Source organism: Lepus europaeus, chromosome 2, assembly GCF_033115175.1.
Source record: "Lepus europaeus isolate LE1 chromosome 2, mLepTim1.pri, whole genome shotgun sequence".
In the NCBI taxonomy this organism is placed as follows: domain Eukaryota; kingdom Metazoa; phylum Chordata; class Mammalia; order Lagomorpha; family Leporidae; genus Lepus; species Lepus europaeus.
Genome location: NC_084828.1, coordinates 6,779,571 through 6,923,166, shown reverse-complemented (window position 1 = coordinate 6,923,166; position 143,596 = coordinate 6,779,571). Strand labels below are relative to the sequence as shown.

General features: G+C 52.1%; 1 protein-coding gene across 3 annotated transcripts; it reads right to left on the bottom strand.

The window, feature by feature from the left end:
* Nucleotides 1–30,046: 30,046 nt before the first annotated feature.
* Nucleotides 30,047–136,799, bottom strand: ERG (ETS transcription factor ERG). Of its 3 annotated transcripts, XM_062175213.1 has the most exons (10): nt 136,712–136,799; nt 88,994–89,211; nt 73,310–73,461; nt 51,092–51,295; nt 50,479–50,559; nt 48,200–48,271; nt 41,925–41,993; nt 40,429–40,485; nt 39,791–39,838; nt 30,047–31,950 (listed from the first exon to the last, which is right to left on the bottom strand). In XM_062175213.1, exons 1-10 carry the CDS (start codon nt 136,727–136,729, stop codon nt 31,430–31,432), a joined length of 1,440 nt encoding a protein of 479 aa, XP_062031197.1. In that variant the 5' UTR covers nt 136,730–136,799; the 3' UTR covers nt 30,047–31,429. The 3 variants fall into 3 exon arrangements, with proteins under 3 accessions (XP_062031197.1, XP_062031206.1, XP_062031211.1); XM_062175222.1 differs by lacking the exon at nt 41,925–41,993; XM_062175227.1 differs by lacking the exon at nt 48,200–48,271.
* Nucleotides 136,800–143,596: the final 6,797 nt, after the last annotated feature.

The window sequence follows — 143,596 nt, the reverse complement described above, 5'->3', positions numbered from 1 at the left end:
CAGGGCCCTGGGGGCTGGGCCAACATACACACAGCTAACTGAAGCCCTCCATTAACCAGAGAAAAGCAAACACTAGGAATACACACCAGCCCCTGGGATGTGCCCCTTTTCCCCTGCAGTAGTCAGAGCTGGCGGCCTCTGGCCGTGCAGGCAGCAGGTACTTGTCGCAGGCACCAGGCTCCGGGGAGGACACCCCGGCTCCCACACGCAGGGGCTGCGGCTGCTCGGCCAGCGCCCTGGCCCCTCTGAGCCTCGTTTCTCAGCCTGGTCAGCAGGGTGGCTGGGGGCGGGGGAGGGTTTAGGGGTTGGTGCCAGGGCTCACCTGGCAGGGACTCAGTGGGATTTTCTCCGGCTGGGTTCCTGTCTTTAGGTCTTCACTAGGCTGAGTCTTGGCTGTAGCCGGTGCGCTGGGACAGCGGACGCCAGCAGAGGGGGTGTTCTGCCTGCTTCAGAGAATTTCAGCGAAGGCTTGCAAGGAACCAAACAGGCAGGGGGCTTAGGACACACTGGCGCCATCTCTTGGAGGAGAGTGGTATGGGCACCCCCAGCTGCTGTAGCCTCCTGAGGCCCCAGTAGTGGAGGGAATGAATGTGGGATTAAAAGAAAAATGTGTACGGGTGCAGAAATCCACGCACACATTTCCTACAGTATTCATTTTTCATAAGGACCCTCCATATGCATGGATTTTAAACACTTTTGCACCCAAATGCACTGACCTTTTAATTCCCCTCTCCACGAACTTTCGGGAGCATCCCCACAGGTGGAGCTGGTCCTCTGTTCCCCAGTTAGAACCAGGGCTTCTTCCCAAGTATTTCTCCATCATTCTCTGTGAGGGTCTTGTCTGTGTGTGTCCTCCCTGGAACCTGCAGACTCCAGTCCTCGTTTCTAAAAGTGTAACTCAGCCCCCACCACCTCCCAAGCACCAACTTTTCTCCTCCCAACATGGCCCCACTCAGGAAGGCATGGTTCTAACACAGACTCTGCCTTTCGAATGCAAGGGGTCAGAGCTGCTGTGCCCAGCTGTGAGCTCCCAGGGGTGGGGCAGCCTTAGCCACCTTGAACCCTCTGGGGAGTGCTCAGCTCCTGTTGGTTTTATCATCTTCTTTGATTAAATTTTTTGGGGGAGGGACAAGTGATGGACTGCTGGATGCAACATTAAAATCATGGGTCACTTCCACTGACAGCACAAACTGTCTGTCACTTTCTGTTTCCTGCATTAAGAATGAGTCCCTGTGCCGGGGCCTGCATCATGGTGTAGTGGGCACCAGTGTCCCACGTGGGCACCGGTTCCCGTCCCGGCAGCTCCACTTCCAACCCAGCTCCCTGCTAATGGCCTGGGAAAGCAGCAGAGGATGGCCCAAGTGCTTGGGCCCCTGCACCCACGTGGGAGACCTGGAAGAAGCTCCTGGCTCCTGGCTGTTGTGGCCATCTGGGGAGTGAACCAGCAGATGGAAGATCTCTCTCTTTCTCTCTCTCCGACTCTGTCTTTCAAATAAACAAACAACAGCATAGAATTCGCTCACATACATGTTCCCATTGTGTCTGAGCTGTGTGTTGGGCCTTCCCCTGAAAAGAACATGAGATTAGAGATGCGCATCTCGCCCCACAAACACCAGGGGAGCAGGCTGTTGGTGAGCACGGCTGGGGTCCTGGCCCTGAACTGATGGCTGCCTCACCCCTGAGGAGCCCTGTTGCCCTGTTTTGCCTGCTGCGGGGGACGGGAAGGCAGACATTCACCTATGTGTGTGAAAGAGACCGGAGGGGAAAGAATGGGAGTTCGCAGGGGAAAGGCTCCTGCTGACAGGAGGCTCGCAGGAGCCTCGGAGCAGCCCGCATGTCCGGTTCAGCACAGTCCCGCCCATGTCCAGTGGTCCCTGCCTCTCCCCCTCCCCCAAGGACATCCCAGGGGAATCTTCTAGGCCAGGTGCCAAGGGGGCTATTTTGGAATTACCCAGTCTGATGACAACCTTGGGGAGCACTTTGTCAGGGGGGAGGAAGGCGGAAAGCAGCTGAGCCCATGCCAGCGTGACTGTGGCTGGGGCGCGCCCAGTGCCTTCTGACGAGCTGCCCATCCTGCCTGTCTGGTGCTCTACCTCGTGGCACTTGGCTGACCTGCCGGCCGCTGCTCTCTGTCTCATTCTGTGCTTGCAGAGACACAAGAGGCTCCCTCCCAGCCATCTCCACTTGCACTTCCTGCGCCGGACGCCTACGAGGGGTCTCCGGACAGCTCGCCGAGCGCACACCTGATGAAGACACGCTGCAGCATTTCCGGCATTGCACCCCAAATGCAGCTCGGCGTTCATGGCCCCGTTTCCACAAACTTTCCGAAGCTCATACAGTACACGCGTTCCTGCAAATCAGCTCAAGAACACGGGATCACCGGGGACCAGGAAAGAAAAACAGCCCTGGGGAGTGCCGTGGCGCCAGCAGTGCAAACCCACCCCACAGATGCGTGGGACCTGCAAGGCACCGTCGTGGGAAAACCACACCCACGTGCCCGTGCTGAGGACGAGCGGAGAACAGGGCTGGCTTTGGTCCTCAGACCTGACCCCAGCCCTCAGCCACCCCTCGCCTGGCGCTGCCCTCCCCTCGCCACCTCTGGGGGACAACGCTGCCCATGGATGGGGAGGGACAGGGCCTGGATCCTGCAGACCACATGGAGGCTCTGTGTTTCAGTGAGCCTGGGGCCCCCCAGCTCAGAAGCCCCCGCACTCCTGCTGCCTAGAGCTTCTCCACAGGCTCCTCTCGGAGGCCCTTCTCTCACCTTCTCCCTGGCTGCGGGACATTTCAAGGGGTTAGACTTCTGAGGTTGCAGTGCGCTGAACGCCACCAGGGACACACACAGGACACCCAGAGACACACAGGTGCACATGGGCGCACAGAGATGCAAACACACAGAGAGGTGGGGCCGCTGCAGGGGAGAAAGTTTGAGAATTAATTCATTGAATAAATGTAGAGTGTGTCTTTGTTAAGAGCCGGGCTCTGCATGGGAGCCTTGGGAACAGAAAGAGACGGCCAGGAGTGTGTGTCCTGTCCCTCCTCCCAGGGACCCGCTAGGCAGGTGCAGGTGCAGGATCAAGTGCGCCAAGTTCCCCGAAATCGGTGGTGCCCCCCTCAGGAGAGCTGGGTAAGGCAGGGATGAGGCAGGAGAGGGGATGGAGGCCACCCTGGTTCAGGGGTGGAAAATGCGGGCAGCAGAGAACTCGCAAAGGAGGAGCCCTGCTCAGTCCTGCAGCTTCAAGGGCAGGACCGGCATCCGACGGTGCAGGGGGCCCTCTCTGCTCCACACCACAGGACGGTCACGGCGGGAGCACACGAGGGCGGTGGGGGCACTGTGGACACTGTGGGACACTGGGACACTGTGGGACACTGTGGGACACTGGGGACACTGTGGGAACTCCGTGGGGACTGTGGGGCACTATGGGGACGCTGTGGGACACTGGGGACACTGTGGGACACTGGGGACACTGAGGACACCTTGGGGACACTGGGGAGACTGGAGATACTGTGGGGCACTGTGGGGACACTGTGGGGACACTGGGGACACTGTGGGGTACTGTGGACACTGTGGGACACTGGGGATGCTGTGGGACACTGGGGACACTGTGGGACACTGTGGGGGCACTGGGGACACTAGGTGACACTGTGGGGACACTGGGGACACTGTGTGGCACTGGGGACACTGTGGGACATTGTGGGGGCACTGGGGACACTAGGGGACACTGTGGGGACACTGGGGACACTGTGGGGCACTGTGGGGACACTGGGGACACTGTGGGGCACTGGGGACACTGTGGGACACTGGGGACACTGTGGGACACTGTGGGACACTGTGGGGGCACTGGGGACACTAGGTGACACTGTGGGGACACTGTGGGACACTGTGGGGGCACTGAGGACACTAGGGGACACTGTGGGGACACTGGGGACACTGTGGGGCACTGGGGACACTGTGGGACACTGTGGGGGCACTGGGGACACTGTGGGGCACTCTGGGGACACTGTGGGGACACTGTGGACACTGTGTGGACACTGGGGACACTAGGTGACACTGTGGGGACACTGGGGACACTGTGGGGCACTGGGGACACTGTGGGACACTGTGGGGGCACTGGGGACACTAGGTGACACTGTGGGGACACTGGGGACACTGTGGGGCACTGTGGGGACACCGTGGGGACACTGTGGGGCACTGTGGGGACACTGCGGGGCACTGTGGGGATACTGTGTGGACACTGGGGACACTGGGGACACTAGGGGACACTGTGGGGACCCTGGGGACACTGTGGGGACACTGGGGACACTGTGGGGACACTGTGGGGACCCTGGGGACACTGTGGGGACACTGGGGACACTAGGGGACACTGTGGGGACACTGGGGACACTGTGGGGACAGTGTGGGGACACTGGGGACACTGTGGAGACACTGGGGACACTGGGGACATTGTGGGGCACTGTGGGGACGCTGGGGACACTGTGGGACACTATGGGCACTGTGGGGACACTGGGGGACACTCTAGGGACACTGTGGGGACATCTTGGGGACACTGGAGATACTGTGGGTCACTGTGGGGACACTGTGGGGACACTATGGGGTACTGTGGGGACACTGTGGGACACTGTGGGGAGATTTTGTGGACACTGGGGACATTGTGGGCACTGGGGACACTGTGGGACACTCTGGGGACACTGTGGGGACATCTTGGGGACACTGGAGATACTGTGGGGCACTGCAGGGACACTGTGGGGACACTGGGGACACTGTTGGGCACTGTGGGGACACTGGGGACAATGGGGACACTGTGGGACACTGGGGACACTGTGGGGCACTGTGAGGACACTTTGGGGACACTGTGGGACACTGTGGGGCACTGTGTGGACACTGGGGACACTCTGGACACTGTGGGGCACTGGGGACACTATGGGACACTTTGGGGACACTGTGGGGATACTGTGGAACACTGGTGACACTGGGGACACTGTGGGAACACTATGGGACACTTTGGGGACACTGTGGGGCACTGTGGTGACACTGGGGACACAGTGGGGCACTGGGGACACTGTGGGGCACTGTGGTGACACTGGGGACACAGTGGGGCACTGGGGACACTGTGGGGCACTGTGGGGACTGTGGGACACCGGGGACACTGTGTGAACACTGGGGACACTGTGGGACACTGTGGGGCACTGGGGACACTGTGGGGCACTGTGGGGACACTCTGGACACTGGGGACACTGTGGGGACACTATGGGACACTCTGGACACTGGGGACACTGTGGGGAACTGTGGGACACTGTGGACACTGTGGGGACACTATGGGACACTTTGGGGACACTGGGGACACTGTGGGGCACTGTGGGGAACTGTGGGACACTGGGGACACTGTGGGGCACTGGGGACACTGGGGACACTGTGGGGACACTGGGGACACTGTGGGGAACTGTGGGACATTGGGGACACTGGGGACACTGTGGGGAACTGTGGGACACTGGGGACACTGTGGGAACTCCGTGGGGACACTGTGGACAGTCTGGACACTGGGGACACTGTGGGGACACTGGGGACACTGTGGGGCACTGGGGGCACTGGGGACACTGTGGGGCACTGGGGACACTGGGGACACTGTGGGGACACTGGGGACACTGTGGGGAACTGTGGGACATTGGGGACACTGGGGACACTGTGGGGAACTGTGGGACACTGGGGACACTGTGGGAACTCCGTGGGGACACTGTGGACACTCTGGACACTGGGGACACTGTGGGGCACTGTGGGGAACTGTGGGACACTGGGGACACTGTGGGGCACTGGGGACACTGGGGACACTGTGGGGACACTGGGGACACTGTGGGGAACTGTGGGACATTGGGGACACTGGGGACACTGTGGGGAACTGTGGGACACTGGGGACACTGTGGGAACTCCGTGGGGACACTGTGGACAGTCTGGACACTGGGGACACTGTGGGGACACTGGGGACACTGTGGGGCACTGGGGGCACTGGGGACACTGTGGGGACACTGGGGACACTGTGGGGAACTGTGGGACATTGGGGACACTGGGGACACTGTGGGGAACTGTGGGACACTGGGGACACTGTGGGAACTCCGTGGGGACACTGGGGACACTCTGGACACTGGGGACACTGTGGGGCACTGTGGGGAACTGTGGGACACTGGGGACACTGTGGGGCACTGGGGACACTGGGGACACTGTGGGGACACTGGGGACACTGTGGGGAACTGTGGGACATTGGGGACACTGGGGACACTGTGGGGAACTGTGGGACACTGGGGACACTGTGGGAACTCCGTGGGGACACTGTGGACAGTCTGGACACTGGGGACACTGTGGGGACACTGGGGACACTGTGGGGCACTGGGGGCACTGGGGACACTGTGGGGACACTGGGGACACTGTGGGGAACTGTGGGACATTGGGGACACTGGGGACACTGTGGGGAACTGTGGGACACTGGGGACACTGTGGGAACTCCGTGGGGACACTGGGGACACTCTGGACACTGGGGACACTGTGGGGCACTGTGGGGAACTGTGGGACACTGGGGACACTGTGGGGCACTGGGGACACTGGGGACACTGTGGGGACACTGGGGACACTGTGGGGAACTGTGGGACATTGGGGACACTGGGGACACTGTGGGGAACTGTGGGACACTGGGGACACTGTGGGAACTCCGTGGGGACACTGTGGACAGTCTGGACACTGGGGACACTGTGGGGACACTGGGGACACTGTGGGGCACTGGGGGCACTGGGGACACTGTGGGGCACTGGGGACACTGGGGACACTGTGGGGACACTGGGGACACTGTGGGGAACTGTGGGACATTGGGGACACTGGGGACACTGTGGGGAACTGTGGGACACTGGGGACACTGTGGGAACTCCGTGGGGACACTGTGGACACTCTGGACACTGGGGACACTGTGGGGCACTGTGGGACACTGGGGACACTGTGTGGACACTGGGGACACTCTGGACACTGGGGACACTGTGGGGCACTGTGGGGACACTGGGGACATTGTGGGACACTGGGGACACTGTGTGAACACTGGGGACACTGGGGACACTGTGGGGCACTGTGGGACACTGGGGACACTCTGGACACTGGGGACACTGGGGACACTCTGGACACTGTGGGGCACTGGGGACACTGTGTGAACACTGGGGACACTGGGGACACTGTGGGGCACTGGGGACACTGCGGGCACTATTGGGGCCCTCGGTGGTCAGCGGTGCTGTCCCTTAGCTCGCAGGCCTGCGAGGGGCCGTTTCAGGCAACAGGGAGGCCAGGCAGCCACTCCCCCGTGTCTCCCGCTGTGACCGGCCACCCCTGGCAGAGGGAAAGCCGGACGCGACCTGGGACGCCGTGTGCGGCCGGCCGGAGGCTCGGGGCAAACTCGACCGCCGCCACGAGGGCCTCGCTGCTTGGCGCACCTGGGACCGGAGCTCCCGAGGCCGGCGCCGCGCCCACTGCAGCCTTGGGCGGCCAAGAGCGGGCCGGGGCGGTGGGACGGGGCCGGGCGGCCGGGCGCGGGGCTGCGGCGCCCCCTGCTGGAGCCGCGGGGAACGGCCCCGCGCCCGGCCCTCCAGGTCTGTCCCCTAGGCCCGCAGAGGGGGCCCCGCGAGCTCCCGCAGCGCCCACGGGAGGCTTGGCCCTAGGAGCCGTCCCAGCCAGGACGGCTCCACACCTCTCCCCACCGGGAGGAGAAGAAAGGAGCCAGCAGAGGAGTTAGAGCGCCGTTCACAGGACACACAGGGACCCAGAGACCCAGAGGGACCCAGAGACCCAGAGACAGACACAGCTAGACACACAGATACACAGGCATCCACACAGACACACGGACACACAGGACACAGAGACAGACACACAAAGACACACAGGGACCCACACAGGTGCAGACACACACAGAGACACAGGGACCCACATAGGGACCCACACAGCTGCAGACACACACAGACACACGGACACACAGGACACAGAGACAGACACACACAAAGACACACAGGGACCTATACAGGTGCAGACACACAGGGATACACACAGGTGCAGACACACACAGACACACAGGGACCCACACAGGGACCCACACAGCTGCAGACACACACGGACACACATAGACACAGGTGCAGACACACAGGGACAAACACACACATGGACACACACAGAGACACAGGTGCAGACACACAGGGGCCCATACACAGGAACAGACATACACACAGGGACCCACACAGGTGCAGAGACACACAGGGACACTCGGGAGCAGCCTGCATCCACAGGCCCCACCCAGGCTCACAGGGGTAGTGAGCTGCTCCCAGCGGCTCTGGGCCTGTGTCCCCGAGAGGGGCAGGCCCAGCACGCGGATGTCCCCTGATGGCACAGCTGCCTTTATCGAGGTCCTGCCAGCCGCCGATAGCCAGGCTCTGAGCGGCCAGCGACAGCCAACAGTGGACCGCCCAGATTCTTCCAGACCCAGGGGCTGCTCGGCAGTGCCAGTCCCTGCCTGCCAGGCATTATGGGGGCGGAAGGCGCTGGGGTGAGCACACAGCTCTCCTGGGGTCTGTTGGGGCTGCCAGTCTGCCACACTTCTCAGGCCCTTCCTGGTGGGGCGGGGCAGGAGGCCCGGAGGCCCTCACACCCCTTTTCCAGGGCTGGCCAGGGAGGCCACGCCCAGCGGGGCTGGAAGCCAGACCTGGTTACCCCAGAGAGCAGATGCTTGGAAAGTTCTGGAAGGCTGGGCAGAAAAGGCCGAGCAAAGACGCAGCACACAGAGAGCAAACATGCAGTACAAGTGTCTGTGGGGCCAGCAGCCAGGTGGAGGAAGTCAGCTCCCAGCTGGCCGGAGACCACGCCTCTTAAGAATGGGTATGCACATGGCATTTGAGGCTGTGTGGCCTTGAGCAGGCTCCTTACCCTCTCTGAGCCCCAGCGCCCCCATCACAAAATGACCGTCCCCGTGGTAGACGCCTCACACACCTGCCAGGGAGCCCCGACACACCCACCTGGCCCATCCCTGGGTTGTCTTCCACGCAGAAGACAGGTGGCTCCGCCCGCTTGCAAAGAAAGGTTGGGGAGAGGGAAGGCAGGATGGCAGCAGGACACAGCTAAGCTTAATTTTACAAAGATACCTGTTGCTCTCTTACCTTGCTAACGTCCCGGGCAACAGGCAGCTCCTACGCTCCCCTCCCTCCCCCCACCCCTCTCCCAAGCTCCTCCACAACAGGACTTCCCTTCCCAAGCACTGTCTGCTCCACCTCCCACTCTCAGTTCTTGACCCTGGCATCCCACAGGGACGTACTTGAAAAAAATGTATCGAGCTATCATCCATCAATCAAGAGGCAGAGAATGAGAGAGACAGAGAAACAGACAGACAGACAGGGGGAGCTCAGATGCACTGGTTCAATTTCCCCAAAGGCCCGCAAGCACTGGGGCTCAGCTGGGACCAATGCTGTGTCTCCCATGTGGGCATCAGGGACCTGATGTCTTGAGCCGTCACTGCTGTCCCCCAGGGTCTCCTTTAGCAGGAAGCTGGAGTCGGGAGCCGGAGCCAGGAACCCAACCCAGGCACTCCAAGGCGGGATGTGGGTGTCAATCAGGATCTTGACCCTAAACACCTGCTGTATAGAAATCTTTTAAAAGGGACGAACCCCTGGCCCCCACCTCAGATGACTGGGATTGGAATCCTGAGAAGCTGAGCATGGACACCTGTGGATTTGGGAGGCTCCCCGGTGGTTGCACCTGCATTTAAGGTGGAAATCACTGCTCTGGCGAGGGTGTAAATGGTCCCTCTTAAATATGAACCTAGGCCCCACTCTGGCACCTGCTACCTCTTTCATGTGTGTATGGTTACTCATGGCACTGTCATTTGCATAACTGACTGATTAGCAACAAGTCCCTCCAATAGGGGACAAGTCAGATCAACCACGGTGAACCCAAACAACAGAATGCCATGCAGCTCTGAAACTGATCAGGCAGCTTTCTGCACGCTGGTGTGGAATGTCTCCTGGCCACGTGGGCTTCTAGAGAAAGAAAACCACACGGCCATGGGCATAGTCTTCTGTATTTTACATACAGCGTGGGAGAAGGTAGAAGCTTGTGATCAGGCTTTCTCTGATGACATTGTAAAAACTCAAAGATAACTGATAAAAGATAACGGCCACTATATGGGAGACCTGGGAGGGCGGGGGAAGGGTGAACATGTCACTCAGGAAGAGTGGCAGCTAAGGTCAGAAGAATTAAGGAAGAAAACCAGGCAGGGGTGGGGGCAGGTTTCAAACTTCCCCTGCCTGTATTCGACCCTCTCAAATAGGAACTGGACCTTCCGTGGGAAGGGAAAGACCAAAGGCTTGGAGAACCCACAGTCAGTCACTCAGGGACGTGGACAGGATGTCCTGGGGAGGGAGCCGCTGCACGCCCTGCTCTGTGCCACGAAGACCACGTGCAAGCCGGGGCAAATGCTTCCTGTGCCGGGGAAGACACAGACCTCAAGGCCGAGTTGGGACAGGTGCGATGGAGACAACAAGGAAGCAGGCTATTGGGCCAGGCAGAGTGGGAGTTGTCCGCAAGGTGGCCCTGCAGTTGGGGCTGTTTGACACAAGGTGGGGAGGTGAATCTTGAAATTCCAGGTAGAGAGAGCAGCGGGTGGCAGGGCCCTGAGGCAGGGATGGGGCTCTGGGCTCAGCAGGTGGTCAGCATGTGAGTGAGAAGGGAAGTGGAGAGGAGCAGCTGTCAGAGGCTCGGAGGTGGTGGCGGGGAAGGGGGAGGGAGGAGAGGAACTCCCCAAGTCCACAGCTCCTCCTCTTTCCCGGATCATCATCAGAGGAGGCTGAGAAAAAGGGGGAGAGAAGACAGGGGTCCATGTTAGAAGGCTGGGCCAGAGGAAGCAAAGCCACAGCCGGGGCCTTGGCGTAGGTGTCAACGTCGCGGAGGTTTCGGGGAAATGACTCAGCTGTCCTTTAGCCCGGGGCCGTCAGCATGCACAGGACAGTGGCGATGCTCAAGGCCAAGCTGGCCTCCCAGGGCAGAGGAAGCCAGAGCCTCCCCAAACCCCGAACCCCACCGGGGAGCACAGAGTCACCTCGGAGAGTGACCGTAGTGTAGCCAGCAAGGACCGACTTTGCCAGCACCCACCCGCCCCGCCTCCCTCCCACCTGCTGGAGCTACTCATGTCCTTGTGTGAAGCACTGGTCACGAAGCCCCAAGGGTATCACAGGGCACGGACCCTGCTGGGACACACACCCCCCCCCATGTAAGGTGCAGCGAGGCTGCGCCTTGTCAGGAAGGTTTGTTGGCTTGGTTCCTGCTGCGCCGTGACCACTCCCTGCTTGGATTTCTTTTGCCTTCGGAAACAGAAGCGAGACCCAAGCTCTCAGTGCCTCCCTAGTGGTGCCGTCTGCACCCACATCCTTAGGAATGGCACTGTAGGCTCGTCACAGCTGCAGGAGAGCCCCTGCCCTGGTGGCCACGCCTCCTTCCCCAGTGTGACAAGACCACCCCAGTGGTCTGAGTGTGGGCGGAGCCACATCTTCACCCCAGGGATCTCAAGCTGGGCTCCTGGTGCATTCTACCATTTTGCCTGCCAAGATGGCTTCCCAGATGGGCACGTGAGCAATGCCAGGAGTGGAGATTTGATTCAGGCTTCCCGTGGGGACCCTTGGAAAAGAGAAATGGTTTCCCCATCGGAGTGGACAAGAGGTGATTCTGCCCCCACGGGAACTGCACCGCCACGCTGGCCTCCATCCAGCCTTTGAGGGCACTTGGGCACCTTGATACTTTCTACAGAACCACTCCATCCTGAGAAGGGAACTGTGCGTGCAGAGAGGGCCTGGGCTGAGTGGAGGCCGACACGGGGCCACCTTCCCGTCACCAAGGCTGGTGCCTGGCTCAAGGCTTTGTCACCTCCAGCAGGGCACCCCACGGAGAGCATCCACTCAGTCCATCTGCAGACAGAAACCGACAGTGAGTCCCAGGCTCTGTTCTCAGAGAGCGAAGGAAGGCACATTCGTGGAGCCCCTGGCTGTCAGAGGTGGCTCATTCGTCACACAGCAGCTGGCAGGGACTCCCCTAAGAGACCTGAGCCCTGTGCGGCTCGGCCCCCTTCTCTGCCTTTTCCTCAGTAGAGTTGGCTACACAAGGCCACGTGTCCTGACCACGCACACAGTGCCTGCCAGGGAACGCTGATGCAGGAGACTCACGGGCATGTGCGTCCCGCGTTGGACACGTGGTCCTGTGGTTGCAAGCAGAGGTCCAGCAGGGCCAGCATCCCACGACAGGGGAGGGCTGCAAACTTGCTTCTCCTGGGCAGAGCAGGAGGTGGGGTTCAGCAACAGTCAGAGGTGGCCGGACGTGCCTGCAGCTGTCAATATATACGCTCTGTAGCGGTGGTGTGAATGCCCAGTTCACAAAATGGCTGCATGTTACACAAACAAACCATTTTGTATGGGTGGTTTCTACTTCTACTACTGTTATAAAAATTAGCTTGCTCCAACATTATGAAAAAAATGCACTTATTCTGCACTGATTTTCAGTAACATTTCTCATTATGTCAGGTGCCCATATATGTTAGACTACAGGGTCCCTCTTTTATTCCCTTGGTCAATGTATTTTCTTTTCAGCCATCCACATTGTTCTTATTGCTATAATTTTATAATAAGGTTTAGTGCTAGGAAACACAAAGGTTGTGTATTCTTCAAGACTGTCTTGCCTAATTTTGTTTGTTTTTGACAGAGTTAGACAGTGAGAGAGAGAGACAGAGAGAAAGGTCTTCCTTTTGTGGTTGGTTCACCCCCTAAATGGCCACCACAGCTGGCACACTGTAGCCAGCATGCTGCACCGATCTGAAGCCAGGAGCCAGGTGCTTCCTCGTGGTCTCCCATGCAGGTGCAGGGCCCAAGCACTTGGGCCATCTTCTACTGCTTTCCCAGGCCATAGCAGAGAGCTGGCCTGGAAGAGGGGCAACTGGGACAGGATCGGTACCCCGACCGGGACTAGAACCCGGTGTGCCGGCGCCGCAGGGCGGAGGATTAGCCTAGTGAGCCACGGCACCAGCCTGTCTTGCCTAATTTGACCTCTATAAATTCGAGAATCAACTTCTCAAAATGGGAAAAAACACAGAGCACCTGCTGGGAAGTGTTGACAGGAACTGCAGTGAATTTCCAAATCATTTTGCAAATTAGACATCATCATAATTTTGACTCATCAACTCCATGAACATGATTCATGATTCATCTCTTATTTACATTATCATTAATATCTCTCAAGGAAGGGTAATTATTTCCCATAGAGCGTTTGCATATCTTTACTAGATTCATTCTTTTTTTTTTTTTTTTTTTTTTTTGGACAGGCAGAGTGCACAGTGAGAGAGAGAGACAGAGAGAAAGGTCTTCCTTTGCCGTTGGTTCACCCTCCAATGGCCGCTGGCGCACCGCGCTGATCCGAAGCCAGGAGCCAGGTGCTTCTCCTGGTCTCCCATGGGGTGCAGGGCCCAAGCACTTGGGCCATCCTCCACTGCCCTCCCTGGCCATAGCGGAGAGCTGGCCTGGAAGAGGGGCAACCAGGACAGGATCCGGCGCCCCAACCGGGACTAGAACCTGGGGTGCCGGAGCCACAGGCGGAGGAGGATTAGCCTAGTGAGCCACGGCGCTGGCCTTAGAATCATTCTTAAGTACTTGATTTGTTCATGTTACTGTAAATGATACATGTTTAATTTAATTTTCTAAATGTATGTGTTAGTATGTAAAGTTGCAACTGGATTTTTTGATTACTTACTTGAGAGGCAGGTAGAGAGAAAAAGAAACAGAGAAAGAGACCAGCGGCGAACAGGGAGCGCTCATCCAGTTTCACTGCTCAAATTCCCATTGGCTGGGACTGGGCCAGGCCGAGAGATGGGACCTTAATCCAGGTGGCAGGAACCTAATTACTTGAGTCATCGCTGCTGTCCCCCAGGGTCTGGAGCCAGGAGCTAGAACCAGGAATTGATCCCAGGCACTTGGATATGGGATGTTGTTTTATTAATTACTAGGCTAAATGCCTACTCTCTGCAACTGAATTTTGATTGCAACAATGTTGCTAAAACTCACAATCATGTGTTAGATAGTATGTGAAGAACTGGAAGAGAGGATCCCACAGATTCAAATATAAACAAAAAGACACAAAATTGTTGATTTCCTGATTGGGTTTGTTTATACTGCATCTAGGGGTTAAAATACTGCACCATATCCTATAAAATATATAAGTATTCCATTATAATTAGAAATTTTAAAAATTTAATTAAATTTGTTCTCTATGAACATCCATATTTCATATGAAGAGTGAAACATTTTTTTTCTTGTAGTGTTTTGGCAAGAACTCCAAAACTATGTTGAATAAAAATGCTAGCAGTGGGCCTTTTTTGCATTCCCCTTGTGTGTGTGTGTGTGTGTGTTAAGGTTGTGTTAGCCTTTCAGGTTGAAATAGGGAGTCTTTTCTTTTTATATCCTCCACAATATTGGGGAATATTTTGGACCTAGAATATTTGATCAACCTCATTGTGAAATCATATAACTTGTAATTTTCCTTGTTATAAGAGCTTTGAATCCTAATCCAACTTCTTTAATGACTGTAAGACAAGGTTTTCTATTTCTTCTTGTGTCACTTTTGTCTGTTTTGTGTGTGGCACACATTTTTCCATTTAATCGGCTTTTCTAAATGGAGAGTCATAAACTTGTTCACAGAGGTCTCTAAACTTTAAGTCTCTAGGAACCAGTTTTATCTTCTTCCCTCTCAATTTTATTTATGCCTTATCTCTTTTTTAAACTAATTCCATCACAGAATTATCATGTCTTTTCAGAAACCAGCTTTTATCTTTGTTAATTCTCTGTATCTTAAGTTTATATTTTAATTCATTAATTCCTGTCCTTATGTTTATGTCCCATTTTGCTGTTGTTGTTTTGTTTTGCTGTTCTTTTGTTAACTTTGAAGCGTGTTTGTTTAGTTCACCAATTTTCATCCCCTCTGTGTTCCAATTTAAACCTTAAGTCTGTAAATATGTCTGTTTCCTACTGTACCTATAGACCATAAACTTTGATACATATTTTCATCATATTAAATCATAAATACTTCCTAACTTTCGTTACAATTTCCTTTGGAAATGCTAATATGTGTATGTAACATTCATCTACTTAACTTCTGATTGGCAACCAGCACAATTGCTTTAGCTCTGAGAAGGTATTAAATACTTTTCACCTGTTAAACATGTTGAGCATTGCCATAAAAACCCACTCATGAAGAATTTTTGTAAATGGCCCATGTGGGTCAGAACATCAGGAGTGGGGCTCTAACACTATTAGGTCAGTTTTGTTTGTCTTGGTTTCTTCCCACTTGTCTTATCAATAACTGAAATAGGAATACTAACCATTAGGTCTGCATCTGGTACAAGACATCCCATTTCTTTTGTTTTCAAATCAAAATGAAACTGACTCCACCAAAAGATATGAGAACTCTGACCCTTCCATTCACAACGGTTCCCTCTCCATCCTTACTTCCTGGAAGTTCACACACATTGCCCCAAACCCTGTAGGTTGTTGCTCAGGGTCAAGTAGAGGTGGCAAGGTCCATGACGGGGCCAGGATCCCCAGGGCCAGGGCTCCGGGTCCCCAGGAACATCACTCAGTCACATCTCGAATCCCCAGACCCTTCACATTCACGATGGTCCCTGTCCCCACTGCTGGGGCATTCTACGGGCTCTGATCGTCTTCTATTCTTGCAGTAACTTCTCCCAGCTTCCTGCTAATGTTCTTATTTTTTCCTTTTACATTTTGCTCTCAATAATTTCCCCAACCCAAAGTTTTAGAAGCTCAATTCAAACTATTGCATCCTGGGCTGAGGGTGGAAGAATGAGAAGCTAAGGATTAAGTCCGGGTCACGGTACCGAATGATAGGCTCCTTTCCTGCACACAAACATCAGCATCTGTGTAAGCACAGAACCCAGCTGCCTGGCTCATGGCCCTTCTGTACCAAGTCCTCACAGCCCCATCAAGGAGGCAGCACGGAGCCGCTGGAAGCTCATGGCAGGCGTTTGTGCAGCAGTTAAGACCCTGTTAGGAGCCAGCGCCACGGCTCACTAGGCTAATCCTCCACCTGCGGCGCTGGCACCCCAGGTTCTAGTCCCGGTCGGGGCACCAGATTCTGTCCCGGTTGCTGCTCTTCCAGGCCAGCTCTCTGCTGTGGCCTGGGAGTGCAGTGGAGGATGGCCCAAGTGCTTGGGCCCTGCACCCCATGGGAGACCAGGAGAAGCATGTGAGCACGGTGCGCCGGCCGCGGCGGCCATTGGAGGGTGAACCAACGGCAAAGGAAGACCTTTCTCTCTGTTTCTCCCTCTCTCACTGTCCACTCTGCCTGTTAAAAAAAAAAAAGACCCTGTTAGGAAAGCCCACCAACCCTGAGCACCTCGGTTCAGTCCTGGCTCTGCTCTCAATTCCGGCTTCCTGCTAACACAGACCCTGGGAGCAGCAGTGATAGTTCAAGTCCTTGGGTCTCTGCCATCCACATGGGAGACCTGGACTGCATTCCCAACTCCTGACTTGTTGCAGGCATTTGGGGAGTGAGCCAGCAGATGGGAGAGCCTTGTCTGTCTGTCTGTCTCTCTGCCTTTTAAATAAATAAAATAAATACTTTTAAGGAAAAAAAAAAAAAGCCCTGTACCTGGCTAGCATCCAAAGCCTGCATTCAAGTTCAAGCTCTGATTCTTACTAGCTACGTGCTTGAAGAAATGTATCACTCTGAGTTTCAACTCTCTGCCTCAAATAGGAATAAGAATCCCACAAGTCTCTGAGGTGTGTGAAGTTGGGGGCCTATGTTCCATTTACTTTTGTAACTCTTAGGCACAAGTCTATACCTACTATTATAAATCAGATCATTTGTTTGTTTTATTCATTTATTTCTATTGAGTTGAAAGGCAGAGTAACAGAGAGAGACAGTCACCGACATTCCATGCACTAGTTCACAGTCCCAACGCCCCCAGCAGCTGAGCCTGGACCAGGAAGAAGCCAGGGCACCAGAATTCCATCTAAGTCCCCTAGGTGGGTGGCAAGGACCCAACTACCTAAGCCAACACCGGCTGCCTCCCAGGGTGTGCATTAGCGGGAAGTTGAACAGTAGCACAGTGGTGACTGGAGGCCAGGTGCTGACACGTGGGGCGCAGGTGTCCCAAGAGCTACCTTAGTAGCTGAGCTAAATGCTTGCCCCCAGGTCTTTGGGATGAACAAATAAATAAACAATTGTCCAAGTTCCGATGCTAAGGTCATCTGGTTGGGCACATAGGAAGCTCTTTTTGAATAATGAAGCCTGCGACAAGCGTCAATTGTTATCTTGCCATTGTATCTCATGGAACACATCTTCAAATATTCTTCACTTTCCCATCAAATCTTCAGACTCCCTCTCAATTTTTAAGCCATTTTTTTTTGACAGGCAGAGTGGACAGTGAGAGAGAGAGACAGAGAGAAAGGTCTTCCTTTTGCCGTTGGTTCACCCTCCAATGGCCACCGCGGCCGGCGCACCATGCTGATCCGATGGCAGGAGCCAGGTGCTTCTCCTGGTCTCCCATGGGGTGCAGGGCCCAAGCACTTGGGCCATCCTCCACTGCCCTCCCGGGCCACAGCAGAGAGCTGGCCTGGAAGAGGGGCAACCGGGACAGAATCCGGCGCCCCGACCGGGACTAGAACCCGGTGTGCCGGCGCCGCAAGGCGGAGGATTAGCCTGTTGAGCCGCGGCGGCGGCCAATTTTTAAGCCATTTTTAATATAACTTCTGCCCAAGGGAGAAAAAGGAGGCATTTGAAAAAAAAAAAAAAAGCAAGGCTTTGGGGTATTTTCTAAAGTTGCCTGTCATTTGAGAGGCTTGTATTTTTAAATGATAGCAATTTTCCTCTCTCTGGTGCCCCAACCCTTCCAACTGTCACAGCTCAGACATGGGCGTGCTGTTCCCCTCCAGACAGGTGCATGTGTGCGCCAACATATCCCAAGTCCCGTGTCCCAGTAGTGTCCGGCTCAGAAAGTACAAAACCCAGTATCCTGTTTGACTTTGCATCATTGTATAAGTCTCAGACTGCTTCGATTCATTTGTTTTCTCCCTGACCGGTATAGTTCTGTCTGAAAAATGTATAGTTCTGTGACCTCATACTTTTGCTCAAGAAGAGAAAATCTCCCTTCTGGGAGTGTGGTCTGTCCATCACAACCCTCGGCCTGCTGCAGTACCACGTCCTTTAAGAGCCTTCCCGTGGGGTAGGGGGCCCCTGGCCTCGTGGTTAAGGGACTGCTTGAGACGTCTGCATCCCACATCGTCGGAGTCCCTGGCCCCGGTGCCCAGTTCTGCCTTCTGACTTCCGGTCGATGCAGACCCTGGAAGGCAGTGGTGATGGTTCAGGTAGCTGGGTCCCAGTACCAACCCTGAAGGAGATTTCAGTTCCTGGCTTTGGCTCCAGTATAGCTATAGCTATTGCAGACATTTTAGGAATGAGCCAATGGGCGAGAGAGCCCTGTCTGTCTCTCTGCCTCTCAAATAAATTTTAAAATAGATAAATAGAAAGGAAGCTCTCCTTGGTCAGCCCACAGGCGTGAGCTCTCCCTCCTCCTTACACTCTCTTGCACATCACACAGTCTCATCTCTCACTGGAGATCTTCACGCACGGCTTCCCTTCCTCCCCAGATCGTAGTCCCATCCAGGGCACGGCCGCCCTAAGACCTCTCTGCACCTCCCAGGGGCTGTGGCATTGAAGACTCCTAGCCAAGGCCTGAAGAGTCAGTGACAGCAGATGGTCCCCGCTGACTGACCTTGAAATCCAGTCTTGACAGTTACATGATTCTCAAAATCGCTCCCGGAGTCGCAGCTGTGAGGAGCGCTCCCCAAGACAACACCAGTGGATGACGCGAAGTCCAGGGGTGCACATCTGACCCCAAAACATAGCACTTGCTCCCCGGCCGCCATGTGCCCTGCACCCCGGCTCCACGTGGCTACAGCGGCATCACCGTCTCCTTGGTGGGCGTCACACTGCCTAAGACAAAGCTTCCACAGAGCTCTCCCAGATGTTTGTTCTGGGCCTCAGGAAATCATCCTGGTTTTTCTGTTGCTAACCACACCCTGTGCACACAACACACACACACACACACAACCGGACGTCACACACCAGCTGACAGCGGTCTTCCCCTCCCACGGAGTTTCTTCCTGCCTGATCTGACTTCCCAGCATCATCTGAACAAACGCTGCTCCCCACCCTCCGAGTCTTTCGAGGAAGACTGGACTTCCTCTGGGAACAGCACAGGGCTTAACCAGAGGGACTGGGGTCAGACAGACGCTGATCCAAATCCTGCCCTGGCTACTCGGACGAGATGATCTGAACAAACGCTCAGCCTTTGCTGGGTGAGGGATGGACCTCCTGTTGGCTCCTCCTCCTCAGCTGGGGAAGAGATGGGCAGCTTCCGGTGAGCATGGACCTGGCAGGGTTGAAGTCCAGAACCAATGTGTAATCCCACTTTTTAAAAAAGACTTATTTATTTGACAGAACAATAGAGAGGAAGACACACACACACACACACACATACATGGAGGGATGTGGGGAGAGGAAAAGAGAGGGAAGGGGAGAGAGAGAGAGAGAGAGAGAGAGAGAGCACGCACACCGATCCACTGGTTCACTCCCCCAAAGGGTCACAACAGCCACTCCTGGGCCAGACTGAAGCCAGGAGCATGGAACTCCATCCAGGTCTCCCATGTGGGTGCAGGGGCCCAAGCACTTGGGCCATCTTCTACTGCTTTCCCAGATGCAGTAGCAGGGAGCTGGTGCTCCGATGTGCAGTGTGGGCATCATAAGCTGTGGCTTCCAGCCTGTATGTGGGTGGGGAATGGCTGTTCCCCAGGAGGCACAGGTCCGCAGGTAGGGCCTGCCCTGCACTGACTCTTGCTCACTCCCCGCCCTTCTGCCCACTCCCACAGGAAGAAGCAGAATCCACGCAGATGAAAACCCATTCCGGTCTCTGTTCCCCTGGAGGGCAGCCCTGCCCTGAACCTTCTCAACCATCTCCACGAAAGAAAAAGTGGGGGTGTTGGTGCCGCCGCTTCTAGGGAGCCTCCAACCACGTTCCACTATGAGTGCAGATTGGTTTATCCCTTTATCCACCTAACCACAGAGCCGACTCCCACCGAAGAAGGGAAGAGAGAGCAACTGTTCCTCCTCCTGCAGCCCCATCTACAAGGGCGCCCTCCTCTGGCCAGTGAAGACCTAGGGCTGGGGGGAGGGGCCTCTCTCCAGGCCCCAGGCCAGGCCCTCCCAGGCCAGCTCTCCAGGCTGAGAAGGAAGGGAAGTGGGCGGGCTATGCTTGGCTTCCTGCTTGATAACCACCACCAACCAGGGCCGCTGCGTGGGGGAGGGGCGCCTCCCTGACATCCTGGGGGCCACCCAAGGTGGGGGGGGGGCTTTGCAGGCCCTTAGGATTCTGCACCCCAAAGTTGTAAAATTTCCAACGACAGAGGGTGATTTACAACATTGTTCGAGCTCTCCCGGCATCAGCGCTGTGTCTCTGAGATAGGAAGAAGCGTATCTCAGCGTGGGATTGTGCACGTCAAATACCAAAGGACCACGCGTGCACCTTGCTTGGCACAGAGCTGTTATTATTATCCTCACCTAGTAGTAGCCACTGCTGTTATTGTCTACGGGAGAAAACAACTCCCTTTGGGAGGCTCCTGTCCATACCTACAGTGTGTATACAGTGAGTGCTTAGCGCTGGAATGCCAGCCCTCCCCTCTCGGCAGCACCTGCTCACACTTCTGACCAGCTGGCTTGGAGTGATGGCCCGTGCACCACAGCAAAGACACCTGCCTTCCTGCCCCTCCCCCTTACAGGAACAGGCTAGGAGTGCTAACCCCCTACTCCCACTCCCGGCTTTTTAATAAATCTCCCTGATTTAAAAAATAACAAGGGAACTTACTGAAAATAAGAAAGCTGTCACCTTCATGAGACAGCCTGGCCAAGCACGGCTCCCAGGTTTAGTAACCTATAGCCCAGCTCTCTCGTACACACTCAACCTGCCCCTCCTCCCCCGCCGTGGCCTCTGCCCCGTGAGCACAGCCAGCCATGGTGCCCAGCCTCCCCGGCCCACGCGGAGGTGGCCTGGCGAGTCTGGAATTGGGGGCCTCTGAGTCTCCCACCTGAACCATGTCCAGTGAGTTGCAGGTTGTGATTGGCGTGGCCCCCTATCCCTGCCCCTGCCATGGGTGCCCTTCCGTGCATGTCCTGCAGGGGGCAGTCTTCCCCCTCACACCCTGCAGAGGCCAACTCTGCAGTCCCATCGCCGGCTGCTTCTCACCTGGGCACCGCAGGGCTGAGCAGCCGCCAGTTAGTCCCCAGGCAGGCTGGGCTCCAGTAACCAGGACCCACAGCCACCCACAAGTGCACGTGGGGGACCCTACCGTGTGCACCCCTCCTGTGCTCCTGCCGCTCACGACGAAGTGGCACTGCTGTTCACCGGGGACCCTCTCCCCCGTCCTTCTACCTCCGTGTGTGTGACCCAACTGGACCTCCATAACCCATGCCACCTGTGCTGCCGAGCCCCGGGCAATCGGTCGTGTGGGCTTTACCCGAGCAGAATCCAGGAACTCCTGGGCAGGGGACGGCTCCTCCACGCCGAGCGCCTCCAACTGTCACTGCAAACCCACTTACCTACGCCACCTCCTGACGGCTCCTTTGTCCAATCCTGAGCAAGCCAGACAGGGTAAAGGATTGCAAACCAGTTCTTGTCATGGGTTTTGTCCCCCCCCCCCCCCCACCGTGTAACTGAATATCAATCTGATCCTCACATTTTTTCCTCCAAAATTGTGCCTAAAACCCCACTCCCACCAGCCTCTTGGGGTTTCGCCTCTCCTGGAGCGCCCCTCCTGGCTGGAGGTCTCTGAGTCTAATAAACCTCACTTTTAAATCTCAAAAAAACACAAGTGTTTCCTTTTTTTTTTTTTTTTTTTTTTGACAGGCAGAGTTAGAGAGAAAGGTCTTCCTTCTGTTGGTTCACCCCCCAAATAGCTACTATGGCCGGCGCTGAGCCAATCCAAAGCCAGGAGCCAGGTGCTTCTCCTGGTCTCCCATGGGGTGCAGGGCCCAAGCACTTGGGCCATCCTCCACTGCACTCCCGGGCCACAGCAGAGAGCTGGCCTGGAAGAGGGGCAACCGGGACAGAATCCGGCGCCCCGACCGGGACTAGAACCCGGTGTGCCGGCTCCGCAAGGCAGAGGATTAGCCTAGTGAGCCGCGGCGCCGGCCACAAGTGTTTCCTTGAGAGCAGCCTTTATGGAGAACAGTGTGGCCATTTCTCAAAGCCAGAAATAATCCTCCTCAGGATCCAGCTACCCCACTTCTGGGTGTAGACCCGGAAGAACTGGTATCCACATTATCCGGGGATGCCTGCTCTGCCACGTTCACTGCGACACCACTCACGGCAGCCAAGACGAGCGGTCAGCCTGGTGTCCAGCATGGACCGGTGGAAAGGAGGAGAGAGTGTGTAGAACTGGGCATCATTACGTTAAGGAAAACAAGCCACATACAAAAAGACAAATACTGCATATTCTCTCTCGCTTGTGGAAGTTAAAAAACAGCCAGCCTGGGGGTGCGTGTTCACACTAATGGCTGAGACGCAGGTTAGGACACCCATGTCGCCTGTCAGATCCCGTACCTGGCTCTGCTCCTGAATCCAGCTTCCTGCTACCGGACACCTGGGAGGAGGCGGGGACACTTCAAGTCCCTGCCACCTGCCACCTGCCACCTGCCACTTGCCACCTGCATGGGAGACCTGGCTGGGGCTCCAGACTCCTGGCTCCAGCCCAGCCCAGCCCTGGCCATCGAGACCATTTGGGGAGTGAACCAGCAGATGGAAGAAATCTCTCCAGCTCTTCTTCTCTCCACGTAACCCTGCCTTTAAAATAAAAGAATACAGTTTTCAAAGGAAACGTTCTTGTAAAATGTGTGTTATGAAAAAGAACAATACATGGATTAAAAAATTTGGGGGCTGCACTGTGACATAGTAGGTAAGGCCACTGCCTGCAGTGTTGGCATCCCATATGGGCTGTGGTTCGAGTACTGGCTGCTCCACTTCCGATCCAGCTCTCTGCTATGGCCTGGGAAAGCAGTGGAAGATGGCACAAGTCCTTGGGCCCCTGCACCCAAGTGGGAGACTTGGAAGAAGCTCCTGGCTCCTGGCTTTGGATCAGCACAGCTCCATCCATTGCAGCCAGCTGGGGAGTGAGCCAGCAGATGGAAGACTCGCTCTCTGCCTCTCCTTCTCTCTATGTAACTCTTACTTTCAAATAAATAAATAAATCTTTTTAAAAAAAATTTGTCCCTAAATAAACTTGTCTTTTAATTCCCTTTTCCATGAACTTTTTGAACTACCTTGTAGAGATTCAGGACTCAGAACAGGATCAAGCATTAGTTCTTTTTGTTCTTTTTTTTTGGCAGGCAGAGTGGACAGTGAGAGGAGAGAGAGACAAAGAGAAAGATCTTCCTTTTGCGGTTGGTTCACCCTCCAATGGCCGCTGTGGCCGGCATGCTGCAGCTGGCGCACCGCGCTGATCCGAAGGCGGGAGCCAGGTGCTTCTCCTGGTCTCCCATGCAGGTGCAGGGCCCAAGCACTTGGGCCATCCTCCACTGCACTCCCGGGCCATAGCAGAGAGCTGGACTGGAAGAGGGGTAACTGGGACAGAATCCGGCGCCCCGACTGGGACTAGAACCCGGTGTGCCAGCGCCGCTAGGCGGAGGATTAGCCTAGTGAGCCGTGGCGCCGGCCAAGCATTAGTTCTACCTCTTACCTTGGGTGAGCTAGGGGAACTGTGCAATCAGTTTAAGATTTTTAGATTTCTTTTTCAAAAGGCACAGTAACAGAGAGAGACAGAGACGGAGGTGGAGAGAGAGAGAAAGAGAAAGAGAGATGGATCTTCCATCTTTGGTTCACTCCCCACATGGTCACAATGGCCCAGCCTGGGCCAAACCAAAGCCAAGATCCAGGAGTTTCTTCCAAGTCTCCCACGTGGGTGCAGGAGCCCAAGCACTTGGGCCATCCCCTGCTGCTTTCCCAGGCCATTGGCAGGGAGCGGAGTCGGAAGTGGAGCAGCTGGAACTGGAACCAGCGCCCATATGGGAAGCCAGTGCTGCAGGCAGTGGCTTAATCTGCTGTCCCCCCACCCCCAGTTTCTGGAATGAACGTGTTTTTGGAGGCAGTAAGAAGCAGAATGAGACCAAGCATGTGCAGGGTGTGACCCAGGCATAGCTCACTCCTTGCAGCCCAGTCTCCACTGCTCTCATCTCTAAAACCCGGGGGTGCCTTTTGCATGTGCCGCTGCTCGGCCCACCCCACAGGTGTTTGGGAAGTGGATGGAGGCCTTTTTTAAAAAATATTTATTTTATTTATTTGAAAGGTAGAGTCACACAGAGAGAGAGCTGAAGAAATGGAAAGAGAGGTCTTCCATCCGCTGGTTCACTCCCCACATGGTCACAATGACCAGGGCTGGGCCAGGCCAAAGCCAGGAGCCAGGAGCTTCATCCAGGTCTCCCACATGGGAGCAGGAGCCCAAGCACTCGGGCCATCCTCTGCTGCTTTTCCCAGGCACTTTAGCAGGGAGCTGGATTGGAAGTGGAGCAGCTGAGATTCGAACCGGCGCCTATACGGGATGCTGGCATCACCAGTGGTTTTCCCCCACTACACCACAGCACCAGCCCCTTGGGTGGAGGTCTTGTTATCTTTACCTTTCTGATCTAGCCCTTCTCGAACCTGTTCTTCAGGCTCCTGAATTTGTCACAGAACTTGCTGTCAGTCCCCTCAAACTCGTGGCATGTGTGGTTGTCCTCAGGGTGGCTTCTGTACCCTGCTACCAGTCCAATATGACAGCAAAGTCAAGGGCAGGGGCCTAACCCTGACACTTCCTTACAGGTGGGCACCAATTTTTTTAAGTTAGTACTCCTCAGCCACAGCCATACAGCCATTCTTCCTTTCTTCTTTTATTAAAGATTTATTTATTTATTTGAACGGCAGAGGTACAGACCTGCAGAGGCAGAGAGAGAGAGAGGTCGTCCATCCACTGGTTCACTCCCCAAATGGCTGCAATGGCTGGAGCTGGGTCCGTCAGAAGCCAGGAGCCAGGAGATTCTTCCAGGTCTCCCATGCAGGTGCAGGGGCCCAAGGATCTGGGCCATCTTCTACTGCTTTCTCAGGTCATAGCAGAGAGCTGGATCAGAAGTGGAGCAGCCGGGACTCGAACTGGTGCTCATATGGGATGCCGGCACTGCAAGCGGTGGCTTTACCCGCTGCACCACAATACCGGCCCCATGCAGCCATTCTTGACCTTGTAAAAATCTCTGACCTGTTTAGCAAAGCCATGTCAGCAAGAAATCCTGGCTTCCGTGTTCAGTGTTGCTTCTCCTCGGGAGCGAGCCGCGCTGCTCTGCACCATGGGACGTGCGTAGCTTTCTTTCCTAGAGTTCCTACCTAGGTCACACTTCCTGCCAAGGGTACAAGTCACACGGCCCAGCACAAATCATAACGGAAGACTGCGGGCTACAGCTCGCTTCAAGAGAATAACAGCTTGTAAAAAGTTTCCGAGAAAATGAAGACAGTTTATAGCCCAACGAGTTTAAAATGGCAGGCACGAGCTGGAAAAGTTGCCAAGTTGTGTCTGTTCACTGAGCTGCTTTGTTTTCACTAAGAATCAAAAAGCAGAGTAAATAAAACATCAGATTCACCATTGCTGACGTAAGCAACTTCAGGTCCCTCGGGTGAATGCCAGCAGGTTTGCCCGAAGGTGCCCCACTGCCCCCTGGGAGAGAGCAAAGAGACTGGTTCTGGGGCCAAACACCATGGCCCCAGGGCAGAGAGAGAAAGGGAGCCTGCATGCACGTGGGCCAGGCACCGGTGGCCTTGCCTGGAGCAACCTGCTCTCTCCACAGCTCACTCTGCAAGCCCAACATCAAGTCCTTTCCAAGGGCAGGGACCCCATGGACTGGACACCACCCACCAAGCCCCACCTCTTAAAGGCCCCACCACCTCCTATCACTGCCTCCAGCACAGGAATCTACATCGGGGACACATTCAAATCACAGCCCACGGCATGGCGGCCCGGATTTGGAGATGGTCCCCGACTCCCCCGCCCTGGGGGTATAACAGGTCATCTGTCCCCTGCTCCAGTTATAGTCCATAGCAACGGGAAATCTGCAGAGGGGGCTGGTGCTGTGGCCACGCCTCTGCCTGTGGTGCCTGCATCCCGTATGGGTGCTGGTTTATGTCCCGGCTGCTCCACTTCCAATCCAGCTCTCAGCTATGGCCTGGAAAAGCAGTGGAAAATGGCTCAAGTTCTTCAGCCCCTGCACCCACATGGGAGACCTGGAGGAATCTCCTGGCTCCTGGCTTCTGATTGGCTCAGCTCTGGCCATTGTGGCCATTTGGGGAATGAACCAGAGGTTGGAGGACCCCTCTCTCTCTCTCGCTCTTTTCCTCTCTGTCATCAACTCTGCCTCTCAAATAAATAAATCTTTTTTAAAAGATTTTTTATTTATTTGACAGGTAGAATTAGAGAGAGAGAGAGAGAGAGAGAGAGAGAAAGGTCTTCCTTCCATTGGTTCACCCCCCAAATGGCTGCTACAGCCAGCACTGTGCTGATCCGAAGCCAGGAGCCAGGTGCTTCCTCCTGGTCTCCCATGCGGGTGCAGGGCCCAAGCACTTGGGCCATCCTCCACTGCCCTCCCGGGCCACAGCAGAGAGCCGGACTGGAAGAGGAGCAACCGGGACTAGAACCCGGCACCCATTGGGATGCCGGCGCTGCAGGCGGAGGATTAGCCAAGTGAGTCACAGCACTGGGCCCCTCAAATAAATAAATCAAAAAAAAAAAAAAAAAAGGCATGGCTGGCGCCGCGGCTCAATAGGCTAATCCTCCGCCTTGCGGCACCGGCACACGGGGTTCTAGTCCCAGTCAGGGCACCGATTCTGTCCCACTTGCCCCTCTTCCAGGCCAGCTCTCTGCTGTGGCCCGGGAGTGCAGTGGAGGATGGCCCAAGTGCTTGGGCCCTGCACCCCATGGGAGACCAGGAGAAGCACCTGGCTCCTGCCATCGGATCAGCGTGGCGCGCCGGCTGCAGCGCGCCAGCCGCAGTGGCCGTTGGAGGGTGAACCAACGGCAAAAGAAAGATCTTTCTCTCTGTCTCTCTCTCTCACTGTCCATCACTGTCCACTCTGCCTGTCAAAAAAACAAAACAAAACAAAAAACAAAACAAAACAAAACAAAAACAAACAAAAAAAAGGCAAACATTCTGGGTGAGCCTGGCCTAATCAGGCGAGTCCTTAAAAGCGGTCATAGAGACAATGGGAGAGGTTTCCCGTCTGGCTTGAAGGCGTTAACCACCTTGCTGCAGAAGGGCCGGGATCCTGGGTCTCCCACAACCGGTAGTGAAGTGGTGGTGAAGCAGGCTACAATCGCAAAGAACGCAGCTCTAGAAACAACCGAGGGCAAGAGCTCCCCGGGACTCCTCGGAGGGCTGGCCAGGCCGCGCCTGCGTGGGAGCGGCGAGACAGTGCATGCCCTTTTAGCCTGCTCAGTGTGGTGTGATCTGGTGTACAGCCTAGACAGCCGGATTCACGGGGGAGCGGCTGCTGGTGGGAGGAGATCCCGAAAGGGCGCACCAGCTAGGGCGACTCTCTCAGGGGCGAAACGCAGGAAAAACGCTGAGTTGTGCCGAACCACACATGCGTGGCCACAGGTCTTCCTGTCTCCGTGGCAGTGGAGCTCAGACATCAGGAGCAGAACCCCCGGAAGGATTGAGAGTGATGTCTGGGGGCTGGCGCTGTGGCGTAGAGGGCAAATCTGCCGCCTGCTGCACGTTATCCCAAATGAGTGCTGGTTCGAGTCCCGGCTGCTCCACTTCACGTCCAGCTCCCTGCTAATGTCCTGGGGAAGCAGTGGAAGATGGTTCAAGTCCTTGGGTCCCTGCCACCCATGTCGGAGACCCAGAAGAAGCTCCTGGCTTCGGCCTGGCTTAGCTCCAGTCATATGGAGAGTGAACCAACATTTTTTTTTAATGGCTAAAGTCTGGGCCCCAACCCAGGACTTCTGACTCTGTGGGCTGGGGCACCGTCTGAAAACACAAAGAAAAGACGGAGCTGGAGGTGCCCAGTCACCCAGGGTGCTTCTGATGATCAATCACTCACCTCCTTTTAGGTATAGTAAGGAGAAACTAATTAAACCAGGTTTCAAATTCCACTCTTTCCACAGGTGAAGGGTCACTTTGGAGGGACTAAATGGCCCCCCATTTCCATGTCCTGTCCATGTCACAGCTGGCCTGCTCCAGCATTCCATGCTATACCTGCCACTTAAGGGCAACTCCTCGGTGGGAGGGGCTGCTCCCCGGGTGACAGGTGCTGCACCTGCATCGAGCGGCACCTGGGAGGAGCAGAGGACCAGGGCCAGCCCGCCGTGTCAGTCGGACACATCACGTCCTCGTGACGACCTCAGAGTTCTAACAGGGGCATCGACTGGAACACAAATGAAGCCTGAGATTTGGGGATTTCACCAAGTACAAGGCCCAAAGCCCCAAAGACCAAGGCAAGAGGGGAAGACGAATCTCTCGCCCGCAGAGCAAGATCCTGTGGCGATGGTGGGCACGCACCAGGACGAGGCCAGGAGCTGGGCGAGGCAGCGAGGGGGCGGCAACCATGCACCTGACCTGGGCGGGGCTTCAGAGTGACATTCCCATGGGAGCAGACCAGTGCCGGCAGCGTTTAAGGAATGATTCCTTTGGAGAACTTGGGATTATGCCATTATACTCATGCTGGCCACGAGACCTGTGGACACCCTGCACGGGCTGGGGGTGGGGCTGAGGAAGCCAGTGGAAACACCTGCTCACCTAAACATGACCATTGCAATTCGCTTCTTTATTATGCTCTCGCTCGTGATCCAACCTGGTAGACAGAGCCGGCTACCTGAGTGCGTCTGCATGGTTTACATGGAGACGGTAGGTGTGCCCGGCCTTTGCATCCCCAGAGAAAAACGACCCAGCCTTCCCAGGAGACAACTTGGGCTCACCCGGCGACCAGCTTTGGGGATTTTATGGACTGATTGTTCCTGAGGAGCTGGCCTCTCCCAAGCTGCTGAGGGGTGATGGACGGTTGGGGCTCCTTTTAATGCAAGCAACAACGGGCCCCTGAAGCTATGGAAATTGTATCCCATGGACCCTAACGGTCATTGCCAACACAGCCACAGCACAGAGGCCTGGCAACTCCATTTAATCATGGCGAAAGGATGGCAAAGCACAAAACGAAGCCGCCAAGCAGCGACAAAAGGAGCCGAATCAGAAAGGGATTCAGGCCAGCACACGGCTCAGGCTTGCTCTTTTTTTATGGTTTCCTTGTTACACCCCGCACACCACCTTCACCTTGGCTGAGGTGGGCAGCATTCGTGAGACAAAACAGGGAAGTCCAGGGGGACCGACTTTCCACCATAGGGAATGGGAGCGAGGGAGAAGTGGGAATGCAAGGCTCGGGGCTGGAGGATTCCCACCCTCGGGATCAGATTATTCTGCCCGGGGAAGATGGGAGCCACAGCCTCGCTGGGGAGGTGCCCTGGCAGAGACACCGGTGAGAAATGCAGAAGCTGCTCCTGGCTTCTTTAGAGGGAAAAAGTGCAGCTATCCTGAGGCTTAAGAGCAACACCTGCTGGGCGGCGCTGGCACGGTGACTGGTGAGTGCCGGAATTTCTCAGGGACGCTGGGCGAGAACAAGGAGGCCCCCACACAAAACCTTAGCCTTCTGCCCCACAAGGGTCTAGGATCAGAGTGGTGAGAAGGGCTGCAGAGGCCAGACCTGTTTGGGTGCCCAGTACCTAATCGTTTGGCTGTCACTCAGACAAGTTCCCAAAGCGAGATTAGAACCCAACCCCCACCACACTCAACCCAGGTTTCTACTGCGCAACCTGAGCCGCCAGACAGGTGCAAATGCAGACTCCAGTGTCAATCTGATGTGCCGTGCTAGGCCAAGCTTATTTTATTACATACATTCTGCATCCTAAGAACGAATAACTTCATATTGTAAACACTAAGCAATACAGAGTTAAAATTCAAGGCCACGTTATATCATTGATTGTCTCTTTTGTCCTGTGTCTTTGGTTGGCCGAGATCAACTCGTAGTGTATAAATGCATAAGTTATATAATTATTATATAAAAAGGAAAAAAAATTGATTTGTATACTTCATTCTGACAAACGCACAGCGTTCGTGACTCGGAAGGGAACCCTGGGGCCCAACTGCCCAGTGTGGCTGGAGCCCGACTGCCCAGTGTGCCCACAGGGGTTCTGACTGTGGTGGCTGCCAGGTCATCTCCTGCCTGGCCCGTGGAAGGCAAAGCCCTCACATCACAATGAGGTCCTGAATGTTTGGTTTGTTTTTTTTTTGTTTAAATATCAGACAATTCCAGTTAAAATTTTTCTTTTGACAAAGAAAAGAGATGCATGGTTTGGGTTCTGAACTCTCCTACCCCTCAGCCTCCATCACACCGTGGCTTTTTGCACTAACACTGGGTTTGGTATAACACTGACCACTGGAAACCGCAGGGCTCCCCGCCCCCATCCTCCACAGTCCCACCTGTCCTCAGCCCAGCCCCCATGCGGGAGGAACGTCTTCCCTAGCCCCTGCCTCCTCCTCCGCTGCCTTCTCCTCTCTCCACCCCCAACCCTCTGTCTACAGCCCACACGCCCTCTCTGAACACATCCCTAGTCCCACCTCTTCGCCCGTGATTCCTGTATTACTATAAAAAAAGCTGGAAGTTTCAGATCATCTTCACAGTTTGAGAGAGCCGAGAGCTCTCCATCCAATGGGATGAATCTAGTTTCAACCCAAAGAGCAAACGCCAATGGGTTCCAACGGGTCTACTGATGGACCACAGTATCTGTCTGTCTGTCTGTCTCTCTTTTGTGTTTTGTTTATGATATGTTTCTAGTTTTAAATACAGGTAGTTTCCCTTAAAACGGCATTATAAATGGTGTGTTAGGTCAAAACTGTGTTATATCTATTGCTTGAGTTCAATCCCAGTTTGCATTAGTAGGATCCCAAATTCCACCCCAGAGCGTGCACACGTCCCGAGAACCCCCTCCTTTGGCACTTTGCATGCTTCCACCTACAATGGCTTCCACAAGCTGTTTCACAGATTATAGTGTCCACGTCCATGGCATTTCAGCATCCTCTTCACTTCGGGGTGCACTCCCACTAAGAGTCCTTACACCTCTCCCCCGGCTTCCTCCCCTGGTCCCAGCCAAACTTCTTCCTCGCTGCTCTCAGGCACTTCTGTTTTGCATTCTCCAATAGAGTCTGTGGCAATGGATTGGGGACTGTACGTTGTCGGGAAAGGCCTCGCTCAGGTCTCTAGTAGTAGGTGCCCAGGTGAGAAGGCATGTGGCCAGCCGGAAGCCTAGTGTTAGGGTATATCCCCCCAGTGGGTGAATTCCAGTATGGGTTTGGGGCAGCAAAAAAACTGGATGACGTCACAGGGAGGGTGGGAGGGTGGGGAGCCACAAAGTTCATCTTCTGGGGGTGGGCATGGTAGGAGCCCATGTACGGGAGGTCCGACGGGTACTTGTACAGAGATGATTCCGGGGGGTGGGGCTGCAGGGCCTGGGCGATGCCGTGGAAGTCAAACTTGTAGGCGTAGCGCTTCCCGTGGACCTTGGTCATGATGTTCTTGTCGTAATAGTAACGGAGAGCTCGGCTGAGCTTGTCATAGTTCATGTTGGGTTTGCTCTTCCGCTCGCCCCAGCGCCGCGCCACCTCGTCGGGATCCGTCATCTTGAACTCCCCGTTGGTGCCTTCCCACGTGATGCAGTTGGAGTTGGAGCTGTCCGACAGGAGCTCCAGGAGGAACTGCCAGAGCTGGATCTGCCCGCTCCCTGGGGAGGAGAGAGAGGACACCGGTGAGAACAGGGTCTACAGCCAAGCCAGCCTCGCCCAGGAGAAAGGCGAGGGCCCCCGGGACATGGCCTGACTTCCCTTCACCCGGCCCGCCTGCCTGGCCCTCAGCTGCTACTCACGGTCCAAGGCCTCCCTCTGCTCCAGAGAGCTGTCCTTAGCTGGACAGGAGCTGCCTCACCGGAGTATCCCATGTTCAGCGAGACTGGTGCAGGAAACCACGGGCTGGCCCTTGCCTCCACCCTATGATGCTGTGTATACCCCCATGGCAGGCTAGAGCAGCTGCCCAAAGTCAAGGAGACCTCACGGGAGCCAGTACTGTGGCACACCAGGTAACACTGCAGCCTGTGTCACCCATATCCCTTATCAGAGCGCAGGTTTGAGTCCTGGCTGCTCCACTTCGCATCCAGCTCCCTGCTAGTGCACCTGGGAAGGCAGCAGAAGGTGACCCATGTGCTTGGGTTCCTGCCACCTTCATGGGAGACCCGGATAGAGTTCCAGACTCTTGGCTTTGGTCCAGTCCAGCCCTGGGGCATGAACCAGCAGATGGTTCTCTGCCTGTCCCTCTCCCTGTCACTCTGCCTTGCAAATAAGTAAAATATTTTTTTCTCTAAGTACAACCTCATGGCGGTGTCCCTTGGCCTATCCTGCCTCCTGGCCTCCTTGTGCCTGAGTGAGTCAGCTTCACAGGTGTCTGAGCTCCCTCTGCCTCTAGAAAATGTGATATAAGACAATGGTCCGTCCTTGGGGACCCAGACACAACCCCCAGCTCCACATTTTCCCTGGAATGCAGAGAATGCACTTGGACAAAGCACATTTGGCTCGGTTCCATCCTTTACTGACTTCCCAGGTCAACCCAGTGTTCTGGGGATGGAAGAGCTATTTTTCCTATTTTGCAAAGCAGAAAAATGCCATTATGTGGATGGCAATAATGACTTAATCCCATTTACATTGGCAAGGTCAAGAAAAATAATAGAAATGAGGCTTAGGAAATGAACTTCTAAATGTTTATGGAAAAAAGCAGAGGATGGAAGTACACACGGGGATTCCGACCGTAACACTGCGCTGGTGTCAGGATGCTACGCCGTGAAAATGTTTCCGAACACAGCATCGACCTACTCAAAATGGGGAAGCAGAGAGGAGAAAGCTGGCTGTCTCAAACCAGGGCTACCAATGCCAGCCCCTGGGCAAATGAAGCCCCATGGAAGTGCACGCGTGTCCCACAGGGCCAATCCTGCAGGGCGGACTTCCCCAAAGGAAAGCCGGAAGGGGCGCGGCTCGGGGAGCCCAGGCTGGCTGGCACTGGGGCAGAGAGGGCGCCTCCGGGCGGGCGTGCATGGAGTGTTCTGTTTCCCACTCAAAGCACACGGACAGGGCTTGGGGGCTCATTACATTCACAGAAAGTTCTAGGCCCGTCACTCTGGCCACCCTGTTTCAGTACCTGAAGATGATTTATGGCTCCCTGAAGGAGAGAAATGTAGGCAAGGAGCCCTCAGAAAGTTCACTGAACATGAGAGGAAAAGATGAGTTTGTTCTGCTGGGAAAAGATTCTGGAATTCATGCATAGGAGAGGGTCTTCAAAACGTTCATGAAAGACGCACACCATGAATACATATCGCCGGTCGATACTGGGTGCCAGGGAAGCTGAGCTGTGTTGAGCATATTCTAGAAGCTTTGAAAACGGACGGGAGGCAAGTCTTCCCTTCCAAACTTCAGTTCTAACACGAATCACCTCAACATTTACCTTTTGTTATGTTATAAGCAATCTCAACAGATGATGAGTAAAATAACTTTAGCCGGCCGTCATTCACGGAATGAAAGAAACGTAAAAAAATCAAGCATAAAACTTTCCTCGACCCCTTCCCGCCAGCTCCCTGGATCAACTGTCCCACTCAGCAATCCTTGTCTGCACGTTGGCTGCGTGGAATTCACATAGAGGAACTCATCCATACGAGCCTTGGGAGCAGGGTCAGCCTTCTTCCAGTGCCTTCTGCAAAGCCCGGTTTGGGGTTCAGCGACACATTTGTAACGTATTAGCAGCTTGTCCCCCAGCACCGCGGAGGCCAGGACCACATACACAAACTGTTCTCAACCCGCCTGTGTGACCCTCCGCACTTCATTAATATGCATTCAGAAATACAAAGGACGGTATGAGGCGACCATATGGTTTTAGTATATATATTGTAACCAAAGGATTAAAACATGAAAAAAATATTCCATCGCCGACCAGGGAATAGGCAGAAGCGCTGGGTTTCCATGTAACAGTGTAACATATGCTTCTCCACAAACACATGCAGTTGTTTGAAAATAAATATTCAGTGTCAACTTCCTCCCAGAGACAGGGCGCTCCACGGAATTTGCATAAGCACACAGAGCTGCCAAAAAACACCTGGCACCCATCCAAACGCCGCCACGGCCTCGTGGGAATCCGTCCCTCGCCCACCTCCCATACGGTCGGGTGTGGGGGCAGCAGCAGAGCAGAGGGGCAGCCCGTTGGCCTTGGGGACATGAACTTGTGGCTGGAAATGCAAAGCCAAGCAATGGAAGAGCTGAGTTCACCATGAGACACAGGGCTCCAGGCTCATCAGGCCCCTGAGTGCCTCGGGGTCTAGGGGAATGAGACATCTTGAAGCAAAAGTCATCAGTTTCCAAATCTGAGAGTAAGACGAAATGTCAAAAATCAATGAGGGACCGGCGCTGTGGTGTAGCGGGTAAAGCTGCCGCCTGCAGTGCCGGCATCCCATATGGTCACTGGTTCGACACCTGGCTGTTCCACTTCCGATCCAGCTCTCTGCTGTGGCCTGGGAAAGTAGTGGAAGATGGCACAAGTCCTTGGGCCCCTGCACCCATGTGGGAGACCTAGAAGAAGCTCCTGGCTCCTGGCTTCAGATCGGCATAGCTCTGGCCATTGCGGCCATTTGGAGAGAGAACAAGCAGATGGAAGACCTCTCTCTATCTCTCTGCCTCTCCTTCTCTATGTAATTCTGACTTTGAAATAAATAAATCTTTAAAAAAATCACTGAGCATTTAAGAAGTCAACGTGATAGACCGTGACACTACATCTAAGTCAAATCTATGAAGGGCTACACTGCATATGCGCCCAGGGCTGGATGTTCGGTACATCAGGTAAGCTGCTCTCGGGACACGGGCATCCGTACGTATCAGAGTGCGTGGGTGCGAGACTTTGCCCCACTCTGGCTTCTGCCAGTGCACAGACAGTCTGGGAGTCACCAAGCAATGACTCACGTAGTCGCTCCCCGCCACCCATAGGGGAGACAAGACCTGCATTGAGTTCCAGGTTCCTCCTGGCTTCGGCCTGGCTCAGTCCTGATTGTGGCAGGCATTTGGGAAGTGAACCAGCAGATGGGAGATCTCTCTCTTGCTCTCTTTCTCTCTCTCTCTCTTTCTGCCTTTCCAAATAAATAAAAGAATTTTGAAAAACTAATCATTTGCAGTGTGGAGAGCAGATTTCCCCATGGTGCTGGGCTGTGCCAGGAGGCACACAGGCAGCTGAGAAATCACCAATGTCAGGGCACACGACCGCCCTTGGCCACAAAATTTCAGAAGCAATGTATTAACTAAGCATCTTCTTAGGACAGTAACACCTGAGGCGCACTTTAGGCCCTGGAAGCAGGCTTCTCGAACAAGAATGCCCAGATACACAGAGGAGCTCTTCAAAGCCAAGCCGGTTCATCCGAACAGCGCTCCTACCTGCACCGCACCTCAGGAATGACCCTCTGGGGAATTAACGAAAAACACCAGAAGTGGGGTTAAAAAGAAAAGTGTGGCACACATGGGCCACCTGCAGGAGAGCCTGATGGGTGTGGCTTTTAAGGGGACAGGGGCAAGCCTTCGACTTGGAGGAGACGTCATCTCTGGGTGCAGTCAGGAGAGAGAGAGACCCGGTAGGGAAGGGTACAGATGGAGCTGCAAAGCGCAAGCCGCAAGATGGTTTGCAAAGCAGAGAGAACAGCGGCGTCACGAGCGAGGCAGCAGCTGCGGGCACCGCAGATTTAGGGTCCCAGGGCAGGGCCCAGAGAGCACCAAGGAGGCAGCTCTTTGGGGCCACTCCGACGCACAGCCTGGACCCCTTGCACGGCAGCAGAGGCTCCAGTGGAGGTCTCTGGCCTGAGGCTTGGTGAGGCTCAGCCGCTGCACATCAGGGGTCAGGGAGCATGGTGGAAAGGGCTCTGGCTTTGCAGTTGACGCTGGCTTGACTAACCTGTCCACAGGCTTGGCTACTTAGGGCACCAGGGTAAGTGCCTCAGTGTTCCCATCTGTAAGATGGGGATGATAACAGTGCCATCTCATGTGAACACTCTGGCCATGATTTCTTTGAGCAGAAAACCAGAGTTGAAGAGACCAGTGTGGTGGCACAGCAGGTAAAGCCCCTGCCTGCAGTGCCGGCATCCCCTGTGGGCACCGGTTTGTGTCCTGGCCACTGCACTTTTCATCCAGCTCCCAGCCGGATCCCTGGTGGGACGGTGGCGTTCTCAGGGCTGGCTGGTATCTTTGGAAACGTGGGGCAGGTGCCTTTCTCGACACTTTCCGTGTGTTGGTTTCCCACGGTAGTCATGTGATGGGCACACTGCAGAGACGAGGGAATTGGAGCTCCAAGAGGCACACTGACTTCTCCCACCCACGGGCAGCAAAGGGAGCGCAGTCCCAGCCAGGTCACTGTGCTCAGTCACTGCCCAGCCCATTGCCTTAACCCTGGCTTCCACTCACTCTCTGTAGCCTGCTTGGGTCCTTACCAGGGGCTGCAGCTGGGCGGGCTCCCACTGTTAAACTGCCTGCTCCCACCTTCTAACCAATGGCAGAGCCCTAAAATCGCTCTGTAGCTTAGCACGAAGCAGGATGCATTTTCATGCTCACTACAGATGAGCCTCCAGTTAAAGTCAAGGGGACTTTGACCAAAACCCAAGAAAACTCTTTCATGGGAAGGCACTTTACATTCAGAGGAGCCATGTTGCTTTCTCAGCCTTGGGGCTGGCACTGTGGTGTAGCGGGTTAAGCCAATGCCTGTAATGCTGGCATCTCATATGGGCACAGGTTCCAGTCCTGGTTATTCCACTTCCCAACCAGCATTCTGCTAACACACCTGGGAAAGCAGGGGAAGATGACCGAAGTGCTTGGGCCCCTGCATCCATGTGGGAGACTCGGATGAAGCTCCTGGCTCCTGGCTTTGGCCTGGCCCAGCCCTGGCCATTGTGACCATTTGGGGAGTGAAGAGCAGACGGAAGCTCTCTCTCTCTCTCTCTCTGCCTCTCTGTAACTCATTCAAATAAATAAATAAATCTTTAAAAAATTTCTCAGCCTTTCTGGTGGGACGCAGAGGAGCTGTGGGCTTCTGTGTGACCCAGGACAGGAAAACACGAGACACGCTTTCCCCAGCGGGAGCAGTCCCATCGCGAGCGCACATCAAGTGATGTGGGATGGGGCTGTTGGGATGCTGGCATTGCGAGGCCCACTCTTAGGCCTGACATACTCTTTCCACTGCAAGGATGACAAAGAGTTTACAGCAATAAGAAGAGCAAAGGCAGCAATGTCTAAATGGCGAAGCGTTTATTTATCAGAAAATGAAAAAGAGAATCAGACAGGAAGACGCATGCCCGGTAATAGAAAGATAAAAGATATTCCGGTTGCAGGGGCAAATGCCACGCCGATGCACCTGAGCGAAAGCCTGAGGAGGGGTGGCGAGAAAGTCTAATTCACTGTGAACCAAAGAACACGAATCCTCTCTCCAAGTCGGCTCACTCGGAGTCGAAGGCCAGATGCTATCATCTTGCCCAGGACCACAGAGAACAGTCCCGGTGGGAGGAAGCTCGGGATGCCGCTGACCCACCATGCGCAGGTGTGAGCCCAGGCACCCCTCCTTCTGGGAAGCACCCCCAGGCTGCTGGGCATGGGGAGAAGCAGTGTGTGCCCTGAGATAGCTGGTGCCTTGCTCAGGGCTAGTGAGTCTCTTTGACCCCATTCTCCAAACAAGTCCAGCAGCACCTGGGAGCCGGGACAGTGTGAACACGGACACGTGCTTCATTTAGCCCCACTGTGGGGAGTGTTGGGGGCGGGGAGATGCCCAGCTCCGTCTTGTCTGGGGCAGTTTGAGTCTGCCTTCCTGACCTCAAACTCATCCACTACACCTGATCAGCCATCCAGCGGCACGGAAAACTTCCCCTTCCAGCCTCACAGTGCCCCTTGCCCGAGACCTCTCTCTTCCCTCAATGCTGCGCTGGGGACAGTGTGGGACTGGAAAACAGGAACAGACAAGGGAGACGGAATCAGGGTTCCAATGCAGCCTCCCTTCTGATTGGCTGCTGGGCTCCTTGGGCGCTCTCTCTTCCACAGGACGGCACAGAGGAAACACATCCATCCTATGGGGGAAGGGCGGCCATATGGGCGGGGAGCTGTGTGACTCTGATTTCACACTGCTGTGTCAATGTTCCCAGGGAGATACATCTTCCATTCTCCCCTCTGTCTGTCCCAGACAGATCCATCTTCCAGGACGAGTGATAACAATCATCTCAAAACACAGTCATTAGTTTTACGTGAGTGACTACAGGTTGTTGCCAAAGGAATGCTGAGTGGGGGTTGGAGGAGGGACCACAGATGTGCAAGCCCTGGCCACCAGCTGGATGCTTTGCCCTGGGGAAAAGAGCCTGCAACCATACAGACCACGTGGACCATGCTGTGTCTGCCTCTCCACCACCTGGGACTTCCCAGAGACTCAAGGACTGGATCTTATTCTTCTCATTAGCATAGATAACAGAGAGTTGTTGAGCACCCAGCCCGGGCTCTGAGCTACACTATTAGAAATAATCCCTTCTAGCTGCACAGGTAATTACAAAGCATCTTTGAGTTCATTAACATGAACCAAGATGCAGCATCAAAGATGCAGATGCTTAGCTATGATGGGATTCCACATTTCCAAAGTGTGGGGTGGGTGGGGCAGGTATGCACGCTGAGCGAATCCGAACTCTTCCCTTTCCAAGTCTACTCTGGCCTCGTGTTTAGGACATGCACATTCCCGCTGATCCTCGCGATGTGTTGATGACATCTTGGCATCTGAGAGTGTGGCTGGGAAGATGAGCAAACGCTATGAATTTCTGAAGCTGTCTGTCGACACAGCTGGTTCTGATCTGAGCACAAACAAAACATTCGGGTCTGGCACTGAAACATGAGGACAGGTGACAGTCCTTGGCTAGGTGCTGCTTACAAATGGGCCAATTAAGAATTCACACTTTCTTCCAGCTCCTACGTCCAGAAAGAGATTGTTCAAGATGATCCGAAGCCTGACATCGTGCGGCTGTCACTAAGCTTCTCTTTTAAAAAATATTAGGTATTTGATCTGCTTTCGTGGTGGGTTGAATGATTGAATTACACCCTCCTGCCCCCTGTGCCTGAGGACGTGGCTGTTTTTCGAGCCAGGGCCCTTGCAGTGGTCATGAGTTTAGAACGAGTTCAGTAGAGGGTGCCCGACATCATAAGGCTTGGTCCTTGTGGGGCGCCCTACTGCTGCCGAGTTGTCGCCCTAGCATTGTGAGACCACAAATGTTAGCTGCTTAAGCCTGCAGCGCATGGGCTTTTGTTCAGGAGCCCCAGAAACCCAGAACAACTCACATAAGGTTCTGATGCTCTTTGCTGAAGCTAAAAAAAAAAAATCTCGATTTATACCCTGACTCATTTTCCTCCGCTTTGGCAAATCACCCAGTGAGACCTCAGATGACAATTTGCTCAGCCGAAAGCCTTTCTTACCCACACGGGTTTCCCTTTCAGAATAATGGTCACTTTGCAGGAATAAAAGCATGAGCGGGCTCTCACCTGGATTAGCAAGGCGGCTACTCGTGGGTCCCAGAATCTGGTAAGGATCTGCAACACAAAGAAAAGGAGTCAGATCCCCAAGACTTGGCCCAGTGTGGCTCTGGCCACAATTCCCACTCTGCTGTTCCCAGCTGGCATGGCTGAAGATGCACCTGCCCCCTGATCACCTGCCTCCAGCTCCCGGAGGAGACAGATGCCACACAGGCCCTCAGACACCTGTCTTGCTCGAGGCCTGCTAGTTGGTGGCAGAGCTTGGATCCATGCCGAGATTCCAAGACCTAAGCCAGAGCCCACTCCAACCCAGGATTCCAGAAGAGCGCGTGTGTGCTGGGTCCCCGCCTCTCCCTGCACTTCCACGTGGAACCGGACGCAGCTTCCGATATTGGAGCACATGGCTGGAAGGTGCAATATAAAGAATCCACGGACCACAACATGGCAGCCTGTGTGCAGGCAGAATGCTTTTCCCATACCAATGGCACAGGTGTCGAGTGGTCGGAGCCAATCTCAAGTCATGCCCATCGGGTAGACTGGCTCCCACTTAAGGATGGTACAGGCATGAAGAAGAAAAAGGAAACATCAATTTCACTTCAAAAGCAGAGGAATTTGTATCTTCTCGACAGAGGGTCCCTGTGACCCACCTAGCTGAGGACGCTGGTCTTCTGTTTTGGGCACTGCGGAAGGAGACGGCTGAGCAGCTGCAAACCCAGAAACAAAAACGACAGTCAGCGGTGACTTGCTCTGTGATGTTACCGGATCATCAATTATTTTAGTTATTCACAGCATCGTTTTGCTCCCAGGACATTATCTTATGGGAAGGAAAATTTTTCCTTTTTAATGAACCAAATGTAAACATTGTAACTTAAAAAAAAAAGGAGCACATTTTCAATTATTAAAAAAAGTATGGATATTCCCACTTTTTCCCAAAAGCTTAAAAAAAAGAAATTGAGATGGCTTACAAGATGGGTTAAATTAAACAGACAAAGGGGACGCACCAGGAAAAGAAAACACAGCCAGGAATACTGTTACGCACAGCCAAGCTTAAGGAAAGGACCACTGATCATCTGCACTCCAACTTCCCACGGCCATGCACGTGTCCGTGCTGACACGCACTACGTCAGGTGTATGTGTAGTGGAGGCAGAGGGTTAAGCCACCTCCTGCGAACCTGGCACCGCACATGGATGCCAGTTCGAGTCCAGGCTGCTCCGCTTCTGATCCAGCTCCCTACTAATGTAACTGGGAAAGCAGTGGAAGACGGCCCAAGCATTTGGGCCCCTGCAGCCATGTGGGAGACCTGGATAGAGTTCCAGGCTCCTGGCTTTGGCCTGGCCCAGCCCTGGCTGCTGTGGCCATTTGGGAAGTGAACCAGCAGATAGAAGATTGATCTCTCTCTCTCTCTCTCTGGAACTCTGCTTTTCAAATAAATAATAAATATTTAAAAATCCACTACATCATTGGTTCCTTCCTGTTGTGAAAGGAGGTATTATCCAAATAGTCAAGAATTGCTGCATTTAAAGATCCTTTGTGTGGGGCAGGCACTATGGCTCAGCAGGTAAAGCCACTGCCTGCAGTGCCGGCATCCCATACAGGCACCAGTTCGAGTCCTGGCTGCTCCACTTCCAATCCAGCTCTCTGCTGTGGCCTGGGAAAGCAGTAGAAGATAGCCCAAGTCCTTGGGCCCTTGCACTTGTGTGGGAGACCTGGAGGAAGCTGCTGGCTCCTGGCTTTGGATCGGCTTAGCTCCGGCCGTTGTGGCCTTCTGGAGAGTGAACCAGCGGATGGAAGACCCCTCTCTCTCTCTCTCTCTCTCTCCCTCTCTGTGTGTGTCTCTGCCTTTCTGTAACTTTTCCTTCAAATTAATTAATTCATTAAAAAAAGATCCACTGTGCTGTGTTGCCAATGAAACAAACCCCACCACATGTTGGAAAGTCATAGATTAACTGCAGCAAAGACTGCTGACTCGACCAACAGCCGCCCGTCCCCTGGTGGGCAGTGGGCGCCAGCTCCGCCAACAGCCGCCAGTCCCCTCGTGGGCAGTGGGCGCCAGCTCCACCAACAGCCGCCAGTCCCCTCATGGGCAGTGGGCGCCAGCTCCGCCAACAGCCGCCCGTCCCCTCGTGGGCACCAGCTCTATACCTTTTGTCTGAGGGGTAGGGTGGCCATGGCCGGTCCAGGCTGATCTCCTGGGGGGCTCATAGGGTAAATCTGTAAAGACAAATTGAGTTAGTGTTATAGTTTCTATAACCAATGTTTGGTTTTTTTGAAATCTTATTTAGTGTTTATTACAATAAATATTGTGCATGAAAATCTCCTAATCTGAAGCGACAGTCAACCTGGACTCCATCATGTTTGGGCTCTATTTACAAAGTCTAGGTATTTGACTGATCTGAAGCTCCCAGGGCTTGCTGACTCTTGTAGTCTCTGAAGCAGGTGATGGGCCAAGTGGCTAAAGAGAGGCACTGGGATGCCACTCGCAGCCATAGCGCAGCCCCTCCATTTCCGGCTCACTCCCACTTCCAGCTTCCCGCCAGCGCACACCCTGGGAGGCCGCAGGGGACGCCTCTGGCACTTCAGTTCCTGCCATGCTCACTGGAGACTTAGATGGAATTTCCGGCTCCTGGGGTTGGCCTGGCCCAGCCTGGACTGTGGTGGGCATTTGGGGAGTTGAACCAGCTGTCTCACTCTATCATCTCCATCTCTTTCTCTCTCTTTCTCCCTTTCAAATAGATAAAATAACTTACAGAGTTTTAAAGAGGAATGTCCTACAATCAAGGACCAAGACCATATTAAAAGTTTCTTGACACTGAATCTATCCTGCTTCTGAGACTGATGGAAATCCGTCCCAGAGACGCAGTGCGGGAGAATCCATGGGCTCCTGTTTGACGTCTGCTTTAAATCCAAAGGACACGCATAGCCCCTCCCTTCCCCGGGAACAGTCGTGGCCTTCACATCCCTATCCGTGGCTGCCTCTCCTGGCCACTCCCCATTTCCCTTCTAGCACCTCATCCATTTATATTAAATGGGTCTTAACTGCTCTAGTTATTTTTCTCAGCAAATGTTTACTTTCTCCCTTTCTACTTGAACTAAGAATTTCTCTAAAATGAATCGTGCAAAATGAATAACAGAACTGACATAGTATTGCCCCTACAGCAATGCCCTTCAGAGCTTAACTATATGCCAATGACTTAATTGTACTTCTAATATCGTTTGTGCCATAACTGTCACTGAATTTGCATATGCAAATTTAACAACTATACTTCTATATGTTCAGGGGAGTTCATCAAAGCTCTAAGTCATTTCAAGTTTTCTCCAAAAATATAACCAAGAAACATTATTATGCCTGATGCTACTAAACTGTGCATATAGACAGATATTTCTTTCTCTTCTTTTAAGATTTATTTATTTATTTGAAAGGCAGAGTTAGGGAGAGGCAGAGAAAGAGAGAGAGAGAGGTCTTCCATCTGCTGGTTCATTCCCCAGATGGCTGCAATGGTCAGAGTTGGGCCAATCTAAAGCCAGGAGCCAGGAGCTTCTTCCGGGTCTCTCATGAGGGTGCAGGGGCCAAGGACTTGTCCTATCTTCTACTGCTATCCCAGGCCATAGCAGAGAGCTGGACTGGAAGTGGAGCAGCTGGGACTCAAACCAGCGCCCATTTGGGATGCCTGCTCTACAGGTGGCAGCTTTACCCACTACACCACAGCACCGGCCCCGTAATGGCCCTCTTTTAATGCGGTATCTCCCCGGTCTGGGTCGCAGCAGAGGACTTGAGCCACAGTCAGCCTTGAGGTGGGCCGGGGCGCTGGTTGTTCAGAGGGAGAAGGGCTGTCCTGACTGCGGGTTTACTCCCAGCATCACCGTCTTCTCGTAGGAACTCTACAGAGCGAGGCTGAGGCTCGGGGTGGAAGCTCCCTGGGGAGTGCTCTCGGCAGACGCACCTGAGACCTCAGCTGATGGCACGCGGGCTGCTTAGCTGGGTAGAGCCCACACGGTTGTCCCAAACTGAGAGACAGCAGTGTCCCCTCATCCTAAGAGGTCCCCCACAGTTTCAGCTACCTGCAGCCAGCCACAGTCTGAAAGCATTCGTGGAAAATTCCAGAACTAGACTGCACGCTGTTCTGAGTGGTGCGATGAAGCCTCATGTCACCATGTTCTGTGTTGCCTGCACTGTGGATCACCCCTTAGTTCAGGGTGGACCAGAAGTGGAGCAGCCAGGACTCGAACCGGCGCCCATATGGGATGCTGGCACTGCAGGTAGAGGCTTTACCCACCATGCCACAGCACTGGCCCCGTCTGCAGCTACGTGCAATCTTTTTACAGAAGCGTTGTAAAACTGTGCCATCTTGATTGTTGGCTCTCAGTTCAATGTCCAGTGTCATTCTGGGACAACTGGAGGCCACACAGCCAGGTACTCAGCAGGTGCCCACTGCCAGGCACCCAGAGACGACCATCAGATGCCACTCGGAGGGCAGGGCCATGTCATTACTTTTAAGCCTCTCTTCAAACAAATCACTTTGCCTTGTTTAAAATGAGCAGTTTGCTGGGTCGGTCTCCAAAGAGCAAGACTGCGGTAGAAGATGTGTCTCTTCCTATTTTCATATCCCAGAGAGGGCGAAAATGATCCGCAACGTGAAATTCAACGCAGAATTGCCTTAATTTATTTAGTCTGTTTGGCTAAAGCTGGGCGTCTAGTGTGGTCTGTGAAATCCGACCCAGCAGGCTTTGAAGGGTTGGGATTACTCCCCTCCCTAAACTCTGCTGTGGCTCAGCCCCTCGCTCCCAGCTGGCATTTTTGCATCCATGAACCTTAAGCTTTTTCCACCCCACTCCTCAGCGTTTTGCTTTTCTGTGTTCGGCTGCCCATGGGAATTAAATGCACAGCCACGATCAATTTACAACTGAATGTCAACCAAGGCCTTTGCAAGTTCGATGCGCGTGGACTCTGGGCCAGTCGCGTTTTCTCTATGAATTGGCGAGCCAGACTTCCAATTCGAGAACTGTCTGAGAAAGAAAAACCCGCTAGCGAGGCAGTCCTGACAACATGTAGCCCACGTCAGGCACTCTGACAGAGGGCCCTGATGGAAAAGACAATACAGCAATGTGATCGGATTTCTGCTTCTCAAAGTGTGGTCCCTGGACCAGCAACATGACCACAGCCGGGGGCTGTCAGAAACATGGACTCTTACCCAGATCCACGGAATCAGAACCAATTTTTTAGCGAGCTGAGCTGGTGCACTGGGAAGTTTGAGAAGGCTGGTTGAGGGACCGGCGCTGTGGCATAGCAGGTAAAGCCTCCACCTGCAGCACCAGCATCCCATACGGGCACCAGTTCGAGTCCTGGCTGCTCCACTTCCAACCCAGCTCTCTGCTATGGCCTGGGAAAGCAGTAGAAGATGGCCCAAGTCCTTGGGCCCCTGTACCTGTGTGGGAGATCCAGAAGAAGCTCCAGCCATTGCAGCCATTTGGGAAGTGAACCAGCGGATGGAAGACCTCTCTCTCTGTCTCTCCCTCTCTCTGTCTATAACTCTGCCTCTCAAATAAATAAATAAAATCTTTTTTAAGAGGAAGCTGCTCTAGACAATTACCATTGCTCTCCTCCAGCAACCCACATTCCTGTAGACGAGGATTTCGGAAATGCTACCTACAGCAGGGTGGCACTCGTTCCAAGACGGCGGCAGGAGTTCTAGATGGAGTGCTTTTACCCACGGGATGAGAACGCTAATGGCAGCGTGGCTGGGGGCAGGCTCTGTGGCACAGCGGTCGTGCTGCCACTTGGAATGGCCACATCCCACTACAGTATTCTTGGGTTCAATTTCTATCTATGTTTCCTGCTAATGCGTGTCCTGGCCAGCACCAGGTGATGGCTCAAGTATTGGAGTCCCTGCCACCTATGACGACACCGGGATGGAGCTCAGCCTGGCCCAGCCCTGGCACCTGCAGGCATCTGGGGAATGAATGAGGATGGAACGTCTCTCTCTCTCTCTCTCTCTCTCTCTGGTGGATGAAGATCTTTCAAATAAAAATAAATAAATTTTTTTTAAAAAAGATTGCTAATAGAACTGCTAACAGTAGGTTAATGACACATGACCTTAAACAGAAAAAATATCACTCATGAAATGTGACCAAAAAAATTAAACAGCAAAAAGCACTACTACAAAAATATTTTGAACTTTTTATTCATAAAATTCTCCTCAGGGTGTAGAACCGTGTTCCATCCTCCCTTGGAAATAAGTCAGGACCTCAACAACACCAGCCTGAGCCTAGCTCGCGGCCAAGTTTGTGCGAGGTTTAGATGAATGGTGACTCCCATGCCCGTGAACACACTGCCATGGCAGATAAGGGCTTTTTTGTTTTCCCTCGTGACATTCTGGTCCGGTGCTTCCTTATCGGCTACCGATCGCTCGCGGTGGGCACCAAGCCACCTCCTGCCGGATGTCACCCTGGCAGAGGTTGAAGGAAGCCTGGCTGAAACAGGGTGCCCCAGGGGAGCCCGCTGCAGAGCCAGCGCTGGGTGGTCCTACTCTAGGCTGCTTGAGGTCCTGCGACCCCTGAGCCTGTGCCCTCTGTCCTTACAAACAGTAGCGCAGAGGACTCCTGACACAAACACGCTTTGCACTGAATTGTTAGTGACTTTTTCCCCAACACCCTCTTTCCCTCCAGCTCCGATCTGTAAGATAATTAACTCATACTCTTGGCAGGAATTCCTGTGGAGGGTTAGGCCGATTCCTGGCCTGAGTCCTGCTGCTTCCTCTGTAAAAGTCCCTGTCTAAAATCTGAACCTTATCAAGGCAGCTTCGGGGCGACCATGGAAATCTATACATGCTCCAGACCCCACGCAACGCAAAGCTACAAATCGGCAGCTTGCGTGCTGTGGGCTCCTCCACGTCACTGCTGGTGTCACCTTGCTGGTGGCTGGGATCCGTTCTGATCCAGAGCAAGGTCCCTTTGGCCACACCTCTGCCCCAACCTGTGCCCCTGGGGGTTGAGCTCAGCTACGCCCCACCTTCTCCCTGCATCAAAGTCACTGAAGAGTAACCCTGCAGTCCTCTGGCCCAGCCACGCACCCATGGCTCAAGCTCATTCTGCAGGCTACATGGCCACCTTTGCAAAGCAATCATAGATGGGAAAGCGCTAGATCCCCACTCTTCATGAACTTAGAGGCTGTAGGGAAAGCCCGGAGACCAAGAGGTGGCGCCCAGAACGAAGAGTCCACCCTAACATACTTCAGCCTTTCTCTCTCCTATGCTCCACTTCTTCCCAAGGACGTTAGCCTTGGGAAGCTCTCTGTGGCTGAGGTGGATAACTGGGGGCGCTCTGACATTCCCGTCTCACTCAGGTTTGCATATCTTTGCAGTTACATTAGAGTGAGGCGAAGCAAACGATGCAGGTGTAGCCATTTGCTAAGACACAGGCTTAAACGGCACCTGGGCAGTGCCGTGCGGCAGCAGCACCGTCTGCTTGGCCATGCCTGATGGCACCAAGATGCGAGATCCAACAGAGGAATAACTGATGATTCCAGGAAAGCCCCGAAGAACCCCAGCTTCCAAGTGGCAGTCAAGGCCGCATTTCCAGGCTTAACTTTCCAATCTCTTTGGATGACATGCCAGACACGTCGTATCATGACGGATGGGTTGTCATGGTGACGGAGCAAGAAGGGTGGGGTCGTGGAAGGCCCTCCTTGAGCTGCAACTGAGCTTTCTCCCGACCCACTCCCAGGAGGCTCCCGGCTCCCTAGAGGCCAGCTGGGTGGGAGAGCGCGAGGCCAGCTCTGCAAGTCAGAACTGTCTTTGCTTCTGTAGCATTACAGGGCAGCGTCTTCAGCAGAAGCAGGTGCAACCCAGGAGAAGGTGTGCATGGGGGAGCTGGGCAGCCAGCATGGCAAGCCCCTGAGAAACACGGATGACGTTGGAAAGTGATGAGCACGGCGTTGCAGAACACACGACGGCGCCGAGATGCCGATGCATCCCAAGAGCAGAGGAGAGAGCGCTTCCGAACGCCAGGTCAGCAAAGCACCCCGGGAAAAAAGCAAGCTAGGTCTGGAATCAGGAAGATGTGGGAACAGAGCTCCCCACGTGGCCACCTGTGAGGTCACTGTGCAGGCTCGGGCCATAGGGACAGCCACGCAGCAGTGAGGCTGACCTGCAGCATAAACAGAAAGGGGGCTCCCGCATAAATGGTCCGCTGGGGAAGCCAGGGCCAGGGCTAATCTGCTTTGAATTTGGCCAGAGACCTTTAGCGCCGTCTCTCAATGCAACAGTTCGGAATTAGCTCCCCCATCGGCAAAGGCAGCACAGACTGGGGCTCAGGTCAGCTCCAGGGTGAGCTCTGTGTCTCGTGGGACCTAGGTGGCGACCTCGGCGGGCCACCAGGGACGCCTCTCCAAGGAGAGAGATCACACGGGGGCGTTTGCGTACCTGGCCTAGTTGTAATTCTTTGCGTAGCTTCAGGGTATACTGAAGTATTTGGAAAAATAAAAGCTGCGCCCCCTGCAGACAAAAGGAAAGACAAACATGTGAAGGTCTTCGCCGTGGCTACGCATCTCAGCATCAGTGTCAACTCTGCTTGGCGCGGGGACAAGACAGACAAGACCTCCTGCCTAGCAGACGTCGGAGCATGGACAAGGGCCCGGGCAGAACCTGCAGCTAAGGGGACAGGAAGCTCTCCCGGGCCTCATTTGTCATAGTGGCTTGTGTGTGTGCGTGTGTGTTGATTTTATAGCTTCTTGCTCAATTCCCATCTCTACCCCCCCCCCCAAACTCATTTTATTAAAAAAAATCCAGTGGTGCATGCTTTATTTTTCAAATTGCAGAACAACCCATAAAATAGTTTACAGAGCTCTTGGAAAATAGCACCAATGTACTGCAAATATCCTGAGAGTATGTGGACCTTATTAAGAATTAATCCGTGTCTCTGTTCAAACGCACGTTTTCCCTTCAACACTCACAAGCTGTAAACTGAGAAAAAGTCAGCCGAGTCCATTTGGATTTGGTTGCCTGTTCTTCCAGTGCTTCTATGTTTAACAATAACAAAATTAATGAATTTCAGAGCTTTCTTCAAACCTTCACTCAAAGTGAAAGAATTTGCGAATGCATATACAATTATCAGGAGATGTGTGTAGCTCCAAGATGCCCCCTAAGAGGGGAAATTGACTTTAAGTCATTTGTTACTTCTGGCCACAAGATCATGAACAGGCTGACGTGTGCAGCCTCAATTAAAAAGGCGTACCGGTAACTCACAACGTTATTTTAGATTAGATAAAAGCACAGTGCTTTATATCAAAGACCCGGATAAACCTGCAGTTTCACTTTAATACTCAAACAGGGACTCCCTCGTAGTTGGCATTTTAAAATAAAATAGCAAATACAAGGGTACTTCAAAAAGTTGTAGGGAATGGAATGAAAAGTGTATTTGGATGCAAAAACAGTTTTAGAAAGCTATGCACGGTGTTTTCATCACACGAACTTTCCATGATTCTAGTTCTGGGAAAATCGCCGTAGTTCTAGGGGAGGGCTGCCTAGGAGCTGGCTTCTCACAAGGGGCTATGGGGGTGGCCCAGCGCTCACTGGTGCACCCCAGTCCAGGGGTTGTGTTGGGGGTCCCTGCTGGCCAACAGTGGGTGAGCAGCACGTGGCCACACTTCTGTCACATCTCCATCCATTTGCAGGAGGAAATGGATGCAAACCAGAGGCGCACCAGTCACCAAGAACTGGACCTGGATGACAAGGACACGCTGGTAGGGAGGGGTAAGGTGGAGTGTTAGAACCTGCCTAGGCTAAGGCACGACCGGAAAGAGAACAGACTCGACGGTCAGAGATGGAAAAGCAGGCATTCCGTTAGTGACCCCAGAACTATTAGAAAATATACTTTCTGAGCAAAAGATTGCGGAGTGAAAGCTCACAGAATAACAGACATTCCCTTCTACGGCTGTATGCGGAAGATCCGCAGGAATCCAAGTCCCGAAATGGTACCACAGAGGAAAAAGACGGCCCCAACTCATCCGGGTCAATGTCCCTGTAAGAACAGAAATGGGCCGGCGCCGTGGCTCACTAGGCTAATCCTCCACCTGCGGCGCCGGCACACCGGGTTCTAGTCCCGGTTGGGGCGCCGGATTCTGTCCCGGTTGCCCCTCTTCCAGGCCAGCTCTCTGCTGTGGCCCGGGAGGGCAGTGGAGGATGGCCCAAGTGCTTGGGCCCTGCACCCCATGGGAGACCAGGAGAAGCACCTGGCTCCTGGCTTCGGATCAGCGCGGTGCGCCAGCCACGGCGGCCATTGGAGGGTGAACCAACGGCAAAGGAAGACCTTTCTCTCTGTCTCTCTCTCTCTCTCACTATCCACTCTGCCTGCCAAAAAAAAAAAAAAAAGAACAGAAACAGGGAGGGGGAAAATGGGTCCTCCCCGGGCCCTTCTGCAAACCCGGGGTCAGCAGAGAACCAGCTGGGAAGGAAGCACCCCAGCAAATCCCCAGGTGGCTCAAGTGCAGGCCTCAGAGCAGCCGCTGCCTCGGACAGACAGTGCCCGGGAGCCAGGGTCTGCCCTCCCACGAGGCTGCGCTACCTCCTGCACGCCCAGACACCCTGTGCGCTATCCGCCCCGGGGTCTGCCTGCCGGGGACAGGGACGCCCGTGCGGTTCCCCCTGCCGCCTGCACCTGTGGGCAGGACCCTGTGCTTGTCCTGGGGCAGGGCCAGCATTACCTGTGTTTCTAGCGTGCATTAACCGTGGAGAGTTCTGTAAGGCTTTGTCCACATCATCTGAAGTCAAATGTGGAAGAGGAGCTGCGAAACAAAGGCAACACAAACGTGGAACCGAATGAGAGTGAGCGTTCTACAAAGGGGACTGGGAGAAGAGAGGGAGAGACAGAAAGCAAGGGGAGGGGGGGGAGGGGAGGGGGGGAGGGAAGGGGGAGGGTGGGAGGGAGGAAGGGAGGGAGGAAGGGAGGGACACAGGGAGGAAGCAAACCTTCCACCCCCAACATCACCGCGGGCTGCTGGAAACAGGGCGGCACCTGCCACTCATTAACGTGCTGAAACCTAAGTGAGGGCCCATCTTCAGGCCAGGGAAGAAGTAGCTGGGGTCCAGCAAAGCCCCAGGGAGAACTGACTCCACCCCCACCCTGTGGTCCCCCCCGCTGCCCTTCTATGCATGCTGACAGGTAACCGCTGAAGCGTGCAGCTACCCCGCACCTCCACGCCTGTCGGCTGCAGCCAGCTCACGAGGCGGGCAGTGAGGGCTGCCTTTGAGCCTCCCAGGCCCTGGCTGTGGGGACCCTGGGGGAGGCGCCCGCCATCGGGGAGGGGTGCGGCTCACTCTCTCTGAGGTAGTGGAGATGGGAGAGCAGGATGTCGGCGTTGTAGCTCGGCGTGAGCCTCTGGAAGTCGTCCTTGGTCATCTTGCACAGCTCCTTTCCGTCGATGTTCTGGAACAACAGGATGTCCACGTCGGGCAGGCCGTATTCCTTCACGGCCCACTCCAGCCACTGCCGGACGTGCTCTGTGCTCCACAGTGTCGGATCTGCAGGGGAGCGAGGCAGGTGCGTCAACTCCTGAGGCCAGAGACCGGGGGCGCGGTCGCTCCCCCCACCCCTACCAGGCACAGAGAGCCAGGAGAGCTTCGGCACCATGGCCTCGGCCAGGCCTAGTGATGGCCCCTTGGGAGCAGAAAACCAGAAACCCAAGCATCTGAGCCATCACTGGCTGCCCTCCCCGGATGTGCGTTAGCAGGAAGTGGGATTCAGGCCCTGAGATGTGGGACGTGCGAATCAGCGGCTTAATCTCTTAGGCCAAATGCTTAGTTCAGTTCCCGCCTTAACATTTATCTTCATTTGCATTCACTGGAAAGCGAGTAAGAACAGAAGAAAGCTTTTCTTCCCTCGAAGCACTGCTGGTATATTTATAGGAAAAGAAGAGCAAGGTGAGCACAGACCAGGAACCTCATCACAGGTTGGATAAAAACAGTACCAGTGCGTGTACAAACCGCGTAGCTGCTGAGCACAGAGTGGAGAGGATCCCCGGGGGGTGATGGCCCCAGCAGCGAGCTGTCCCACTGGCCCACAGGGAACTGGGTTAGCCACGAACCTTGCACCTGCCTCCGGTTGGGGGAGCACTTTTCACCCCTGCGGGCGGAGCCCATACACTCCGCAGGCCACAGCCAGAGTGTGCAGGGGGCCGCCTGGCCAGGAGAAAGTGATCCACAGTGGAAACACAGGCCAGGGTCGTGGGCAGCTTCCCCTGGGCACGTGTGGGTCAAGTGCAGAGTGAGGGCCCTGACCTCTGCTCTCTGAGCAGGCCCGGGGAGGCCACCGGCTGGTCATCTGGACTGAAAAACTGCCACGGCACTGGGTCGTCCTTTGAGCCACCTTTCAGAACCTTGTTTGTGGCCTTCGGCCAGTCAAGTAGGACGCGTCCAGGGGGCTGTGCAGCGTGATGTAGATCACAGAAGCAAACAGCAATAACAGTGCCTTCTCCTCCCTCCCTCCTGCTTCCCTCCCTCACCCTCCCTCTCCCTGCCTCCCTCCCTTCCCTATACTTCATATATTTAAAGCAAAGAAACACTTTTAAATCCAGCAGAATCCCCCCATCCCCACTTCTCAGGGACACCCAGAAGTATGTGTGCTATTCCCGTACGTGTGTTAATACTCTCACCACATTAACTGTCAATGGATTGTTTCATGCTTTTTAAGATTTAAAAACCTCATAGGTAGAACCTCTACAATCCTACCCAAGTCATTTGCTGTAAGTTCTGCCCTTAGTATCGGCCCAAATCCTTTTTGTTTTTGTTTTGCTTTTAACAAGGTTAAAGGACACTTTTCTAGTGTAACTACTTCCTAGAAATCAGCTCCTCCTGGGCATGGATTCTCTCTTCTTGGTTGATCGATTTGAGAAGCACACACACACACACACTCCGAATAAGAATTAACATTTCCATCTGTTGGTTCGCTCCACAAAATTTCTACAATGACCAGGGCTGGCAAGGTCGAAGCCAGGAGCTGGAAACTCAATCCAGCTCTCCCGCTAGGGCAGCAGAAACCCGGTCACTCGGGCCCTCAGCTGCTGCCTCCCGGAGTGTGTGTGCATTAACAGGGAGCAGGAATTGTGAAGGGCACGAGGTACTGAACCGAGGTCTTCCAACGTGGGAGGCGAGTGGCTCAGTAAGCATCTGAAATTCTAGTCCTACACCCCTCCCGCAAACCTGGATCCTCAAAATGATACATAAACACCCTTGGCAGAAGTCAGTGGGTTCACGGTCAAGTGCAGAAATGGTTTCTCGGGCAGAGAGCTAAGAGGGAAGTCCTGTCTCTCCATCGGCCCTCGGTGTGCTCCTTAACTGGTCTCCATCATGAGCCAAGGTCACCTTGGCTCATTCGGTTCACCTCCAAGGAAATCACGTGTGAGGCCCTTGAAGGCCAGCGCCTGGGGCTGATGGGCCTCACGTCAAGTCGGGGAAGGGCCATTCTCGAGGACCACTGATACGATCAGAAGTCACAATGACCTTTCTAAAGAGCCATCTGGCCACACACATTGGAAAATGTGTGGCTCAAGAACTGCACTTCTAAAATTTATCCTAAGGAAATGATGGCGATGTGCGCCAGGATTTATTTTCAAGGATGTTCTTTGTAGTCTTGTTTATAATAGCGAAACTTCGGGAACACCCAGAAGTCCTGCACAAGCATGGCCCGCAGAGTTGTAGAACACGTTAGGGTCGCACCTGTGAGACTTAGAAGCTTTTACATTGTTGGAATGTTTATTAATACAGAAAAAACGTTCAAAGTAGATTAAATAAAATCCTCAGACTAGCGCTGTGCTATAATCCTGCTTTGCAAAGACACCTGAACATAGGCACGAGAGGCATACGTCCAGTCAGTAGGACATGCAGCCAAAGGCTAACCACTGTCTCTGGAGAAGACAGGGGATTTGAGATTTTTTTCCTTTTCCCAAAACTATATTTTTCTCTTTGGTCTACAATAAACATGTCACACTTGGTAAAAATTATTTATGAAAATGTATTGTCTTTGTCAAAACCAAAACAGGCCTTATAAAGGATGTTAGATAGAGAATCTACACACACACACACACAATGCACACTTACCCCCCGGTATCTGGGGGTTGGAGTGCGTCCAGATCTCTGCAGATAACAAAATCTGAGGATGCTCCAGTCGCTTGTACTCAGTGACATAGTCTTTGCGTCCAACCTCTGCCCACCCTCCCGTACACTTTAAATCATCCCCAAATTGTAATTCCTTATAGTATGTAAACACTATATAAATGGCCATATACTATTTTGTTTAGAGAATGATTGCAAGAAAAAAGTCTGTATATGTTCAGTACAGACATATTTTTTTCCTGGATATTTTCAACTCGTGGTTGGTTAAATCCAGAGATATAGGAGGTGTGGACATGGAGGATTGGTTGTATATATTATAATATTTGAGGGGCCGGCACTGTGGCTTAGTGGGTTAGGCTGCTGCCTGCAGTGCTGGCATCCCATATGGGTGCCAGGTGAGACCTCCACTTCCAATCCACCTCTCTGCTATGGCCTGAGAAAGCAGTGGAAGATGGCCTCGGGCCCCTACACCTGCGTGGGAGACCTGGAGGAAGCTCCTGGCTCCTGGCTTTGGATCGGCACAGCTCTGGCCATTGCAGCCAATTGGGAAGTGAACCACCAGATGGAAGACCTCTCTCTCTCTCTTTCTCCTTTTCTCTCTGTAACTATGACTTTCAAATAAATAAATACATCTTTAAAAATATTTCATAAAGTTTTTTCAAGGGTATAAAAATTTGATCTCCTTTTACATTTTGTGAGTAGAAAGTGCTTCATTGGAATGTAATTGCGTTAACACTGGGGCACTCTTATCCTTTTGGGGTTTGATTTTCATGCTTCTGCCACATACGCTTATAAGCAAACGATGCGAGAGACAAACACAGCCACATGGTAGAGGAAAGAGGGTGCTCCTTCTGACCTGACTCGGGGGTGCACTGCTGGGACTCACTTGAGAGGAAAAGTTTGCAACGGACAAGCCAAAATCCCCAGCAGGAAGCACTGGCCCTTGGGTCGATGGGCCCCACTGTCTCCAAAGACGTAACTCCCACCCACCCTGCCCCTTCATCCTACAGCCACACACAGCCACACGCAGCCACCTGCTTGCCGACTCCTGAACTCACACCCCATGGCTGTGCCCACGCCTGCAGCACCCCCTCTCGTGCACACGTGCACTCCTCACCGCCTCTGAGCATCTTCCCCGCCGCTCTCCTGATAGAAACACTTCCAAGATTCTACAAAACATGCATGCAAACATAGCATTTAAATGCAAATTTACTTTTCTGCAAAAGAAACAGAAATTCATGCATTCTTTTTCTCATAACACACATTTTCCATGACCACTTAGAAGGCCCCTGTATAGGACAAATCTCTGAATGAAGAATGGCAAGACTGATAACCCAGGCCTATCACCACAGATGTGGATTTTAGGGTTCAGGGCAGTGTGTTGAGTCCTGCCCATCATATTTTAGCCCCAAGTCACCTTTTTTTTAAAAGACAAAAATACTTCTTTATTCATTAGACTTAACATGGTGCATTCAACCAAATCAGCATGGCTTTGATGCTGTTTTGCACATGGCTTTTAATGGAATCAACCACATTTTGTGAGCCAATCACACTCACCGTTGGGGACTACAGACAAGGAATGAACACTGTAATACAAATGATGGGGTCACTGTAATACAAATGATGGCCATGCGGAGTTCCAGCAGTGTGTCCCCCACGGTCCACTATCTCAGCAGAACCCTCTGGCTGCCATCCTGCACGCCAGCACAGAGAGAGGTTCCGTAAGACGCAGCAGACCCCACCTTCCTCCTTCACTGGTGACGATGTGAGCGGAGAGAAAGAGGAGAGAGATGGCAGGAGTCCAGCCAAGGTGTCACCTGTGCTTGGGCGGTTCCAACAAGGTCATGACCCACTGTATTATGAAAAACATCTGCGTGGATTCCAAGATGTTTTTCAATCAAAACAAATGTACTCTCATTCCATTTTTCCACGAACTTTTCGAAGTCCTCTTGCAGCGCTGTGTTCTGCCCTGGGCGAGAGCTCCAGCTGCCTCTGGGTGGTGGCACATAGCCTAACCTTACGACTGGCCCGCGTTTTCCTCTTCTATAAAACAATGTGAGGAATCCCAGGACCTGAGAGATGACTGGAGCAAGATTAGGGACAAGCATGAATTCAACCTGGAGCTGCTGAGTGCTTGCTGTATGCACAAGTACCATGGAGACTCAGAGATGGCCGAGTAGAGAGGCCAGGGATGACAGAGGGAGCCAGCGATGACCACAGCCCCCTGGGAACAATAAAACGTGTGTCCCCCACTGGTGCAGCAGCTGATCCCAGCCAGGGCCAGGGAGATGAGAGAAACGGACCGAGGCTGCACGGAGGGGTTCGGAGGAAAGCTGGCCGCGCGAGGTGGGCGTTCAGAGCTGCTGGCCATTTCTGAGAAACCAAGAGCGGTCTCAACTTACTCCGAGCTCGGAAAAGTTGGTGATGAAAAGACAAGGCTTTCTTGGGAGTCAGAAAACTCACGTTTGGGTTCTGACTCAACCGTTCACTAGACGTGGAAGCTAACCCCTCTGGAATGAGCCTGATTTTTCTGTGGGCAATTAAATGAAATATGAGAGGAAGAGAAAAGCCAGTGAGATAATGCCTGGGGTGCCACTTGCCAACAGCAACACACTGCAGAAAAGGAACCCGTCAACACATCAGATTCTGCAGACTCTGCTAATAGGAAATAAACAGTCTATTACTGCTAGGACGAATCTCTTCTAAGTCTGATTTTTCACTTTATTTTAAGAAGATTTGGGGAGGTGCGTCTGTCAGATGAATTTTGAGCCCGATGGAGGGAGATGACTTGTTTTCTCAACAGCGCTCCATCCACTGTGTTGAAAATATTTGTGCCATCCTCCCATCTCCCCCTGGAACCAAAACCTTAACCCCCGTGGCCCAGCATAAAAGAGAGAAGCCCCCTCGCTCCAAAGCCTCTAAGTTACACTTGGGCTACATGGTTACTATCCAACAGGCTTATGAACTCTATCTCAGTGAATGGGAACTACAAAATAAGCAAGGGACAGACCTTCGGCCCACGGGCCAAGATGCCCTAGTTAAGATGCACCATCGGAGGGCTTGGGTTCAATACCGCATCCTGATTCCAGCTTCTTGGGAATGCAGACCTCGGGAAGCAGTAACGCCAGCTCAAATGTCTGGGTTCCTGCCACCCATGTGGGAGACCTGGATTGAGTTCGTGGCTCCTGGTTTAGTCTGGCCTGGCCCTGGCCACGGTGGGCATTTAGGGAGTGAGCCAGCAGTTAGGAGCTCTCTCTTTTTGTCTCTGTCTCTCTTATAAATAAATTAATAAATGAATCAAAGCAAACAATGACTCACAGCTTGCTGGAGTTACATTCTGTTATGTGCTGTGCCTGTGGGTTGGGGGTGGTTACAGGCAGTGGGCTGGAATTTTGATATATTTCCATGTAACAGGATTCTGATGGAGGCGAGCCACGGCTGCCAGGAAAATACTGAAAATACTAAGTGGATATTTAAATCAGGCAACACGGTACTGCATTGCCAAAGGCACAGTGCGCCTTCACAAAACAAACGCCTCACAGGCAAACATCCTGTCTCAAAGCCCCTATCAATAAATGAATAAAAGCAAGATTAAACAAAAGCCCAAGTGGTGACCATCTAAGTCCTGAATGTCATTTTTCTTGAACAATATCGATGTCAAATATTGGCTCAGAATCACTCTTAGAACCAAACTCAATGTGCCTCTAAGCCGTATCACAAGCCCAGTGAGATCTTTGTTTATGAGAACCAGGCCTGGGGCAAGTCTGCCAATCCGCTGTCCGAGACACTCAGAAGCCTGCAGAAGTAAGATTTAATATTTCGTCTCCTCATGAGGACAGAGCTTACATTTGTGAAGCAGGCCCAACAGAGAGAACTGGCTTGAATTTGAGCTCCGCTTTGCTCTAAACTGAAACTGGATCTTGGCTGTACGGACCTCTTAAATACCTAATGTTGTTCACTTGCTGTTTTGTTGATACTGATTTCTGATTCTTTAAAATTCTGTTTATTACTTTTTTGGTGGCCTTGTGCATGGCCATGTTTTGTAAGTGTCCCCTTGAGGGTTTTTAGAAATGCGTATGCCAGGCCGGCGCCACGGCTCACTAGGCTAATCTTCCGCCTGCGGCGCTGGCACCCCGGGTTCTAGTCCCAGTTGGGGCACCAGATTCTGTCCTGGTTGCTCCTTTTCCAGTCCAGCTCTCTGCTGTGGCCCGGGAGTGCAGTGGAGGATGGCCCAAGTGCTTGGGCCCTGCACCCGCATGGGAGACCAGGAGAAGCACCTGGCTCCTGGCTTTGGATCAGTGCAGTGAGCCTGCCACAATGCACCAGCCACAGTGGCCATTGGGGGGTGAACCAACGGAAGGAAGACCTTTCTCTCTGTCTCTCTCTCTCTCTCACTGTCCACTCTGCCTGTCCACAAAAAAAAAAAAAAAAAAAGTGTGTGTGCCATAGTTATCAGGTGCAGAGGTTTAGAAATAACGATTGCATCAGAACTGGCCATGTATACATAACTTGAACAGCGATGATCTAGTGCTGAGAATGGCGAGCTGCAAGCTCTCCCTACACAGGACTTCTCCATTTCTCCTTGCAGTCCTTAGTGTTTCGAGGCTCTGCTAAGGTCCACACAAGTTCATCATCACTATATATTTTCATGAATTTTTCCTTTTCTCATTATGTGAAGACCCTCTGTTAACTGTAGTAATGCCCTCTGCCTCTTTACTCCGCTTTCTATTTCTACTGTTGTCAGTTTTGCTCCCACTAGAGTTTGACTAAATAATCTCATTCCATCTGTGTGCTGTCTTTGTGCAAGACGGCTTTTGTAAACATTACATGGCTGATTCCTGAGTACGTTTTTAAATCAAGGATCTAGTTTGTCACTCTGTCTGTAATGGCAAGTGTGGCCTACTCTACTTGCTTTTTTTTTTTTTTTTTTTAACTACTGATGTGATTCCTAACACAGCATTTCATGCTTTGTTTTGATCTTGCTTGGTTTCATTTTTCCATTTCAAATGTCAAATTGGATTGATATATATTTTCTTCAGTTTTTTTATTATTCTTATTTCTCTAGTGGTTTAGCCATTTACCATTATACTTCTCTTTCTTGATAATCTTTAAATAAAATACAAATTCAATCACCAGATTTCTCCTTCTCCCAAGTAATGCACGGAACTCCATTCCGATCATCAGTCTCCAGTGCCACATGACCACGTTTCCCAAATTTTCTTTCCCTTTGTTGTTCTTCCTGCTGAGGTGGCTGTGGTCATTTTACTGTCATTTCGTTTCCAATCAGCTCTCACAGTAATCCCTGCAAACCGCTCCACTGCTCTCACTTCCTTTTTTTTTTAAGATTTATTTATTTATGTGAAAGGAAGAGTTACAGAGAGGCAGAGGCAGAGAGAGAGAGAGAGAGGTCTTCCATCTGCTGGTTCACCCCCCCCCCCAAGTTGGCCGAAACAGCTGGAGCTACACCGATCTGATGCCAGGAGCCAGGAGCTTCCTCTGGGTCTCCCACGTGCGTGCAGGGGCCCAAGGACTTGGGCCATCTTCTACTGCTTTCCCGGGCCATAGCAGAGAGCTGAATTGGAAGTGGAGCAGCCAAGTCTCGACTCGGCGCCCATATGGGATGCCGGCACTACACGCGGTGGCTTTACCTGCTCCACCGCAGTGCCGGGCTGCCCCCCCCCCCTTCTTATTTTCAGGTTTCACTCCCTTCTTTTGGAATCCACTTTTAAAATATTTTATTTCCTGAAGTGAGCATCACTTAGTAGAAAATTCCTCCTTTCAGTTTGCAAGTGTTTCTGCTTCACCCTCCATTTACCAAGTGAATTCGAATGGACTGTTAAGATAGCCAGTTTCCAGTGCATTGCAGCGGACTGTTCATTTAAGGGGGCTCTGCAGAATTCACCAGGCCACCGAATGGGTCACTGGCAGAAAAGATAAAAGGCTCAGAGCCCAGGAGGCAGCCAGAGAGCTCGGTCAGCTCCTCGCAGACCACGGAGGATTTTCGCCTACACCTTCTGCGTTCCGTCTCACGGCTGAGTTTTCTGCCCTGTCGTAACTGTCACTCCTATCAGTCAGGCTGCTCTTCTGCTTGTCTTTGCTGTTCTGCAGTCTCACGTATTTCCATTAACCCCACTCTGACCTGCATTTCCTGCACTTGGAGGTTGGTCTTACAAACATCAAGTTCAGGAATGTCTTAATGCTTACATCTTCATGTAGTTCCTCTTCTCCATCCTCTCCACTTTACTCTTTCTGGAACTTCTATGATATGTATTGTTGTCTGCTAGTCTTTCCCAGCTCCTTTCACGTTTTCTGTTTGTCACAGTTTTATACTGAGTGACAGCCTCATGTCTACCTTTGTTTTTAAAATGTTTTTATCTATTTATTTTAATCTTCTTTGAAAGGTAGAGAGACAGAAAGATAGAAATGGATGGAGAGAGATCTCCCACTCACTCACTAAATGCCCATAACCCTGGAGCCTGCCCCCCCCAAGCCAGGAGCTGGGAACTCACTCTGAGTCTCCCCCTGGCTGGCAGGGATCCAGTACCTGAGGTGACATTTGCTGCCGCCCAGGATACACATTAGCAGGAAACCCAGCTGGAAGCAGAAGAACCAGGATTTAAACCAGGCGCTCCAACGTGGGACACAGGCATCCCAAGCAGTGTGTGAACTGCTGTACCAGGGCTGGTGCTGTGGTGTAGTGGGTAAAGCTGCCACCTGCAGTGCTGGCATCCCATATGGCTGCCGGTTCAAGTCCCAGCCACTCCACTTCCAATCCAGCTCTCTGCTGTGGCCTGGGAAAGCAGTGAAAGATGGCCCAAATCCTTGGGCCCCTGCACCCATGTGGGAGACCCAGAAGAAGCTCCTGGCTCCTGGCTTTGGAACAGCCCAGCTCCAGCTGTTGCAGCCAATTGAGGAGTGAACCAGCAGATGGAAGCCCTCTCTTTCTCTCTCTCTCTCTCTCTGCCTCTCTGTAACTCTGCCTTTCAAAGAAATAAATAAATCTTAAATGAACTAAGCTGCTGTACCAAATGCCCACCCCTCATTTTCACCTGTAATTCACACTTCAGCCTCTGGAATTAACTGCTCGATCTTTCTACTGAGTCTTTTTTTTTTAAAGCAGTACTTATGTGTTTCTAGCTCTATTGCTGCTTCTTCAAAATTATCTCTTCTTTTCCACATCTTGTTCCTCTCTTTTTAGCTTCCATCTTAAAATGTTAAAAATATAATAAATCATTAAATTGTTTAAAACTTAACAAAACAGCATTAAAATATAATACATTTAAATTTATTTGCTCCCTAACCACTACTTAAATTATCTAAAACTCTGTGGGTGTAATCACATCCATGGTTGCTGCTGAATCTTGGGCAGAGCAGGTTGTTTCTCACGGCTGTTTTTATTTTTATTATTTTTATTATTTTTTTTTTTTTACAGTTTGGGTTTGCGGAGTCACCATCAGCGGGCCTCAGCCGCAGAAGTCCTGTACAGACTGGGTTGAGCAAATGTTTCTCCACAAGAGTCCTGCATTTACTCTTGCCGGGCATCCAACATCACCAGCGGCCCTTGAACACTTTTCAATATTAAGTTGTTAGTGCTGGAGTTGCTGGAACACAGACAGTGCGTCTCGGGGAACAGAGGAGGGCTCAGGTCTAACTCTTGGCTTCGCTGATCTTTAAAACCCAGCTCCTGCATGATGAGCCCTGGCCCCGACTCCCATCCACGCCACCCGGGACAAACAGGTGCCAACCACAGGAAGACACTGCCCTGTGCCCAGCTCCCTCCTTATTCTGTAAGGAGGCCGTCATCAGCTGCGCATTTAAAGGAACTTGCACAGCGCTTCCAGCTGTCTTACAGGAGCAATGTTTTTGTTTACATCGTTTTAAGTTCTCTCTTTTTCTAGCACTGAGTCCACTCTGTATACTTCTCATTTACTTAGAACACCTGAATAGATACTTTTTATTTACTTAGAACACCTGAATAAATACTGTTTATTTTCTTAGAACACCCAAATGCCCATTGCCAGTGCAGCCGTCAACCTGGCTCATGCCATGTTCACACTCTACCTCACTGATCGCTTCATTTAATTAATCAATGGTCAAAAAATTAACTGTACATACATACAAATTGCACAACACCCTCCGGAAGAGTCAAAAACTAAGAACTGTCATCCACTTGCTTGAGAATGTACAATTCTCTCATTTTAAAAATCCATGACTGAATTCTTTTTGCTGGGTTCCAGACACATCTTTGACATTGTGACACACAAGGAGTCACCTCTGTGCATGGAGCAATTCTCAACTCTTCCCAAGCCAACTGTCTGGTTTTGGGGTGGCACGGGCTTTTGTCTTTCCTTTGTTGCTGTTTTCTGTCACCTTCCTTAGGCTGTCCCATGACAGCTCTGCTTGTGGTCATCGTGTTTTAGAAACGGGATGACTTGTTCCCCTTAGAAGTTTCTCCCCACTGGGGTTTTCTTTCTTTGTCTCTCCTCTCTTTAAACGTTAGTGTCCCCACAGTTTTGTCCTTGGTTTACCACCCTCCTTCTTCCATAGATGTCTTTGGGATTTCTCAAGTCCCATGTTTCAACTGCAACAGCAACAAAACAAAGAAAACAAAGGGGTATATTACCCTGAAACTACTTAGTTGGTGCAAGAAGACTTGGACATTACTCCATCCAGAGCAATGAACTAGGATGTCAGAATGTCCAAAACACAAGGCTGGCGTTGTGTCACAGGGGGTGAAGCCACTTGCCGCAATGCTGGCATCCCATACGGGCGCTGGCTGGAGTCCCAGCTGCTCCACTTCTGATCCAGCTCTCTGCTAATGCACCTGGGAAAGCAGTGGAAGATGGGCCAAGTGCTTGGGCCCCCGTACTAACATGGGAGACCCGGATGGAGTTCCTGGCTCCTGGCTTCAACCTGACCGAGTTCCAGTCATTGGAACCATTTGGGGATGAACCAGCAGATGGAAGACCTCTCTGTCTCTCCCTCGGTCTGTAACTCTATCTTTCAAACAGATCAATCAATCAAGACTATGTTTGGAGCCCAACATATCAAACGGGTCAGTGGCAGAAAAAACAAAAGGTTAAGAGTCCAGCAGATGGCAAGAGAGTTCTACAGCTCCTCCCAGACCACGGAGGATTTTCTTCTGAGACCCTGGCCTTCCCTGACTCAAGGCTGTGTCAGTCCATCACTCCATGTCTCCACACCATCTTCTCTGTGTGTGTCTGTAGGTGCCCCAATTTCCCACTTTTTGTTGCTACATCAGGTCTATCCTACTGACCTCATTTAACATGACTAAACCTGCAAAGACTACTTCCAAATGAGGTCGCAGTCTAATGTACTCGTGGTCCTGATACCAGCGTAGCTTTTCCGGGGAGGCACAGTTTAATCTAAAACAGACATCCATGGCTGCCAGTCAGCAGCTGGAGTCCAGGGCTCCCTCCCAAGTGTGAGACTAAACTATAAAAGAACAGTTGTAATATTTTGGGGTATTATTTTCCCAGGCACTATTTCAGCATTGTACATACAGCATCATATTTAAGCTACAGAGCATCCCAAAAGGTAGGTGTTACTGGTTGAGCATCCCTCATCTGAAAATTCAAACTCTGACATGATCCAAAATCTTCAACTTTCTGAGCACCAATGTGAGGTCACAAGTGGACATCTGACCTCCTGTGACAGGTCTCAGTGAAGACACAAGTGTACCAAAAACATCGTATAAAATTACCTTCAGGCTATGTGTATACGGGCTGCAAGAAACAGGCGAATTTTGCATGTAGACTTGGCTTCCACCAGCAAAATGTCTCATTCTGTACATGAAAGTATTCCCAAATCTCCCCAAATCTGAAATACGCTGGGCCCAAGCATTTCTGATAAGGGACAGTCAACCTGCATTAGCACCATTATTGTAATGACAAAAAGCTGAGGAACAGCAAGATTAACTGACTGCCTGAATCCCAGAGCTAGACCGGCAGAGTTCAGAACTCAAGTGTGTGACTTTGAGTAAGGATTCTACCCCCTGTTCCAGACACTGGACTGCCTTGTGGATCTCCCAGATGCATCCTAAATACTGAATTAACCAACCTGAAGACATCTCTCTTAAATACTTTTGGAGTGCATTCATGAACCCCTACCCAGCCACTCTTGCTAAATGTAAGCTCCCTTTTTTTTTTTTTTTTGACAGGCAGAGTGGACAGTGAGAGAGAGAGACAGAGAGAAAGGTCTTCCTTTTGCCATTGGTTCACCCTCCAATGGCCGCCGCGATAGGCGCGCTGCGGCCAGCACACCGCGCTGATCCAATGGCAGGAGCCAAGTGCTTCTCCTGGTCTCCCATGGGGTGCAGGGCCCAACCACTTCGGCCATCCTCCACTGCACTCCCTGGCCACAGCAGAGAGCTGGCCTGGAAGAGGGGCAACCGGGACAGGATCGGTGCCCCGACCGGGACTAGAACCCGGTGTGCCGGCGCCGCAAGGCGGAGGATTAGCCTAGTGAGCCGCGGCGCCAGCTGTAAGCTCCTTTTTAAAAGATTAATTTTATTTATTTGAATGGTAGAGTCAGAGGGAGGGAGGTAGGGAGGGAGAAAGAGAGAGGGAGAGTGAGAGGGAGAGAGGGAGAGGGAGAGAGAGGGATAGGGGGAGAGAGTGAGAGGGAGAGAGGGATAGGGAGGGGGGAGAGATGGAGAGGGAGAGAGGGAGAGAGGGAGAGGGGGAGGGGGGGAGAGAGGGAGAGGGGGAGAGAGGGAGAAGGGGAGATGGGGAGAAAAGGAGAGGGGGAGAGAGGTAGAGGGATAGAGGGAGAGGGAGAGGGGGAGAGGGAGAGAGGGCCTCTACAAATGGCTACAATGGCAGGGCATGGGGTAGGCTGAAGCCAGGAGCCAGGAGCTTCTCCAGGTCTCCCACGTGGGTGCAGGGGCCCAAGGACTTGGGCCATCTTCTGCTGCTTTCCCAAGTGCACTAGCAGGGAGCTGGATGAAAAATGGCACAGAGGGACTTGAACCACAGCCCACATGGGATGCTGCTGGCTTTGCAGGCGGTGGCTTAACCCATTAGGCCACAATGCCAGCCCCTCAATGTAAATTCTTTTCAATTCCACTCTTCGCTTGGCTTTTCAAGAGCAGACACCATCAGGTTAGCCCTGAGAACACAGCAGCCCACTTTGTACATTCTCTCTACCCCTGCCTTCTTTATTCAAGTCTCCCGTGGAAAGACCACTGCAAAATCTCCACAGTAACACAACACACTTATCCCATCACCCCACTTCCCTGTGTGCCTCTGGGGGTATCTGTCAGTGGGAGACAGGAGTCCCACAGACCTGGGCCGCAGGCCTTGGCTAGAATATGTTGGGCGATACTCTTAGTATTCCCCATCTTGGTGTTTATATCTGTAAAGTGAAAATGGTAAATACCGCTGACATCGCAGAGTGGTAAATGAGATACTACCTTTACTGCAAAGTGCACACACAGACCCCTAACCATAGCGGGTGCTCAGTGGACAGCAGCCGTCAGCGCGTTCCTTTAGAATTATTTCAGTCTCACATGTAATCCCATGGCAGTTACCTCGACCACTATCCAGCTGATCATGTTATAAACCGAACTACCTTTGACACTAGGATTGCCACTTTGGTTTGGTTGTTCAGTTATTTGATGCAGCAAAGCAGAAATTTAAACAAAACCTAAAGAATCCATCTGTAATGTGGACATGGGGGGTGGGGGAAGACCGGGGAGTGCGTGCACTGTGACAAGGAGAGAGAGAGTAAAGCATTCGTTCCACAACAGGCTTTTAGCAGGCCTGATCACTGCCTCTGGTCTTTTCCAACTGTGCATGTGTCCCAGGGAAAGCCACTTCGCTTCTCTAAGTCCTGACTGGCTTACGTTTAAGGGAAGACGCTGGAATAAGATCGCCAAGCAACCTGGAACTGCCGGGATTCTGTGAGTCCGCTCACTAGATCTGGCGACACTAACTCAGCAAATCTCCTTTACTTGGACACGGGTCATGTGCTCACCGCTTTGAGGACTAAGACAGAGAAAGAAGCAGTTACCACCTCTTGAAACTTACATCCGATAGAAGAAACAGGCTTGTCCACATCTAATGCTAGCAGGATTGAAACACAGGTGGCCTGCGGGGTGTGGTCAGAGCTAAATCTTCACGTAATTGCAACTCCTCTGATGTCAAAGACCAGATTGGGGAAGATTTTTTTTTTTGGGGGGGGGGGCGGGAGGACCGTGTAGGTCCCCCACCACTTGGAGAACTCAAGATTCTGGCTTTGCACGAGAGCAGACCAGCAGAACCCCACACTGGGCGCCTGCTGTGTGCCTGTGCTGTGCTGTGCTGTAACGTAACTCACTCAGTGTCACAGACCGTGCCACCAGAACCAGGCTGGGGAAACGCAGTGCAGGCCCTCTGCCAGCAAGGCGGGCAGGTTCACAGCCTCGCTGGAGCTCCCCACGGAAAGTTGAGGGGTCAAGCTTCTGGGACTCTGGGCTGCCGTAAACACTGCCTTCCCTGGCATGCTACTTTTTGCAAACAGGAATTATTTCTCTAAATTACCCTCTCTTATTTTGGTTGTCAGGAAGCTCCAAACCATGCTGGAAGCTTAATACAGCGTCTCGGCCAACCCTGTGGTCAGAATGACTGCGTTCTTCCTTCGTAGGCTCCTGGCTTTCCTGAGTAACTCACTCCTAATTTCTATTTGATCAGTCATTTGTATCACAAGTTTATCAATAGTTCAGTCAAACCCTTCATGGAATTAAATGGTATGTCCATGCTTATAAAGTCTACAGATGCATCAGAGGACATAATAGGAGGCAGAATCCAGTGTGGCAATGAAAGAACTGGTAAGATCTCACAAGAGAAACAACAAGTTCCGAAGAGGATCAGAGAAGGCCTCCCAGACGGTGGATTTCTATCACGCACTGGAGAGTGGGGAGGACTTGTTAGTAAAAATAGCACGAAGGGCATCGCAGCAGGAGGAACGGCATGGACAAGGAGGCTGGGTTGTGACAATGCAGCGCGTGAGCCCGGCAGCGTGGCCGGAGGGCAGCATACGGCAGTGGACAGTGGTGAAGGCACAGAGGGACTTGGAAGCCACCCCAGAGGGTACACAGGCTGTCTTCTTTACATTGATCTCCACTCCTCAGATGTTCCTAAGCCTCCCTCTGAATCGCTCTCTTGAGCTCTTACTATATACCCTCCCATTCGTCACAAACCACTTAGTTTCTATGGATGGGTCTTACCTACTACCTCCAGCCAGCTTTGGCCAATGCCTTGGTGAGAAGCACAAGAATGAGCATACTCAGAGAATACTTCCCAAACTGGGAGAAGAGAACAAGCCGGGGGGATCTGAGTGAGACCCCCACTCAAGGGATCGCAGCCCCAAGTGTTTGGAGGCCAAGAAGAAGGGTCTGTCTGTCTCACGAGGGCTGTTATTTATGGTGATGGGAACTCAGCAAAGTGTTCAGAAGAGAATGAGCTGAAAGATGACTGTGGTCCCTTCTCATCTCTTGGACACTTGATTATCTCGAGGGCTTGTCCTCAATGAGGATTACTTTAAAAATAACAGCAGAAATAGTTCAAAAGCTCAACATGTTATCACCTACTTTAGGGAATAAAACCAAACCAACCAACCAACAATAATGTTCCAAAATGCTATGCTAAAATCAGAGGTCCTACTGCATTTTGGTCAGCCTTTTGCAACTTTTAACAAAAGCAGATGAAGACCGTGCCTTCCTCTTCGCTGGCCTGCTTGATCCCATATCCCCCATACATCTTAATTCTAAAAGTCAACAGTAACCACTGAAGTTTTCACCAAGTGCAAGGTGTGCTCAGCACGTGGGGACCCTGTGCCTGGTGGTAGATGTTTTATGAGTCGTCATGAGACTTCTGGTCTCTAGAACACAGCAGTTCCCATGGAATTCATTATTTCTGAACACTGAGCTACGTCACTGCCTTGGACAGGCAGAATTGGAAACACCCAGAAGTCAGATTCCTGAGTTGTACACATTATCTGTGATGGAAGATGGACACATGACTTCTGTTGAGCTTGATCCAATCCGGCAGAATGGAACTCAGAGCTGAGTGGCTTTCTGAGCTCTTGTCCTGTAATTTATGCCTTTGATGACCCTGGGTTCTCCCTGTGCACCTGAATACAGTCTTCACATGATCTACAATGCCAAGAATGACAGGTCCCCAAAATACACCCGGAGATGAAGCTTTAAGAAGAGCTGAGTGGCTGAGCCTTCGTGTGTTTCCGGGTGTGCACAATAATACACACGTGAATGGTCCCTGTCCTACGATGGCTACACTGAATGATCTGTCAACTTTACAGTGATGTGAAAGTGATACCACTGCAGAAACTGTACTTCAGGTGTTGGATTTTGAGCTTCTGGGCCAGGAATATAGCATACATGATGATACCGATTTTACCTTTCAGCATCCTGCTCAATACATTACATTAGATTTGCAACACTTGATTATCAAATAGGTTTTGTGTTAGAGGAACCTAAGTGACCGTGGCCTGAAGCAGATGACCCAGCCGTGTTTAAAGTAGGCGAAGTGAAGCTAAGCTCTGATGCTCAGTAGAACAGGTGTGTTCAATGCATTTCTGACTTACTATATCTTAGTTTATGAAGCACTGATTATGATGCAACCCCATGCAAGTCAAGGAATTGTCTATCATCTATCTATCTATGTATGTATCTATGTATCTATCTATCTATCTTCCTTTCCTATCCTATCCTATCCTAACCTATCCTATCCTATCCTATCCTATCCTATCCTATCCTATCCTATCCTATCCTACCTTATCCTATCTTATCCTACCTTATCCTATCTTATCCTATCCTATCTATCCTATCCTTTTTTAAAGATTTATTTATTTCAGAGGCAGAGTTACAGAGAGAGAGAGAGAGAGAGGTCTTCCATCTACTGATTCACTCCCCAAATGGCCACAACAGCTGGAGCTGGGCCGATCTGAAACCTGGAGCTTCTTCCAGGTCTCCCACCTGAGTGCAGGGCTCTTGTAACTGGGTCACCTTCCATTGCTTTCCCAGGCCAATAGCAGAGAGCTGGATTGGAAGTGGAGCCGCTGGGACTTGAATCGGTGCCCACATGGGATGCTGGCATTGCATTAACCTACTATGCTCCCCTATCCTATCCTATCCTATCCTACCCTATCCTACCCCAATTTATCTATCTGCCTATCTACTGGGGGTGTGTGTACATGTGTGTGTGTATCTCACTCTTCAATTCTGGTTTCATCCTCTGTTAAATTTCTACTTTAGCTTATATTCCTCATTCACTTGTTTTAAAATTGACTCTCACCTTGCTCTTTTGTGCTCATTCATGTGAACTTTCTTAAATCCATTCTGCAACAGGCGACCATGTAAACAGAAATGGAAGGATACGTTCATTCATTAGGGTTATTTTATGGGTTTCTTTAGAACTCTTTATTTAAAGATGTGCCTTAAAACCAGGGCTGAAGGCAGCACTTCTCAAAACTGAATTCCCAGTACAAGGATCCAGTCTGAATAGGCAATGCCCTCATGCCATGTGTGCCTTCACCTCCCCATCTCCACACCTGTTTTCCTGTCTGTGTGTATCAAGAGCATTGTCCACGTGTGGACATGAGGGTCCAGTGTACAGCTGGTGGCTGGTGCAGACGCCGTAGGGTAACTGAGAGCTGACTTTTTCAAGTCAGCTGTCTTTATGATTTGCATATGGACGCCAAGCAATGTGTCTACATTAGGGACCACGTGAGCCAGCCAGAACCATGGCTGCAGAATTCCATTTGTGTACATGCAGCACTGCATGTTCCACTTGTGTCCAAGTGGGGAGCCCAGCTCCTCCGCCGGTGGGAAAGGGGCAGCTGCAGTAGCCGGAGGAGCCACCTGGGGTCCAAGAACCCCCAGGGCCACACTGGAGAATTGTCCAGATTGTGCAACGAGCTGCTTGTGTGTGTGTGTTCATCTCTGTGTGAGTGAGAACACACATGAAGCTTGGCCAATAACTGAAAGACTCACAACTTGCAAAATCAGCCACAACTAAACTCTCTTGCAAACAGTACCAACTGAATAACTGCCCGCAATGGCATGAAGCAACCCAAGGAGGGAACAGCTGAAGGGTATCTTCCTGCAGGGAACAAAAATCCCAGCTCTACACCAAGAGTTAACGTGAACCAATCTGCGAACCCGTTCTCACCTAGCCATCATTTAATGAGCACCTCCTATACATAAGGAACGCTGGGTGCTCTCACACAACTGGTTTGCAGCCTCTCCTCTATGTAAATCTCTCTCTGGTTTTCTCAATACTTCATGGAGAAAGACTTGAAAAGCATTTGAAGACACCAAAGGATGTTGATGGCATCCAAGCAACTCTGCCTCTGCAGTGGCAAGAAGATAGCGGGATCACCTCCCCCACTGGTGACTCCACGAGGAACCGAGCAAAGCATCTCCACTTTAGTTCACGCCTCTCCTCGGCTGGCTTCTCTCCAACACTCTCTGTTGCCATGACCGAAGAAATTATGCTCGTCAGAGGGAAAAGCAAAGGGGGAGCACAGCTGGGGGGGCTTCCTTTGGGTGTCTGCTCCACCCTGTTCATGTCCAGGCAGCGTCTGGGACAGGAGCTTCCCTCCCTCCAACATCCCTCACCCCTCCTCCAGGAGCATCCCTGCGCTCATGCTTTTCTGAGTCCCTATGCGTGGAGAACGGGCACCCGGGGCATTTGTGTGTCTGTTCCCTTCCACCCAGTGGGAACCTCCCCTGCTCGAAGGCCCAGGGGTGAGTGGGCAGTCTCAGGCATGCCAGGGTCAAATCCAATGACAGCCTCCGTGGAGTGTCCACCACCTATGTCAACTACGAGAGTCTCGCAATGGACTTCCTGATCTGGCCCTAGCCCGGAGGATGGCCATTTCACACCTCCCTGCAACAGATCAGGTTCAGGTGGTTTGCTGGAAGCCACACTGGTGAGAAACCTGAGGTGAACCCAGCCCACAACACATATCAGATGCTTTGCAAGTACTCAGCGTTTGAACCCTCCTCTGGGAGGGGACAGAAGCACAGTGGATGGGCTCTTACCTAGGGGTGAGGGGAACCATACCAGGTAGGGAAAGTGTTCCGTCTGCTGCCACACATGGCAGAGATGAGTTTAGGCGACCCCTTCAGCAAGGGAGAACCCAACTTGTACCAACGTCCCCCATGAATACCCTCTACTGCTTTGACACCGAGCAGTGACTCCTGTAGTACAGCCCAGTACGTAGACGACTTTACACCCCTGATGGGTAGACGGCCTTACACCCCCGATGAGTAGACAGCTTTACACCCTTGATGGGTAGACGGCCTTACACTCCTGATGGGTAGACGACTTTACACCCTCGATGGGTAGATGACTTTACACCCCCGGTGGGTAGACGACTTTACACCCCCGGTGGGTAGACGGCTTTACACCCCCGGTGGGTAGACGACTTTACACCCCCGGTGGGTAGATGACTTTACACCCCCGGTGGGTAGACGGCTTTACACCCCCGGTGGGTAGACGACTTTACACCCATTCTGCCTGGGTTCATATGCATGGGGCACCTACCACAGGCCAGGTGTTGCAACCAGCCCTGCCCTGCACACATGGTCTTTGTGGGCCTTACATGCTATTGAGGGAGGATGATATTAAAACAACTTTTACATAAATACACAATACAGTGGCAGGAATGACTGAATGGATAAAGCAAAATAAGGCAGATAGGAGGTTGAGAGCCTAAGGGGGAGAGTAGAGAGCAACTCGAGAGAGTGGTGGCAGCGAGGGTCTCTCTGAGGAGGTGATGTTTGCACAGAGCCTTGACCAAGCTGCGAGATGTGGAATTAGCTAGAAATGAGGGTCTCGGGCTGGGGTACCTGAGGTATAACTACAGGAAGACCAGGTGGCTGGGATGAGTGACAGAAAGGGACCCACAGAGGTCAAGGCAAGGAGCTGAGACTGAACCCAGGGTCAACGGGAAGAGAGTGAGGCAGCCTTGGTTGAACTCTACCTTGGCCTCTTACAAGCGCTGCACCCTTGGAAAAGTTGATGGCTCTCTGAGCCTTATATTCAACCCCAGGAAAATGATGATAGGGACATCATTTCCCCAGTGTGCATGTGATAATGCCTCTAAATTGTTTCCCCAAATCCCTGTCTAGAGGGAGCAGTCTCTGAGCAGGGTCTGGGGTTATATTCTTGGGCTCCTGGGCGCCAACCTCTGGGGAGCTGCGGGTCACTCTTTCTGTCACTTTTAGCTTTGCTCAATCCATAAATCCTTGGTGTTTCCCTGAAATTCAAGAGGTCTTTTCCTATCAGCTGGGTCTGAACCACATCTTTGACAAAGAATTGCTCTGGTGCTTAGAATGTGGTACAGGCCAGCGGAAGCAGGAATTCTAGATTTTTATGAACATGTGAGAGAAGACAAAGCTCTCAACTTCTATTGCCAGAGAAGAACATTTGTGAAGCAAACAAGACTTCTACTATTACGAATAGCACGTCATAAAGACTGGGTATTTAACATCAAACAATCTCAGAGAAAGGGCACTTTCTCTCTGGAAAGGTGAGTTTTTATGGATATACACACATATATGCACATGCGTGTGCACAAATGTACACATGTGTGTATTTATACATTCTCATTCTTTCTCTTCACATACACATATAGGCATGTCTATACATATGTATGTGTATAAACACATGCAAACAGATACACATATATACACTGTCACAGAAGTGCATATTATGAAAAATCTATGCATGGATTTAAATATTTCTTGCACCAAAATAAACTTGTCTTTCTTCAAAACTTAAGAACTGAAATAGAGAGGGAGCAGCAAGTGCTTCCATCCACTGGTTCTCTCCCCAGATGCCTGCAATGGATGGGGTTAGGCCAAGGCCAAAGTCAGGAACCAGAAACTCAAGCCACGTCTCTCCTCTCAATCACCTGAACATCACCACTGCCTCCGAGGGTCTACAGTAGCTGGAGTCTGGAGCCAAGAGTTGGAATCAGGCAATGGAACTCATGCACTCTTATATGGGATGCAGGTGTCCCAGGCAGCATCCTGAGCACCAGGCCAAACACCTGCCCCTGGCTCACCTGTAATTCCATTTTCCATGAGCCTTTTGAAGCACCCTCATGTGTGTATTTTTTCCTCTATGGCAAAATAAAGAGCTGAGAGTCATGCTTTGCTCTCTCGCATGTTCCTAAAATCTAATGCCCCTCCGCACACGTGCAAGTGTGCGTTTGCCCTTACGTTTCTCAGTTCTCAGACCAGCAGTGTCTCACCACACGTGGATGCACCTTGCTGGCTTCCATTTACAAGCAACCGAGGTGGGACCCATGCCGCAAGTACAAATGGGGCAGAAGTTTGTGAGCTCCGCTCACAGGGAAGACCGGCTCTGCTAAGTGGGGGTGTGGGCGTCTGACCTGCTGGAACAATGACTCGGCGCTCGCTCGTGGTCATGTTCGGGGGCGGCATGTGCTTGTCCTCCATGTAGCTGCCATAGCTCATGCCCACCGTGTCGGGGCTGCCCACCATCTTCCCGCCTTTGGCCACGCTGCACTCATCCGGGGAGTTCCTAAAGGAAGAAAAGACAGATTCTCCCGTTACTACAGCAACTGACGCTCGGCTGCACAGTGTCCCGGTGATCACACAGCGAACCTCGCTGGAGCAAGGGAGAAGAGAGTGGGGAAGAAAGGAGGCGAGAGAGGCGGGAACGGGGAGTGCAGGGCCTGATGCTCTGAGCTTGTGTCCCGTCTTTCTGTGCTGCAGGCCTGACCCCCTCCCCCATCCCAGGTCATGGTATTGGGAGGGGAGGCTTTTAGGGAGGAATTAGGGTGTGAGGGAGGAGCCCCATGATGGGATTACTGCCCTTGACAAAGAGGGCGGCACCAGAGTTCTCTCTCTTTCCACCATGTGAGGATGCAGCCAGGGGAAGCTGGGCCCTCTGCAACCCAGGAGACAGCCCTCACTGGACAGGGAACCTGCCGGCACCTCGGTTTTACACGTCCTGTTCCCAGCACTGGGGGACAGGCCTTCCTGTGGTTCCATCCCCATACCCCTGTGTATGGCGTTTGGTTACGAGACTCGTGCAGGCTAAGCGAACTTCTTTTCAAAACAGCACCTGGGGCTGGCGTTGTGGGCGCAGCGGGCTAAGTCACCATGTGTGATGCCAACATCCCATCTACGTGCTGGACAGAGCCTGCTGCTCCACTCCTGATCCAGCTCCCTGCTTGGGTGTCTGGGAAAGCAGTGGAGGACGGCCCGAGGACTTGGGTCCCTGCCACCCACCTGGGAGACCTGGATAGCGTTCCGGGCTCCTGGCTTCAGTCTTGTCTAACCCCTGCCATTGCGGCCATCTGGGAAGTGAACCAGTGGATGGAAGATCTCTCTCTGGCTCTCTCTCTCTCTCTCTCTCTCTGTCTTTCCATCTTTCAAATAAATAAATCAACCTTTAAAAAAACACCTGGCTGGGGACCCTTGCCGGGAACACGTTGATCTCTCTGTGGGGCAGTGAACAGGCTGAGCAGACAGACGCTGGGGTGGCAAAGGCACACTTGCTCCCCCGCCAGGATTATCCTGGAACTGCACTCCCCTGGAAAACCTAAGCAGGAAACCTTTGTCTTGGATCTCACAGCCCTGCCGCCAGTCTTCAGATCTAGAGCTTTGGAGAATCACCATGCTCCAAGCTGAGGAGCAAGCAGGAGGGGCAGAGAGCAGAGGGACAGACACTGGAGGAGGCAGCACGAGAGCCGCCCCCGGCAGCCACAAGGACCCCTGGGGAAGGGGATATGAAAGTGACTGTGACAGATAGGAATCAGCCATTGACCTTGGCAATGGGCCCTAGGGCTGCTGTTGGTAAGGCAGCCGCCATCATTATAATAAAATTAAATCTGCCTTCCTGGAGAAAGAAAAACGTTTTTTAAACATGTATTTATTTTAAAATCAGAAAAAGAGAGAGAAGAGAGGGAGAAAGAGAGATATCTTCCACCCACTGATTCACTCCCCAAATGGCTGCAACGGTTCTCTCTCTTTCCTGCAACAGTTGGTGCTGGGCAAAGACAAAGTCGGGAGCCTGGACTCCACCCAGGTCTCCCACGTGGGTGGCAGGAGCCCAAGTACTTAAGTCATCATCTGCTGCCTCCTGGGGCGTTATCAGGGAACTGCATCAGAAGCCGAACAGCTGGGACTTGAACCACACTCTGATACAGGGACGTGGGACGCTGGTGTTGCAGGCGGCAGCTTCACACATTGTACCACAAAATACTGGCCCCAGTAAAACATTTAAAGTGAGATTTGAAAGCTACAGGGTAGGGTGGAATCATAGCTAACAGGGAAGCCCAAGAAAATCCAGTTTAACCAGAGAACAAAGAAATATCTCACTGGCTTCTTACACGGGTGACCTCAGATGGTGTTTAACCCAGGGCCACTGCAGCTGTGGGGTCTTTGTACTTGGACTGCATCTTCTAAGGTGGGTTTCCAGAAAAGCCTTAAGGTCAACTCAGTGCATATTCTCGGGAACTTTCACCATCTCTCTAGTTTGCATTTCTCTCCCGATGTTGCCAGCTGCAGGTTTCATTCCAATGAGTCTCAGAGCCAGAGCTCTGTAGCAGACTTGCAGAATCAGAGAGCAGTGGCTTTGGGACACGCTAGACCTTCAAGCCCAGGAAGGCCACGGCCATCTCCAGCAGGAGGGCACTCTCTGGGTGGGACAAGGTTGAAGTAGGATGGACAAGGTCAAAGACCATGGCAGGGGTGTGGACAGGAAGGGCCAACCATGGGCCCCGTGCCCTGGAAAGAGTTTGTTCAGCCTCTGGGAACACTGAGATATGGATGGATCTGTTGTCAGTATCACTTGCAAATGTGTCTGGAGCCTCTGGGGGAAGCCAAGTGTTGACAGTCAGGAGGGAGCAATCATTGTCTGCGGATGGGGGTTACAGCCTGGGTTGGCCAAGACGAAGGCCCTACGGAGAGCCTGGAAATACACAGGCCTGCGTGATGCATGCTCACAGCTGTACTAACACGAAGGACGTAAAAATAAGAGCAGGCTGAGCTCCCGTGGCGTCGGGCCTGTATATTTCCAGCGCTGCCTACACGTGTATTATTTCCTGGTGATGCTAATTTTCCTGGCTCCCAACATTTATCTCTGAAACACCCATACTAATATCAAAACACAGAATGTCTTCACTTGCAACTTAGTTTCCTATTCCTTTGGAAAATTCCATCTGTTTTTGAGTGGAACGGGCATGTTTTTGGTATTTTTGTCTCAAGGAGCAAAATGATGAGGGCAGAGAGGTTAAAGGGATTTTTCTCTTTAGGAGAAAGAATTTAGATGAAAATGAAACAGTCTACGATGAGCTTTGTTCAGACGAGTTCATTCATTCACCCTTTCAGTCCATGCTTCTCCAGCAAGGAAGAGAACCCTCTGGGAAGTTAAGTCAATGAGATGCGCACAATTGCAGAAATAGGGTACAATGTGCATTACGGACCCTGCAGAGCCACACCCTTTTTGTTCATTTTCTTTTGATTCACAATAGTTTTATTTCCATATCTGAAGACTCGAACACTAGGCACGGATCACAAAAATTTCCTATGCAGTTAAAATAGATCCCTCACCAAATACAGGTATGACGAGCTAGGAAAGCGCATTGTTCCAGAGCCTTCCAAAAACGCACGCAAATATTTTTCAGTCAGTGCCATGTGTAGTCAAATCACCTTGTTTTCAGTTTACAACATAAAACCTGATGCATCTCATTGGTTCCATTTCAGCGTTCACTCCAGTAAACCACAAATGAGACCATCGGACTATAGCCTCCGAAGTTGCACCTTCAAGATAATAATACTAATAAAAAAACTAGTCTTTTTTCCCCTGCTTTTTAGTGAGTTTTAGCGGCAGAGGAAGATAAAACGGAGCCCTGGTTTTGGTCATTTCTGATGGTTTGTGCAATAACTCACAGGGAACTCCCACCCCAAAGAGGGAGTGAGGCACTTCCTGTGGTCACCGCCATGCTGGGCTCCAAGCAAGCATTCAACAAACGCCGGCTGAAGAGGCCCCAGTCCTTTGACTGTCACTTTCCAGTCACTCCCAATTCCCTTGGAAACTTTAAGAGCAAAAGCGTCACGTCAACACACGTGGGCCCTGTTCTCAGAGCTGAGCAGTTGTCAATCCTCATGGCAGCGCCGTGTGGCAGGTGCCGGCACTGCCATGATTCAGAGAACCGGAGAGTGTTTGAGTCTCACTCCACCCGCATCCTCAGCTCTTTGCCCAGGTGTCAGCCTCTTACCTACGGCACTGCCTCCACACCATCAATGTGCATCCCTAGACTGTCACTGGGGAGGACCAGGTGGACGGCACCAAGCACCGCCCAGGACAGAGGATGGTGATAGGAGTTTGCATGTTCAATGTGGTGCTTTTCAGAGCATCCTTTAAACGCCCGGGGGGCTTAGTATGTGGGTGCTTTGCAGCCATTCCTGAGAAGATGCTAAAGCAGTTCCTTAGACGCTTGTCTAATGGACAATCATCTAAGGAAAATGAAATGCTTCTGTCTTATCGTTTGGGTTGTAAAATCCTTTATTGAAAATAAGCATGAGTCTAGACGACTGTTTGCTATAAGGGCACACAAACATCCCCACATCTTAACTGTATTCTGAAATCCACATTTTCAGGTCTAATTGTGACACACAAAACGCTGGCCTTGACAGCTTCGTGCAACACAGGGCAGCCACGAGAGGGAACAGAGGCAAGAGGGACAAATGCTTCCCTCTGCTCACAACAGGAGCCCTTCACTGCGGGCAGAACTCACTGCAGACGCTGGAGAGCTAGCCTCTAACACGGAATCTGACACAGAACTGGACATCAGCCGAGTGCAATAGCGTAGCCACATCGCTACCCAGCTCCCCCAAATCCCCTGGGACCACACAACTTGAGCTTCGTCTCTGACCGCAATCATATACTCTCCCACGGCATTTGTGTGCAATCTGGTCACTCCAGGGAACACAGAAACGCTGCCGCCACCTTCAGTTTGAAAAAGACGGGGTGCTGGCGCCTGTCTCCCAGGACCTGGAGACATATTGGCTTGTCGACTCTCAAAGGCAAACTTTCCCCTCTTACTCAGCACCGAGAGAACCGAGTTCTGACGATCTGAGACCATCAGCGTTCCCGACTCCAGGCTTCTGAATTAATGGTAAAAGGACATGGCAAAGAATATTAAATACATTGGAAACATTGTTAAATCTAAATTAAAGTGAGAGGGCAGACGTGTGGCCAAGCCTGACGCCTGACTGAGCTCTCCTAGGGTTACAGAATCAGCGCTGGAAGAAGCCTCGTTCCCCAGCATCCAGGCGTGACTGTCGGGAAGCTACTTGGATGAACACAAGCTGGGCTTAGGTTAACAGTTGAGCTTCAGTTAACTCCCGCGGAGGAGTCCACAATGTCCCTCCACATCTCTCAAGTTCCATTTAGGTTATGTGCGGTGGCTTTGTGCCCTACCTGTCCACCAACAATGTGAAGTTGGAGGTGGATGATAAAAATGCACATCAGGGGCTGGCACTGTGGCGTAGCGGGTAAAGCTGCCACCTGCAGTGCCGGCATCCCACATGGGCGCCAGTTCGAGTCCTGACTGCTCCACTTCTGACCCAGCTCTCTGCTATGGCCTGGGAAGGCAGGAGAAGATGGCCCAAGTCCTTGGACCCTGCACCCTCATGAGAAGACCCAAAAGAAGCTCCTGGCTCCTGGCTTCGGATTGGCACAGCCCCAGCCATTGCGGCCATCTGGGGAGTGAACCAGCAGATGGAAGACCTTTCTCTCTCTCTGTGTAACTCTGACCTTCAAATAAATAAATAAATCTTCAAAAAAATGCACAGCAGTGAAAATGAGAATAGAAATAGTGAATGGAGAACAAGGGCAGAGACGTCATGGAGGACAAAGGCAGCCCATCAGATAAGCCTACTATTTCCAGTGGCTGAGGCAGGGCACCAGTTGATCGAGCTTCCCACCGCCCAAGCAAGGAGGAAACTGCATCCGATCGCAAGGTTCAAGATGTCAGTGAGACAAACACAAACCAGTTAGTCACCCTACAGCAGCAAAGCTTTCCCTGTGCTGAGGCCCAGGACTTCTCGTGAAAAGAAACAGGTGATGCGGTGAACAACATCCTTCCCAGTATCCCATAACATTCCACCCACTGCTAGAACATTCCACTCAGTAGCAGGAGGGGCTGGAGTCAAAGCTGGTACTCCAAGCAGGCAGCTGTCTGCTGCTTCTGCCATAGAAACCCCGGACTCTGTGTCTCCAGCCCGTGTTCCAGGTGGCTGTTTTTGACACTGTTTTGGAAAGAAGATCAGAGCAGAAATATAAAAACACAAATAAGGAGCGGATGCCCGTGTTCATCCCTGCATTGACTCTGACTCCAGCCTCCAGGCCGTGAAAACCTCAGGGGGCGGCGCATGACAGCTCAAGTAAGTTCCTGCCACCCAGATCAGAGGCCTGGGTGGAGTCCCCAGTTCCTGGTGTCCACCCCAGAGGGGCCACTGTGGGCATGGAGATGGGATCAGCAGACAGGAGCTCTGGGTCTGTCTCTCTCCTCTGAAGGAGATTAAACCAAAATATTGTAAATAAACCACTGAATATTACAGAACAGAAAATGCTTGAAATACACAAGGCCGTGTGAGTATATTCCTCTAGGACCCACAGTCCTCAGAGTTCACATTCAACTCCGTCAGCATCACCTAGGGCAGGATCGATGCCTCTGAGATCAGTGAAAGCAAATCTTTATAGACCTCACCTGCTCACGTGCCAGCCAGGATTTGCCAGAAATGGCTCCAAATTCTTTTCATGTATTTATGCCGTAACAAATACCGGTGCACAGGTAAAGCATTTAGGATGGTGCCCAGCAAAGGATAAATGCTAGGTGTTCATTCACTTCCTGCACACAGTGCGTCCACACAGTAGTGCAGTCAGGCACTAAGAATGTTCTGCATCTCTGATGGTGGTCCCAGAAGATTCCACGGCTTAGCGAAGCCACAGTTGTCTTGATTTGTGTAAGTATCCTCCATGATGTTTGCAAAACAGCCACCTAATGACACCTTTTGGGGAACAGCAGCTTTATGGATGAAACAGAGAGGCTGGACAACTCACCCAAGGTAACGCAGCCCCAGGTGAAACAGCTGGGACTTGAACCCAGACCGTTGCGGTTCTGAGTCCAACGCTTGCCCATCATGCTATGGGACCTTGCAGAGCCCAGAAGCAGCCTCTCTCATAGACATAAATGTAACCAAATGGACTCAGCTGAGAGTGTATTCTGAGTGGCTCTGAGGACTGTCACGGTGCCACCTTTGGGAACTGGGAGAGGCAGCCCCACGGCAACAAGGCAGAGTCCCTTGGTGGACTGACAAGGTGCTGCCGTATGTGGACATACACGATTTTTGATGTTGATGTTTGGTTTAGAAATCAACACCCTCTACCTACAGTTAAATGTCATATGTTTCTCTCCCAAAACCCACAGAGGTCCTGGCAGGGTGCCTGTTAGACACACGACAGGTGAACAGGAAGTGTCCCCATGCCAAGAGGGCCGAGGGGGAATGAATGTGACTCAGCCGTGCACCTGGGAAGTGAGGACCCCAGGGTGGACAGAAGCTGGGGCCAGGGGAAAGGCAACGTCTCATTTTGAAGATTAAGTGGAACGGTGCCCAAGATGAAAGCCTCGCTCAGCCACTTCCACAGATGATATTATTGTTTCAGGCTACTCTGCCTGTTAAGACCTACTGAGAAATAGAAAATGAAGACTTTGGTCTTCAGAAAACAAAGCACACTTGGCATCTGGCAATGGTTTTCTCACATCAGCACCTACTTCCTGCAGGACAGACCGTGTCACGGACAAAGACCACGGAGAAGTGGCACGGCACGGCCATCAACTTGACAAGCACGGAGCCGTGGCCCACACTGAGGTCTCTCGGCAGGGTGAGTGGACCTCACTCATCCAGCGATGCCAACAGGTGCAGCCCCGAGTTCCCAGCCACACGAAACCTGTGATTTACTCTCCCTGCAGAACAGCTGGCTCACCTTGCGTGAGCCCACGGCAAGTCAGAGGGGGTGAGGGGATCCCTGTGTCTTGCCTTCCCATCAGTGGAGGCACAGCTTGCCAAACCTACTGAGTCCCCGGATGTTCTCCAAGGCCGATTCTTCTTCCAGTTCCTCGTGCCCCTGGAAGTAACTGCCCACACCTTGTTCTCCAATGCACACTGTTGGTGTTTTTCCAGGGCCTTACCCCACGGCATCTCCCCCGTCCTGCTCCCAGGGTCTCCTTCCCAAATACGAATCCAAGCCGGCCATGTGCCCCAGCCACTCCGAGGTCCAGAGAGCTTTCAGACAAGTCCAGACTTGGATTCCCCTCTGCCACTCAGGCCTGGGAGTCCTCGAATCACTCATTTGGCAAACGTGGACCCAGCATCTCCCCATGCAGGGGTCCAGCAGTGTCCCTGTTCTCTGCGCCCAGTGTTGGAGCTGCCAAAGCTCCTCTCCCCACCTCCACATTCCTTGCCCTCAAAGACTGAAGTCCACAACACCCTACCACACTCTCTTCTTCGGTCTCCGCTCTTGCTGTCCACTCTGCCTTCAACATTAGTGCCTCTGCCCTCAGCCACTGGGCTCCTGTCTTATTCACCGACCCCAGCTCACCTGTGGGGTCCATCCCTGGGAGTCTTTCTTGGGCCTCCCAAGAGGAAGGCCTCCTTCCCAGCTCCACTGTTCTGTGTTTGCCCAGTTAGTAATCTCTGAAATGGGGAATGAGCAAATGAATTTATGAATGAATCTCCCCAACTAGACTCGGAGCCTTCTCACCGTGTAACTGTGTGCAATGAAAACCCCACATCTAGAAATCAGAAAATCAGTGTTGACCTTGGTTGACCTTGGACATGTCCCCCAACCTCCTCAACTTCTCTCATAGCAAGTATCAGACAGCTCCTTGAGGTTGCTGGGGGCCCCTCCGAAATGACACAAGTGACTAAGCTTTGCAAACTGTGAAGCACTTCACGAACCGGCACAGCAACATGTGTGTACATGTATGTGTGTGTACACGCATGTGTATGTGTGCATGTGTGTTTGCATGTCTGTGTACATGTGTGTTTGCATGTGTGTGCATGCGTGTGCTTGTGTGTTTCCGTCAGCATCGTGTGTGTAACTGCACCTCCATCAACTCTTACTTGGACAAGCAGGATGATGGCTACTATCCTGCAGCCTTCAGCCTGCGACAGTCAATTCCTGAACGCTTTTCAAAAATGTACTGATTATGTCACATGAAGAACTCGGAACCTGTTATCAAACTTTGAAGAATTAAATGTTTAAAAAAAACAAAGATCTTGGAGAGCACGGTGCCTAGGAGAATGGCAGACTCTCTTCCTAAGAAGCCCACGTGGTCGCTTTCCCAAGAGCAGCCCCCGCAGGAGACTGCCTAGGGATGCGAGCTCCTGGCCTGGCTCAAACCTGGGTACAAATAAAGGCCTTGGCAGGTGCTCCGCTCCCTTGGGGTCCTAGGCCAGCTCTGAATGCTCACCCCCCCCCCCCCCCCGCCCCAGCACTCTCCCAATCAGCTTCATGGCATGAACCAGCGAAGTCATCCCCAGAGGTATTTTTAGGAGCCCAGACAAGGCGGGGATTGTCTGGGGAGCGCCGGGGTAATTGGCGGGTCTGTTTCGTTTCTGAATCAGAGGCAGTGGAAAAGCTGCTTCAGGCAGCATGGCCGGGCCGCGGGTGGAGTCGGGCCGTGATTCATGGGGAACCTGTGCCCGAGCTCGACCATGCTGCTCTCCTGACCTACATGCCCACCCTGCAGCTGGGCGTTATCTTACCCTCCCTAACCCCTTACACCTGGGAGGGCAGCCTCTCCCAGCACCCCTGGCCCTTCTCCCTCCTCTGAAGGCGCCGAAGGCTGAATGAGTGACAAAGCTGCCACCAGCTCCCCAGCAGCCAGCTCCTTGTTTCACAGCTGAGAGTGGGGATGGGCCAGACCACGCTGCCTTTAGAGCTGGGGGACCCCGGGGTGCAAGGCGTCCTGCGGGGATCCAGCATTCAGAACTAGAGCGCTTTGTAGACTAAGGGAGGGGGAGAGCGACAGGGTGACGATCAGATGTGACATCTTTTCTTGCTCCTGACTTGTCAGACAGAGATTCCATTTGCCAGTTCACTCCCCAAATGTCCCCAACAGCCGAGGGCTTGGCCAGGCTGCAGCCAGGAGCCCTCCTGGGTCTCCCACATGGGTGGCAGGGGATCCAAGAACATGGGTGTCCCCAGGGAGCTGGTTCTCACAGCAGCACCACCACAGGGTACTGCTTGTGACGCTGGCCCCGGTGCATCAGGCTCTTGTTATAACAAGCTGTGTCAATTAAACCAAATAATTTCACTTTCAGGACAGAAAACACCAGGGCAGTGCCCCGCCCATCGGCCCGATGGACTCACTGGTATCATTAGGATATTATCCTCATCAACACCACTCCCAGGTTTCCTTCTACAAAAGGGGCACCCAGGCCTTTGGCATCAAGGACATCAGAGAACAGCAGAGAGGTGTGCTAAGGAGAGGGACAAGGACCAGCCTGTTCCCAGCAGGGGGGAGGGGCAGGGCTTCCATTTCCCTCCCTTCCCCTCTCTGCACCACATCAGTTGTGAGGATCCCTGCATCGCCTCTGTAGAGCCGCAAAGGCCCATGGTTCGTGAGCAAGCTGATCACCAACCGACCTCATTGCCACGCACTGCGTGCTGCTGCCCCTCTGCACCCTGGCCCCGCATGAGGGCATGTGGAGATACAGAGCCACTGGGGGTGTGGCTAGGTCGGGAGTGGGGTCAGTGCCCCCAGGGAGGCCCCTCCCCTTCCGCTGCATGAGGTGAGTGTGAGGGTGGGGATCCTCACGGACACTGTACCTGCTGAGGTCTCCACCTTAGGCTTCGGTCACCAGACAGTGAGAAGTAAACCAGTGTGGTTTAGAAGCCAGAGTCAGTGGCAGTGAGGTCGCAGCAGCCTGAGACGTTCACCAGTGGTACAGCTGGTTGGGTAACAGATGGACGGACCAGGAGGGAGGGGATGGTCCCAAGGACAGTGCTCGATGCGGAAGGGAGTGGGTCCTGTTCCCGCAGGATCCAGGCTGCAGACAGTGTCCTGGTCCCTCAGAGGCCTTTGTAGAACCACAAGGAGGTCCACATGGGCAGCCAAAGGTCCTGCCTGAAGCCCAAACTCTGACCCCTTGGCCTTGACTTCTGGAGGCGCACCTGCTACAGGAAAGCTGACCACACCCAAGCTCAGAGCTCGCTGGCTCCTCTGGCCTGCAGCCTGTGGGTCCAGAAGGAGGCAGGGAGAGGGCAGCCTGAGAGCCACAGGTCTGTCCCTGTCCCTTTCTTCAGGGAGTAGCCCAGCTCTACAGCAGGACCCTGCCCCGCCCCCACACCTCAGCGGGTGCCTCTTCCAGGGGTCCAGAGAGAGGCTGAGTGAATGCAGGCCCATGTTGCTCTCTGTGGAGCTGCACCTGACACGTGTGACCAGCACTTGATCCTGTGACGAGGGCCACTTCTACTGCTCCAGGTGACAGGGGTCTTGGCTCCATGGAAGAACTGTGCACCTCACCTTCCTTCTCCTCCCGGGAAACCTTTGATCTACAGTGGGGTCACAGGGCCTGACAGGTCCCTAGGGAGCCTCCTACCTGATGCTAACCCCTCTCTCTGCTTCCTGCCCAACCGGGCAGAGTCCCTTCAGGTTTGGAGAGCTGGGCACCGGAAGAGCTCTGCTGAGCACCGGCCAGCATGGGCCCTGGCAGCGTCAGTCCCCCGTCTCAGCCCGGCTGGGGGACTGCGCTCTGTGGTTAAGCACTGATGGAGGTGCTGCTAGGAAGATATCTTGTGGACCTGGTTAATGTCTACCATCGACTACCAGGCAGGTGTCTGGCCTAGTGGGGTCAGTTCTTGCTCGGGCTCCCGACTCCAGCTCCCTGCCCATGCACACCCTGGGAAGCAGCAGCTAACAGCTCAATTAGTGGAGTTCCCACCACTCACGTGGGAGACCTGCATTGAGTTCCTGGCTCCCAGCATCAGCCCGACCCAGCCCTGCAAACCAGCAGATGGAAGCTCCCTCTGTCTGCCTCTTGAATAACTAAGTAAATTAGCTAAAAAGGACATGACCTTGGATAATGTGGGTGAGCTTTGTTTAATCAAGAACAAAAACTGGTTTCCCAAAAAAGAATCGAGAATTCTCTCAAGACTGTGACACGGAAACCCTGAGCCCCCAGCCTGCCCTACACAGCTCAGACATTGCTACCACCACATGAGCCAATCCAAGAAAAAAATCATGGCATGCTAGAAACCTCTAGGGTCTGTGTCTCTGGAAAACCCCACGGACGCTCCAGGCCAGACACACACACAGGAAAGAGCGGCACATGGGCTGGATTCTCCTATTCTACCAACAGGACCGATCTCTGCCCCTCCCATCCCTGGGACACCGTGGGGGTGATGACACCTGGCACCCCTGTGGCATGTGTGTCCAGTAGGAGGTCCCAAAGCTTGGAGCTCCTCCCCTTCCTACCCAGAGGAACATGGCATTGGCTTTCTTACCCTCAGGGATGCCCCCTGAGAATCCCCCAGGACAAGGAGGTGGCGTGATTGACTTGCCCAGGGGAACGCACCCTCACTCCGCCTCCAAGGCTGGAAGTACACTCAGAACGCCCACACTGTGAGCATCTGCACCAAGCTAAGCTCGGTGAGGCCCGAGGGACATGAGAGCTGAAGGCCCCAGTGTCCCCTAGCAGGGGAAGGCCCAGGTCCCCCCCCAGAAAAATTGCAGGTCCCAGGAAGAGCCCGCAGGCCAGCACCTGTCCTCTCACCCAGCTAACACAGGAGCTGCCCAGCGCCCTCTCCTCAGCTAGGCTTCGGGCTGGGAGGAAGCTGCCCTCTGGTCCCCTTGGAGGCCGAAACCCCTTGGCTGCCCCATCCTGAGGCTGCAGGGGAACCACCACAGGCCAGAGAGCAAGTGGACATCAGCCGCTGACGGGCATCCTGGCCCATGTCCAGGGACGCAGGGCTGGCTTCCCCCAGATGGAATCCACAGTGAGAAACTTGGGTCCCTGCAACACCATGCCCACCTCCTCCCTCGGGGCTCCCTGGTGAGGCCTGCTAAGTGCAGACTTGGCCTCCCTAGAGCTGGCCCTGGCCAGGCTCTCGATACAGGGGCCAGGCCGCAGCTCATCCTGCCCACTGCCAATCCAATGCCCTTTGCCTGAGATGCCTCTCCTCTCCCTCCCCTCCACTCCCCTTCTCTCTCTCTCTGTCTCTGTCTCTCTCTCTGTCTCTGTCTCTCTGTCTCTCTCTCTGTCTCTGTCTCTCTCTCTGTCTCTGTCTCTCTCTCTGTCTCTCTCTCTCTCTCTCTCTCTCTCTGTCTCTCCCTGTCTCTCTCTCTTCCTTCCATCCCAACCCTGCCCTTCACTCACTGTATACATGCAGGTGCCCCAGGGCACTTACAAACATCCTTGGAAAAACTGAATTAAAAGATAAGTTTATTTGGGTACAAGCTGTTTTCAAAATCCATGCCTAGATTTTTTTTCATGACATGAATTTTCTGTGAGCTTTCTGAAGACCCCTTGTACTTCCTGCAGGTAGAAGTCGGCCTCTAAGACAAACTTAGCAGTGTACCTTGCTCCTCGGGCCTCCCACGTGGCCATGCTGGCCTGGATGGGAACACAGGACTTCATCCAAAGCAGGAGCCGCTCGGGATTTCCAGGCTCAGCTTCAGCAACCAGTCCACGTGCTTTGTTTATTTGTTAATTCATTTAGAAAGGCATAGAGAGATAGAAATAGAGGTAGAGAGATGAGATAGAGATGAGATAGAGATAGAGATAGAGATAGGGATAGAGATAGAGATAGAGGGGAGAGAGAGAGAGAGAGAGAGATAGAGATAGGGAGAGAGGGAGAGAGAGAGATTCCATCTACTGGTTCACTTCCCAAATACCCACAACAGTTGGGGCTGGACCAGGCTGAAGCCCAGAGTCGGGAACTCAATCCAGATCTCCCACATGGGTGCCCGGCACCACTCGGGCCCTCACCACTGCCCCCCTAGGTGTTCATGGGCAGGAAGCTGGGCTCGGAAGCAGAGCTGGGACCGGCACCCAGGCTCTCTGCTACAGGATGTGGGAGTCCCAAGCCGTGTCTGAGCCACTATGGCAAATGCCTGCCTCGCTGGTGCAATCTTCACGACACGATTACACCTGCGTTTGTCCGAAGTCTCAGAGATGCACACATCAGTGGCTTCAGAAACAGCTGATAAATGGACGCGGCTCATGGGCAGAACGCCGCAGTGAAATTACTAGCTCCCCACGACCTGGGCTCTCTCAGGGGCCCCCTGGGCCCCCTCAGAGCTCCGAGTTATTGGTCCGGGACTCCTCGTGCAGCACTCGTGTCCTGGCAACGTCCAACACCAGAGGGACTCCCCGCTTCACGAAGCCGCCGGCGGGGCTGGTGCTGTGGCACAGCAGGTAAAGCTGCTGCCTGCAACATTGGCATCCCATACACACACCAGTTCATGCCCCGGCTGCTCCACTTCCCAGCCAGCTCGCTGCTATGGCCTGGGAAGAGCAGCAGAAGATGGCCCAAGTGTTTGGGCCCCTGCACCCACGTGGGAGGCTTGGAAGAAGCTCCTGGCTCCTGGCTTCTGTCTGGCCATTGCAACCATCTGGGGAGTGAACCAGCAGTTGGAAGATTTCTCTTTCTCTCTCTTTGTAACTCTGACTTTCAAATGAACAAATAAACCTTTAAAAAATAAAGCCACCAGACACATAGCTGAGTTCTCTCGCAGGCAAGGAACACTGTGGCGCTCCTGCCTCTCCCCACCTGGCCCGCCGGGGGCTCGCTGTGGACCCTCCCTTGAAGGCACCATGACTTGGCACCTTCGTGAACGCCCCACGAGCCGCTGACGCAATGGTTTCCAGCACTTTTAAAACATGACAGTTAAACGCACTCAGCCTTAAAGCACATAGACAACAAAAGCGCTCTCTATATTACAGCTGCAGCGGAGTGGAAAAATGTTCCACTGGGTGTGGAGGCGAGTACCCCTGGTTTGAATCCAAATTCTGAGTCCCCCTAAGTGGTAACCCTAGGTTGGCCAGGAAGTGCCTGCTCCCTGGTCTCCTCCTCCCAGCTGGGGCCGGGAGGAAGTGCAGAACCAGAAGGCGCAGGCTGCTCTCAGGACCGTAGGTAGCTGTGCAGCTTATGCGATACTTAAAATCTGTGCTGGGATTTTACATGGCCTCTGCTGAATACATATGGGGTATTACATCACAGCGGAAAGCCATTTTACTTTTCCCAGCTTCATCCAGTAAAATGCTTCTGGGCGCCAGGCACAGTCCTGCATTTGATACCACGTCCCACGCACTGGCTGGGGTTTCTGATGAGCCCAGAAAAGTTACCAGGGAGCTGGGACGACAGGGCTTCATGGAGAATAAAGGGGAGAGCAAAGGGCATCGAAGAAGGGGCTGGCAGGGAGAGAGGAGGGGGGAGACCTACCAGCAAAGCCAAAAGTAAGGCTTGTACATTGAGGCCACCTTAAAATGTTCATGGAAAACAAAATTAAAAATACTTTGCAGTCCACGCCTAAGAGGCACCGTTCAAACACTCATGAGAGGTGCCTATCATGGAAAAGCTACACATGCATTGCAAATTTTTTGCATCAAAATAAACTTATTAAGTCCACGTTTTCCAGGAGCTTTTGAGAAGTGCTTTCACGAGCTACACTGGCTGGCCACCGGCTGCCTCTCTCTCTCCATAAAAACACAAGACAGCATTATTCTCCAGGCACTACAACCTCAGAGAGGAAGGCTGCCATATGTGGGGACAAAACCCCCCACCCACAGGGCTGTGCGCCTGGGAAGGAGGACTGGACACCACTTCTTCAAAGAGACTTTGTGGCAAAGAAACCACTGGTTTTACGACCTCCATCTTCAGCAGGAACCACAGGAGCCCACACTTTCTCCACGTCGCCCCCATGTCATGGTACGATCTCTGCAGAAGGGGTCCGCCCACATCCACTTCTCCCTCTCAAGGGACAGGGAAAGGGGAAGTCAGGGAGAAGCGGGGTCCGCAGCCCGCTTACCTTGAGCCGTTCACCTGGCTGGGGTTACATTCCATCTTGATGGTGACCCTGGCCGGGGGCTGAGACAGCCACTCCTGCTGGGGGACGCGTGGGCTCATCTTGGATGTCTGGCCATAGTCGCTGGAGGAGGACGCGGTCATCTCGGCCTTGGCCAGGTGCGGCGTTCCGTAGGCGCACTCGAACAGCGACTGGTCCTCGCTCACGACAGATAAGGCCTCCTGCACGCCCAGACAAACACACATTCAGGACACCCCAAAGGACGGTTTGGGTCTCAGCAAGTCGTTGGTGTCAAAGTCACCTCTAATGGGGACCGCCTCTTAGGCCGTCCTGCGGGCACCCATTCCCACCTCCCCGAGGGAAAGGGTGGCTCGTTTGCTTCCCTGCGGACCGGCCCGCAACCAGCCAGCCTACACAAAGTTTGGAGCGGCTCTCCAAGCACCCTGGGCTTCGCTGCGGCACGGGAGATAATTCCCACTTTAATCTCAAACTCAAGGAAGTTGAATTTCAAAGGTCTTAGGAGACACCCAATTGCATGTGTCACTACTTGACAAATGCAATCTATAATTCAAGCAGACAGGGTACAGAACGGCCATGAAGATTAAAAAAAAGAAACGTCAAGCTAACACCTGAGCATCTGGCAACGTCGCCACATCCCCAGGAGACGCTGAGGAAGAAGGGAGTTCTAAGAAGAAGAGTGAGGGAAAATGGAGCACCAGAGACGGTCGGCAAAGATGCGGATTTTTCCACTCTAAGTTATCAGCTGAAACACAGTTTCAAGGGGTGCTTCCATGATGGCGAACATCTGGATGATAAATGAACCAAAAAAAAAAAAAAAGCTGTGAATTATCCAGATGCCTGCAAGTACCAGAGGGTTTAAAATATCTGGCTCGGGGAACAGCTCTTTCATGCTCTTTTTTTTTTTTTTTTTTTTTTTTTTTTTTTTAATATCTTGGCTCTTCTGCAGGATTCTAATGAGAAGAATTAGAAATGGGTCACCGGTGGATAGTTTTTCCATGGTTTTTAAGAACAAGTGGCTAGCCTATGGCCAAGTTTACCTTCTCTACCCAAAGCAGCACCAACCACTGATCTGGAAACTTCAGCCCTGAGAGGCCTGGGCAGCAAACACACAGAGCAACGGTGACAGCATCGCCTGTCGGTTTCAAACACAGAAAACACAAACACGCGACGGCCCAGCTGTGCCAGCACTTCGGCGTCCTCAGGACTGCCACCGACCAGCGAGAAGCAGACGCTGATGGAGCCGTAAATTGTTTTTTTAATGGAGGATGGCGGGGGTGGGCCCTGCGGCGGCCTCCTAGTCCAGACTTCTGTCTGCCAGTGAGAACTCTGAGGTCCAGAAAGGTCCACGCTGAACCGTGAAGGAGCTGGCCAAAATCAACCAGGGGGTCAGTGGCAGGAGGGACGCGTGTGCCCCTGCCCACTCAGGTCTACAGAGCCCTATTTGTAGCTTCTGGTTTGGGCTGTGTGTGGAAACGACCTCTTCCTTCTGGTTCTTGGGTTCGGTAGAAGAGAGCCCTTGGCATTGGCCTTTCTGAGTTGGGAACGGCATCCCTACCTAGAAGACCAGAATCCAGGAAACACTGCAGCCGGTCGTACAAAGCATGTCTCTCCCAACCCAGCTCACGCTCGGCCCCACTCTAGCCCCCGTGTACCCGAAGACCACGAACACGGACTCCCCTGCCTGGTGCACTGCACTGAGTCAGCAGAAGCATTCAAAGGAACAAGCTGTGTGCCCTGGCTCCCAGAGTGGCGAACAGGTGTCTGGGCACAGGTGACCTCCACCCCTGACCCCGTCAGAAGCCCTCAAGCCACAGCGCTGTGCCCCTCTGGGAGAGACCAGGCCCGGAGCTTCAATGGGAATGCAAACTCTACAAGAGGACGAGAGCTTTGCGGGGCTGAGAGCCAGAGGCAGGTGCAAGGGGAAGAAAAGGCACCCTGCACAAGCAGCGGAACCACACACATCAGCCCACAGAGATGGCAGCAGCGGTGCACAGGAGCTGGCTGTGTAGAAACAGGGCCCCTGTGTGCCAGGGCCTTGAGTTCCATGCATGGCTCTCTCTCTGGTCATACATGGCAAATACAAGGCCTGCAAGGTCACGGACGTGGGCTTAAGAGTAAAACCTGCACCTTAGATGCATTACGGTCATGGCACGAATGATCCCTTCTTGAGTTATTTTTGCCAAGTGGCGCCTCCCTTCCCATGACAGAGCTGCATAGAGTGAGTAGGTTTTACACACCCAGGACAGAAAACAACGCTGACGGCAGCCCCAGCCACCCCTCAGCCCCTTCCTGGGCCTGGAGGGGAACAACACACTATGCACTGTTAGCTTTGGCTCACCCATGGCTAGGAACACGAAGGAAAGTGTGATTTATATCAGCAATTGGCAAACACGGGTTACGTATAGGGGACAGGCTAACTTTTAAACTGCAAATTAAAAGGAGAAAAAAAAAAGCTTAAAAATATTAGTAAGATATTAGTACTAAAATATTAGTAAGATAAAGTAAGATATCCAGAGAACTGTAGCATTAGAGCGAGACAAGCAAAAAAAGGACCGAAATCTTCTAAGGAGAGACAGAAGGGCAGGCGCCCATTCTCACATCTGGTAAAGCACCATTTCAGCACATGGTCTTCTAAAGAAAGAAATCAAAGTTAATTGAGGTCGATTTAGGGGGGAAAATCCTTAGAAATGCTACAGATAGGGGAGGCACACCTCCACATGCTTCTCAGAGTGAACACTGAGAAAAAGAGAGATGGCGATAAAATTCAGCAGGAGCAAGGCACCATCCACTGCCGTGTTCATTAGCAGGGAAGATTCTAGAAATGAAGAGGCCTCCGCTAAATGGCCACAGGGAAGAAAAGGAGCCATTCTGAGAAGACAGAACAATGTAGCCACTTGCTGCACAACAATGTAGCCACTTGCTATGCAGCCATTCTGAGTAACCCAAGGCTGCCAAGGCCTGGACAAATGGGCAACTTAGGGAAAAGAAATAAGCAAACAGACCAACAAAATCACACATGGCCACACACATTCACCACCGTACAGAGCATCTTCAAAAAGCTCATGAATGTGTGCGTCTGGGAAAACCACGCATGGGTTTCACAACTTTTTGTGTGTATTTTTTAACTCTATTTTCCACAAACATTTTGAAGCACTCTCGTAGCACATTTCTTTTTAAGATTTATTTATTTATTTGAAAGGAAGAGTGACAGAGAAAGAGAGAGAGAGGAAGAGAGGAAAAGAGAGAGAGAGAGAGAGAGATCTTCCATCTGCTGGTTCAATTCCAAATGCTCACAAAGCCCAGGACTGGGCCAGGCCAAAGCCAGAAGCCTGGAATTCCATCCACGTGGGTGCAGACACCCAGACACAGCACCATCCTCCACTGTTTTCCCAGGCGCATTGGCAGGAAGATGATCAGGAGTGGAGCAGCTGGGTCTCAAACCAGCACCCCCTATGGGATGCCGGCGCTGCAGACGGCTCAGACATCTCCACAATGAACAGAGGCTGGGGGCAGTGAGGGGCACCTCTCAGCGCAGTGAGAGGCCTCCTGCTACAAGCAGTCACCAGGGTCAACTCCTGTTCTTCAGAAGCAAATGGAGCCACAGATGCCCTGGGCGGAGCCCTGTGCAGGTCTCGTCATGGACCGCAAAGGCCGGAGGTTGGGTTCTCCCTGCCTGGAGGCCCCGGGACTTCAAAGCCTAACGGGATGAAATCCAGGAGGGAGCCTGGCGCTCAGGCTGGGGACCAGAGACTGCCAGGCCCCAGAGTGGCTCTCCTGCCCCTTGCCGACGCCCCCGTGGTGTGCCTGCCTCCTGGCTTCCGTCCTCCCCTGCCCACCTGCCCAGGTGGCAGCAGATGCCTAAGATAACAGGCCCAGCTTATTCTTTCCAGAACCTGCAGTCAGCCACGGGGCTAGGGAACTGTTTTGGTTGATTTATAAGAGAGAATTCAAAAACAGGCAGAAATGTGGCGTGATAATTTAATATGCCCGCCTCGCAATGACTATAAAAAGACGTGAACTTTAGACTGTGTGTGCCAGCCTCTGGGGGCGTATTTGCGGCAGCTCCAGGAAAGTTGGGATATTCTGATGTGGCGAGGGCAGCTTCCCAAGGCCGTTTTTTTTATGAACTGGGGAGAAAGGCATAAATTCTGAGCACGGCGTGCCCAAACAAAAGACAGTGCTGTGTTAGTACGAGCGCGTGTATGACTTCATTTGAACGCTGAATATACACCAATCGCACACGAGGACCCCTCCTTTGGAGTTCGGTCATGAAATAACGGCTGACCTGCCGTTCTTTCCAGCAAGGCGGGGGTGGGACACTCACAACCAGTTGACATCTCACCCTGCAACACTGAAACGCCTCTCCGTAGCCAAGGAACTACACTGGGACACGACCAAGGATGCAAAATACTGAGCTTAAAAAAAAACTAAAATGGAAAAATTAAAAAGCCAAACACACTTGGTCTGCCTTCTGGTATTTCCAGCAATAGATTCAGGGATCTTCTGTTACAGATTAATGTTCTCAGAGGCATGCATATTTCAAGTCGGAGACTCGGAAAGTAAGGGGCCCAGAGCAAGTTTGCTTCTCGTCTGTACTCCCAGAGGTCCGTAAGATACGAGATGGCCCCTACAGAGAATCCACACATTCTACTTCCTTGAAAACCTGAGCGTGGTCAAGACATTGAGGAAGTCTCCCAGAGTGACCGGCTCTCAGCTGGAGAGCAAGAGGAGGGCGCCGGGGCCCAGAAAGCGCTCCCTTGGGGGTTCTTCCAACATGAGAGAGACAGCTGGAACCAGACCTCTGGAGAAGGAATGGGGCTCCCAGAGCACACGTCCGCTTCCCCATGTCTCGGGTGCTGTAATTATCTGATGATTATGAAGGAATGGAAAAACCAAGAGAGGCAAACATCCCAGGGTCACGGCCATGCTTTACGAAACAAAGAATGTCCTAAAGACGCTCTCGAGGCAGCGTGGACACCATCCACCTCCTGAGACAGCGGCCTGTCTTATCTGTCAGACAACCCCATCAACCCCATACCAAACCAGTCTTCATATTTCTCTTGTAGGGGCCAGCCTTGGGCAACACCACATATCCCACTGCCATCCCATATCAGAGCACGAGTTCAAGTCTTGGTTGCTCTGCTTCTGGTCCAGCTCCCTGCCAATGCACCTGGGAAGGCAGTGAGTCACGTAACAAGTGCTTGAGCCCCTGTCACCCACGTGGGAGACCCAGATGGAGTTCCTGGCTCCTGGCTTTGGCTTGGTTCAGCCCCAGCCATTGTGGCCTTTTGGGGAGTGAACCAGTGGATGGAAGATCTCTTTCCCTTTCTGCCTCTCCCTTTCTCTGACACTCTTTCAAACAGAAACGTGTTTTTTCTCTTGCACATAAACGAGCAGATGAGTAAGGTATACTTTAGCCACTTTCATAAACAACGGGTCCATCCTAAACTGAACCACTTTACCTGTCACTTTGCATGTAATGTCCTCTTAAGTTGCAGTTCATGATTTTGTTTGTTGGCAGGATTTTTTCTTCTCTGAAGGCAGATAAAATCATGGCACACTCATCACAAATGGCACCTTGGATGCTCCAAAGCTTGGTCCCTGAATCCTTGCAACAGCCCCATAAGAAGGGAAAGCCTTAGAGTGAGGGCGAGCCGGGAGCAGGGCTCGTGTCTCTGAGCGGGATCGGCCCCGGGCTGTCCGCTGCGCTGTCGGGGTGTTTCTAGAAGGAAGGGGATGGATGAAAGGAAGTGAGGCAGGGCCATTCCTGTCTTGTCGTGGCTGGGGAGACGGCAGAGGTGCCCTCATGGGTAAGAGCTGGAACCACCCAGAAAGGGAAAGTCTGGGAGAGGAAAGCGGTGGGAGACGGAATCGCAGTATCTGGGATGAAGTGGAGGAGTGGGTCCAGCCTACTCCTCCGTGAGCTTAGGCGGGGGCCACTCCCCAACTCGCTCACGCCTTGCATAACCATTTAAATCCACAAACTTGCCCCTTTCTTTGGTCAATCGGATTATATTCAGACTCCAAAGAGATGGCCATGTATTGGGGTGCACTCACCGCAGGTGGGCACCTGCTTTCTCTCAACAAGGGAAACGCAGGAAAAAAGGGCAGGGGGAGGCCCGCTTATCAATATGCCGGAGCCTGCGCCACTCTGGTCCCCTTTACTGGGTGTCTGTGGACCTCGTGACACTGGAGAGCTATCCGCTGGGTTTGCCTGCGGCCCTGCAGAATGGCACTTCTCCTCGCACACACACTATTTGGAGGAAGAAAACAACAGCACACACAATACACAGGGCATGGAGAGAAAGCTCACTCTGCATCGCGAGTTTTGATTCTCAACATCTTGGGTTTTGCAATTCCGACACCGCTGATGTCTCACCCAACAAGAACGTGCACCGGCCCCATGTGCCACACAATTCTAATGCACACTTTAAGTGAAAGATGGCTTTCACAAGCTGGGGGGTGATCACGTTGGCCCCGTCTTGATATTCTTTTCTTCTGAATTCTTCAGAGCAGGAAATATTAACATCAGATATTAAATACGGCATCTAGCTTTGTGTTCACGTTTTTCTAATTTAATGTATTGCTATTTTTGTCCTGCAAAAATATAAAAATTTCTTGGATTGACCTCAAAGGAAGAGATGTGTGCAGGCAAACGAAGTCCACTACAGAACATCTTCCTCCCACACGGCATCGGCAGGCACCGGCTTTACGATGTGCAATGCCAGTGTGGTGCTGAGAGGAGACCCAGGCAGACACATGTGCACACAGACACGTGTGCACTTACAGTGACAGACATAGAGATAATAAGGGGACAGGCACAGGGCACGCGAGGGGGTGTCCACACTTTCCTGATCTCTAAGCAGGGCCACTGGGTGCCTGCTGCCTACGTAATGCACAGAACCTGACTTCCTATTAACCACACAACTAATGAGCGATACCAAAGCCCGACCGTAACGATGTACGTGGGCTCTGAAACCTCCATCGCATCCAGGGGCGAGGGCGGCTTCTTCGTGTGATGTGCGGCCGGTGACGGGGAGCGCCAGGGGATAGGGAAACCGACGGCCATTGGCAATATGTGCAGTTGTGCTATTACTGGGTACGTTACAGGTTTTACTTCATATCCACGTAGGCTTAAAGTAGGGGCTCTAGACAGGTAGGTGATCTACAAAAATAAATACCAACGATGTGGTCGGCCTTGTGGTGCACAGGGTAAGCTGTCACCCGCAAAGCCAGAATCCCATAGGGGAGAGAGAACTCCAGTTCCTGGGCCTGAGGACTTGGGTCCCTGCCACCCACATGGGAGACCAGGTGCTGTGTCTGCCTCCTGGCCCTGGTCTGGCCCAGTCCCTGCCACTGTAGCCACTTGGGGAGTGAATCGGCAGATGGAAAAATCCCTCACTCTCCCCTTGTCTCTCCCTCTCTCTGTGTGACTCCACCTTTCAAACGAATAAATAGATCTTTGTAAAAAAAACTAATAATACTTAATGGAAAGTGAGATTTTCCAAAGTAAGGAGACTAACATCCAATTTGGGAGGTGGAGACCTTAGAAATGCCGTGAAAGATTGCAGCCTTGTAAAAAACGTCAGGGAATAGCTATGTTCCGCCGTGAAAATGAGATTTAAATGAACCTTGGGAAATGAAGAAACCCAACCAAGAAATTCTGGAAACGACTCTTCTCCTGACATTCTCAGTGCGACGCGGGGTGCCTCCCAACGCATCGAGAGGAGAATGAGCAGGGTCTACCTAGCTTGGCCAAAGTCATCTAATCCTTGAATAAGCACTGTGTCTGTGATGTTTTTGCTTAATTTTTTTCCTCCCACAAAGGAACATTTTTACCCCCCTAAAGACTGCTTCCTTTCTGGGGGGTGGAGAGCAAGTGCATAGCCATGTGTTCAGGCATCCTGTTTGCAGGCCTGAGTGTGAGGGATGCAGGCCCCCTTCAGATCTGTTTCTTCTCCTTGTGTTCCACACTTGTTTTTGTTTTTTTCAATCACTGCCATCAAGTCACACTCAGAAAATAGGCATCAGACGCTTTTCTTTATTTTAATCTAGTTTCCAATAAGTCATCCGAGATGAAAGATTTTTTTCATGTTTTATCGCTACATTTAGGATACTTAGGAGGCCTGTGTTAGAGCAGAGAGAGCGCTGAATTGGGGTGGGAGCCCTGTCAAGTCCTGTGCTGATGCAGGACTCTGCCCCTGACTCCCTGTATCAACCAGGGATTTCTTTTTTTTTTTTTTTCTTTCTTTCTTTCTTTTTTTTTTTTTTTTCTTTCTTTCTTTCTTTTTTTTTTTTTTTTTTTTTTTTTTTTGACAGGCAGAGTGGATAGTGAGAGAGAGAGAGAGACAGAGAGAAAGGTCTTCCTTTTTGCCGTTGGTTCACCCTCCAATGGCCACTGCGGCCGGCGCATCTTGCTGATCCGAAGCCAGGAGCCAGGTGCTTCTGGTCTCCTATGCGGGTGCAGGGCCCAAGGACTTGGGCCATCCTCCACTGCCTTCCCGGGCCACAGCAGAGAGCTGGCCTGAAAGAGGGGCAACCGGGATAGAATCCGGCGCCCCAACTGGTACTAGAACCCTGTGTGCCGGTGCCGCAAGGCGGAGGATTATCCTAGTGAGAGCTGGCCTAATCCGGGATTTCTTAACCCTTTCCTGCTCCAAGTCTGAGCTTGCTGGGAGCTTGTTAGGAATGCAGACTTGCACCGGAATCCACCTGACAGTAACATCCGCAAGTGAGCCCGGTGCAAGTTCAAGCCCCGTAAGCGCTGCCCTCGCCGTTCTGAGTCTCGGCTCCTTCCACTATAAAGGTGATGTGGGGCTCAGCTGCTCCCCTCCCAGCCAGGGTCAAGAGAGCCACTGTATGTGAAAGGTTTTAGAAACTTTAACCTTGTACTTAAATTAGGACCACATCAGTCGATGGGACTGACCCAGAATCTCCTAGTGGCTCGAGGCAGGATCGTCCACTTCTCATCATGTTATTCTAATAAGCCAGATACTTGGAAAATTATGAAATCTTTTGTATGTAACCACCCACTTATTCTTTGCATGTGCCAAATTGCAAACCCTACGTCTAGCTGACATGGGTCACTGCGAAAAGCACATTGGCCATGCCAGCCTGGTGGGTGGTGCCTTTTGCTCTCTGGCCCAGTTCTCTTAGGAGTTTTCCATTGTAATGCTGCATCAGCTTGCTGGGTGCCAATCACAGAGAAGCCCGGGCAGGAAGGGAGGCATCCCATCCCTGGGTTCAGCACTGCATCCTCCCCAGGTGGTCCACTTCCTGGCTTCCTGCTGGCCTCCTCACCATGACCAGCAACTGCATGAATGAATGGATGGATGGCCAGACCGTATCTGGGGCCGTGGCAGATTAAGCTGCCGCCTGTGGCACTGGCATCCCATACAAGCTTCAGTTCAAGTCCCAGCTGCTCCATGCCTAAGCCAGCTCCCTGTGAATGCAGCTGGTAGGAAGCAGTGGAAGATGGTCCAAATACATGGGCTCCTGCCACCCGTGCGGGAGACCTGGTGGAGCTCCTGGCTCCTGGCTTCAGCCTGGCCCAGCCCTGGCTGTTGCAGCCATTTGTGGACTGAACCAGCAGGTGGAAGATCTCTCTCATTGTCTGCCTCTCTATCTCTACAAATAAATAAATCTCAAAAACAATTAGAGCCACGGCAGATGTGCTAAGGTGCTCCCGTTCTGACCTTCTGAGTTTTGAATTCTGTGTTCTCAGGTTGTCATTTGGGGAATTCAGGTTTCCAGAGAGCGGGAGGCTGCCCAGAACACCACCTCCAAACTCCCAGACACGGAGCAGGGCTGGAGGAGCGCTCCTCTTGCCTGCAGAAGGAGCTCCATGGCAAACAGGCACGCATGCTTGCTCCTCACAGCACAGCGCGCTGGAAGTACAGTACGCTGCACATCTGGAATACGTCTCCACCATGAACCTCTGGCACACGGATTCACTGCTTTCGATAAAATCCCAAGAATTTTATTCATGAGAAAATTTTGGCACAATGGAAGACCTTGGCAAGCATCAGACAGGAGCAACAGATGTCCTGGCCTCCACCCACAAGCCTGTCTCTAGCAACTAATTCTCAGCAGGTATTTGTCTCGTGCCTTCCAACCACCCATCCAAATTACAACAGCCTTCAGCCCATAAGGACTCGATGCAGTCCCCCACAGACAAGAGTGACCAGCATACTCAATGTGCATCAGGAGGGGTACACGGTCCCTGGTTTTTGTTGCTATTAAAAAGTTATTTTTGTTTATTTGAAAAGCAGAGTTACAGAGACAGAGATTTTCCATCCTCTTGTTTGCTCCCCAAATGGCTCAGGGCTGCTGTTGTGCACCACTGTGCAGTGCAGCCCAAACATGCCTGCTGGTAGGATACAGGGAAGGCATGGGTCCTGCACCCCCAGGCTCCATGGCCTGCACAGGGCTACAGCCTCTCCGGGTGGGTGGGGCTTGCTAATCTCTCACCCATCCAACTCCCCAGTGAGCCTAGGGGATGTCACATGTGACTACGTCATCTTACCCAATTTGCACTCGCTATCTTCCAGGCTGCCGACTTGCACTGAACACAGAGGTAATTCAAGTTAAATTAAAAACCAGTACAAGGGGTAAAGAACGGTGCACCTGCAAGTCAGCACACTGCTTCTGCCACTGTCCAATCTTCAGGCTTCAGCTCTGGCAAGCAGACTGAACCCCTGAACACTCTGGCTCCTCTTAGAGTCTCCTCTACTCTGTGGCCCATGTTCCCACGGGCCCTGGCATCCGGGGCCAGCCTGCCGCTCTCGAATCTGATGCTGATTCAGCATTCACACGAACACAGTGCACCTCCAACATAATTATGCAAGCAATAGTTATCCAGTGATAATATCCAAATTTTATCCAAGAACTCTGAAATGTTCACTTCATTTTAGTCTCAGGCTGGGCACCTGGCTCTCTGCATCTGTGGGTTCCTCATCCATGGATGCAACCAAGTAAGGAAAGAAACTATTTTTAAAAGAATACATTGGTCGAGGTGGGCGCTGTGGCGTAGTGGGTAAAGCCACCGCCTGCAGTGCCGGCATCCCATATGGGCGCCGGTTCGAGTCCCAGCTGCTCTACTCCCAAGCCAGCTCCCTGTTAATGCACCTGGGAAAGCAGTAGAAGATGGCCCAAATATGTGGGCTCCTGCACCCACATGGGAGACCCAGAAGAAGCTCCTGGTTCCTGGCTTCAGATGGGCCCAGTTCCAGCTATTGTAGCCATTTGGGGAGTGAACCCGTCAATGGAAGACCTCTCTCTCTCCTCTCTCTCTCTCTCTCTCTCTCTCTCTCTCTGCTTCTGCCTCTCTGTAACTCTATCTTTCAAATAAATAGATAAATCTATAAATATACATTAAATCTGCACCAAGCAGTACAAACTTTCTTCCTTACTGTTATTCCCTAATCAACAGAGTGCAGCCACAATTGACCAGCTCACATTCTATGAGGCATTGGAAGGAACAGAGTGACTTGGAGCGTTCAGGCAGATGCACACATGTTACACACGAGTACTTTTCCATTTACAGAAGAGGCAAGCATCAGTGGATTTGGTGTCCATGGGAGGGTACAAGAACCAACCCCGGGTGGACACCAAGGGGAAACTGTATTTAATTAAATATCCCATTAACGACATGCCTTGTTAGGCAAGGCTTGAAGTCTTTTTCCAACCCTGTGAGCAGTGAGCTTCCTGCAGCTGGCCCCTGGGTGACCCGCACAGGTGCAGTGAGTCCCATCGGCCACCCCTGCTCTCTTCACTTCCTGTTCTCCCTGTATCCTGGACGGTTCCAGCTCCCACCCCTCCACGGCCTCCTCCATCTCCCCACTCCCCGGGTGTCAGCTTCCTTGCAAGGGCTCTCACGGGCCAGGTCCCTCCCCAGGGACCCCGCACTCTCCCGGCTCTGCTCCTTCATATCAAGGCTGAAGGTGACTTGGAGGATGACTAGCTGGGTGTTTAATAACCATCATGGCCCAAGGACCCCTTTGTATAAACACAGAGGAGAAGTACACACTCAAGGGAGAACATTCCGGAGCGGAGCAGTGCAGTGTCCAGATGCGGGCTTCACGCTGTCACCGTTGTTGAGGTGGTGCCTGAATCCCTGCCCATCTACTCGGGGACAATCCGAAGGGACGGTCACCACCAGCATGTACTCTGGGGGTGGCTTAGAACACATCTTTGCTCTGCTCCTCTGACACCTGAAGTTAGAATTTCTGTTCCTGGGGCTGGTGCTGTGGCATAGTTGGCTAAGGCTTTGCCTACAGTGCTGGCATCCCATATGGAGAGCCGGTTAGAACCTAGGCTGCTCCTCTTCCGATCCAGGTCTCTGCTATGGCCTGGGAAAGCAGTGGAAGATGGCCCAAGTCCTTGGGCTCCTACACCCGTGTGGGAGACCCGGAAGAAGCTCCTGGCTTCAGATTGGCCAAGCTCTGGCCATTGCAGCCATCTGGGGAGTGAAGCAGTAGATAAAGACCTCTCTCTCTCTCTCTCTCTCTCTCTCTCTCTCTCTCTCATTCTGCCTCTCAAATAAATAAATAATCTTTAAAAAAATTTCTGTTCCTACATAGCCTTTATTTTTAAATCATCCCAAGGGCTGGCCACTCCATCACTCGGGAACATGGGACTGAACCAGGCAGGTTCAAAACACCTTTAGCCAAAGGATTTTGGACATAGGACGGTTGTTTCTGGTATCCACAAGAATCACACATGGCTTCCCGGGCTGAGAGCACTCAGTCACTCCTAAGTTCACGCTTCCAGGTGCCCCTGGCCTACAGCAGTGACCACACGGCTGACATTCCAGCAAGCACAGACAACAGATACTGCTTTAAGTCAATCCCTTAGAGAGTGAACCAGAACCTCGTTTTTGAAGTCGGGTCCTTGTATCATCATCTGGAACATTCTCAGGCACACAGAGCCCAGGACCCACCCCCAGAGCCAGGGAACCAGAATCCACATTTAGTCAGATGAATATAGTGAACTGAGAGGTTCTGAGATCCGGTCACAAGATGTTGAGTGCAAAGAAGGGCAGGAAGGCGGGGCTAGCGAGGAGGCAGAGGGGGAGGGGTGGGCGGGGCTTCTAACACAGAGTGGTCAGCACTGTCCTCATGGAGGCGAGGCCAGAGCTAACAGGAAGGAGGCGAGGCGGTGACCCAGGACTTCCCGGGAAATCAGCTAGAAGAAGGGCAGGGGCAGGCACTGGGGACCGAGGGTGGAGCACAGTGACCAGGAACAGGTAGGGAGGAAGGCTTGTCCCAGCACAGGAGGCAGACAAAGTGCAGGGGGGGAGAGAGCCCAGCGAGGCTGGGGCAGCAGCGCCCTGCAGGCCGTCGCAAGGACCTGGTGTGGACCCCGAGAGAAACGGGGACCTCTCTGGCTGTCCTTGGCTGAAAGCCCAGGAATTGTCTCTTTCCTGTGATGTCCAAAAATTCTCCACCTCCTAAGGACTCCCTCTGCAAAGATAATTCTATCTTTTAAGTTTTACTGTTTTCAAAACTGAACGTAATCAGAATGCATACGGCACGCAGGCCCTGTGCACTCCAAAACCCACACCTCGTAAAACGGCCCGGCCACCCTCCCCCACGCACATCCATCCTCACATCCACCTCCTTAGCGAGGCAGAAAAAGTGCATTTCACGCACTCCCCAAACGGCCACGGCCATTCGTAAAGCATCCGGCACAGAAAGGAAGTACCTCTCACGGAGATACCAGCCCCTGCCCGAGAGGGGGCTGCCCTCCGGGAGCCGGGGACGCCCCACGGACAAATGGCACCTGCTCTTCAGCCACCACTAACCAGGCACCAGCTGCCGAGCCTGAGGGCCCCAGCTGGTTGCCAGCCTTGGCTGGCCAAGGCCTGACACGGGATCACTTCCTGCCTGCTCACCTGGTGTTGCTGGAGTGAGGGACCGGGGCTGGAGCAGTGGTGCGAATCACCCGCTACTTCCTCTTTAAATGACAAACTCCCTGGAGGAAGGGGGCATTCAGAACAAGTGCTCCCTGCTGTGCTTGGCTGGGGTGGGTTATGGGGGGTGGGGGCAGACAAGCCTAAGGCTCTGAGCTCCATGGAGGAACAAACAGCAGCAGCGGCTTTGTCACTGCCTGAGAATCCGGTGCACCGTCTGTCGGTGGAGCTGCCGAAGCCAAGCACCGTAGCACCATAGCCTGCGGCTCAAGCATCGGACTGCCGCTCTTCTCCCACAGCCCTGGACACGGAGATCTGAGGTCAAGGGCCAGGTACGGCTGGCTCCTCCTGAGGCCACTCCTGTGTCCTCCCCGGTCTTCTCTGCATGACTGTCTCTGTGTCCCACCTGTCCTTTGCGATAGGTTGCGCTGGGATAGGGCCCACCCCTATGACCTCCTGCCAATGTGATGACCTCTGTAGAGGCCCATCTCCATGCAAGGTCTTGTTCTGAGGGACTGGGGATTAGGACGTGCACTTAAGAACTTGGGGGGGAGACACAATCCAACCCCTAAAAGTCAGCTCCGGGGAAGGACAGCAACTGGGCCCCTTTGGCTCCTTGCTGGTATCTCCTGGCCCTGCCAGTGCCAGGCATCCCACTACAACCACTGCAGGGCAGCAGTTCTCCAAGTGGGGCTTGGAATCCCTGGGGCGCTGGGAGCCCTCCCGGGAGTGCACTGCTATTGCCGTTTGCAGAACGCACCGAAAGTTCTGCCTCTCACCCCTCACGGGTGCACAGGGCGGCTCCCTGAGGCTATGGGCTGTGACCTACCCCAGCAGACTGAAGACAGCAGCAGCGCGGAGCTGCACAGAGCTGCCTTCCATCACGCCACACAGGCAGGACGCTGTCAAACAATGCCAGTCTTCCCAGGAATCCATTTTTTAAAAAATAAAGTCGTTTTCACAAAAGTTTGATTTGTGTTATCATGTCATGGGCTTATGAGGATTATTTTAAATGAATTCTTATCTATATGTTTCAGAATTTCTCTTTTTGTTTCTAACTCCATTCATAGCAAAAGGCACGACCCCTACCGTTGTTCTGCAGACTCTTCAACCATTTTTAAGAATTTACAGGAATCCAGAGACCCAAAGTCAGAGACTCATTGCTGTAGGGGATTTAAACATGGACCAGCCAGATTGAATCTCCTTAAAGTAACCTGTGGCCTATGGTGAGAAAGACAGTTTATGAAGAACATTTCAGCAGCTAAGAGCCCAGGACAGGGGCTTGCTGGCCAGTCCCCCCAGCTGATGACAGAAAGTTCTTGAGTTTTCCAGATGGCGCCTCCACAATGTGTTAAATTTGGACCTTACATGACTTTTGCTCGGCTTTTCATTGACCACCACGGCCGAGCGCTGGCCTCCTGCTCTCCAGCCTCCAACAGCATCCACCAAGAAAAGGGTAGCGGATCCCCTACTGGCTGCAAAGCACAAACACACTTCCAGCTGAGGCTCTCCAAAGTGGGGTGTCTTTTGGACAAATGGGAGGTATGTCTGGAGGGCACCAGGGGCCAGGAGGGAGTGAGCAGACCCCCGACCACCAGTCTGCTGCCCAGCGGGCTGTGTTCCGGGATCGAGGCAGCCAGGAAACTGGTCCCAGGGCGAGCCCACCTTGCAGTGTGCCCAGCTTGGCATACCTGGTACATCACAGGAATGGCATGCAGCGCACCCAGCTGATGCTAAGGGCCGCTCCGTTTTTTTTTTTTTTTTTTTTTTTTGTACTAAGGATATGGACATCTACCAGGTGCAGAGCAAGTTCAGCGGGCAAAGGTGGTGGTGTCATAAAGACAGTTCATGCTCCAGCTGTTATTCTAGGCAAAGTGCAATCACTTTAACGACAACTGGAGAATCCAAGAGGAAAGGGATTTTTTTTAAATGATATTTCACCAGTGCCTGGAAAAGTGCACATGCAGTAAATATTTGTTGCCATTTTTAAGTGCTGCTTTTCTTGCTGACTTGATGATGGATGGAGGAAGGAAGGCCCAGAGGAACTAGTGTGCCAGGCCTGAACCTTAAGGAATGGGAGGGCCTGGGAGTGAAGACACTGGGGAACAAGCGCAGAGGCAGGGCTGTCCCCTGTGAGCCAGGGGGCAGGCTGGGGGCACAGGGCATGGGGCGGGAGGCCACAGAATCTCAGAGCAAATGCATAGCTTGGTCCTGGATTCCCGAGTCTGGGCAGAGTTTGACTTCCATTCTGCACAGATGAGCTTGACATTCCTGATTTTCCCTATATTCTCTCACCCCCGTTTCCTCACATCTTTTCCATTTGAGATGCTCATGGTATCTAGGGTTAGGAAATCCTCGCCTTTAAGAAGCAAAAGTCCATCTAAGGAGGAATCTATTAATTGAATCCAAGGTAGTGATTCAAATGGTGAAAAAGCTGAACCCTAGGATGAGACTTTGTGGAAGACTTGGTTTGGGGGAGGGTAGCATTTTACAAATCAGTTTTCTCTCTAGTCCTATGAATGACCTTACACATCCTTCTCTGCCTCCTGGAGAAGCAACCATAGGAAAATGTGGATTATGCAACCGCAGGAAGTGGCGAGAGAGCCGGTGAGACAAGAAGGCTAGACTCAAAATAATCCATTCTGACTTTGGTTGTGGAATGTCGCAGGTGTATCCCGTCTGTTTCTGGAGTGCTCTATGTAAGTGGTGTTTATTTATTTACTTATTTGGAATGCAGACAGATCTGCCATTTGCTGGTTCACTCCCCAAATGCCCACAGCAGCTGAATGGTGGGAGGCTGAAGGGAGGAGCCAGGAACTCCATTCAAGTCAGACCCAAGTAGTCCAACCACTACCTGCTGCCCCCCAGGCTGTACGTCGGCAGGAAGCTGGACAGGAGAGGAGGCAGAACTCCACCCAGGCACGTGGACATGGGATTCCGCCATCCCAGGTGCTGGCTTAACCCTGTGCACTTGCCCCGAAAGCAGGTTTTTGTTTGTGGAATGACCCATCAAATGCACCAGTCAAGTTCACTCTGCATAGAGATTGGCACTGAGGATTTTGGAAGAATGGAACATTCCAAGTGAAAGAGGCCAACCTGAAAGGCTACACGTTGCATGATTCCAATCACTGTATGCGCTTCTCCACACTTGCAATGACAACCCCACGCACTTTGATTCAGCTGCCCAGGGTCGGATATGTCGTTGTAGCTGTATCCCCCTCCTTGATCCCATCCCCATCAACATACAGAGGGGGTAAAATAAAGAAAGGGAGAGAACCTCCCTGATGCCCACGTTCTGCTCCCAGGGGCTGCAGGGGCTGGGGTGGGCAAGCAGCTGATGCTCTCTCTGAACGTCCTGACACCAAGTGTCAAATTCTGCACACACTAGCACTCCTTGGAGACACAAGCTGGTGACAAATGTTCATCGTTAATTTCAGTTTTTACACCTATTGCTTAAATTTGTCCTGATGTTAGAGACACTATCATGGATATTATGACCCAAATAATTGATAGCTTTGTCTTGTTGGTGTGTGTATACCAATGCTCTTATGTCTGAAAATGAGGACCTTGAAGAAAAGTCAGCATTAAAATAAATGTCTAGATGGTAACACATTACATATATATATATATGTATATATATATATATAGAGAGAGAGAGAGAGAGAAAGAGAGAGAGAGAGAGAGAGAGAGAGAGGCAGGCTCCTGGCTTTGGATCAGCCCAGCTCTGACCATTGCAGACATTTGGGAAGTGAACCAGTGGACAGATGATCTCTGTCTCTGTCTCTGCCTCTGCCTCTCTGTAACTCTGTCTTTCAAATAAATAAATAAATCTTTTCAAAAAGATCCTGGAAGTGTACATTATTCTTTTAGCTCTATTTTTCCATGAAGTTTCTGACACACACACCTCCCCCCCTTGAGTATAGTGATGTCATCTTATGGAGAATAATAACGCTCTTATTTAGACGAGGCTCATTTGATGAGATTTTAGTTGAGTACAAAGTGCAACCAGTTTGCTATACATTCCCAGGCGTGGTTCCATTCCTGCACAGTGGACTCAGCTGTCCCCTCACGGGCTCACGACCCTGAAAGACGCTCTCCCAAACTGACAAGACACACTCCCAAGTCAGAAACACAAAGTTGTACATTTGAAGAATTTCAGGTTTTGGAAATTCTTTCCCAACAGGAACAGCATCAACAACTCAGGCACTGATGTGTATAAGGCAATCCTTCGATAACTGAATAATTGGTTGGGACTATGGTCCCTTCCAAGGTAGGACAACTTACAACGAGGTAGGAGCCCCAGTCTGGGAAGGCTCCATGACCCGGAAGACAGGGCAGGAATGACGATCCTACCCAGCCAGCCTTCGATCTACAAATCAGATGAATGTCCTTAACCTGGCCCAAGAGGCCAACATGCTCTGGCCCCTAGAAACCTTTAAGTCCTGAAGACAGAGCTTGAACTTGCTACTCCTGCCAGCTATGATGGGAGCAACGCAAATGATTTCCAATCCACCAAAAGAAGCAGGCTGATTTGTCCCAGGATGGTCTGCAACTGTGAATCTGCCAGAACGCTCCTATTCTGCAACATCAAGAAATCTCTGGATGTGCTGAGAATCAACACGCAATGATCAAGAACTTCTGTTTTGTCTGGGTGAGGTTCCATCTTAGAGTCCAGCAAAAGATCCAACAATTCGAGAGAAACAGGGGCTGGTGCTGTGCTGCAGTGGGTGAAGCCACCACCTGAGGCGCTGCTCCGCGTCCTGGCTGCTCTGAGGCTGATCCAGCTCCCTGCTACCACACCTGGGAAGGCAGCAGAAATGGCTCAAGTGCTTGGACCCCTGCCATCCACATGGGAGACCTGGATGGGGTTCCAGTCTCCTGGCTTTGCCCTGGCTCAGCCAGTCCTGGCCATCGCGACCAGCAGATGGAAGTCTCTTTCTGTTTCTCTCTCTCCCTCCCTCTCTCTGTCTCTGGCATTCTGCATTTCAAATAAACCAATATCTAAAAACGGAAAGAGAACCAACACGCCACAGTTCATGGTCAAAAATAAGAGGCACATCAATGTAGAATGAGCTGATATTCCTGCACGGTCACCTCAAACAAACCTCTCCTCCCAGCCGACTCCAGGCCGATGCTACGTTACGTAGTTTCCCCAAGAAATGCAGTTGTAACCCAAAGTGTGCCATCAAGAAACACACATGTGCAAGTGCACGGTGCTAGCATGCTGGGTGCAGTGGGGCAGGTGCATTTGTGAGCGTGGAGGGCCAGGAAAGCAGTAAGAGTGAAGAAGAAGTGTGTGGAGGTTCCCAGACATGGCAATAAGCAGGAACCCCCAAACGAACTCCAGCGAAGGATTCTGTGGCTATAAATGCACACTCGTGTAGTCACCAATTTCAAAGGACTCAGCCCAGGAGAAATCTACTCACTTGCGCCCTGACCTGGGGTTTCTAAGAATTCGTGTGAATTTTCGCACACTGGCCCAGACAGTAGAAAGGCAAGACACTTTCAACCCACACAGTCAGTGGGGGAATTCCAAGGGAAGTTCAAGTATCATAAAACACAGCCTCTTCTGGCATATGACGTAGACATCAACCTGAGTAACAGCCGGATGCCTGCGTGTGTAGTGTCATCCACGTACACGGGTTAAGCACCCCCCCCCCCAACTCAGGGTCACCCGCACCGTGGCCTGTTACCCACTCCAGGAATTATTTAAACGTGTGTCTTTCTCCCTCCAGCTTCCTGCCTTCTGAAACCATTGCACTGGCTGACAGCCAACCATCAAAGCTGGGTGTGGAAAGGGAGGAAAGGTGAAACTTCGTGGACCACACTGTGACTCACGTGTGCTCCGGGGAAAAGGTCCGTGGTGGAGGCCAGTGGGAGCCTTCGGTGGGATGAGATCCCTCTCCCTAGGCCCGTGCACCTTTCTCAACACCCAGCAGGTCAGTGCATTCACCTTGTTTCTCTCTCAGTGGGCAGGACCTGCCTCCCTTCTTTTATTTCTTTCCCACTGACCTGATATGCCGCCGGCTAAACTATCCCAAAGCTCTGTGCAATGGGGAAGAAGGGCAGATGGAGCCCACATGGGAGGAATACTGTGAACTTATTTTTCCAAAAGCCAAAGTTGACCCTGAGCTGAGGAAAGATTTTCAAAATTCCCATCATGCCTGCTTTGGTATCTAAAGACTTTTTGATTGACATGACTGCGAAGATCTGGCTGCCCCAACCAACACAGTCAATAACTCCTAAACACCTGTCACACCAGGGGCAGGAATGGAAGATTCTAGAGTCCCCTTTGGCAGGAGCAAGCCAAGGGGGGCCTCCACCACACACCGCAGGAAGTCGCCACGGCCATCTTTGTGAAAGCAGAATGATCATTACGAAAATGCAGTCTCAAGACCAGCATCAGTGCTTGGCCAGCAAAGCCGTGGCTCCCGACCTGGACCTGCCCCTGGGGGTCTCCTTGTAACTGGCATCGTCAAACCATTTCTAAGAAGGAAGATTGTAGCTGGAGAACCCAATCAACTCACGCTCAAGTTCTGCCTACCCTCAAAATGCTGGACCCACGTCTATCCACCTAGGAACTCATTCACTCATTGGCAAACACTGAAGTGGTCAATTTCTCTGTACCTCGCCCTGGGATGCAATTTAGCTATCTCATGTTAACAGAGGATCTGAGGGGCCTGGCCACCATGCCATCACCTGGAGCAGAATCCCCGTTACTTCGGATGGGACTTTCACAGGAATCCAGCCACACATCCTCATGAACAGCGCTGACACGAGTGGGCTCCCACGCTTTGGAAGGTGACTGAGTCCCTGCGGGTATAACCCACAGTCATTGCTTCAGTTGCTTTTGGCTCCTCTCCTTCTGTCCTTTTAGGCGATATTAAGATGGAAGGTACACATTTTATGACAGATAATCATTTTTTCATTTTTATCTGCGAATCAACTGAGAAGTTTAAAAAAAAAAAAAGCAGAACTTATAGGCAGCCCTTAAGCAAGCCTTGCTATCATCTCGCAAAGGTAACAAGAGGGCCGGCTTGCCATCCCTGCTAACAAGGCTGCAGCAGAAATCACAGCCTCTCCGGGCCGGCGCTGTGGCGCAGTGGGTTAACTCCCTGGCCTGGGGCACCAGCATCCAATATGGTCACCGGTTGGAGACCTGGCTGCTCCACTTTCTGATCCAGCTCCCTGCTATGGCCTGGGAAAGTGGTGGAAGATGGCCCAAGTCCTTGGGCCCCTGCACCTGCATGGGAGACCCAGAAGAAGCTCCTGGTTCCTGACCTTGGATCAGCTCAGCTCTGGCCGATTGTGGCCAACTGGGGAGTGAACCATTGGATGGAAGACCTCTCTCTCTCTCTGCCTCTCCTTCTCTCTGTGTAACTCTTTCAAATAAATAAATAAATCTTATAAAAAAAAAAAAAAGGAAATCGCAGCCTCTCACCTGTCCTCTGCTTGCAGCTCACCCACTGCATCTCCACAGAAATCTCACCTGTGTGGCTTTCCCATGTGATGAGCATCAACACTCGCCCTGCCTGTTAGACCCGTCAGTGATCGGTCTTTCTAATCTCATCCCCTCTACTGCACACAGATGTTTGCCACCTGCACGCCCACTGACGTACATGTCTACTACAGCCCATTCCACTGGAAGCTCCTAGAGGGCAGGGATGGAATTGATCCATGTCCAAAAAGGAAACCAAAGTCAACTGTGTCTATTGTTCTAAGAGTCTATTAAAACTGCCGTGCAGAAATAGGAGGAGGAAAGATGTCGCTGGGCAACCAGCCTTTTGAGTCTAACTCAGCCACTCACAAGGAAGTCACCGTGGAAGGTGTCTCAGGAGACAGAGCCAAGAGCTCAGGGAAGCTCCAGGGACTCAGCTCCGTCGGCATCAGCAGAGACTGATGCTGGATTCTCTGTTCACCAGTGGCCGGTGGTGCCTTGGCTCTCTGGTTTACCCCTGAGGTTCAGTTCACCACATGGCTGCCCTGAGTGCATCAACTTCAGAGGTTTTGCGTGAACACTGACATCAGATGGTAAAGTTCAGAGATGAAAGTGGGTCCATAGTTCCACGGCTTCCTTTAGATATGAACACAATGGAAGCAAAGCTCTTACAGAAATGACGACTTTGTGGTTCCCAACCAGGGAGGGGCACGTACCTCTTCCCTCCCGAGAGGAGGGTGTGCAGGAAGGTGTGACTCAGACTGCCCTGAGGACAAGGGGTGCCCGGCAGTCCGAGGGCCAAGTCCGGGACACCTTCAACATGTGGTCGAGGTGGTGAAGGGAGACCGTTCACCCGAATACCCCACAGCACCTACTGCAGGCAAAGGCATTGCCCTCCGAGCTCATGAAAAAATTCACGGGAACATTGGGGACAGAGTCCCACTCTAGGACACACCCAATTACACAAGCTTCTGTGTCCTATCCCAGCTCCACTTTCCCAAGGAAACGAAGGTGTCAAGCCTAATTAAAGACCCAAAGCATGAGGCCGGTGCTGTGGTGCAGTGGGTTAACTCCCTGGCCTGAGGCACCGGCATCCCATATGGGCGATGGTTCAAGATCCAGCTGCTCCACTTCCAATCCAGCTCTCCGCTGTGGCCTGGGAAAGCAGTGGCAGATGGCCCTAGTGCTTGAGCCCCTGCACCCACGTTGGAGACCCAGAGGAAGCTCCTGGCTTCGGATTGGCGCAGTTCTGGCCGTTGCGGCTAACTGGGGAGTGAACCATGGGATGGAAGACCTCTCCCTCTCCCTCTCTCTCTCTCTCCCTCTCTCTAACTCTCTGCCTCTCCTCTCTCTGTGTAACTTTCAAATAAATAAATAAAATCTTTTAAAAAATTTAAAAAAGACCCAAAGCACACAATAATATTGAACAAACTATAATTAGCTTTCTACAAGTTAAAAAAAAAAGAAAGAAAATCCAAGTTTAGCACGTATGCTTCATTTAGCTTGTTTAATTTCCTCTTACCTATCTTGAACATTAAGAGGAGAAATTTGAGAATTCGTAGACAAACACTTGAAGATAACTCAAAGCCCTCTTTGCTAATGATAGAAAGCAGCTCCATTTCGAACAGTGTGTGGATATGCCAGTGTTCAACAAACCTATCTCAAAGCAGGGACTGTGCTAGGAAATGCTCACAGATAACAGGTGACCTGGCCACCTTCCCAAACTCGCACCTTCTCTGTCACCGTCTAAATCCTTGTCTTGCTTTATCTGATTGTGTAAAGACTTGACTTACATACCGCATGATAACCTTGGCCAAATACATCTGGGCATGTGTTACTCAATTATTATGTCAGAGACTAGATATACCAGAGGGTAAATCCACCAGGTACAGACTGACTCCCAGAGCCCATATTAAGCCAGGGCACATAGAAGACATTTGGAGATGAATGAGTTAGTGAGTGAATGAATGAAATGATGCCCCACTCTACTCCACTGAAGCTGCTCACATAAAACATTACGTTTTCACTCTGAGACGGGGACATGACGGCAGCCACTGGCAGGTCGTGTCCTAGGTTGCTTGTATGTTGAGCACTGTACAGTCTACTGAATGCTGTCATCTGGCTTGATTCTACCAACCACTCCATACAAGATACATTGTATGGTTACCATTCAGAAACAAAGATATGGACTGTGTTGTGAGTCTGATGTTTGTAACTTCTAAAACTCTGGGTCAGCTACACAAACACACCCAGGAAGGTTGGTGAGGCTCCCCCCAGGGTGTCAGTATCAGTATCCCCTGCAGAGCTCGCACCTTGTGCAGGGATGCCCTGAGCAGCTCTACCCTGTGATGTGAGTGATGGAGGCTTGGAGTGTCGGGAGGGACAGGAAGGAAAACGGACACTGTGAGAACAGCACTCTCCGTTACTTAGGCGGAAGCCCCAGCTAAGTCAGCCTCTCTTCCTACGGCCCTAGCTGAAGGTGGCCCAGTGCTCCGCACTCCAGCCTGCTCACTCGCTACACGCACCTGCGTGTTTGGTAGGTGAGAGGGACTCAGTGCCTGTTCCCCTTACAGTATTTTCAGCTGACAATGGGTTTATTGGGATCTAATCCTATTGTAAGTGAATTGAGGGAGAGGAGACCACGCTTGTGGGAAGAAGAATCCCAAGTAGTAAACATGGAAGGCAGGGGAGAAACGGAAACCCACCATTAGGCACCAAAGGCAGGGGAACCCACCATTAGAACACCACAGCCCTAACTGCCGAGCGCCGGACCCGCCGAGGGGGCCAAGAGGAGGGCGAGACGTTGGGAGGAGAACAGGATATCTGCAGGTCCTCAGAGATCCTCCCTCAGAGCATCGATCAATTCAGGCTGCTATATCCACGCATCTCTGCAAACCCTGAGACGCCCCCTCCAAGGGATGGAGCTCAAAGCCCCGCCTAGGGCGGCAGCCACAAGTGACCAGGACAACACAGCCAACAAGGCAGACGGACCTCTTGGGCTCCCTGCCACGACGCCACGGGGTGGACACATCCCCTCAGTGACACTCTTCCCCCACATCCATGACCTCTGGCCACACGAGACAACACGCTGGCCAGGGACAGGCCACGAGCTGCCTGGGCAGTAGTCTTCGAGTACATCAGTGTCACGGAAGAACAAGAAGCTGCTGCCACGGATGGGAGAGACCAAGGAGAACACAGCCCAACGTCACGCAGGGTCCTGCGTCAGGACATCCACGGTGCTGTGACGATGTCCGTGGTTTATTTATAAGCACAGGCGGCACATTTATTTCTGCAGCGAGTCGGACGGCAAATACTTTCATCTCTATACGCCGTATGGTCTTGCCTGAAACTACTCAGATTGGCAGAGCAGAGCGAAGGCAGGCAGAGGGTGTGGCCACATTCCAGTAAACCTCCCCTTCCTCTTCCTACTGGCACTGGACCGGTTTCCTGACTTCCAGTTAATAACACAGCAGCCATGTACATGTCTTCGTTTGGGTCACTTTGAATAAAGATTTATCTATTTAGCTATTCAAAAGGCAGAATGACAAGGACACACAGACACACACACACAGGTTTTTCCATCTGCTGGTCACTCTCCCAGGGCCCACAGCAGCCAGGTCTGGGCCAGGCTGAAGCCAGGGGCCAGGAGCTCCATCCTGGTCTCCCATGTGGATGGCAGGGGCTCTGGTGTCTTTGGAGGTACACTAACAGGAGGCAGACTGGACGTGGAGCAGCCAGGACTCGAACCAGCACTTTGAGATGGGAGGCTGGCATCTCAGGCAGCGGCTTAACCCGCTGCGCCACGAGGCTGACCCCTTAGTTAGGTACCACGGTTATTTAAGATGCCAAGCCAGGGGGAAGCTGAGTGAAGGAGGGCACAGGAACTCTCCACTCTCTTTGCAACACTTCTGTAAATTTAAAATTATTTCCCAAAAAAAAGGGTACTTAAAATGATATAGAAAGAAATGGGTGACTGTTGCCATTCTTCAATGGCTTCCATAGCTTCTTTCCCCCCCCCAGCAACTGCTACATTTATTCAAGAAATGGCCACACACAGAGACCACATCCCACAAGCACAGCCCTTCCGTGGATAGCACTTCCGTGCCTGCTCTGCAGAGAATGAGACGTGGAAGGCTCTGAATGATACACAGGGCTGCAGGAGCCACCAGGACTTCAATCCCAGCCTCTGGGTGGGTGGATGCCCGACGGCCACCAATGGCGAAGAACTTGACAGCTTCACCTCTCTGGAGGAGGACAGCGCCCTCTGTGGCTCTGCTCATAAACACGGCTACACAGAGCCCGTCTAAGGCAGGTCACGGTACCCATTTACAGGATTCCCTCGGGCAACCCTGAACGCGCTATGCGCTCCTGGGGCAGGTGTGAACAGCTTGGCTGTGACTGACGAACAGAACGACAAGAACCAGAATCTTATCCTCTGTGCTGCAGGGATCAAAGCGACCCTGGAGTCAGAGGACCCTCTCCCTAAACACATTCACAGGCGGGAGTTCAATGTATAAACACACAAGCTTACAGGGAGTGGGCACCGGAGCTGGGCCTCGGAGGACGGGTAGGAGTTTGTCAGCATACCCGAGCCACAGTCCCGAAGCCTCCACTGTACTGGAGAAGCCTAACCGTGGGTCCTGTGTGTCAGGAGCCAGGCAGCAGATGGCTCCAAGGGGGAGGCCTGTTGTGTAAGCAGTTTGGCCCCTGGGGAGAGGAGGGTCATGTAAGGGGAAGTTGGTTTTGCTGCAGGTGAGTGACATGACCACACTGGCATTTTGGAAGGATGACCCCAAAAGTGGAGGTCAGCTCCCCAGAGCGGACTGACGGGCCGTGAACCAAGGGCAGGCGCTGCCTTGTCCTGGGGCTGGGAGCGTCCATCGGGCTGGTCCCGGGCCGTCTGTTCCTCCCCGATGCGACCACTCTAGCCACACACTGGGAAGTAGAGAAGGCAGGAGGGTGAAGGCCTTGTAGCCCCTTCAAAGGAAGTGCTGAGGTCCTTATGGCCAAGCTACGACCTTCACCGTCTTGCCAGGCTGCCCGGGACGGTGCGTCTTGAGGGGTCTGAACCCCGAGTCTCACTGCCCCACCCTGACGATGAATGTCTCCCCTATTGCTTCTGCAACGTGAGCTCGGGTCTCGGCTCTCCCAAGCTACGGCACAGGGCAGGCACAGCAGGCTGACTCCGCCCAGGGCCGAGCCACCCTGAGCAAGTTCCCCATCGCTTCAGCCCTATTTGAGCTTTCTCTGCCCAAGCAGTGTGTGGAGGCATCGTGTATGGGGTTCAGCCATTCTCTCTCCATGTCAGTACGATCTTACATTCACTTCTCTACATAAGACATCCCCTTTTTGATGAATATACTTTTGGTTAGAAAACCATCATTTTAGATACCGGAGGGTGACGAAATAATAATGATTCAAACTTAACCCCATCACAGCATACGGGAAACTGACTCAAATCTGAGGGTGCCCCACACTCAGAAGCCTTTACAAATGTCTAGGAGGAAACATCCTCTGTGGCCAGAGAAAATAACAGAGCGAGGGGAAAAAAAAAAAACCGCCATTCTGAAAGATGTGCTTCGGGGATATTATCAGTCTATGAAATCAAGTTATATTTAATATACTAAAGATCACTCCACTTCTACCTACATGAAGTGCATGAGTTTGAAACTAAATCTATATAAATAAATCACACACACACACACATACACACATAGGTACTTCATAGAGTTCCTGGGAAAAGGAATTAAAAGGTTATTTATTTATATAAGAAAAATTCAGACCCATGCATATGGGGGGTATTTAAAAGGTCATGGAAAATATATATTCTGGAAAAAAACTTTACATGAATGTCAAAAACTGTTCACACCAAAATTAACTTATCTTTGCATGCCATTTCCTGCACATTTTTGGAAGGGCCCTCCCACATATGCATCACCAAGAAAGGAAGCGAGCTGGAAGAACTGAGCCCACCGATTTGTTCTTTCCTTAGAGGGCAGGGATAAAGATGAGCGGTGGAAAGTCTACTCACAAGGACATGGTCTGCTGGGGACAATTCCCTCCCTAGAAAGGACCCTGAGATCTGGGAGCAGAGGTTCTGGCCAAGGCGTGAGTTGCCCACCGAGCACCCCAGAGGGAGGCCATCGCGGCCCTGGCTCCACCAACACACACAGGCATGTCCAGGGGGGTCGGGGGTCCTGGCATCCCGCTGGGCGCCACCCTCGCTGGGGATCAGAGGCTACACAGAGTGTGCAGGCTGACCGGGCATCTACACAGTGCATGGGTGGTCTCCCGTGGGCGCAGAGCCTCCATGGGTGCCTGGAGGGGCCGGTACCCCAGGCCCTAGGACATACGAGGAGAGGTGCTGCACCAGAGACCATGGCTTCCACCTGCTCCCTCTTCCTCCACCCCCCCAGCTTCTTGCCCTGAAAACCTTGTGCTTTTTGTGGGTCTAAAAGTCTCATGGAGCCACAAGAAGGCTTGGGTGACAGGCAGCACCTGTCCTGGCAAGGTCACCGAGAGATGTCTGCCTGTGTGGGAGGCGGTGACCGTGTGTCCCGTTTTCAGTCTAAAGAAACAGGCGACACGAAAGGCTTAGCTCTATTGCTTAAAAATATCTCGGCTTAATGATGACGTAGCTCATTTTCTCAGCAAAATGGGTGGAATCTGGTAGACCAGACCCTTGTAATGGTAACAGTGAACCTTAATGGCAGGAACACCGTGGCCCTGCTGACATGCCTGTGTGATAAGTTCATTAACCTGCACGTCAGCCTCCCAAAGCAGCACACATTGAACAAGCTGCACAGAGAACACTGGCACGAAGGCCCAGAATTCTCGCCCTGCCGCCTGGTTGCAGAGCGTGTAGCCGCAGCCACTCCCTCGGCTACACTGGCTGTGCAGGGGCTAAAGTCAGCCAGGGCCAGGAGAGGAGGCACAGCCCAGGAGGTGGGATGGCAGCAGGATGCAAGGTGACCAGGTCATTTCCGCTTTTCTGCATATGTTTAACTCTCACCGGTACCACCATGGCCAAGACATCGCTGTCAAACTCTTCACAGCTAACGGCGAGGAACCTGGCGTCCAGCAGGGCACCTGGCCCCAGCTGCAGTGGTGGGGACTCCGTGAAAGCGGAGTGCAAGGTTCAGGCTGCTCCCAGATGCCCCAGCGGTTCTGCACAGCCCACAGCACTCCCTCCTGGGACAGCCACGCCTCCTGCTCACAGCCCCTGTCTGACAGGCCTTCCCCGGCCACCTCTGTAACCCAGAGCCCGAGTGCCCTGCTCCCGGACTGACACCTCTGACAGCCTGACCTATGTGGGCACCTCGAAAGTTAGTGGAAGATGGAACTACAAGATGAGCATCGGGGCAGGCTTGGCACGCCTCTCACCCGTATGGGCGTGCCTGGGTGTGAGTCTTGGTGCCACTCCCGACTACGGATTCCTGTTCCATGCAGCCTGGGAGACAGCAGGTGATGGCTCAAGTACTTGGGTCCCTACCACTCCCACGGAAGACCCGGCTGGAGTTCCGGGCTCCTGGCTTTGCCCTGACCCAGCCCCAGCCATTGCAGATGTTTAGGAAGCGAACCAGCACCATAGAAGAATTCTCTCTGGGTATCCCCTTCTCTATTTCTCTTAATGTCAAAATAAGTAAAATAAATCAGTTTCAATTATTTTTAAAGATAAGCTTATTTTGGTGCCAAAACAAATTAACATTCAGGTACACAAGGAGTCTTTAAAAAGGTCACAAGAGATGTGTGTTATGGAAAAATCATGCCTCATGCCTGGGTTTCAATTTTTTTTTTTTTAATTCCATTTGCCACGAACTTTTTGATGTCCCCTGGCACTGTATCTTGGATGGACTGTGTTCAATTTGTCTCCCCCCACCCCGCCCCCGCCCTGGGCCTATTCTTCCTGCTACTCATAGCATACTCCCCCCACTGCTGGCCACCATGGCCATGGGGCAGGGAGAGCAGTAGATACACAGCTGGTGAAGAAATTACCACATCGAGTCCAGCGCCCCAGACAAGGAGCTCAAAGAACCCTGCCCTTCGGCCGCAGTCCTGGAAGAATTTCTCGAGACACATTAAAGAGATAAAGCTACCTGCTACCAGATCAAGAAAGCCCTGTCTGTACACGGCGGTGTCTAGGGCATCTTTGTAGTCACAGAAGCCCGGGGGAGGGGGGCGTTCCCAGGACTCAGAGGAAGGAGCTACAGACAGGTGCCCCCACCCCAGGGGCACCAAACAACCCCCCTGCTTGGCTGGGGTCTCAGGGACCAGACTACTCCAACCCTGGGACACTTTTTTAAAAGTCTCGAAAAGCCAGCCGGAGCTATGCGCAAGGGATGGTGAGCCTTGGCCGCGTCCTGCTGTTTATGAGCTCGGCGAAGTGTGCGCTGGCCGAAAAGGTGTGCCTGGAGATAGGACAGCGCCGTGCATTGTTCCCCGTGTCCGCGGCCTGGCGCGGCCCGCCCTCCCTGTAACGGCCGATGACAGCTCCAATGGCTGGGCAAAAAATCAGTTGGAGGAAAAGGAAGTCTTGTCGGAAATGAGATTAATCTTGTTACGAGTGTTCAGCCCTGATAGGCCATCTGGGCCCTGAGCTGCTTAAACTGGGGAGCAATTAACCTTCACCCGCCAAGCCCTGGCCAACCGTTATAAACATTAAAGAGACAGGATCCTTCCCCTCTCTGCCTAGACTAAACAACCAGATTTGAATTCCACGTAAACGGCCCCTTACTGCAGATGTGCGCCCACGGTGGAGTTCAGGGAGGAAGGGGGCAGTGGCCCCGCTGATAACCGAGTGAGCGCAGGTCCTCGGTGTGAGAAATCCCTTGGGGTTTTCAATCCTCAAAGAAAACCACCCCAGGGATCTTATGGGGAAAAAAGTTGCATCTTATGGGGAAAAACATTGCATGGAAATTGTGGCAGGGAAATCAATTTACCATTTAGTCCCATTTTCCCACGGCCTTTTTGAAGTCCCCTCATGGTGCCCTAGGACAGGGATCCAGCTCCTGGGTTGTTTTCATCTCCAACAGCAGGAATCCCGCAGGTGGGCTGCCTCACCACAGTCCCGCTCTTCTGAACACTCGGCGTCTGCATGAGCCATGCCGCCTGCAGTCCCAAAAGGGAGACCATTTTTTTTTTCCCCTCATCTCTGACAAGTCATTGGCGTTCCCCGAGAGTCAACCAGTGGCCGCGCCTGTTATCAGCTCAGCTGTGCAAGGTGGCCCATGAGAAGTAAGGCTGGGGATGCACTGGGAACCCTACAGTTAAAAATATCCTCCACAGCACTGAGGGAGAGATAGCCGAGGTCATTGACCTTATCGCTCAGGCAATAGCTGTCCTGGGCCATTGAGCTGTGCTTAGACGTATGAAGCTAACAATAAGAAAGGGGTGGATAAGGCCCGTGGAACTCAGGGGTTGCCCCAAGCCCATGTAGGACACTCAAAACACACCTGGCATGCGTACGAAGTGACATGGAGGGCCAGAGACTCCACGCCACTAGCCTGCCTCTCCGTGTGGCTGTAACTCAGACTTTGCACAGTAAATGCCGGCAATGGACACTCTCTCCCAGCATGTCTGAGGCCAATGGGTCATTGCCAAGGTTTTCATCTGGTCATCAAGATGGACTAAGACGGCTCTCAACATAGTGAGCCCCAGCTGAGCTCTTGTCTCCTGCTGGGACCCAGAGGGTGAGTCCCTGGGCGCTCAGGGCCTCACGGGTGGGCCTGTCCACAGCCAGGCCGAGCTTTTCCCTGTCTTAGTGTGGCCTGCTGGACTCCAGGCTGGCGCTGTAATAGCATTACACAGTGGCATACACCTGGGGACACGCTGGGCCGTGGGCACGTGGTCCCAGGGTTTGCATTTACGTGTTTCACAGTGCTTTCTCCCATCTTTATGAGGGTAAGGAAATCTTTGTCCAGAGTTGTAAAAGTACAGCACTGGGGATCGACTTCTCCAGCACAGGGATTTATAAAATGTCCATTTTTGCAGCCCAGTTAGGAGCAAGGAAAGGATTTCTTGGTGCAGTTCTGGGAGCTTCTTGGCGCCTTAGGCTTAGATAAGGAAGGTGCAGTGCTGGCCACTTGGGCTGGCCACGTTTTCATCCGGGGAGGACCATCATGTGTATCTGAAGCAAAGATCTAACAGGCAACAGGAGCCCGGCTGGTTCTTAAATCTGGTTTCGTTCCCGAGACAATGTGGCAGAGCACTCGTTGTTAGTGATAAGACGAGGTTCCATTTTGTCCTCGGAACTTGATCGATTTCTGAAGACTAATGCCTGACTACCTAGGGGCAGGCAACTCCTGTTTCTGGGCTCGGATGCTCTATGTACCAAACCTCAGCAGGTATGAGAATAAAAAGGAAGCCACCATCCCTGACGACACTGTAGTACATGGGTTGGGTATAGGAGCTACACAGGTTCAACACGAAGACATCCATGAAGTCACATGAAAAAGTCTGGAGAAGATATGAACCCCACCGGCGCAGGCTGGGCAAACAGATTGACAGTTATTGGCTGCCCAAGAGGCATTTGCCCCCGTGCTCTGATCAGCTGGTGCGGGCTGCTCTAAGCCGCTTGCGCTTCTCGACATTTACCAACTAAAATGATGAGATAAGACGAACCACAAGGTCACACTCACTATCTTGTGAAACTGAAACAGTCGCAGAGCGCACACTTTGCCTGACCGTGATTTGAGTCTGATTATCACCGTGGACTTCACAACGCCACGACTGACATTCACGCTATCCAACTGTATTTTCAGTAAAATGAATTGCATGAACACCTTCCGGAAGGCTCCTCACACCTAGGCGATATATATGGAAGTTTCAGCTCAGGAATTCTAGTGCCGTGACCTCGCCTGTCAGGTGCAGTGGTGAACGGAGCCCCGGGGGACGAGCTGCCCATCTTTCTTGATACCTGCTTGTCTCCTTCCCACCTGTAACAGGTGGAAGAACCCTCTCGCCTACAGCATGTCCACCTGGAAACTCAGACCACCACCGTATGTAGAGATGGCATCTCTGTTGTAAGGATTGGAATGAGTTCATACTAGATTCAGGTGGGTCCTCAGACCAGTGAGAGCAGCCCTGTGGGAGATGGAACAGAACACACCGTGTGACGGCAGACACAGAGGTAAGGGCGAGGCACCTGCGACTTGGGAGACGCCAGAACTGCTGGCACTTGCAGAAGCTGGAGCCAGGCACAGAAACCATCCTCCCCCAGAGCCTCTGGAAGGAACCAACCCTGCAACCACCTTGATTTCGAACTTCTGACCCCCAGAACTGTCAGAGAGCAAACCTGCCTTGTTCTAAGCCCCCTGGCTGTGGTAATTTGTTACAGCTGCGCTGGGAAGCACACGTTCTGTCTGCATCCCAAACCTGGGGTGGGACCCACACACTGGACACCAGCAGAGGATCCCGAGACTGTTAACAGTCCCACTGACATGTCAGTACAGAAGACAAATGAGCCCTTCTCATCATAGCTCATTGAGTAAAACTTCTCATTAGGTCCTGTCCAGAAGGATTTTGGTGCCATGGGTTGAACAAAATGTTGCCATTTGAAGTAGAGGCCTTAGAGAATTAGTTCTGAGGTTTGTGCCAAGAGTTCAGTTACTCCATAGTTACAGGGACCAGATAGCCTGAATTTTTCAAAATAATACTGATCTTGCAAAAGTTTCCAGGTGAACCCCTACCCCTGACCATGCTCTAGTCCCTGTGGTTGGGAAGATACGGCTCTGTGCTAGGAGGGGAGAGGCAGAGTCAAGTTCAAGTCCATGGGGAGAGGCAGTGTCAAGTTCAAGTCCATGGGGAGAGGCAGTGTCAAGTTCAAGTCCATGTTCCAGTGACTCCATGGGGGGCTGCACTGACGAGCATCCTGATATGGCTCCAAGTGTTGAGAATAACACTAGAAGTGAAAAACCCCCCACAGTGGGTGGAAATTAAAATCTAATTTCTTTAGTGTGTTTTCCAACCAACAGTTGTGGTTGCTTCATACCTACGTACTCCCCCCACGAAACCCCGGTTCTCCGAGGAGTTCCTTTTAATTATCGTGAAGACAATGAAGAGTGTGCTGATCCAAAGCGCAATTAGGTGCAGAAACAATGGGCTCCTAGATGGCAATCAAGTTTCTTCCAGCATTTTCCAAAGAAAAGTCGTTTCCTCTTCTTTGACCCCATAAAAATTAGGTTGCGGCTTCTACCGGGAGAGGGACGAAGTCCGATTTCCAAGTGCATGCTCCATGCAGGAAGAGATTTCAATACCACTGGATCACGTATTCAGGCATCCATTCATTCAGCAAATATGCATGGGCAGCACCTCATGTTCCAGGCATGTTAAGTGAAAACAATGGTGAGACAAATTCTTAAACGATTAGACTGAACGGGCAGTTCATAAAAATATCTCTCCAAGATAACCTAATAGTCCAGGTTTCATGAAAGACCACATTTTCATTGGTTTGTAGGTACAACATTTTAACCAGGAAGTCTTGGGAAGTTAAACAATACATCTGCTCTTTTTAACGTTTCAGCAGGGAATCTAATTTTATTATCTGGCTAAGATCAGCTGGCTGCTGGTTGCTATTAAAATTAATACTTACTATAAAGCAGATCATCTTGCAGCTGAATACAAAAAACTAAGCTACTGACGAAAACGTTACACTACATCATACACACTGCAGATGACATTTATACAAAGTGCAGCACTGTCGCCTGCCTGATACCAGTGGGACCCACGCCCCAGATGCCACAAACTTCAAGAGACTGCTACCGTTTTCCTGAAATTTCAGTAGCAGTTGAAAAATGAACCGTTCTCATCACAGGTCGTTACATGCAACTTCTCACTGTTTTTGTATGATGGGTTGTAATGGCTGAACAGTTACACGACCCAACGCCAACCTCAGGTGTTGCTGCTGGGTCAATGCTGAGTCGCTCGGCTTTGCTTCATCGAGACAAGTGTCACGTAACAAAACGCTGGCCAGGACCTGCCTGGGAACTGTAGCTAGAGTTTTATTTTCACTTACATGTGGGATCTAAAACAAACAGAAGTTGAATGCAGAGAAAACAGGAGTGGTGACCAGGAGTGGGGGGTGGGATACCAAGTGTGGTGTACAGCGTACATACGTCTAGAGAGAGCTGGTGAGTGGAACAAGGCCTCTACTAAATGCATATACCGTACTGAACTCAGGATTTCTGCTAAAAGGGGAGATTTTGTGTCTTTTTGCCCCCCCCCCGCCCCACACACACGTGAACACACACACAAAGTAATTGCCTGAGATGATGGATACATTAATTTTCTTGGCTACAGTAACCTTAGCACAGTCCATTTGTATATCAAAACATGATGAGGTATTCTACGTATATGTAAAAAGAAACTTCCCAAATCCATGGCAAAGCCATAGCTTAAACCACCTTTGGAGGTAAGACAGGGTTATACTAAAACAAAAGCTACTTCGCAATCGCACATCCACTCAGCAAACACGTGGATCCCCTCTTCCACGACACGGGATGTTCTGTGCTGTGGATAAGGAACCACTTCACTAAATAATGCATTCGCTCTGGCATTTGTCATCCCGGCACTCACTCACTTACTGAGTAAACACGCACTGAGGGACAAGCTTTTATCAAGCCGGATCAGCACAAATAAAAGATGAACGATGACAGCTATGCAAGGGCGCTTCAAAAAGTTCACAGAGAACACACATTATGAGAGGGCTATGCAGGGACTCCCTTTCCTTTTTTTTAAACACCAATACACTTATCTTGTAACTCCATTTTCTTTTTTCTTTTTTATTTTTATTTTTTGACAGGCAGAGTGGACAGTGAGAGAGAGAGACAGAGAGAAGGGTCTTCCTTTTTGCCGTTGGTTCACCCTCCAATGGCTGCCGCGGCTGGCGTATTGTGCTGATCCAAAGCCAGGAGCCAGGTGCTTCTCCTGGTCTCCCATGCAGGTGTAGGGCCCAACCACTTGGGCCATCCTCCACTGCCTTCCCAGGCCATAGCAGAGAGCTGGCCTGGAAGAGGGGCAACTAGGATAGAATCCTGCGCCCCGACCAGGACTAGAACCCAGTTGCTGGCGCTGCAAGGCGGAGGATTAGCCTGTTAAGCCACGGCGCCGGCCGGCCGTAACTCCATTTTCTACCAGCTTTCTGAAGTACTCATCTGTAACCCAAGCAGAGAGTCCTGAACGTGAACAGTCCGTGCTCTGACAACCTCTGGTCTTGAACAAGGAGCCACGGACCCCTGAACCCACACTGTGATGAGCCCATGAATGCCCACTCATTCCTCTAACTCTTGTACCAGCTCTGAGAGTTGGTTTGAAACAGTGCTTGACTGCTCCAGCCGTCCAGCCACCGCGGAGGCCAGCTGTCCCTGCCCACTGCACAAGGGCACAGGCCAGGGAGTAAGGGCAATGAACAGCTCTCAGGCCTCTGTCTTGAGTTCTCTGCAAATCACCAAACCTGTTGGCTTTCTGACCTCGTGAAAATGTACAAACCGGGCTTCTGGAAGTCTGGCTACAAACCTGTTGCTTGAGCCACTCAATGGACTTGTCACGGTGACTCTAACGTGTCCCCTTTGTTAGCCCCCAAAGAACAGCATGAGAAGGAGCACACGGCGGGAGGGACCTGCTCTCACCGCTCTGGGAGAAGCTGTCACCACGCAGATGGCACTGAAGATTCTTTCCAAAGACAAGCCAAGGATAACTGAGGACTTCAGAAACGGCCAACGAGAAGCCGGAGCACGCTACGTAACAGGAAGGAGTCCAGGGCGACTGACCGATAGGAGCCCTAGCGCCGGCACCTTGGGCACACCAAAGCGCATCCCCGAACACAGATCAAGCGCTTTAATCCCTGCAACGCTTCGAAGCAGCAGCCATTCTCAGCGTGGAATCTGCGCTGCCGAGGGGAAACAGAGGCTGGGGAGTGGCTGAAAGCACTTTGGTGGGGTGTGGTGGGACAGCGATCTGCGCCCTCCCAAGAAACTGGGTCCTCGGGAGAGAACTGGGGGCTTCGTTTCCGCAGGGAACAAGGCTGTCCTTCTCTCACTATCCCAGAGGAAAGGAGGCGAGCAGGTGCTCGCTTTCTCAAATTTTATTACTCTCTTTAAGGAATGCATTGTATGCGTGGAGAAGAGACCAAACAAATCCAAAAAGAATTCAATATTAACAGCCTTTGATGGTGTCATGTCAATTACTTTAACTCTCCTTTCTAAGCCTTTTCTAAACGTCTTTGGTAACTGTTTCTGAAATGGGAGGATGAAAAAGGAAGTAGTCATTGCTCAGTCTGAACAACTGGTAGACCGTCCGACAGCCACTCGGACGTGGGCCCTGGCTTCACTGCAGGTTAAGAGAAAAGAGAAGGGGAAGGGTGGGGAGGCCAGGAGAGGTTATAAAACCCAGCCTTCAGCGAGGGAGGGCTGTTGCCAGAGAGGATGCCGAAGCAGCAGGCCTCCCTCGGCACCCAAGAGGAGTCCACCAGGGCCCGGGCTGGCATCTCACGGCTGTGATCCAGGCTGCTCTGGAATCAGTGCAGGCCCCGGAGATCGGGGAAGTCATTTTACAAAGAAGCTCGAGGAAGCTGCAGGAGGAAGCCCCTAGCAGAGCATGCCGGGAGGGGCCACAGCACAAGGAACGTGCAAGGTGGACAAGCGGCGAGGAAGAACGCAGTCCGCATGCAAACAGGGGTACTGAGTGTTAGGCGGTGTCTTCCAAAAAGACAAAGAGGGATGCACACCAATGCGTGGCTCCAGGGAGCATCTCTGGCCAATTGCATTTCCTTCAATGGAGTGACCGCCAAGTCAGGAGGGCTGCTGATAGGACAGGGTCTGCATGAGACGCGACAGGACGTAGCCACGGGTGACAGCCTCTCGGGGGCCAACCCTGTCCCCGCTCCCCGCCTGGTGTCACCAGCACTAAGGCAGTAGGTGCACCAGGCAGAAGATCTCCACTCGACACAGACATCCCGGCCGCACGGCGCCCACACCCCCTCCGAGCTCCACCACGACAGGGCCTCAGTGTGGGGCCGTCAGGGTTCTGATGACGCTGGCCCCCGCAGAGGCCTCCGTGCTGAGTATAAACACAGGGCTCCCGGGTGCCCTGCCAGGGCTGCAGGGCACCGGCTCTCAGGTGCTCTGTATTTTGTTTAGTTTATTGTTCACTGTTATTGTTTGTGGGCTTGATATATTTTTCCCCCTACAAAGGGGCCAGTGAGTAAGGACACATCCTGTAGATGGGTAATTGATGACTCCCTATTGTCCGGTGTTTGTGCACTGTGCTTTTATTTGCTTTGGTTCCAAGGGCCCAAACAATGCATTCCTTAGAATTCCATAATGGGTGTAAACTCAGCACGGAGAAGAATCTGGGAGCTGAAACTTTGTACCCAAATCTGATGAGAGCAAAGGCCCCAGGCAGGCTTTGGTGATGACGTTGGGGTGCCGCCCCCCACATCGCAGTGCCTGGGTTCCAGTTCTGCTCTGCTCCGGAGTCCAGGTTCCTGCTAAGGTGCAGGGAGGCAGCCATGATGGCTCAAGTAGCTGGGTCCCCATCATCCACGGATTGGGCTCTTGGCTCCTGGCATCTAAGTGGCCCAGCCCTAGTTGTCGTGGGCATTTGAGGAGTGAACAAGTGAATGATGGAAGATAGGAAGATCTCTCTCTCTCTCTCTCTCTCTCTCTCTCTCTCTGTGTGTGTGTCTCTCATGCATTTTAAAAAGTAAAATCTAAAGTGGCCCCTGAACTACATAACCACAGAAAACACTCTACAGCAGAGTTTCCAAGAGACGTATTGGGCTCACACGCCATTTCCCATGACTGAGAGGGGACTGTGGCGCCCAGCCACGTCCAGTCTGGTCTCCACACATCTCCTTAGGGACCGGCCAGCAGAGGCCACCACGGGAGAGACCAAGGCACCAACAGCATTCCTTTAGAAACTTCATGCCTCCACCTGTGTCTAGAAAATCCGGAATGAAAGTCGCGTTCCCCACGGAGGGGAGAGAACGCACACCCAGCCCAGCACGCACCCGTGGAGAGGAAGTTTCCCTGGGAGCCCTTCCGGCCGGCTGCGCCTCTGTGCGCACTGCTATCTGCGCAGGAAGTGTCTGTCTACAGACCCCTTATCCTCCAGGTAATTGCCACAGCAGCATTTGACTGTTTACCAAGGCAGTAAACATGTGATCTAAAAAAAGATGTTTTCCACCTCCAGAGAACAAGGCTTTCAAAAACACACCACCCATGCCCTTCTTCCTTATCCAGGTTCTTAGCCAGACTGGCTGCGCAGGCTTGGGACTCCGGCCACTTCTTTCCGGCAGGCCCGAAGGGGTCCCCTTGGCGGGGCACAAAAACCAAGAGGGGGCTTTCTTGGCTGCAAAGTGACCCTCGCAAAATGATTTTTCTTGATTTTGTCTGAGCTCGGCGCAGGCTCCTAAGTGCACACCCTTTGGCTTATCCACAAGGTAAAATCCACAAGTCTGTGTGTGTTAACTCAGATTGGTGGAGCAAAGACCCCAGAGTCACATGGACCCCCAGAGTCACCTTCAGTTGACCCTGAGCAACACTCTTATGCTTTCTATGCAGATAAATATATACATCTGATTCTGGCAGGGCCCACAAGACAAAGCCAAATGACACAACTCAAAAGGGGGTATGGGAGGGCTCTGCCCTGGCACAGGCCACGCCTCCTGGGCAATCTTCTCTCTCTCTTCACCCCTGATTTAAAGCTTGCAAGCTTGCACTGACCCGGACGTCCGGGGCTGCGAGGAGAGACCAAGCACTGGGGAGAAGCGGCTTGCAATGCCTGCCAACAGATTCAAGGAGAGCCCAGGGCGTCACCCGGAGAGGCTCCGCCAGGCCACCCTCCCTTCCTCAGGACTCTTCTCCTTCATGTTTTTCAAACTTCCTGCTCGGTTGTTCACGATCGCAAGGAGGGACGAGGAGGAGAGGGAGAAGTGCAACCGCCCTTGGCAGGTTCTGCATCCCTGCACTCAACCAGCTGCCGGAAGAAAATAATCAGAAAAAAAGCATCTGTACTGAACACGGGCAGACCCTTTATTGTCCTCACGCCCCGAACAGTGCCGCACGGAGCGCTTCACACAGCGTTTGCTCTGAGTTAGGGACGACAAGTAATCCAGAGATGACGAAAGCACGCCGGAGGACGTGCGCAGGTTCTGTGCAGACCGTGCCATTTTGCATAAGGACTTGAGCATCCTGGGGTCTGGGTGTCCACAGGGTCCCGATGTCCATAGTGACGACTGCATGGGGAGCAGCAGAGGGGCACAGCCCCAAGTGTCCCCTCCCAGGACCCACCACACGGAGGAGGGTCAGACAACCTAGCATTCAGCAGGGCTGCAAGTCACCTCTAGGGCAGATACAGGAGCTCACCAGTGCTGGTAGAGGTTTTTTGTGTGTGACACAGAGAACAGAACAGATCCCTCAGAGCAGCACGGACAAACAGGCTACACCTGAGTTTACAAACTGCTGTGGAAATTGACAAAAAGCAGCAGCGCAAAGCTTTTATGGATCTCCTGGTCTTAGCCCACAAAGGAGGATTTGTTTGGCTGGAATGAAGAGGAACATTGGGTAACGGTTCCTAAGTTGCACGCATACACTAAGGCCAGTTCTGAGCTCTTCCTTCTCCACCACCCTGGGAACAGGGACTGGCAAAGGGACGTGGACCACCCAGGGTCTGAGCCCAAGCCACAGGCAGCTGGCTCCTCCCCACATCCTAAGTCCAGCCATGGCCCCCCAGCTAACTCCCCGCAGGGGTCCTGGAGTGCCAGAGAGAACCAGACAGTGCAGACCAGTTGCACTGTCCCAGGAAGGAAGTCCGGCCAGGCGGGACTGCACCTGCGCAGGTTGGCAGCCCCAGACCAGCGCTCAGGCCAACGTCCCCCAGGCTGGCCCCCAGCCCTGTCCCTGTATCTCTGCCTCCAGTCCCTTGCATGAGAGATAAGCCCAGTGCTCTCCCACAGGGGCTACTTCCAGGCTGCTGCAAAGACATGGAATATGGTGGACAGCGCCCTCATCCACCCTTCGGTTCCAATTCCCCTAGGGACATCAGGCAACACACACACAGACAAAAGGGCAGAGCAGTATCCAACCACAGACAATATTATTATTATTATTATTAATTCAGCTTGGAACAACATCTTGGGAAATCTCCCTCAAATTGAGACATAGAGAAACTGTGTTGACAAATGCTTAAGTTCTGTTTCTGCAGCTTCTCCTTTCTCAAAGGTGCATGTCGCACACACCCCGCTCAACTCTGGAAAAAAAAAAAACCCAGAGGGAGTGGGACCCTGGGTTGGGGGCAGCCTTCCTTGGTGCTGGCTGAGCCATCTGTTAAGTGGAAAAGAACACGGACCAGCGCGCGACTCGCTAGCTGCTACTGTAATTTCAAGACGCCAAGAGAGCTGTGGAATCTTCCGGGTGGGCCGCTGCAAACCCGCACGTGTGAGGCGCCAGTGGGTGGGAGCTCTGTGTGATGCTTTTTATCACAGACTCCAGAATTGGACGTGCATTGTTTTCGACGCAAGTGTTTGAAGTAACAGCCCTGATGTTAATGTTATGATTGGATGCCGACGTGGCAATTTAAAAATAAATAATTTAGCTTGGCCTTCGCGATTTCTTTTCTAAACATCTCTCAGCACAGATCCATGCCTGACGGCAGATAACCACTCTCCCAGCGCTGAATTCCCAGGGCGCCACAGCGGGATGTGGGGAGCCGGGGGGTGCACTCCAACGTGCAGTTTCACTCTGGAAGTCTGAGACCAGAGGGAGGAAGTAGACGCTTGGGATGAGGATGGAGCGGGTTCTGGAGTCACTGCCCCTTGGATATTGCCAAATATGGAAAGAATTCTGGTCACCAAGCAAATACACGCAGAGGCTTCAAAAAATTTGTGGAAAGGGAGGCTTAAAAGATAAACTAATTTTGGTGTGAAAAAACTTGAAGTCTTGAAGTTTTTTCACAGTCTGCCTTTTCCATGAACTTTACGCAGAGCTCTTGGAGAGGTGCTGGAGTGTGAGCTTTTATTGTAACCAGCCCCTGGGAGTACAACAGCTGCCTGTGGGTTTTCTGCATGAGAGGAAACCACATAAAGTAGCCAGTAACAATCCCTTCCACAGCCCAGTGGCTGAACATGTCACTTTCCTCTACACAGTAATTTAATACTGGGGGCTGCAGCCAACAGCAGGAGGAGATCCGGAGACAACAGAGACAGGGGCCATAAAGAGATCTCTGTGATGGGGCAGCCTGTGAGGTCTCCCTGGAGAAAAGCAACAGAACCCATGGGGCCGGCGCTGTGGCTCACTTGGCTCATCCTCTGCCTGTGGCGCCGGCATCCCTTATGGGCACCAGGTTCTAGTCCCAGTTGCTCCTCTTCCAGTCCAGCTCTCTGCTGTGGCCCGGCAGGGCAGTAGAGGATGGCCCAAGTACTTGGGCCCTGCACCCGCATGGGAGACCAGGAAGAAGCTCCTGGCTCCTGGCTTCATATCGGCGCAGCGCCAGCCATAGCGGTCATTTAGGGGGGGTGAACCAGCAGAAGGAAGACCTTTCTATCCCTTTCACTGTCTATAACTCTACCTGTCAAATAATTTAAAAGAAAGAAAGAAAGAAAGAAAAGTGACAGAACCCAGGCTGCTGGGAGCCCCACAAGAGACAAGAGAATTCAGCAGCGGCCGGCACGTAGCAAGCAGTTCTCAGGATGACGTTCATCCGGGTTATAAACTCAGGATGCTAGGGTTACAAGTTTTAAATATTTTCCTATGCTTCCTTAAACATAAACTGAATTGCAATTAATTCTTTCTACTTTACTCAGAAGAAATCTCTCTAAAGATCTAAGGCTTCTATTTGAAATCTTCGCTGTGTTTATATTCCTCTGATACCTTAACTTCCTCTTTATGATTTCAAAGAATTTTAGAAAAAACTTTCTTTCTGCAATCAGTAGTCACTGAACCCTACACTTGGCCAGTCCCTGCTGAGGACAGGCAAAATATCCCCCAAAGCAGATCCTGAGACGTCAAGGGCTGTGCATCTGGGAGTCATCCTCACAGACAAACATTAGCAATGCTGGGGGCCCCACTGAGGAGGAGGAAATGGACGGGGTGAGGATTGACCCTGAACTTTCTAACACACCTGAGCCAAGTTCAAACAGGGAAACGTGGGAAATAAGCATCAGTGTGTGAGAACGAAAGTACGAGTCAAAACAAGACACTCTGGAGTGACAGTGCGCCACCGGTGGAGACAGCTTCACAGTTTCTAAAATAGAATGAAATCCTAAAATTAAGGAAATGCAAATAAACATGGCGTTCCATTCTCGCCTTTCTGAGTGGCAATGGTTCAAAGACCAAGATGCTCAGAGTTGCTGGAGTGCACTGGGACTGGCCCTAACTGTGGCTCAAAGCTCGGGTACAACTCAACAGACAGGGGTAAATTGGCATTTATATTTGAAATTGGCAAATATTTAAATTTTGTGAAGAGAGAGGGTACATTGCAACGTAGCTAGCAGAAATGGACAGCAGCTCTCGCCATACACTAGGACAGGGGTCACAAAAATTGCAATGCTTGCTTTAGATGGAATATAATCCAGCATAAACATTCTGCTTCCTAAACACTTTAGTCACATGGCCCAGTATCTGTTAAACAATGTGAACTGAGATAAGCAAGGTGGACAGGTGGACACAAGGACGGGCAGACACGTTCAGTGGGAAGACGCAGCCCAACAGAGCCCGTGCCCAGCTGGTTGGGATGTGGAGCAATTTATGTCGGCTTTGTAGGGTGCATTTGTTTGTAGTCTGTACAGAGCAATGAGAAGCATTCTCCACAATCCAGGAGAACAGAGGACCCTGGAGGTACCGGAGTCCTGTTCCAGCCTAACCAGGAGCAAGACCTGGGTGGAGGCCTCTGTACTTCTGCACAACCAGAGACAAAAGCCTGGGCCCTCGGGACAGGTCAGTGCCAAGCTCTGGGCAGCACTGTGGACCGCGACCCCTGGACGCACTGCCTGCCTGTGGGGTTGGTGCCTGCCCAGCACCACCTCCACACCAGGACCCCTGCCAGTGCCCTCCTCCTGCCCCACCCTGCCTCCCTGCTGCCCAGGCCCAGGCATGGCCTGCCCTGTGTGTGGGCGCCGAGCGCCTGGAAAAGCATCGGGGCAGAGTCAGAGACTGGGGCCTTCCCAGCCAAAGCAAAGCCGTGGAAACCCAGAGAGAAAGACAAGCAGGAGACAAAGACGATGCAATGCACTAGGCAAAGTCACATCCGCTGGGGGCGCCTCACGGCACCTGGAGACGTGATTGACAGACATCAGCTTGCACGGCACAAGACCGGGCAGCTGTGACTGTCCCATTCTACAGGTGGGCAAAGTGAGGTCAGATAAATTGGAGACCTCGCTCAGGGTCACCCGATGATTAAGGATTCAAACACAGGTGTGTGTGGGACCACACAAAGAGGAACTCTCTCACGAGGTGATGTGGAATCCCTGGGCTGGGGAGCTGCTCCCCTCGACTCCCCCACTCTGTCCCGACAAGCAGGGGGGACGGCTCCCGCGCAGCACCTCAGGGTGCCGGGAGTTCGCAAGAAAAGATGCTGCCAGGGCAGAGGGTGGCACCAAGGAGGCAAGGCCTGCACGCGGGCGCCGAAGGAGTGCCTTCCCTGAGATACCTCTTTCCCAGGGCTGGCTCCCCGGGGCCTCCTCCCTGTGACGCCAAGTTCCCCAGGTGCCGGCCACTGAGTGGTCTCCACTGCCGCACAGCAGACCCAACCCTCAAGTTCAAGGGCAGAGGTGGTGTTTTCCCGAAGCCAGCAGACACGGTTGTCTAACTTGTTTTTATGTGTGCCTTCTTGAGAGCTGGTGACCCAAACACAGCCATGGCTTCTCTGTGTGGCCTTTCGATTAATTGTTTCATTGGAGAATCATTGTTACATTTCTGTCTACTGAATGCCTTTGTTACACACACACACACACACGCACACACACACACAGAGCGAGGAAGCAGGTGTGTGTCAGCCATCGCGGGCAGCCTGGCTCCGAGGGCGGCCCGTGCCGGTCACGTGCACAAACGCACCTCTCAATCCACTGTGAGGCCAGGACAGGAGTTCAGGGTCTGCCCCAGGATATGGCACTCATGAAACCTGCGATTCCTTCTGCTGTCACAGCACCCCAATCCCAAAGTCACAGGAACGCAACGAGCCATAGTCCAGTGCAGCCAGCGGGGGAAGGAAAAACCTGTGTGTGTAGCTATCAAACTCACAGCCACCAAGACCCGGGACGAGGTTGGCTCCATCTCAGTGCCACTCCTTCCACACAGTGACAGATACTCGGCGAGTGCCGCTATGGGCACAGCACGACACACTGGGCGAAAACGCCATGGTTTTAACGTCATAAAATCCATTTCCTATCCCTGTGGGCTTCAGTTATCACCAGACCCTCCAACCTCTGGAAGCAAGTCGTTGAAACAGCAGGAGTGCACCCTGGAGCCTTGCTCAGGCCTGGCCAGGAACCTGCATGTCCTGCCTGATGCTTCCAACGCCTTCCCCAACACAGCCCTGTGCTGCCCGCCCTCTGCCCACCCCTCCATGCCGGATCTGCCGCACAAGGAAAACCCCTTTAAGCTCTAGATCAGGGCTTGCGACTTGGGGTGCCTAGACCCCTCAAGGGGGGCCCAGGGATAGAACTGCATTTCCCTTCTTTGACGCATTTAAAAAACATCATTCTGCTTTTGTGAGATCTCCCTCGTGGTCAAGGGCGTTAGATAAAGGACCGGGAAAGCCTTTAGGGGACTGGCTTGTAACTCCGAACTGAAGTGGAATCCAGTTACAAGGATCTCAAAGGTTCCCGGTGCTGCTTTGTGGGGAGGCTGGGGCAGGGGCGGGCGGGAAGCACCTGTCGGTAGGGTCAGGAGGCACAGAGGCCGGGGACACATCCAGACTGACCCGGGAAGTGTCTACAGACACAGCGACAGCCGTCAGTCTTCTTCAGAAGTCTTCACCTCGTCTTAAAATCCAGACGCTTAGAGATGACTGCACGCACGCGGTCACGCGAGCTCCGGTCACGCGAGCTCCCAAAAGTCCTTGCCTGCATCCGACTTAAGCATTCTGTCCCCAGCTACAAATTGCCAAGGGAGCATGCTGGTGAGACTCACAAAGACTGGGCAAGCATATTTTGTTTTTTGTAGTGTCTCTTGGGGTCCCAGAAATAATCATGCAAAAAAATAAAAATAAAAAAAAAACCAACAATCCCACTCAGAAGATGGAGTGCCATCAGCTTCAGGCTGGTGGATGCCTACCTGATTAATTGATTCTTTTTATTGAAATAACAACAACAACAACAACAAAAACCAGAGTGCAAGAAGGCTGGCCATGGCCTGTGTGAGGGACTTTTTCCTAATTCCACTGGACAGCCATCATTTTCCCTGGGCTAATTTGAGCTCTGCACTAACATAATTAAAACTGGAGTCAACAGACGCAAGACCTCCCTGTTTCACTCTATAAACAAGGCTGTAAAATCATCCCATTCCCTTACCCAGGAAAACGAACAGAAACACACCCTTGGGGGAGTCACCTACGAAGAACGCTATTTTATTTCAATAGAACAGTTTTTAAGAATCCCCTTGAAGTCATTTTAAAGTTTCCCTTTGGATATACGCAATGTACATATAACTCAATGAAACAAAACGTGAAATCAACAGAGTATCCCAGGCAAATGTAAAGTTGTTCCTAAATTCAGAAAAACTACAAAAGGTTCAAGCATTGAAAATAACGTATCTTCATTACTGCATCTTTCAGATGAAACAGGATGATACCTGTCTCGGTTTTACAAAGTGATCTTTCCTTCTAGAGGACGATCTGCCGTCTCAAATCTTTTAACGCGTTGACGGGAAGGGGCATGAGAGACTGCGCATTAGCTATTCAAGATATACAAAGACTATTTGACGGATTGTTATGAAATGTGAACAAAAGGCTGAGAATACAAGCAAACAGTGGCACCTGGGTTAGAAAATCGAGTCATGTCTATTCGCGTAGCTGAACCTGGAGCACAGCAAACTCCCAACTTTAAAATTTCTTTCTATGCTGCTTGTTACATTTCAACAGACTCCGACCCATGAAGCCAAAGAAAGAAACCCTCTAGAGGAGGAAAGTTGCCGGTACGTGAATTTTTCAATATATTATTGAACACGGCTTGGGAAATAAACACGGAACAGAACTTCTGACTATGCAGTCTACACGGGGTGCATTAATCGAATCTCTTCGACAAACATTTCCAGTAGCGAAAACGGCAAAGCAAGGAGGATTTAGGGGAACGCCTTGGTGCGCTGCTGGGCAAACTTCCATTTTCCTGAACTTTCCAACTAACATCCTTGATGAAAACACAACCAATGCCTCCCACTGTTTAGCAGCAGAAGTAAGGCCGGGCCACAAACACAGCCGTCTCCCTCCTTCCAGTACCTGTTTCTGCAGCTGATTTTGCTCATTCCTACAAATGTCCCCGGGCCATAGTGGCTTTGAAGCGATTGTCCCAGACCCACCACCTCGCAGGCCCTGTCCCACCGAGTCACACATATGGTCATTCCCAAGAGCGAGGCCAAGCTTGACTCCCACAGGTATGGCTCTCCTTCCATGTTCATCTCTAGGTGACACCTTCTAGAAACATGTTCAAGAGAACACAGCCAACCAAACCCGCTAGAACACATGGCCACTGCTTTCCAATCCCCCGAACCCAACATCACCCAGAAGAAATCTTACTCAGGGTGTACGGAGGAGTAGGTATTTTATTAACAACAAACACGTAACCAAACAAACAAAATTACCCCCATCGGAGCTACGAGAATGCCAGTCCTCAACATGGCAGTCCCCCGAGTCAAGCCGACATTTGCACGTCCCATCACCGGCAGCCACCTGCCAAGGATCCTCCACGGCCCCGGCGGCGGGCTGGCTGGCAGCCCTGGGGCTAGCAGTCGGCACACAGCGTCCGCAGGGCCACCCTGGACAAGCCCACCTTTTCCTCTGCCCCTACCCTCCAACTTCTGTGCGCCCGTGGCCTTGAACAGGACCCGCATCCAGGCACCGCTAGGGCTAGTTCGAGAATCTGAAAAATCCAGGAGCGCTCCGAAAAACCTTCGCAGAAGCAATCCACGGCACTCACCGGTGAATTTAGAAACCCCAATTTTGTTCTGAGTTTGAAGTTTTTAAGCCCTGCGGATGGTTGGAGTAGGAAAAAGGAAATTTACTAGGCAGCGCAAAGGAAATCTTGTCCTCTATTGTGGTAGGGGGGGTGTTGCCCAACCCTAACTTATCTGCCTTGATAAAGGAAACCAGAGAAAAGCGCACCAAGAACAAGATTTTGTCAAACGAAAAGGAACCCTTTCCTTACCTTAATAGTGCTGGCCATAATGCAATCAAGTTTATTGATCGTTAATAAATGTTAATAATAATTATTGCTTCTCTCTGACCAGAAAGTAGTTTTGATGAGGTTGCTAAGAGCGGATGAGATTGTGCTAAGCCTGGGAAATGAAGTCAGCCAATGGCAGGAAGAGGTTTCTATTGGTCCTGGCCGCCCAGCCCCAAGAAACAGGATATTTGGGAGTGGAGAGATAAGAGACCCTGAAAACAATGTTGTTTTTCTTGATGATATACAGCCAGGAGGATTTTTTTTTTAAATTTAAAAAAAAGTCACCCAATGCCTGGGACTGGGACTGGGGCTGGGGCAGCAGGTGTGAGTGTGTGGCCGTGCGTGTCATGTGGTGCCGACACCCAGGCGGGATGCAGGTGTGGTGGGACGCACTCCGCAGGGCCTCCCAGGGCCCGCTGGCTCCCTGGGGGGCTGGCGTGGGGGGCAGCCTTCAGCCTGGGGAGCAGCCTGCTCAGTGTGCTCCCCCCGCGGCTGCCAGTGCCACTCGGCCAGGGCGGAGGACCAGAGCTGCCTTTCCCATGCGGGAAACTGTGCAGGTGGAACTGACTTCACTCTACTCTGTGACCAAGCTGAATTCTAGACACTCACTGGCTGCTGCTGATCGACCTTCCTGTAGTCAACATCTCAAAAGAATGTTCTAGAACAGTTTCATTTTCTGCTTCTAAACTCATGAAGTTGTCAGTTGGTCCATAACGAACAAGTGCAAAGTCTCTAGAAATGAAGTTACAAAAAAAAAAAAATTTAAATTAAACCTACCAAAGACTGTTTTCATATATTTACACAAAATCCAAATAATTTTTAGGACGCCGTGAGCCAGTGCCACCCTGCCAGACACCCACGCTGTGGACAGCACATCCTGGTGGAGCTCTCGGCCACCCGGAGGTGCCACGGGAAGATCCTGTTAAGTGCTGAAGACCCAAGCTGTGAGTTCAGGGCCAAGGGCCTGTTTTCCATTGGAAGGAAGTCCAGCTAATACAAGGCCTGGACATTCCTTAGAGCACTTCAGGCCCTTAATTACTCATTTTCAGGAAATTACTTGCTCTTTGGAAGAAACAACATTTTGCTTTGAATCAAGCTATGCAAAAGCTGGGCCAGTAAAGAGGTGTGGTCTCAGCACAGACCCTCGGAACACAATAGAACAGACCCTGAGTCACGGGCAGGCCTCGGACTCAGAGGAGGACGTCCAGTGAGCTGACTTCACCCTGTCACAGCCCAGATCCATCTCCCTGTGCTCAGATAGGAGGAGGAGGAGAGGGAGAAGGAGAGAAGGCAGAGCGGAAGGCAGAGGGTGAGAGGAGGAGGAAGAGGAGGAGGAGGAAGAGAAGGGAGAAGGGAGGCAGAGGGAGAAGGAGGGGGAAGGGGAGAGGGAGAAAGGGAGAGAGGGGGGAGGGGAGGGGGGAGACGGTGAGGGAGAAGGACAGGGCAGGGACGGGACAACACCAGGAGAGGGAGAGAGAGAAACACACACTATAGGAAACCCCTCTCTGTGTACAACTCAGACCCTCCACGTGGAGGGGATGTTGATTTCCGCTCTTTTCATCTCTGAACAATGAGCAAGATGGCAGGCTGATTAGGCTGTGCTCCCTACAATTTCAAAGTCCTCAGCTGTTTTCTGTGGGCAGCGTCCACCGGGACTCAGGAGGGCCGAGGAGCAGCCCCGCTCAGCTCCCAGGCTCCTTGCTCTGTGTTCTCTCCCAAGGGGACCAAGTCCGCGGGGCCTTGGGGGGCTGTAGCCCCAAAGAGCAGCATACCATTGTGGATTAACTGGGCTTGAAATAAAAAGACCCCCTGGCTAGCAAAACAGCTCCCAGCTCCCGGAGAAAATGCTGCACCTTCCGCCCCCTTGGGGTCTCCTGGCTTCCAAGGCAGCCCCTCTGTGTTCTCTGTCCAATGTATTTATGGGGGTCTCACACTGCCATGATGAGCTCCCCTTAAATCCTGGCCTCTTGCCTAATCCAAACCAAACAGCGAACAGTACTTTTTCACCCTGTTTTGAAAGAATTTCAACCTTACAGAAAAGTTACGATAGATTACACAGAACTCCTAACACCCTCGCCCAGTTACTCCCGCTGTTGGTGGGCTCCATCGTTTGCATTGCATTGTCTGTCTGTGTTTCACATATTTATTTGTGTGTTATGCTTGTGTGTGTGTGTGTGTCTGGATACTGTAACAAATAACAATATTTTTATTAGAGACTAATTTCTTTGCTTGGATATTTACAAAGCAAACATCAGATACTAATATTTCATCTATTACCTAAAGATTCTCTCCAAGTTTCATCGTGTCTAATTTTGAAAATGCATAAAAATATAAAAAGTCACCTACCAAAAAGTTAATTTGGGGATAATGAGTTCCAAAATTCGGAAACCACAAATGTTCTGAGTACAAAGTGGTTTGATTCCTACCACCTTACAAGAAAACAACTCCCGATGACAATGGGGTAGCAGTAGCCAAGTATGGCAGTCTCTGAATATTAAGTAAAAAGCTTTTTTAAAAAAAAAAAACACAGCTTTGATAGGCTATTAATAGCATAAGCCATATCTGGTCATTGGAATCCAGAAGTGTGAAGTCACCCCCCACACATTACCCTGGGGAAATTATCTGAAGACACGGAAATCATTCCATCCCTCCTCCAGCTCTCTCCCAGTCTGGACCACTCAACATCCCAGCCCTGGACCGTCCAGCACCCTCTGGGGTGCACTGCCTATCCTATCAGGCACTAAGGGGCAATCTGACAGATGGCCTCAAGCTGGGGACCGTCCTGCCATGAGCCCATCAGGACAGAATCCTTCGCCACCCTCCCTGAGGTTCAGGAAACACTGCATGGGACCAGGGTGGCCTGCCCTATAGCCCTGGGGCAAGCCCAGCACAAGTCCACCTTGCAGTCACCCATCACGTACCTGTTGCCCAGCAACGACCAAAACCCTTCATTATCCTGTTCATACTTTGCTCCCAGTAAGAGGGAGTGCCAATTAGCTCAGAGGTGCAACTTAACGGTAAAGGAAGCCCTATTATCTGTGCATCCAGAGCTGTGTCTCCTTGGATCTCATGCCAGCTGCTCCATGTGGCACCTGTGGGGGAAGCTGAGGACTGACAGCCCTTGGATGGGTGGGGGGGCAACACAGCCCTGAAAGTGACACCAGCGTGGCAAACAGCACGATGAGACACCCCTGCCCCGGAGCCGGGGGCACGATCCACTCGGCACCAATGACTCCGCGGTAAACCCCACATGACGCACTGGGCGAGTACTCAGACACTGCTCGCAGGTGCCGCCTGGCAAGTCAAACATCCTATTGCAAACACCGTTGGTTCAAACTGAAATGACAAAGTGGAAGTGACAGCAGGTACACGGCCCAGCCCTCATGGAAGAAACACCTGGCTTCCCCTCCTCCTTTGGTTCACCTGTGTTTGGAATACGTTTACAATAAACACGGATCACAGTTTCAAGGGATGTAAGTCATATGGAATGTTCTGGATTTTTGTAAATATCTGAACACAGGCCAGTTCCACACAGCACACACATATTATCTACAGCTGTCAAGCCTCTCGGGCATGCATGCCAAAACACACGGTCTTTTTTACATGTCTACAGCGAGGGCAGCGTAGCTCCTGTGGGTTAATTTTAGTAAGGAAACCCAGGAGGCTCTTGTGTGTTTTGTGCCCATCATCTATCCAACATGAATCCATCCAGCGAATATGAATGGCGTGCCGTTTCCGTGCCAGGAACTCCAGTAGGCACGCAGGAAGCCCGGATGACAGGACTCTGTCCCGTCAGCCAGCGTCTTAGCATTCGGGAAGCTTCTGTCCCTCCCCTGGAATTCCCCATGCACGGAGCTGGAGAGCCCGGAACGGGCCGTGAAACGGAGGCTTTATAAGGGCAAAACGATGGGACAAAGCACCGCCACACACTGTCCCCTGATGACACATGCATCTTAAGTGCATGGCGTTTGGGCTGTTCATGAGGGCCCTGCGAGTCGGGCGTCCCAGGGGACACGCCTGAGATTACAGATAAGAGGCCGGCTTCTGGAGCCACCACAGTGGAAAAGTACCTCCCCGGTGGAACTTTTCCATCCGCGTCGCTGGGAGGCTTGGCCTGGGGCCGGCTCTCCGTTCCTGGCGCGTTTTGTGACTCCAGCTCCACTCCATCGGGTGAAAGAGTGTGCAAGTGTGTGTCAATGTGTGTGCTTGTGTGTGTTCGCCTTTGTGTGTATGTGTGTGAACATGCACTTCCATGTGTGTCCATCTGCATGTGTGTGAATGTGTGTATTTGTGTATGAATGTGTTTATGTGTAACTACGTATGTGTGAATCCTGTGTGTGTGCGAATGTGTGAACATGTGTTTGCCATAGCCTCGAGTGGCACATGAAGAAATAATCCTATTGCGATTTCAATAGCTATTGTTTCAACACTGTCTCTAAGTGGGTTGTGTATCCTTCGGCTTTCAGCGGGCTGGAATTCACCTAAGCCAAGGAAACTGTTATCACATACTAAATCCTCAACTTCTCAACAGCAAACTGCAATTTCCTTCGTGTCGAAGCCGCAGCCCAGTCCTGTTGGCTCCAATGGAGCAATGATTTCAATAAACACCCTTTCATAAGCAGCCCATACATTCTCAGGTTTGTGCTAACCGTGCTCTTACTCAACTCCATATGCCCCTACAAAGGCAGGAACGCCAAACACCATGATCAGGACCCTAAATGTGTCCATTTATTTTTCACGTTAAAAACAGAAGAGGAGGGCAATTACCTTAGTTCAGTAATTTAATTGGAAGGGGCTTTAGAATTTCCTGTCTCAATTATCCTGCTTCTGTCTGCAATTCGTGAATCATTAAATGTCTTTCAAAGGCTTCACCCCTAAACTGGGTGTACCAGGGGTCTTCAAAGAGTTTGCGGAAAAATGCTCAGTATGAAAAAAAAAAAAAACTTTGCGCATTAATTTAAAATATTTTCGCATAAAAAACGAAAACACAGCCCTTCACTCCAATTTCCATGAACTTTCCGAGGTCTCCTCGCATCTGAGCACAGATGGCACAGTCATCAGAATGCACTGGCCACCGCGCACTGGCTTGGACCTGACTTGAGGGCACACGAAGGCAGTGACCACGCAGCCTAGAGGCTGCTGTGCCCCAGTTCCATCTCAGATCCAGGGCAGTCCTCACAGGCACCGCCCTGAGCCATCATCCTTGGCCACCCTAAGCATTTACCCTGACTGTTGAAATGAACTTCAGTGTTGATCATGAGTCAGAATTTTGAATGATTTTTCTTTTAAGTCTCACTTCCAAGGTACTGGACATCATTTATTTCTGCCTCGATCTGTAATTTTTTTATAATAAAATTTGGATTTCTTCAAGAAAGGTAGCAAATGGCACCATAATGTCATTGCACTGATGGAAACTTAGAGAAGTTTGTATTCAATAATTGTTCCTGGTGTCTCTTAAAGACTGCTTTTAGTTTCACATGTGGGTGGCTTTTATTTCAACATCACTCAATTGGATTATTTATTTGCTAATTTATTTCTGTCACAAATGGAATCAGAAATGAAGCCAGAGCGCAGAATGTTTGTCATCAATTCATTTGCATTTACCGAGTGTCCCTAGGCTTCCTCCTGCACCCATGCTCAAAGCCAGGTGCATCAGACTCCCCAGGGACACCGGGCACCTGTGTCGCCACAGGACCTGCTGTGTGGCACCCTCTGTACACTGTAACGCTTGCTACAATGTATCGCCTCCCACTGCAAGTCAGAGCAGATACCTTCTTTTCTAATTCACCACGTCCAATGTTTGACTCCTGTTGAAACGCACTGAGTTGAACCGAAGCTGTTACCTCACTGAGTACGTCATCCAACCAGATCCCAGGGCAGATCCTGGCACATATTTTGGGAATGGTTGCAGCAATGACTGCAAAGATTCTCTCGGAACCTGCTGGCGAGGATGAGCCAGAAGAACAACCAGTCTTCCTGCTGTGCTGTCACTGTTCCTTTACTTACAGCTACAAAAATAATCCAAGAATGTTAGGAAGCCACCACCTGCTGCCCAGGGAACCATACAACTTTGCTTGTCAGCCGGAACCAGCCTGGCTGGGAGCTTCCCTTTGAACTGCTTGGGTTGCTGTCACTAGAGGGCGCTCACTGTCCCTGTAACGGGCCCTCCCTCAGGACTTTCAAGCCCTTGAATTGAGAGTTGCCCTACAAGGCTCTCTCACTCTTATCCATTAAAATGAAACCCAACATCCTAATGCAGGAAATATTTTTCAATAATTCCAATTATTACAGAATATAAGGAAATACACGTCTCAGGAGCCATGATATCCTACAAAGCTCTGCCTGATTTTCCTGGGAAAGGCTTGGTGTAGGAAATTGTGGACTCATTCTACATCGCTATCAATACATTTGAACCCTGAAACCTAGCCTACTACTTTGCAGTAATTGCAGATGGTTCAGTATGTTCAGGAACTTGCAGCCTGCGCGGGCTTACCCTGTGCACAGCTCTGGTATTGGGTGCTGGCACCTGGCCCAGACCAAGGTATCTGCAAATGCTCTCCAGCGAGGAGAGCCAGAGGAGGGGGCTTCCAAGTTTGGGAAAATGGAATTAAAATAAAAGTTTGTGTGGGAACAACAATGAAAAGGCATTGTAAATCATGCATAGGGTTTTTTTTTTATAATACACTTTCCATAAACTTTTTGAAGGCTCCTCATATGTTAGGTATGAAAGATAACTTGTGGGACCTCCCTAGATTTCAAATCAGGGGCAGGGGCATTTTGGTCTTGCGATGGAGACACCCATCACAGAACCTGGGTTTCAGTCCCAGCTCCACACGTGGTTCCAGCTTCCTGCTAATATGCAGCCTG

Excerpts from the sequence above, each read along its gene's own strand:
- ERG (XM_062175213.1), bottom strand. Across the intron at positions 73,462-88,993 it reads AGCCAGGTGAACGGCTCAAG|GAACTCCCCGGATGAGTGCA; the intron begins GTAAGCGGGCTG and ends TTCTTCCTTTAG. Across the intron at positions 31,951-39,790 it reads TAGCCGCCTTGCTAATCCAG|GGAGCGGGCAGATCCAGCTC; the intron begins GTGAGAGCCCGC and ends TCTCCTCCCCAG.